Source organism: Amblyomma americanum, chromosome 3 (assembly GCF_052857255.1).
Source record: "Amblyomma americanum isolate KBUSLIRL-KWMA chromosome 3, ASM5285725v1, whole genome shotgun sequence".
Lineage (NCBI taxonomy): Eukaryota > Metazoa > Arthropoda > Arachnida > Ixodida > Ixodidae > Amblyomma > Amblyomma americanum.
The window spans coordinates 201,114,824-201,258,506 of record NC_135499.1 but is presented as its reverse complement, the minus strand read 5'-3'; the positions used below and the strand labels follow the sequence as shown (position 1 = coordinate 201,258,506).

At 48.0% G+C, this 143,683-nt stretch overlaps 5 protein-coding genes across 20 annotated transcripts in view; 3 read left to right on the top strand and 2 right to left on the bottom strand.

Annotated features, from left to right (window-relative positions):
• Window positions 1–18,511, top strand: part of LOC144125885 (protein unc-13 homolog B-like) — a 321,928-nt gene extending 303,417 nt beyond the window's left edge. For 7 of the 12 annotated variants that reach the window (XM_077659671.1, XM_077659672.1, XM_077659674.1 and 4 more), the window contains 9 exons: window positions 377–454; window positions 2,059–2,147; window positions 2,792–3,008; window positions 3,764–3,832; window positions 4,725–4,823; window positions 9,988–10,201; window positions 10,652–10,750; window positions 11,476–11,635; window positions 14,483–18,511. In XM_077659671.1, coding sequence (XP_077515797.1) covers window positions 377–454; window positions 2,059–2,147; window positions 2,792–3,008; window positions 3,764–3,832; window positions 4,725–4,823; window positions 9,988–10,201; window positions 10,652–10,750; window positions 11,476–11,635; window positions 14,483–14,774 — 1,317 coding nt within the window. In that variant the 3' untranslated portion in view covers window positions 14,775–18,511. The remainder of the gene's footprint in view (window positions 1–376; window positions 455–2,058; window positions 2,148–2,791; window positions 3,009–3,763; window positions 3,833–4,724; window positions 4,824–9,987; window positions 10,202–10,651; window positions 10,751–11,475; window positions 11,636–14,482) is intronic. The other 5 variants (XM_077659676.1, XM_077659678.1, XM_077659675.1 and 2 more) reach the window with 1 other exon arrangement.
• A 20,819-nt stretch (window positions 18,512–39,330) lies between these two features.
• CalpC (calpain C) lies at window positions 39,331–114,900 on the top strand. Of its 2 annotated transcripts, none has more exons than XM_077659664.1 (19): window positions 39,331–39,799; window positions 62,954–63,148; window positions 64,801–64,870; window positions 81,769–82,027; window positions 96,667–96,853; window positions 99,538–99,612; window positions 99,840–99,931; window positions 101,447–101,524; window positions 102,512–102,684; window positions 103,487–103,605; window positions 104,339–104,428; window positions 105,043–105,161; window positions 105,748–105,793; window positions 105,858–105,981; window positions 107,458–107,516; window positions 108,155–108,302; window positions 110,286–110,402; window positions 111,386–111,444; window positions 112,740–114,900. In XM_077659664.1, the coding sequence occupies exons 2-19, from the start codon at window positions 62,996–62,998 to the stop codon at window positions 112,764–112,766; spliced, it is 1,995 nt and encodes a 664-aa protein (XP_077515790.1). In that variant the 5' UTR covers window positions 39,331–39,799; window positions 62,954–62,995; the 3' UTR covers window positions 112,767–114,900. The 2 variants fall into 2 exon arrangements, with proteins under 2 accessions (XP_077515790.1, XP_077515791.1); XM_077659665.1 differs by lacking the exon at window positions 39,331–39,799 and adding an exon at window positions 58,856–58,954.
• LOC144123580 (neprilysin-11-like) lies at window positions 92,484–94,871 on the top strand. Its single transcript, XM_077656392.1, has one exon. The coding sequence runs from the start codon at window positions 92,498–92,500 to the stop codon at window positions 94,580–94,582; it is 2,085 nt and encodes a 694-aa protein (XP_077512518.1). The 5' UTR covers window positions 92,484–92,497; the 3' UTR covers window positions 94,583–94,871.
• Window positions 114,901–117,055: 2,155 nt separating the features above from the next.
• LOC144124340 (chitotriosidase-1-like) lies at window positions 117,056–118,491 on the bottom strand. The gene has a single exon (XM_077656974.1). It carries the CDS (start codon window positions 118,489–118,491, stop codon window positions 117,106–117,108), a length of 1,386 nt encoding a protein of 461 aa, XP_077513100.1. The 3' UTR covers window positions 117,056–117,105.
• A 9,070-nt stretch (window positions 118,492–127,561) lies between these two features.
• Window positions 127,562–143,683, bottom strand: part of Ca-beta (Calcium channel protein beta subunit) — a 118,246-nt gene continuing 102,124 nt past the window's right edge. For all 4 annotated transcript variants that reach the window (XM_077659660.1, XM_077659663.1, XM_077659661.1 and 1 more), the window contains 2 exons: window positions 142,479–142,742; window positions 127,562–134,467 (listed from right to left, as the gene is read on the bottom strand). In XM_077659660.1, the coding sequence (XP_077515786.1) occupies window positions 134,051–134,467; window positions 142,479–142,742 (681 nt within the window). In that variant the 3' untranslated portion in view covers window positions 127,562–134,050. The remainder of the gene's footprint in view (window positions 134,468–142,478; window positions 142,743–143,683) is intronic.

The window sequence follows — 143,683 nt, the reverse complement described above, 5'->3', positions numbered from 1 at the left end:
AATGGCACAGATCTGCCAGAATAGAAGAAGAAAATAGTTGGTAGCCGTTAATGGCGCAACAGTGACCACCAAAGAGCTCCAAACACATGCCTAAGTTAGAAGAGCTTGATGTGAAACTGCTTTTCAGTGCAGATGGAAACAGACCAATTTATCGGACATAAACCATGCAAATACATACTGCCTAGCTTTCAGCTGCATGGAGGACAAATGAAACTATAGAGTTCAGTTTCTATGCTAGGTTCAGTGCCAAGTTAGTTTGTGTGTCAAGTTGATCTCCTGCATTGTGTGATATAAATTCAGGACTCTTTCAATTGTGACTAAATATGCATTGTCCATATTCATGTGCCGACATTGTGCCCTGTCACCTCAATTTCAGGCATGCATTTTGATGAACAATATCCAGCAACTTAGGGTACAACTGGAGAAGCTCTTCGAATCAATGGGAGGAGAAAAAGTAAGTGCTTGCCTCTATAGCTTGCTGTTTGTTCTCAATTCCTTTTGGAAGACACACAGTGTTTAATCGGCAATTTTTATTGTTCTGAGTGCTTATAGATGCTATTTGTCTTCACAAGTTAAAGGGACACTGAGGAGAAATTGAAGTTGGCTTGTATCCATAGAATAGCAGCTCCTGATCACAAAAACGCCACTCTTCCTGAAAACAAAGCTCTTGTAATGTAGAAAATAGCAAGAACCAAAATACAGGTGTCGCCGCCACAGGCCAATCTCGCAAGTACAAGCGTGATGGCTTCCTAGGACAAGAGGCGCCACCTTGGAGGAATTTTCTTTACTTCACGGATGTCACGAATCTCTGAGGCTTGCAAAGGAAGGTTGCACATCGCACCGCTAGCCGTCAGAAATCACGGAGTCTGTGTTTACGTCACGATTCACGTCGCTCCGTTCTGTGACGTCATAAGAGTTGCCGTGGCGTCATAAGAGTTCCCTGAGTTTGAATCAGAGGGGCGGGAAAAACTTTTTCAACTTCGAATCCAAATTTCTTTGAAATAAATGCATCTTTCGCGCCCGGACAAGCGGCAACAAAACCATGAAATGCCGAACTATCAGATTTTGCTAACAAAAAAAAATTTATAGAGTTTTCCTCAGTGTCCCTTTAAACCACATTTAATTCTTTGTCAAGAGCAAAGATCCTTAATTGGACATATGCAGGGTATGTTGCTGGGCTAGTTGGACATGTTGCTTTTGTGTGATCGATTATATTTTACTCCCGGAACTGAAACACTTCGGGCTAGTTGGTTCATAACTTTCAAGCTGTGCAGAAACAGCATAGGACAAGAAAGAGCGTGTGGGTGTAGTATTGCCTAAGAAGGAAATACTACTATTGCCTTGCTATTCAACAGTGTATGATACCCGCTCTCATTTTCCTTGGTCATTGCCTCTTTGTCGCACCAAATACGGTATGCAATCACTGTCTTTTATTCTGTCATAATACCTGAACATTATAGAAAATAACAACATATCGCTAAGAGATATCACAGTGAAGAGCCTAAAAAACATTTTGCACCTTTTTGAAGATGTTTAGCTTGAACTTGCTCTGAACTGTAAATAAAATTATAAAGCGGGTAAATTCTGTTTATGTTGTACACTTGAATGATGTGATCCTTTTGTTTTGAGTATTTATATTGCTTTTTGGTTTGGTTGTGATGCTAACTGTTGAAATGCTACTGTGAGTATTTAATTCATGTTGATACTTTAGTTTTTGTTTCGGCTGCCTCACCTGTAGCTGTCTTGTGAAAAACTGAGGCAATACGCTGTCTCGGCAATGTGGGCGTAGAGTGCCTCTCAAGCTGCATTCAAGAAGCTTTTTTCCCTGCGTCCTCTCCCTCCCAGTGATACCTGTACCACTAAGAACGAGAAATAAACTTCAACTTCAAAAAGTCCTAGTCCTTAGTTTTAAATATGCAATCACAGTTTTCATTTAGTTTTTCTAGGTGCGCCTACGGTGCAGTCTTCCTTTTGTTTTAACATGACCTGAAAGGTGCTATTATTGTTTGATTATTATACCGTCAAGCATAACTTGTTTGTTTTTTTGTTTTTTTACAGCTTGAAGCTGATGCTAGCAACATACTCAAGGAGCTCCAGCAGTCACTCAATGGTGTCTTGGATGACCTTAGCATAGTTTTTGCTAAAAGGTGAGCATTCTTTGCAAAAACAATAGCCGGTTTGTGCTCTTGGTTGCTAAACATCAGTATGTCAATAGAACTACATCAGGCGCATGACAAGAGAAAATTAGCACAAAAACTGTGAAGATTTCTGTGTTAGTCACTAAGTGAGCCAAAAATCTGAACTACCCACACTTTCCAGCTGTGGTCAGACTCGTGACCACCAAATGTGCGACTATTGCGTGTTCGCCTAGTTGCCGCAGTAAATGTGCACGTAATTCCAGTTTTTAAAAAAGCGCCACTGTTCATACTAGTGCAAGGTTGTAAACCTGCATTCTTTTGCTGCTTGCTCATTGTTTGAACATGTGAAAGTGTAAGCGGTGGTAAAAGGTTCAGAGGGGAGAGGAGGAGACTGATGCAATGGGATGAAGGCACTTGGTGTGGAATTCAAACCTTCAGATCAGAGCTAGAAAAACTGATTCACCACAGGGTAATTTGCTGTGGAAACGGCCAGCCAGTAGAAGGGCCACTCTAGATCCTTTGGAAAACCTGTAATTTTCCATAAGGCAAGCAAACCCAGTTGCGGTAACAGCCTTGGGGAGCATCGAATCTGGTTGCATGAGGTTCTAGTGACCGTGTGTAATACGAATGGTAATACGCTGTCTTCTTTGCAGTCTGGAGCCCACCATCAAGCAGAGCATGGGCGAGCTGAGCTCCCTGCTGGCGGGAGTGAAAGGCAGCGGCCAGGTTTCCATGAACCAAACGTCCCAGCGCAACGAGGTGGCAGCTGAAGCAGACCACGTGCTGCACCCACTCATGGACATTCTTGACGGCAAGCTGTCCATGTTCGCTCAAGTCTGTGAGCGTACCGTGCTCAAGCGTTTGCTCAAGGTGAGGGCGCACTGTGCTCGCCTGACCTCTTCCTTGCCAGGTACAACGAGCAGCTGGAATGTGGAGGCGTGAATGTCTTGCTTTTACACCTTCTCTGTCGGGGCATGAGTGAAAGTGCATATCTTCCAAATTGCAGCATTAAACATAGCCATCCAGCCATTATGATCCAGGCAGAAGTTTCGCTCATTATGGACTCAAAGTGCGAATTGGCCTGTAAACTGAGGCCCTGTTGGCTGGCACAGGCATTAGTTAGTGCAGTTTTGCATGGTTTTTGTGGGAAAGCAGTGTCAAGAAAGATAAAAACTTGCAGGAACCACGACCAACTGGAACATGAATGCAAGCTTCTTTTTTAAGTGCAGGAACATTCTCAGTGCATAAAGGCATGCCAATAAGCACCACAGGTCGTGACGGTACTGAAAAATCATTTCTACAATGCCAATTTTTTAAGTGTTATTACGGGCCACCACCCATCAGAGATATATATCACCAGGAAAATGAATATGTTGCCTCAGGCCTCAAATGCATGGTTTTAATTCAAGCTTCGGATAATCTCAACTGATCTGGTTGCATGTTTCAGTGAGCTTAAATTAATGGAACAGAACTTAAATCCACCTGGTCTCTAATTACTAAGGCATTATGCTTGCACCTCTTCAAGCCTTCACTGGCTGTTGCCTTATGCAATATCTGAACAGCTGTATTTTTGCCATAAATGTGTTAATACTGCACATTGTTCTTTTTTCTGTTTGTTTGTTTAGGAACTCTGGAAGATTGTTATGCACACGATGGAGAAGACAGTAGTGCTTCCGCCAATGGGAGAGAAGAACGTAAGGATTATGTTTCGCTCTCCAGTACCCTTAATTATTGTAGCTGAACTTTGCTGTGCTGTGAAATCTTATGATGACTGATTTTTGCAAGCTGCAGTCAACAAGAACAAAATATATCCTTGCACGGAGCATAATTCCTCATACTACTAAATAGGCAAATAAGAGGAATTGTGGATGCACTCAGACGTAGCAAACAGCAGAAAGCCTTTAGCGCATGCAAAAAACTGTGTACAGCTCTGAAGAGAGTCAGAAGATAGCAAAGTTGTGAGAACTTCTCACTATAGGAGTACTTTCAAATTAATTCAGCAACTGATCCAGATACAAAAGCCATAAAACATTGGAGTATGAATCAATGTGCGTATGTTCATCATTAAAACTGCACTTCTTGTTTGACCGGTTGATTGTTTGTCCCAATAAATCGAAAGAAAGGTATGCTTTATTGTTAAGTAAAAGCCATTGCTTTCCATAACCTGGTATTGTGCTTTTTGTTTTCTCTCTGAAACATGACATTGTGCTTGAGAAAATATGTGACTATATACGATGTGTGCCTTGTGTTTGGAAGTTGAATGCCAACACACGCATGTGTATTGCAGGAACTATGAGCTGCGCTAAATTAAAGTATAAAAGACACATGATGCACAAAAAAAATTTTCCGTCAAGTTTTCTTAGTTACGTGGTCCTGCAAATTACCTCCACTTCAGGGATCAGTGAACACGAGCACAGGTTCTTGCTATTTTTCATCCTTGCTCTCTCTCTGTCTTCAACTGTCCTGTGGCCATCTTTTGAGTGCCTGCTCACAAATCGAAAGCCTGTCTTGCAGTCTCTTCTTGCTGCCACATTCTTTCTTTCTCGCCTCTTCTTCTTCTTCCCTGCTGCCATTGCCCTGCCACAGATGATCCTTCCCAACTTGCCCAATGCCAAAATTGAAGACGTGTCACGGCTGTTTCGAAATCACGTTGCTGCCAACAAGCTCCCGACTCTGGGTGTCATGGTGAGCCTCACTTCCCAGCAGTGTTGCCTACCTCTTTCTTCTTGCCACTTGCTCTGGCACATTGCATGGCTTACTGGTGGCCAAATGGGAGCTCATATACATATACATATACATATACAAATTCATATACAGAAACAGCCGCCGCGGTGGCTGAGTGGTTATGGCGCTCGGCTGCTGGCCCGAACGACACGGGTTCGATCCCGGCCGCGGCGGTCGAATTTTGATGGAGACGAAATTCTAGAGGCCCGTGTACTGTGCGATGTCAGTGCACATTAAAGAACCCCAGGTGGTCGAAATTTCTGGAGCCCTTCACTACGGCGTCTCTCATAGCCCGAGTCGCTTTGGGACGTTAAACCCCATAAACCAACCATCATATACAGAAACACTTTTTCCAGACACTGTGTAGTATATGCAGTGCTAATAATGCAGACATCTGTATGCAGACCTGGAAAGCATTGAACATACACTGAATACGCTCCAATAGTTGTGTCTTTCACAGCTTTTTTCACATTTGTTTGGCAGCAAAGAATGCTTTCATTGCTGGGAACTTCGGAGTTAAGGTTTGAATATTTCTTCCCACCACCCCGATTCAAACTCGTGACGTTGGCAGTGATGACCAAGGTTGTGGATTTGCTTCATTTAATTTGCCACGTTTAATTTTAGTTTTCCGTGTGCAATAATCATGCCCTAGAGTCTGCAATGCAAAACTTGCCTTTATAGTCTCGCATGTAACCCTTGTTTTCTGTTTGAGTGAACAAAATATCTCGCTTGACATCACCGCCATGTAATTTGTACCAGTACACCGTGTACCAGTTTGTCATTAGTGTACCTTTGAGTGAATAATTCTTTCTTCTGTGTTGACAAAAGAACACTGTCTAGGTGTAGTTTTGCTACATGTCATTACCAATGCTGAGCTGTACTGAGCACTAAAACTGTCTGCTTCAAGTTCTTCTAGCTGGGTCTCACTGCTAATTAGATATCCTGCTTATAACTACCATTTTGCACTTCTTGTAGTGTTGAGCAGACTTTAAGAGCAGCTTCAGTTGTAATTGTCATCATCATCATCATCACCAGCCGCACTATGCGCACTGCAGTACAAAGGCCTCTCCCATATCGCTTCAATTAACTCTGTCCTGTGCCAGCTGCGTTGACCTTATCCCCGCAGACTTCTTATCTGCCCACCTAACTTTCTGCCGCCCCCTGCTACGCTTTGCCTTCTTTTGGTATCCAATTATCAGTTATCTTTGAAGGCAAGGTAACTGATAGTCATCAAGTTATCTATCGGTTATTTTGCCTTCATATTATATGCCCTGCTCAAGCCCATTTCTTCTTCTTGAATTTGACTAGGGTCTCATTCCCTGACACACTCTACCCACTTCCAGTCTCTTAACGTTAAACCTATAATTTTTCTTTCCATAGCTCGCTGTGTTGTCCTTAACTTAAGCTGAGCCCTTTTCTTTAGCCTCCACATTTCTACCCAACAGGTGACTACCGGTTAAGTGCAGCTGTTGTGTACCTTCCTTTTGAGGGATATTGGTAGACTGCCAGTCATGATTTGAGAGAACCTGCCAAATGTGCTCCACCCTGTTCTTATTCTTATCTCGTCATCCAGATCTTCTGTCGCTACCTACCCTAAGTAAATGAATTCCCTTACCATTTCCAGTGCCTTGCTACCAATCGTAAGCTGCTGTTCCCTTCCATGACTATTAAACATATGGCTTTGGTTTTCTGCATATTAATTTTTAAGCCCATCCTTCTGCTCTGCCTATCTAAGTCATTGGTCATCCTTTCCAATACGTCCTCTGAGTGACTTAACTAGGCACTGTCATCAGCAAATCCCAGATTACTAACGTATTCTCCATGAACTCTTATCCCCAGCTGTTCCCAATACAGACCTCTGAATAACTCCTGTAAACAGGCGGTGAATAGCATTAGCGAGATCATGTCTGCCTGCCTGACACCCTTCCTTATTGGAATTTTATTTCCTGACTTTGTTGAGGACTATGGTGGCTGTGCAGTCATTATAGATATCGTCCAGTATTTTTATATAAGGCTCATCTACACACCAATTCCATAAGTCCTGCATGACTGCTGAGGTTTCCACTGAGTCATATGCTTTCTCGTAATCTGTGAAGGCTATATATAGATGTGGTTCTATTCTGCGCATTTCTCTATCACCTGATTTATAGCGTGAATATGGTCTGTTCTCAAATAGCCTTTAAGAAAGCCTGCCTGATCATTTGGTTTATTGGAGGGCTGTCTTATAACTGTATGAGTGGTTACCTTAGTACTGCATTTACTCGAATGTAACACGAGGGATGATTTTACATGCTGCCCAGCGAGAAAAAATAAAACCACGAATGTAACACGAGGCTTAGGGACACAAAACAAAGTACCTTTAATAGACATCGTGGCCAACATGTTTACTCATCTTCCTCAGTTTCGGAGGCCGAGTTCTCAAAAACGGAGTCCTCCTTTTCGCTATTGAAGTCTCTTGGTAACTTCTGCCTTCTGGTAACTTCTGTTTCACTTGCACAGTTTTCAGGATTTTATTCTGTGCTGAAATTTCAGAGCAGTTTGCAAGGCATTAAATTTTGTGAGGTTGACAAGACTGACCTCTCAATATGGCCGAGGCTGCCTTAGCTTCTGCAGAAGCTCGCTGCCATCAGCATAAATAACATCTTCTTCCCAGCAAGCTGCACAACTCATGCAGACATACGACCTAAACATTTATGGCATGTTCAAGATAGCCGTGGTGGACTATTCTATTCAATGGTATGCTATGTGCGCGCCATATAGTAATAGAGAAGTGACAGTGCAGTTGACGTCTAGGTTGATTTACAAGCTCCTGAGGCTAAGACTGCACAAACAGCGTTGCTTGTTGGTGTCTTTCATAAAGAGGGGACTGGAACAGGCTACGCTTTGGTAGGATACAGTTTGGCAGGCTAAAGGCATTACTACTCGAACCTGTTTGTAAAATCCTTCGGGTGACAGTCAGTATTTTTCTTTCTGTCACCACTCTAGATATAATAACTGAGTTAAAATATTGTAGCATGCTGCGTGAGAAACTCCGAATTCTCTGAATTCTTGTTTCAGGAAACTGAGTTATTACAAAGGCATAGCACAGCAGTACTCATAGTGACAGCATTTGCTGTTTGCAGAATCAGTTATTAGTGAATTACAGGCTCTTTGCCAAAATTACAAAAACTAAGTTATTTAGAGCACTTTGGTTAGTAGCTACCTATGTCTTGTGTGATGAACAAGCATTTCTTTTCTCCACCTTTCGTTTTGCCTTTCCTCTCCTTCTTTTTTCACCTTTCATCTATTGTGATGTGTATAAAACTTCTTGGCCTCATCTTCCACACTGCGACACCAATGAGGTCTGTTGGGTGGTGCTGACATTTTGACAAGGGCACCTGTCTTTGCCGGGCCACAGTAGCCATCCTCAAGACTGTTTTTAAGCATACCATTGCTCAAGGGCAGAGTTCCTGAGCTCAGTGTGATTTGCTCTATCTGGGGCTGAGTGGAGACTGGGGGAGGGTGAACTGAGGCGTTTTGGATTTGTGGTCAGGTCAGTGAGAAAGCACAGTGTCAGATGCTTTTTCCAGCTGCAGTTAAAGAATAAAGACAGAAGTTTTCTTGGAGGTCGATTTGTGGTCAGGTCAGTGAGAAAGCACAGTGTCAGATGCTTTCCAGCTGTAGTTAAAGAATAAAGACAGAAGTTTTCTTGGAGGTCTGAAATTTGGTGGAGTATGCCCATTTATCTGGAATGGGAGTGGCAGGGATAAATGATGAAAAGGTAAAAGCACACATACAAGAAGGAAAAGGAAAGCACCAAGCAAAAGGAGAAAATAAGAATGCAAGTGTCATTAGGAAAAGCGTGGGGGCTGGCGGTGGAAGAAAGATGACTATAAGAGGAGGATTGTGTACTGAAAGAGTAGGGTTAAGGGTAATTTATGGACGGCCAATAGGCTCAGCACTCGAACATGGGAGCAGAAAAGTAAAGTGAAGGAAGTGACTGGAATCATCCTGAGAATAAATGCCAAATACAGGAAAGAGTGATGATAAGTGTAGAGTGCAACTCACGCATTGAGAAAACAAAACATTCCATCATGCAGGTACGTTTTATTAACTTATGTTCAAGTAAAACTAAATCCAACTTTATGACTGTAGCCAGTGACTGCTTCGAACTGTGACCTCAAACTGTAAGTGTTCGTAAGTTTTATATAATGAACAAGACCAGGCTGTGATGTATGAACTTCGTGTGTTCTGAATTCTTTAGCACATGTTAATGAACCATTAAGGTTGGTGGTGCTGAAGTTTATGACGCTTGGTGTCTCCATGAAGCTCTCATTAACTGGTAATTGCTAGCTTATATTAGATGGGTACTTCCACATAGTATTATTCTGTTTAGACAAGCATTAGAATGTTATGTTATGAAAGAGAGAGGCTGTACGTGTCACTGGTCAGTGCTGAAATCTTTGCTAATGTGGTGAGGGTTTTGTGAGCTTTATGAATATACAGCTTTGTGGATAATTCCTTGCAGCTAAGATTATTGAGGGTGCCAGGTGGCTAAGGTAGCTGCTGTCATGACTAGACATTTCTTTCAGGCCTAATTTTTTTGAGTCAGCACATATCCCTTATTTACAACACTGTTTTTGTTAAGCTGTAGTTGAGTTTCTTGTGAAGGGCTATTTGTAATTTAACATATTTAATGTTTATTGCAAGGATAAGGTGATGCAAAGTTGAATATGAAAGCACTCAGTATGCTGATGCTGAACTCTCAAATAAGGAAGGTAAAGTTATGGTTGTAATAAAGATAGGTGGGACGTTTTAATGGGAAAGAGTTTAGAAGGTGAAACACAAGCAGTCCCTTGATGATGTTACAATGTGGTAGTATGAAATGGGTCCCTGTGTTCAAGCCAACTTGCACAGACAGCACTGACGGTGACAGCGAAGACACGATCTTGAATAACGACACCTATATAGCTCTCGCTGTAAAACAACTTCATCATTTACTCACTGAAATCACCCACAGCAGCTCCACTGCATTAGCATATCACCGAGTATCATAATCATCCTGTGAGAGGTTCTTCTTTTTGTTTATCATGGGTCCTGGAAAGCAGTAGAGGTATGCACTTACCATGCTGATGTGTTTGTGCAGGAAGTGGAGAAGAACCTCACACCTAAGCAGTGTGCTGTTCTGGATGTGGCACTCGACACCATCAAGCAGTATTTCCATGCGGGCGGCAATGGCCTCAAGAAGACGTTCTTGGACAAGAGCCCCGAGCTGCAGAGCCTTCGATATGCACTCTCTCTATACACCCAGACTACCGACACACTCATCAAGACCTTTGTCTCTACACAGACCAAGCAAGGTTAGTTAGTTCCACATCAAGCCTTCCCTGCACTGCTTTCAAGCAAAACTTTTCAGCCAGTCTTTTTATACTCACTTGGTCTTGAGGCTTCTGAAAACCTTAAAACAAGCTGGGACGCCTTGATCTTTGCAAGGACACCTATATACGATCAAGGTACTAGGGTGCTGGACTATGTCAGCACACTTTAAAGAACACCAGGCAGTCTAAATTAATCTGGAGCCCTCCACTACAGCATCTCACATAGCCCATGTGTTGCTTCGGAATATTAAACATTTACAGTTTTCAGTTTCATTGAACAGCGCAATATGTGAGCCTATTATGGTGCGAGCGACACCATGCTACAAGCCCATCATCTGTACTGCGCAAGCAAAAAAAGTTGTGTTGTGGAAGGAAGAACTTAGTCTAACTGATGTAGCCTGAATTTGAGTCTGTCAACTGTGTTTGTTGCAGATCAACCAAGTGCTGAAGAAGGCAGTGTCGGTGAAGTATCAGTGCAGGTTGATCTATTCACGCATCCAGCCTCAGGAGAACACAAGATCACCGTAAAAGGTATTACATATGCAACTGTTGTATTAACCTTGAGTTGTCATATTTCCTGAAAAGTTGGGTATTCTGAGTGTCCACATTCTTAATTTCAGTTAGTACCTAATCATCATGGTCTTTCTTTCTATTTCTAAAAGCTGGCAATTTTTAGTCTGTTCACTTGAGAGAATTGCGACTAAAGATGTATGCTTGGCGTTGGCTCTTCTTTTAATGCTTTTTCTAACCTTTATGGCGGAAACGGTAAAAAATAAATGTAAGGTTTTTTTTTGGCGTAAATTACTCTGAAATTGCCACCGGTGCACGTACTGAATGCAGATTTATTTAGCCAAAAGTACTTGATTTTAGTCAACGAGATAGCACCATAATGCATTTCTTGCCATCAGTTGCTAATAAAGCCACGTATACTTTAACTGACTTTTTGTGAAACCGTTATTCAATTATAAAAACGAGCTGTGATAAGATTTCGATTGAACAGTTGACTAATTAAAGAAAGGAAGGCTAGCAAGTTCTTGCTCAGTGCTTTCTTGCTTTATAACCCGCTTGTCTTCAAATTAGTGGCAGGCATAAGCTGCCACTGTAGTGACACAGGGCAGCTCATTACTTTTTATTTATTTTGGTGAATAGGGATAGAAGAAATTTTGTACTCAGCATAGTAATTGATACTTGGAGCTTCAGTAAGGGTAGGCACTAATGATGAGTTGCTGTGTGTGCTTCTCTTCCCTGTGTACCAGTGGTTGCTGCCAATGACATCAAGTGGCCCAACACAAGCATGTTCCGTCCGTTTGTGGAAGTGAATATCATTGGGCCCAACTTAAGCGAGAGGCGACGAAAACATGCCACAAAGTCAAAGAACAATAACTGGTCCCCCAAATACAACGAGACCTTCCACTTGTGAGTACATTTTCAATATCTATGATAACAAAAAATACACTGCATGCAGATGATATGACAAGGAGGAGAGAAATAACTCTTATTGCGAATCTCTATCATGTCTGGGTCGTAGAGAACACCGCAAGCCTTTGCTGCAGCCAGCTTACAAAACTGTTGTGAACAGTACTGCATTAAGCATGCAAAATTTTACTAGGTGCAAGCTCAATGTACTTTACTGGAATAAGCAGGAAACATACTTATTTTTATTACACGAAAACCGCTTGCTCCATGTGTTCTGAGGCCTCACTGATTTCAGTACTGCTTGTACGGAAATGAAAACAATGAACTAATTTGAGCTAGTTGAGTCTTAGTTTTTGCAAACAGCTTACATCATCCTGCATGCAGCATAGCCATATGTTTTGGTGGTTGTGTGGTACAGGTCTCCGTCCTTGGTGATATCAACAGTAAATGGAGCATCAGTGGTGTGCTTTGTGAACGTCACTGATGCTGGTTGATTGTCTGTCACTGCAGTATGCTTTCATTGACATGATGACATATTGCTTTAGTTTTCTGCAGGCTACCATGACGTACATTTACTCGCATGATAAGAGTACTACAACCCCCCCAGGGCCAACTAATTAGGGTCATCTCTACTTACTTGAACAAAACACAACTAAGATTTTGACATGAGGGTTGCTTTTGCTAGCAAAATGCTTCAATTGTTCAGTAACGTTATTCATTTGCAATCCGAGAAATGACTTTTCACTTATGTACATATTACCAGTTAGAAAACACCTGCATTACAATCAAGTTAATATGATAAGTTTATAATCAAGTGCTCAGCCAAATTTCAGAGCTCTGTGGCTGGCCACCCTAAACTAGGTAATGTTGCTGAATATTCACAGAATGTTCGCTGAGCGTGCCTCATGTCATTAATTTTGGCTTGAAATGTAAACTAACTTTATATGCAAAGTGTATATGGGCAAAGCTTCTTGTTTTTCTTGAATCCGATTTTGTGTCAAGAGCACTGACCTTTGGTAAAGTTGGTACATTACAATCACGTACAAGCGCAAGAAACATGGACAGAGAAAGACTTGGACAACACGAGCACTTCTACACTTTCTTTAGACTAAGTTCTCGCAGAGATATCTGGGTGAAATTGAAGCATAAATGTTCTTCCTGTGTATTCTCGTTCCGCGTTTTCATCCGCGCTCCATCCTGTCTGTTTCTTTCTTTGTCATTAGCGCGGTTACAGTATGCATACATTCTTGTGCCATGGTTAATTTCATTGGTTATGAACAGCAGTCAATTATTTACCACTGTTTAATAATAATAATAGTTGGTTATGGAGGAAAGGAAATGGCACAGTATCGGTCTCATATATCGTTGGACACCTGAACAGGGCTGTAAGGGAAGGGATAAAGGAGGGAGTGAAAGAAGAAAGGAAGAAGGAGGTGCCTTAGTGGAGGGCTTCACCGCCTGGGAATTTTTAGCGGTGTCTAGGCACATGGGCACCTTAACATTTTCCTCCATAAAAACGCAGCCGCCGCGGTCGGGTTCGAACCCAGGAACTCCGGATCAGTAGTCGAGCGCCCTGACCACTTAGCCACCGCGGCGGGTTTGCCACTGTTTCAAATCACAAAACAAGGGTGGAATTTGCAATGCATATCCATGCTTGAGAGAACTATATAGTCGTGTAAAATGGCCGTAGCTGGCACTTTAATGAATTTATTTAAAATAAAATAATATAATAAAAGTTTATCACATTTGTCTGCTAAGCTTAGTAGTTCTGTGACCATGAGGAGTCTCTCATCTTTCCAGTCAGCAGCAGGTTCACGGTGAAATTGTAAAAATGCGTTGAAATTCTCATTTGCTCCCAACTTTTCGTAGTGAGCGGAAGAGAGGAAAATGTAAGGAAAAAAATCTGATGATGGCGATGAGTACCGAGCCTTTGTTGTGGACCTGAATGTATATTTCATTCCACCCTCGTCATGTGCTGACAGATAAAGAGCGGCTCACTGCAGAGAAATGAAAGGTGGACACCTGGCTCTATAAATGCTGATGATATCACTTGTGATGCAGTCTCCTCATGCTTGTCATCTAGCATGCTGTCACAGCCTTCCTCTGAACGCCACCTACACTTCCTATCATTTCTTGTTGCCTTTGCCTTGCTTCGCCTCACTTTTCTGACGAGCAGACACTGCGTACATAGCTGACGACTTTCTTAAAGGACCTTCTTATGCAACTCCCTTCATTCGGCATGTGCCAGTGTGCTTCATGCACTCGTGCTTACAATTTTTCAGATAGTTAGACACCCAAGGTGCCTTTCCCTTATGGGATTTAAATTACTTTCTCCTTGGAATACTTGCATTATTTCCCTAAATGGATACTGAAGATAAAATTAGGTTGGCCTGTGGTGATTGATAATGTTCTAATGACAAAGAGGCCAATTTTATTTGAAAAGGAACCTTTATAAGCTAGAAAAGACCAAGAAACGAAATGCAGGTGTTGCAGTCCCTAGTTGTTTTAACAAGTAAACTTTGATGACGTCAGTACCTCTTTTTATGCCGATCTCTGAAGCTAGACCACTCTGCCATCCACTTCCACCAGTTATCATGGAGTCACCAAGTTTGAATTGGGTGGAAGCAACAATTACTTTATTTTAGACACCAGATTTATGAGTAATAAAGGCACCTTTTGCCACTGAATAAAAATCAACTAGAGCCTCAGAAAGGAAAACAATCGATTTTTCCTAAGGATAAAAATTAGATGGAGTTGTCCTCGAGCATTCTTTGAAACATGAATGTCACTCAGGAATGGACACTTGGGAACGCTACCAGCTCACAAAAGTGGCTCCTCATTTTGCAGCATGATGGGAAACGAGGAGAGCCCATCGTCGTATGAACTGCATATCTGTGTCAAGGACTACTGCTTTGCTCGGGAGGACCGGCTAGTAGGAGTTGCCGTGATGCAGTTGCGGGACATCATGGAGCAGGGCAGCTGCGCTTGCTGGCTGCCCCTTGGAAGGCGCATCCACATGGATGAGACGGGCTGGACCGTGCTGCGGATACTCTCGCAGCGATCCAACGATGAGGTTGCCAAGGAGTTTGTGCGCCTCAAGTCAGAGATGCGCACCGACGAGAACATTCCCCGGAGCTAATCACACTGAACCGCGCCAGTGCTGTGATGGCGAGATGAGAGCACTAGAGGAAGCAACTTCGTGGGAAGTGATGTTTACATTGCCAAGTTATGCAAGGAAAGGGTGTTGAAAGAACAACAACCAGGACTGGTAGTTGAAATCAGTGGAGCTGCAGTAGACTACTGATAATTCAGGTTGAACTTGTGCTGTGGTTGAAGCATTGTTCTGATTCCTAGCTAAATACTTTGTGTTTGTTCGAGCCTCATGGTTGGTTAAAGCAAACTTCGTTAAAGTTATCAGTGGTCTATTGTATGTTTCAGATGCATTCGATGCAGCTAGTGCAGTGCTGCCTATATCTTGAGTGGCAAGCGATTAGGGTTTGAACTGTGATAGAGAAAAGTCTTATTGTACATGAACTTAACTCTGCACTATTGAGTATTTGGAAGTGGAGTGATTGTTTACTTGTCCAAATAGTGTGCTCTGTGAATTGCCTTATGTCATGCTTGGTTATGTTTTTGAGTTGGAAGTTTGGACTCAAGTATTCCATCACATTACACCGGACATAGGCAGACCTATACTAGTTGTTTCAAATGTAGCTGATACACATAAAGCTATTAGATCCCAGCATGGGGCAGGGGTCTATGGTCACTTTAGAGACTGCAAATGAACTCATGTTACAAAGGGCAGCAAAAAACAGCAGCCTGGACAGCATAGAGGTCATAGTCAAGTCCTGCACATACACATTGGATTTTAAATTGTGCAACTGCGCTGTTATGGAGGTACGGAAGACCTTTTTTTTTTAATAACTTGCGGTGAGTGTTATGTTTGGGATATGTATAAATTGGTGTAATCCTGTTACTATGCTAGGCTTTGATATTGAGAAAACCATAACTGGCTCATTGCTGTTTTTGTACAGCCCTCGCCCATACAGCATGAAAGTGAAGACAAAAACCTTTTGTTCAGGCAGTGCCACATTTGCTTAGAGCCTCAGTTGTTTACTAATGATCATTACCTGGAACATTGAACCAAAAAATAAACAGCTGTTAGTGTTAGTGAAACTGTGACTGTCAAAGACCATGCGTGAGGCAAGTTCCAGTTGTGTTTGAGCACAGTTACTAAAGATTAGTAACATTCACTGGTGCATTAATGAATGTGTAAAAATATCATCTTGGCCATGCAATCATGCACCAAATACCAAATAAGGTCGAATTAGACTAAAACCTAGTTAGTCTGCTTTGTCAAAAACCAGAAAGTAGTCGGTCTGGTGACAGGGCATGCTGGAGTCACTGTGTAGCTTTGGAACGGCGTCTGTTTAAGTTAACTGTAACCAACATGCATTTCAACTGAAACTCAACCTGCAGTTCATGAACTTTCAATTAATAACATAGCGTTTAGATGCATGATTTCGTAGTGCTTTTCTTTGAACACTACATTTTTTTCTTTTCATATGAGAGTTGCATCTGTCTGTAAAAATCTAAATGTTCTTGGGTCATAGCTTCACTTGCATGTCACATAGCTAATGTGCATTCTAGTGTTCTCATTGCCGACTGTACTGTGATGACTTCATAACTCCATCAGTGGTCACCATATGGCCACACTGCCATCAAAGTTTGAAATGAAATGTAGCAGTTGGTACTTTTTCTTCCTGCACGTTAGAATTGTTCATTTCGGGCTGCAGCAGACTTCAGCCAAAATGGCGTAGAAAGGTTTCACAGCAAATGTAGGCACAGTTGCAACTTTATTTTTGAGGTGTTGGCATATCTGTGCAATCATTGAAGGCTATTCAGTGACTTTAGTTTGTCTTCCAGTCATTCATTTCCATTCCACTGCTGTGCAGCAGCATCAAACCATTGTGGTGTCTTGCACCAGGGGTTTGGTGTGTACAATAATGCCGCCATGGTTGTGACGCTCAACTTGCGATACCATCGTGACACATTCTTTCTGGAGGCCTGCCCTTCGGTTGGCCTCAGCGCTGTCTGTGTTACCCCTCCCTCTCTGTTTTCATTGAATGTTCTGACTGAAGGAGCTACAGGAAGGGCGAGTGTTCGTGGTGCTGCAAGAATAGTGCAGCAGCAGCACATGCATGGCAGCATCGCCAGCGACCAGCAATGTTGATGTGGCCTTAAGTTTAGTGCAATAAATGGCCATTTCTTAGTTTATTGTCAACTGCCCGCAAGCAGTTTGTCATATGGCATCAGTAGCAATGCTGCACACAGACTTGTGACAAAGATTATAGTGCCAGTGCTGCATATGAAAGGCCGAGTCATTGTTGGAGTGGATTGTATGAACCTTGGGGAGAGGGTGCACCATGCAAGTATGGTTTCACAAAAATAGTTTCTGCATGGTGGCAAGAGGGACTTCACATTTTGCTTTGGACATATTTAGTTTGCTTTCTTGGTTTGGACATGAGAAACTAAATGTTCTTTGTAGTGGACCATTGCCCAGGAAGAATATTGGGTGGCAATTGTGCAGGATCGCCACTTGTGAGAAATCATAGCTTTTTGCATTTTTCCTGTGGCTTCGTGCGTAACCACGACTTGCTTCAGCAGTCACTGTTGCATCGACTGTATTATGTGTGCTTCACATTGTCAAGGTAAGGTGTCCTGCTGAAACAGAGATCAAACCTTGCAGCCTTGAGTGTGGCAGCAAAATTTATAGGCAGCAGCGGGAACCCTAACTCTGAGACTGTCTGTACAGCCGAGATTTCTCAGGCCCTACTCGCCACTTGCCACAGGCACAGACACGAGTCATTACCTGTAACATTTGGTTGTGAAAGATCATTGCTCTCAGTCCACTGTAACCAAGTCTCTCCCTCCCCAGCTCCTCTCCTTTAAGCAGGTCTGCAACTGTTTTACCTGTTTGCCTTCAAAAGGCACAAGATATCTACGCAGACATTCTCACTTCTGTGTTCATAAGAGCTTGTGGACAGCTGATCCTGTTTCAGTTTAGAGATGGCCATGTTGAGAGCTTGCAGTTGTTGATTCTTGTCTGTTGCCTTTTTTTACAAACTGCTGGCTTCTGTCATCATTCCTGCATATCTTGTTTCTGTTCATCAAGCCATGAACACATCTATCATTCTGCTGCCTGGGTGGTGCAAAAAAAAAAGAGTCAGCAGTTTGCCACTGTTACCGAGACTCCTGTAAAAACTGGCGGGTCTTGCCTTAGGAGGGTCATGATGGCACAACTAAATGGTTGTAACCCATTACCTAGCATCTGTGAACTGCAAGTGCAAATGTTTTTCTCCCTGTGTTGACCCACCTTTCTCCTGTCGTGCCCCATTAACAGTGACAAAAAAAAAATGCAGTCTCTTTGACGTGTTCACTTACACACCTGTGCGTGTTTTTTTTATCTTGCTCTCTGGTCACGTGTGCTTTCCACGGTTCTTTGCGTGTGCGTGCATGAATATTGCAGAGTGTGATGCCAATACACAAACACACACACAGACACATCTAAGCATGGTCCTCGAAATAACTCTTTTTCTAACAACCAGAGAATGGAATCTTACTCCTCTGTGCATGCTCTTTGTAAATATGTCAAATGGGAAGGAAAAAAAAAACTTTTTGTGGATTTACAATAAAGGTGAAAATAACTGTACAGATCTTTTTTGGAACCTGAAAAAAAAAATGACCTCTCGCGATAATCTCGTTGTTGAACTCTGTTGAGCGATGTTCAATAATACGACGGTGTCGTTGTGCCCTTGGAAAGCATCTTCCATGGGGCTCAGTGGAGACTAATAAAGTTGATATATTGAGTTCAAACCTGTATTTGTCCTTATTTCAACCTTCTAGTGAAGGTCGACTAGGGATTCAACTAGTTTAACTGGTATCAGCTGGGAAATATACTGGTCTAGTTCATAATTAGTCTGTCAAATTCTAAATGGAAAGTACTTTCAACTTGCAGGGTTACTTTTAAAGCACCTGTTCGAAACGGGTGAAAATTTAAACTCGAAGTTAATTTTGTTGGAAGTAGCTGTAAACAAAATTGCCTCCAGTTGGACATAAACTATTCGAGTTAACTGGTTCTGAAGGGTACCAGTTCGAGGTCAACTACAGCTATGGCCACTATGGCCCCTAGTTTTCCGTGATTCCGTGAAAAGTCTCGAATTTAAACATTTTCTGCAGACTAGTGTGTTAGCAACAGCATTCTTTTTTGTAATGATATGTTGTATGTAACATCAGTAGGAGTGATATGATGGTGGGAATCTGATTATTTGCATTGTGTGAATTCTAATGAAAGGTAGAATATGGTAGCGTTTAAACGAAGTTCTGCTGATGCTTTGACATATGCTCAATCCTCCATTCACTCAAGCAAGCTAGTGCATCAAGTGCTGTGACTCTGGCAGCAACGTGCTGTTGAAAGCAATATTTCCACATTTTCACAAATACGGGTTTTTTTTTTCTAATCATCTCCTTCAGAACACCTCGCGCTCTACTTCTAACCGAGCTACGAATATAGCATGCATTTTTTGTTTGCCGCTGTTCTATGAGATTCTGATCAGGCTCACAAGCTGGGGTTTTGAAAAAGCCCACCTCTTGAGGGCCTTGAGCCATCCTTGTGAAGCATGCACTCAAGTGAAGGAGTTCCTACGTCCATGAAAAGAAAGCGGGCTGGCTCGTTGAGAAAGAAGGGAAAGGAACGAAAGAGCAGTGAGCAGTAGGGTTAAGGAAAAAAATGGGGTGAATGGGCATAGAATTGTGCAGCATAAAGGTTCCAAATTTGTTCTCCATTCATAGAATTGTGCAGCATGAAGGTTCCAGATTTGTTCTCAGTTCATGGAATTTCAAATTTCCCGCCGCAAAAAATTAGGTGCATTTTTGGATCGTGTAGGGAACCTACTTAAAAAAACTGATATTTCAGATGGAACATGTTGGAGCCAACTTGCATTATGTGTGTTCCCTGGTGGAACCGGTCGTGAGCAGTTAGCAGAGAGTGTGCACCATCTGGTTAAAGCTAGAACCGTTCACTGATAAAGGCAATTTATTTCCATCTGTGATTGGCTTGTTTTCCACTGCAACCGACTTTTTTTGACGACACAATGCTGCTTAACTGCGTGAAATTCCAACTGAGGGCAACTATGATTAGATTCATTTCATACAGAACGTTTCAGTGCAATCACCCATTTCTCTGGGACCGCTTCATTTTCATTATCGTATCATTATGGGGACGTCTCCACAAACAATTGTGCAGCGCAGAGAGCTCTACGACGTGAGGCTTTGAGAACACTCACGCACACAGACTCGGCGGCGTCGACTACAAGAGCACCTATAAAAATCGATCCTGTGATGACGGGTAACACTGCCTCTGCGGCGAAGTCACCGTCCCGGTGAGGGCGAGGCGGGCGAGTTGGAGTGGGAATGGTATAGCTTAAGGCAGGCAACGTGCACTGTTTCGGAAGGAGGTGTAGCGAAGGGGGTCTTGGGATGGAGCGATGCACTCATGTAGGTCACATCGGTCATTTGGCGTAAAACACGGCAAGGGCCCGTGTAAAGAGGCAAAATTTTAGCGCACAAGCCCACACGACGGGACGGTAGCCAGAGGATCGAGGACGAGGGAGCCGGGAGAATAGTTTTCATCGCGGTGGACACTGTCGTAGCGGCGTTTCTGTGACCCTTGAGAGGCAGACAGCTCGGTGACGAGCAACCTGGCGGGCGAAGTCGGCTCGGGCGGTGGCATCACGAGCAAAAGTAGTGACGGAATCGGCGAAGAAGATAGAAGGGCGAGTACGCAGCGGTAGCATGACAAGAAGAGCTATAAGCGAAAGTCACAACTGTTAGGCTAACGTCCCAATCGCGATGATCATCAGAAACGTACAAAGAGAGCATGTCGGCGTGCGGTTGAGACGTTCCGTAAAGCCGTTCGTAGATCTGAGGGTGATAAGCCGTGGTGAATTGGTCCCGTACCTTTCTGTAATTCCACGTGGAGACGCCTGTTCTTTCCAGGCATGCTGCAGCTCACAAGCGATGACAGCAGCTTCGTGTACAGGGTCGTCCACTCTAAGTGCGAACACGGCTGAGCGTGGCAGCGCTCTGCGGAGCGCCAGCGGACGCGGTGTTGAACGGAGCAAGAACGAAGTATTTCGTCAATCACTCGGGAGAGGAAGCAGCGGCCATGGTCGGTGAGCAGTTGTTGAGGGGCGCCATGGTGTAGTAGGACGTCGTGCAGAAGGAAGTCAGCCACGTCATTAGCACAGCTGGTTGGGAGGGCGCGCGTGATCGCGTACCGCGTGGCATAGTCGGTGGCTGCGGTGATCCATTTGTTCCCCAAGGTGCACACCGGGAAGGGCCCAAGCAAGTCGAGGCCAACACGAGAAAACGTCTCATTCGGGAAGGCTATCGGCTGCAAGTGTCCGGGAGGCAGAGCCGAGGGTTTCGGCGTTGACAGTGCTCGCAAGCGACCACATAGCGTTAGACAGAGCGGTAGAGGCAAGGCCAGAAGAAACGGCGACGAGCGCGGGCGTACGTGCGAGCGACACCAAGATTGCCAGCCGTCGGTTGCATCATGAAGATGGTATAACGCAGCAAGGCGGAAATTTGGACGAGTTGGTAAGTGTTCATTTTCGCTCTCAGCGCAACACGAACGGGACACAAGACGAAGGACTAGCACAGCGCCTGTTTGTGCAGGTGTTGGGGGACGACAAGCAAGAACTCAGCGCCACCAGGGTGCATATATTGCGGCGGTAGAGTGCTCTCGACCTGCAGTCGCAGCAGTGGTAAACGGCAGTGGTACCCCCTTGATCACGGCATCGGTAAAGACAAGAGATGCAGACGTCGCTGAGGAAGTGGCGATCGCACTAGCCTGCATCGGCACGAAGGCAAATATAATACTTAGTGACTGCAAAACGGCTATATGGAACCTAGCGAAAGGAAGAGTCTCTGTCGAGGCGAAGAAATTCCTCGAATCAAGAGAGATCACACGTAAGATCACAATCAAGTGGACCCCAGGTCACGAATCGGTGTCTGGAAACGAAGCCGCTCACGCGCTCGCCAGAGATATCTATATACTACCGGACGAGCGCAGAAAGGCTCGACAACCCAGAACAAGAGGAGACGCTAAGCACATACAACGACATCTGCAAATATTACAAGCTCAGCATTAAAATATTCCCAACACCACACAAACAACTAAACAACGGAGAGGCCAAAAGCCTTCGAAGGCTGCAAGCTGGAAACTACCCCAACCCTGTATGGCTTCACCACCTGAAGACCGATGACAGGGACCACGATAACTGTAAACATTGTGGACAGAGAGGCGCACTAGACCACATCATATGGGAATGCCCCTTTTCACCTGGGGCTATGGCCAACATCCTAGACGTAGAAGCTTGGGAGTCCCTCCTTCAAAGCGCATAACCTGAAGACCAAAAAGAAGCCATCTGCCTGGCGGTTGAGGCCGCGAAAAATCGATGTATTCTCGCGCGCTTTTAGTTGCGTAGTCCCCGCCCCCTGCTCGGGCCTGCGTACCTGAGTAGGGGAGCCTCCTATATTTATGGAAATAAAGTTTTCAATCAATCAATCCCATCGATGACGAACATATGGCAAGGGAAGGGTCAGGGTGGTCGGCGTTTAGACGGTCGATGATGGAGCGTAAGTTGGCATCCAGGCGCTGTTCATGGGCAATGTGTGAGAAGGCCAAGATAGAGACACAGGCGTCAGAGTCAGTCTGTGGAGGAAGGAGAATCAACGGGATGACGGGACAGGTAGTAGGCATCTGGATGAAGCCGGCCTGATTTGTACACGACAGAAAATGTATGAAAACAGAGGCCTGTGCACTGTGCGATGTCAGTGCACGTTAAAGAACCCCAGGTGGTCGAAATTTCCGGAGCCCTTCACAACGGCGTCCCTCATAGCATGAGTCGCTTTGGGACATTAAACCCTCATAACCCTTAAAGCGAAAGCTTTACTGGCCTAGCATCATCATCATCGTGGTCAGCCTGACTACATCCACTGCAGGGCAAAGGCCTCTCCCATGTCTCCTATTAACCCTCTCCTATGCCTGCAAACTTAATCTCATCCGCCCGCCTAACCTTCTGCCGACCCCTGCTACGCTTGCCTTCTCTTGAAATCCACTCCATTACCCTGAAGGACCAGCGGTTATCTTGCCTTCGCATTACATGCGCTGCCCAAGCCCATTTCTTCCTTTTGATTTCGACTAGGATGTCATTAGCCCCGCGTTTGTTCCGTCACCTACTCTGCCCGCTTCCGGTCTTTTAACGTTACACCAATCATTTTTCTTTCCATGGCGCGCTGCGTTGTCCTTAACTTATTCCAATGGCGGCCTGTCCGGAGCCAGAAATTCTTAGCACCCTCCGCTGCGTCACAGGTCTGACTGCCGCCTTGCTCACTTGCTCCGCAGCCGCTGGGGACTGAGGGCCGAGGGTTAATTGGTTTGTTCATAGAAGGTTGTGGCCAAGTACTACACCAGGGTGGCCAGAGAGAGAAATCTTTATTGCCGGAAATTAAGGGTTCCTGGATTCTTAGCAGAAGGGCCAGGTGGCCGTTAGCTGATAACTGGCGGCGACCTCTTCGGCACGCTCGATGGCTGCCGCCTGGACGGCGGGGTCCGAGCTGCGCAGCACTTCTTCCCAGGCTTCTATCCAACTGCTAGAAGAGCTTCCGGAGGAGGATCCACCGGGGCAGTGCCATAGCGTATGATCGAGGGTGGCAGTGCTACCGCAGTGGATGCAGGTGGGGTCTATATGAGGTCGGGTAGATGTGGGCGTAAATGTACGGGTTCGGGTAAGAATGGGTCTGAAGTCTTCTCCAAGCCACATCTTGTGTTTGGAGAGTGACTTGTGGGGAAGGATAGTTTCTTCTAGAGAGTTTGTAGAATTGGGTAATGTCGTGCTGCGAAATCACTGCCCCATCTCGGTTCCCCGGGGACGAGAGCCCACCGCTCGGCCGACTAAACCTCGAGCATGTTGGTGGGCTACTTCGTTCCCTGGGTTCCCTGAATGTGTAGGAGTCCATACCAGTTTTATCTCTCGCTAGTCTAATATTTGTGAGAATGTTTCGAGCAGTTAGGCGTATTCTACCACGCGAGAAGTTGCGTATGGCAGTCTTTGAATCACTGAAAATGATGTCAGCGTCAGTATTGGCTAGTGCCAAGGCTATGGCCGCTGCTTCTTCTGCTTGATCCGAGTACATGACCGCGATCGAGGCCGCAGAGATGCACTGGCTTCTTTCTGCTATTAATTTGGATGCGCAGATGGCGAAGGCCCCTTGGTTGAAAAATTTATAATCGGCTGCATCGGTGTATGCTGCTCCAGGATGATTGAGGTACTTTCTATGCAGGGGCCGCGCTCTGGCTCGTCTTCTGCCATCGTGGAAGCCCAGTAGCATATTTTTGAGGAGCGGTTTGATGACTAGTTTGTCGCGCAGTCTTCGTAGTAGAGGGACCGGTGGTTAGACATGGGTTCAGCGTTTAAGCCTATTCGATCTAGAATCACTCTTCTCGCTGTAGTGTTGGCCAATCTCTGAATGTGCATCGCCTTGTGATCAGTTCTACAGTGTTGTCTATACCCAAGGATAAAAATCTGTCCGTGGGTGTGTTTCTAGGAAGCCCTAGACCAGCTTTATAAGCTTGTCTGAGTAACCTGTTTAATCTGTTGATGTCCACCTTACATGCATTCGTCATTAACAGATTCACCTACTCTCTACTAGGGTGGCCAAATCCTGTTCTGGTGAGGGAGTGCGTTGTCATTTCTGGTCATCGAGATCAGGCCGCACCCCGGGCCTGGTGGTGAGAGAGAAAGATGTGGGCTTAATGCATTAGCGCTGACAACGTTATGGCAGACACGCTGCACTGCAGCAATAGCTAGGCCGCACCATTCATTGCGTGACCAACCTCTCGCGCAAGGCGGAAATTTGGTCGAGTTGGTAAGTATTCATCATTTTGGCCCACAGCGCAACAAGAACGGGACACGAGACGAAAGTCTAACACAAACAAGCGCTGACTATCAGCTGTTTTTTTTATTGAAGAACGAAAGGCATATATATGCAGTCAATGAAAGGCTTGCCAAGACAACAAAAGTTATCTGAAAGGCACGTGGGAGGTCAGATAACTCACTTCCCCCTCTCTCGGATAATGCAATGGAAGGGCTGGTGATACACATCGTACCGTTGTGGTGAATATAGAAGCCCTCCATTACCTCGCGTGTTAAGTTATCGCTGTGTCGGAACAGGATGCGCGTGTTCTTGTAATAAGGAACGCATTGGCACTCCTTGCATCGAAAAGTCGACTGGGCAAGTGGGTCACCTTTCGCTCTCCATTCTGCGTAATCTTTCTCATTCTTGCATTGGCATTTCCTGCAGTGGGCGCCTTTGTGGAAAAGGGGATCATTTTTTCTTGTGTTCTCATGCTCCATTAGACGTTTGTTGACACACTGCCAGTCTGGCCAATGTACATAGCACCGCATGAAAAGAGGGCCTGATACACCACCTCGCAAGGTATAGACGGCGACACATGACGCACCTGACAAGCATCCCTCTTGCCGTCGTGCCTCTGACTGACCTGTTTGCACATTGTGCTAAGTTTTCTAGGCGCAGAAAAGAAGACACCAATGTAGTATCTGCCTGCAACTTTTTTTCAGCACATGTGACAAGCAGTGAGCATATAGGACCACCGCCGGCTTTTTCTTCTTTTTGCATTCTTACGGCTGAACCCTATTCAGAGACGTCAAATCGGCGAGTGAAACGCCTTCGGGAAGAAGTTAATTGAGACGACAGGCTGAAGTTAAGAAAGACATGAAGGTAGGTGCTATTCCTGGTGACGCGCACGACGAAGTGCGGGAGAATGACATTATGGTGTAGAACAACATCGGTAATGGAGTCGCCGTCAGGAACAGGTGGAAAAGGCCACATAGGGAGGTCGACAGCAAATCAGGGGGCAGGCGAGCGAACACCGTGGAGCGAAGGCGGGTAGGGCTGGAGGAGGCGTCAGAGTATATACTGGCAAGTCCAGTCGAAGGCCTCTGGAGCAGTCAATAAGGGCAGAGTGAGCCGTTAAAGGAGTCCAGACCGAGGATCACGTCGTGAGGGCGTGGGTGAAGGACGGTGAACAGAAACGGGATGTGATGACCTTCTTCATTCTTCAGTGGATGTAGGAAGGATGGAAAGTGAGAGGACACGGGCTTGTCTACTGGAGGGATAGCCTCCACGCCCACTGCCTGCGTGTCATAGAAGGAGGTGGGGGAGTGGGAGAAGATTGATAGGGATGACCGGCAACGGTTACTCGGGCAGTACACATTCCAGTAACGGCAACAGAACTGCCATCGGCGACGCGAACTGTTGACGAAGCGGCAGGGGGTCACCACTTTCTTGAGGCGGCGCCGAAAAGATGAGCTAAGTACGGATACTTAGGCACCATTGTCAGTGAGGGCTGGGACAGGAACATCATCTGCAAAGACGTCAAGGAGATTAAGGGGACGACCAGGGGTCTGCAGAGGATTTGAAGTCCGGGGCAGCAATGCAGCGCCACTTCGTGGAGCTGCATTGTCTTGTTTCCCGAGAAGCACTCGGCGGAAGATAGGGAGGAGCTGCGGCGAGGAAGAGGGGGACGAGAACGGCGGGTTTGCGGAGAAGGTGAGTGACTGGACGTATGCACAGACGGAGCGGTCTCGGAGCGGCGGGGTGACTCATAGCCGGCCGGGAAACGGCGGGGTCCGGGAGTCAGGGCCTCTAGTTCACGGCGCACGATCCGAGTCAAGTTGTCGGTGTTCGAATACTGCTGTAAGGTCGGTAGTTCCTCACACGAGGAACTGGCAGCTGTGTGTAGTAAACGGTCAAAACGGTATGCAATTCTCCGGTGTTTGGCCTGTTCGAATCGCCGGCACACCTGTAGGATGGTGGAGCAGTCTTTACAGAAGAGGAGGTTGAAGGCGTCGTCAGCAGTGCCTTTAGTATGTGCCCTACCTTATCTGCCTCGGACATTTCTTGACCAACTTTCCGGCGCAGGGCCAAGACATCCTGGATATAGGAACGGCAAGATTCCGTAGACTTTTGTGCGCGAGCAGCAAGTTCCTTCTTAGCGGCGAGCTGCCGTCCAACCGGTTTCCCAAACATGTCCGGAGCTTTTGTTTGCATATATCACGGGATGTAAGCTCTTCTTCGTGGTTTCCGAACCATACGCGTGTGGTTCCGGCAAGGTAAAATATTACATTCGCAAGCACAAGCGTAGCATCCCCCTGTTATGCTTGCTGACACGCTCATAAAGCGAGAGCCAGTCCTCGATATCCACGTCGTCGGTGCCGCAGAAGGTGCCCGGGTCGCGGGGTGGACCCCAACGACAGTCGGTGCTGTTGGCGCGGATGGAGCTGCTTCGGTGGTCATCGCGGTGTTACCAATTAAAGTGACGATCGCTGCGTAGATCCAGCTTGTGGGCGTGACATGCGATGACGTTACCCAGCACCTCACACCAAATGTTAGGGGAGGTCCTACAAACAATTGCGCAGCGCAGGGAGGTACTCCTCGACCTGAGGCTGCTAACTCTCACGCACACACACTCAGCGTCGTTTACAAGAGCACCGATAGCCACTTCTCTGTCAGCGGGTAACAATATTTTCACGCTGATTACTGAAAATAATTAAGGTCTAGGTGTTTGTACAAGATCACATCGTAGCTCAGTGGGCTGAGTCACAGGTGCCATTTGCTTGACCAAGTTGGCTTGCAAAATATTTTGCGGCCCACTGAAGCTTTCAAGCTATAAATGCAAGTAATTATAAATAGATGTAATTGAGGGGTCCAGCTGAGGTGAGCGTACTTCTATTGGTGCTAGTGTTCAATTATGCAGACGAGCAAATAACTAGTACGATCGAATATTGATGGAATCAAGACGTATTAAGCAGCTATAGTTGAGCACAGAAGCTAGAAAATTGTTTCTGTAACGAGTTCTGGCATCACATCGGGGAACCTAGGACCTGCTAGGACTATCTGTAATCCAGCCATTCTAAATGGAAGTAGCTAAAGCCATTCAACTTGTCAGATTTGTGTATTGTTTTCAGAGTGTCTACATCTGGGAAAACCAGCAATTTTCTAGGAATATCGAGTTCCCTGAGATTCCCTGGAATTTCCTGGCTTTTACTTCAGTTTTCCAGGCTCGTGCGAATCTAAAATTCACGGAAAAGCCAGAGATTAATACCAGCTCCAATCTCTGTCATTCGGAGAAACAGATACCGTACCAGCCTCGCAGCCCGTCCTCTAACGTATTCCTCTCCGCATCAATCTCCGGGGAATCCTTAATGCACGAATAGGCTACGTTTTCACCTGTCTTGCCCGAAAATTTTTGCACGTCCGTCTATCGATAGCACTGGAAAGCTTTCCAAAATAAAACACAAAAATTAAGTTCCAGCGGGGTTCGAACCCATTCCTCTTGGGTGATAGGCTGACGCCCTATCCACTCGACGACAGTGTCCCCGTCTTTCGCGATGGTTTTCTTTCTGCAATCATGTACCGACTCGCCCAGCTCACCACTCTACTGACTGTCGAACGTTGCTGTGGATATTTCTATAACGAACAGGTGACTCAGCGGATGTTTTACAAATTGCCACTTGTCATAATTCAAGAACGCAATGGTGATGTTGAAAACATTTTAATTGAAGGTAAAGTTTGTTGCAATAAGATTAGCCGGGCGAGTTGGTTTATAGTGAAGGGTGTCCCTTCATGCTCCTAACTCTTTCGCAGAGTTACGCCCTTCATCAGTAAAGTTGGTGGTTGGTCCCCCTATTCCGGCAGGCCGTTGAATCTTGTAGCCGCTATTGCCCTTTCGGTCAGCTGCAGAACAAATTCGATTAAGAAAATAGATCGTTTTTCAGTTCAGTTCAGTTTTATTGCCTTAAAGGCTCCCTTTTGCCGGGGGTACCATTTATGAGCGGATCAAGGGAAAGCAAGGAGGCTAAAATGCCACTGGACAAAAAATTTGCCGACGATTACGCTTCTCGGTAATGCCGCGCTACTTTCGAAAACACCCGCATAGTAAGACAACTGAGGCGCCAGGAACAGTCACTTCCTGTTATAGAGGACACAACTTAAGGTAACAATGGGCAACGATCTGCGGCGATTGACCATTGACCAATCGCAACAGCAGTGAACAAAAGCAATTCAATGTTTGATTGTATCAAAAAAAAAGTCGAAGGCATCAAAATTATTGACCTTATAAATTCCCTTACGTAGCATTAATTTCAAGGTATAACAACGGCCTGCTTTTCGTCACGGAAGAATCCTGTTTGGCGGTTCTGAATGTGGGCGGAGCTTTAATTACTGCAGATCTGAGTCGCATCTGACTATGTAAGAATGAAGTTCCTTGCTCGTCGCGAATCTGAGTGGATACCGTTCAAAAGGGGTACTCTGGCAGGGGTGGCAGGCGGAGGCAGGGGTGCAGGGGGCAGGGAGCCCGCACGTTAGCGTGCGGGCTCTGGTTTCGTGAACGCACTAAAGCCCCTTGATAATAGGAAGGGCTTTAGAACGCACAGACTTATGGCGCCCTCTTTGCTCAGTGATGCAAACTAGTGCGTGCGCCACAGCTTTCTGTAGGAAAAACAGCGCAAAAAACACAGCACTAAGAAAGACAGACAGACTCAGCTTTGTGGCGCCCTCTGTGCGCATCTGCCAAAACTAGTGCCACAGCACGATAGGATGGCAGTTTGTGAAGTTTTGTTCCCGCGTTGAACAAGGAGAACGCAAGCGAGCAACCAGCCATGCCGACTCCGGAGACAACTCTGTTTATTTCAGTCCGCTCACTCCGCAACTCCACCGCTAGCCAAGAGATGGGGTACGTGCTGTCGCCATATGTAGATAACCTGTGAAAAACACAGAAGCACAGTGGCCAACCACGACGTCCCTACCCACCCGCACAGGGAAGGCACCATTCACAGGACTTGCGGCGAATACCGCACACAGGGTCGTCTAGCTCTTGCACTTCTTCGTACTGGCGGTGTTTGCGGCTCACAAGTAGGGAGCGTCGAAGCATCTGGCACATCCAGTGCTTGGTGGAGCCTCGGGCTGTACGGCACCGTCCTCACAGTTGGCGCTCACGTGCGGTTGCACCAGCGGCGTCGGATGGGTGTTCTCGTGCGAGACCTTCTGCTTTAGCTGCCTTGTCAGAACGGTGGTCCTCATGCCAGGATGCAGTAGAGTCAAAGCTGTCTTTAGTCTGCGTCCCGTCATCAACTCAGCCGCGGGGCATCCACTAGTCTCGTGCGGCGTTTATCTGCAGTTCACAAGTATGCCGGCTAGCTGACAGTCGAAGCTTCCACCCACTGCCTTCTCCAGCTTCGATTTGACAGTTTGCACGCACGCTCCGCAGCACAATCTGATGCCGGGTGATACGGCGGCGTCAGCACATGCTTTATACCGTTACGCTGAAGAAATTCCTTGAAACTGGCACTCACGCACGCCGGTCCATTACCTGACACGATCACGTCTGGCAACCCGTGGGTACCAAACATGGTCCGCAAGCATGAAATCGTGGCATGCGAGTCCTAAATAACTTTGTAGTGATTTCACATCACTCGTCATCAGGGCCTTCAGCACGGCCTCAGTCTTTTCTCGATTAGTATGGAAACTAGCCGACGTGACAACGTGGCCCAGGTATTCCGCCTGCGGATCCATGACGCTACGTTTACCGAGCTTCAGCTTCAGTCCGGCTTCCTTCAAGCGATTCAGTACTCCGGTCAAGTCCTCAAGGTGATCCTTATCTTTGCGCCCGGTGACTAGGACGTCACCAAAGTACACGACCACATGGCGTAGCCCTTGGTTTAAGTTGTCTATTTCTCTCTGAAAAATCGACGGTGCTGACGTAACGCCGAAAGGCAGGCGAGTGTATTGGTACAGCTCCCTTGGCGTCTTGATGGTCAGCAGGTTCGAGGTTGCTTCGTCCAGTTTCACTCGCAAGCAGGCATCTTTGAGGTCGAGCTTGAACTTTTCATATCCACTCAGTCGGGCGAAGAGGTCCTCTACATGCGGTATCGGATACTTCTTGGGCACAGTCACAGGGTTTACTGTGACCCTGAAGTCACCGCAGATTCGAACCTGTCCGTTGCGCTTGAGAATAGGCACAATGGGTGCAGCCAACTCTGACGTTTTTACCGGTTGCAGCACTCCAACATGTTCCATACACAGCAGTTCCTCGTTCACACGATCTTTCATAGCGAACGGCACAAGTCTAGGCTTGAAAAACTTCGGCTTAGCATTGTGATGACCCCCCATAATGCGCAGGTCCACACGGGACGGAGAGGCAAAGAGACACCGTATGGCTAAGTTTAAACAAACAGATATATTCAATAATTACACATGATTATGATTATACATCAGAGGCTAGGGCGTCCGAGCTTACGTGCCGACGACTTCATGGGGACGATGGAGGGGCTCCGGAGTTGAGCTCGCACGGTTGCTGGCAGAAGCTGCACGCCGTCGGGCTTCGGCGCTGAAGGCCCCCTTGGCGAACGATGTCGTCCTGAGCGTTTTTTCTTCGGTACTCCTTGTCGACTTTTATATCCTCTTATCCCCACACTCCCTAGGGTGAGGACGCCCACGCCGGAGTGGGGGGGGGGACCTAGGGCTTTCACTTGGGCGCACAAACACACCACCGCACTTATGGTCTCGCCCCCCTCACGTGTTGGGTCCGAGGGAAAGAAGGTTGTCGTCGAGGTAGCGCATAGCGTCAGCTGTGGTAAGGCGCGCTCTGGCCCGCTGTCGGTTCCCGCGGGTCACCGGCCTCCGTTCTCCATCAAATGACACTCGCCCCTCAAGGCCGGAACGCGAGGTCACTAAAAGGCCGGGAAAGTGGTCCCTTGTCCTGGGATGTGCTCGGGAGGGTTGATTGATGATGCCCGCCGTCTTGCCACGGGGCCAGGCCCGCCGAAACGAAGCCCCCCTGGAACGGCCACGGCAATTGGGGAAGATAACGCCCGTCTCCCCGCGGCGGCGGCGGCGGCGGCGGCGTTCGTCTCGTGCCGACACTATGGAAATGGGGTCCGGTTGTGCTTAAACCCCTTCGTTCTGGTCGTCTCCGTGCGGTCCACGGCGGCAGGCCCGAAAGCAATCCCACTCAAGTTGCTTGCAGCCATATACAGTAGAAACATGTCTGCTGGCTGCTGCCAAAACGAGACCGGCTGTCGCCGTTCTCCTCTCTTCCAGCTCAATTGTTTTCCCTTGAGTGCTTTCGCCGCCACTGGGGGCTCCGTCTACGCCGCGCCGTCGAACGCGGACACTCGTAGCACACACAAGGAACGTCACAGCATTGTCTTGAATGGTGGTTTTTGCAGCCACACCTTTAAAGGTTCCAAGTTCATCATCAAAAACACTGGAGTACTGAAGCGACGAAACTGCATTCAGCTCAGCTGAATTGCACAATTCCAAGACATGGCCCTTCATCCAACCGCGCCCCATGAGGGACGGGCAACCACTGGAAAATGCATCCTCAGACATGCACTTGCTCCCGTGTCGACCTCCATTAGTAGTGAAGTTCCGTTCACAGCGACTTCCACACAGTATGGCTGAGTCACTTCTGCACTTCCTAGCACATTCCACATTTCGTACACTTGGGGCGCATTCAGCCGCTTTTTAGTTTCGTCATACCCGTTATCGTTTATGGCATGCACAGATTTCTTCTTCACAAATGGCGGCGCCGATCCTCTGGTGTTTGTCACTTTTTTTCCCCTTGCACACACGAGAGAGATAGCCCTTCAGCTTACAGTTGTGGCACACACTATTTAGGCGTCGGCACTGCGTCGCAAGATGCTCGCCATCGCAGCGAAAACACAAAATGGCCCCTTCTTCCCGCCTCGGCTACCTCAGCTCCGCAGAGTCACGTGACAGCGTTGGTCGGTGTGACAAACGGGGCGGGCGCCATCGAAAGCGCTTGCGAATAATTGCTTGTTGCCTCCATCGCGTATTCTTCCCAGCTCGTTTGCGCGTCGAACGGCTCCAGCTTGCCGACGCCTGGCATTTCCGAAGTACATAAACGCAGCCCAAGGCAGCAACGGCGCTAGAAACAGCCTGCAGCAGTGTGAGCAGCTCAACGCGTCTGCCTCGTCGCCATTGTGACGTTGTGTTCCCGCGTGGAACAAGGAGAACGCAAGCGAGCAACCAGCAACACCGACTCCGCAGACAACTCTATTTCAGTCCGCGCGCTCCGCAACTGCGCCGCTAGCCAGGAGATTGGGCGGTGTCGCCATCTACAGATAACGTGTGAAAAACACAGAAACACAGTGACCAAGCCCGACACGGCGTACGAAACGTTTACCAGTGCTGCGACAGGGGACAGGGAACAAGGAGAGACGGAAGGACAAGCACTACATAGCAGTGTGGCATAGCAGTGTCGTGTTTGCGTTCGGCGATTACAAACTCATGTGTCCACGCTATTGATAGAAGCTTGAAACAGCAGGTCCAGAGGCTAAGGTTAGCGGGCGTCCTGGATGACATGATAATACATGCTTGAAATAAAATCCTGAAAAGTTTGTCATTTTGTAAGCATGATCCACAGGGACCTTCAAGTAGAGATATAAAGAAGTATGCGGTAAATACGTACATAAATCAACTGTCCCACAGGCTCAAGCAAGTTGGTAATAGATATGGGGTTAAAGTGTTGTTTTCGGCTGCAAATAAGCGAGGGAAAATTTGTGCTGTAGTTGATGAACCAGAGAACAGAAACAAAAAAAAAAACTAAGCAAGGGTGCCAATTAAGTGAAACATGAGTTGCGTTTCGTGCCATGTTCAGAGGAAGTGGTTTACGATATTCGTTTTACATGCGGCAAGAATTGTATAGGCCAAACGGGGAAGTGCATAAACACGCTGTGGCGCTAACATAAAACGTCTTTGAAAGGTGCTCCGTCATCCAATTTGGTCCTGCATTACAGATACTGTAATTTTAATGATCCCAGTGTGTCGAAAGCGTCGAATAAAAAAGCATGCAATGCCATTCTTAATAAGGCTAAGATTAGACTCAGGCATCAAGATAAATTTACTAGGGAATTTAGTGAAGCTTATTGTATTCACAAAAATAGCGGCACGTGCGTAAGCACACCGTCAGTAACCATCCATGATTGGATTCATAGCAGTATCTTTAGTGTTTTTGTTTTTTGCGGGAAGGGGTGGCGCATGCGCTTCTGGTTGTCATAGGAGAGTATATTACCCATGTATGTTTCAATAAACTTGTAGTTGTTAGTGGCGCTTGTCCTTCCGTCTCTTGTTCCCTGTCGCCAGCGCTGGTAAACGTTTCGAACATGAACAAACCAGCTAAAATTTTCCTGTGATGGCAGCGTAACACGCGGAGAGAATGGCTGCTTGGCGTGTTTTCCAATTCCTTGCATTATGTTCAAATGAGATCGGTAGTTTGACCAAGCGTTTGATCAAACGCCATCAAGTGTAGAATTCCAACTGACCATGTATTCGAACTGGGGCTCACGCGTCGAAGTGTTTTGATGCTCGTGCATCTGTACGCGGTTGCAAAAAACTGGCCACGCGTTCCAGTTTCGGCTCGCATGTGCAAGTGCCCGCGGGATCTTACGGTTGGGCGCATGGATGAATGTTGAAGACGATTTCCAAAGCACAGCGCGGCGTTGGCAGTATAACAAAAAAAGGCTGCGGCGGTGGCCGAGTGGTCTAAAGTAGCGGCTAGTTAAGTAGATCTGTTCGTGCCCGGCGGGTTCGAAACCCGAGTGAGACCGTAAGTATAGTGAAGTTTTTTTTTCTCTTTTCCCGGCGGCTGCACACCGACAGACGGAAGCCCGGTTTTCGTTCGCATGGCCGTTTCAAAGCTAGCGCATCGAAAAAAAAAAAATCAGCTACTGGGTGTGGCGCACATGAATCAAAGCGCCCGCCGAGTGCCGAGGAGGTGGGCCCAGCACGCGCTACTGGACGGAGGTTTGCACATCAGAGGAGAAAGCATCTAGAAATTCCGATTACAAAATTGGGTCGTCTCCCCTTGTCGGTTCCTCTCCTCCTCTCTTTCGGCGCAAGCGCCAGGGGTTTTGCACTGCATCAAGTTTATGAATACCTCCACAATTATATAACAGCCACCGGCAGATTCCCTTGCTAAATGCTTCCAAAAAATTTCCGCATTCAAAAAAGCTTTTGGGTATTTTCATATCTTACATTTTTAATTCTCCAATATTCTCTCCCGATATTCTGTTCGTTCTTTTTCTTTTAAACTAATCTGAAATTTCACCCAAGGTTCATTAAATAACTTAACGCCAGCTTTTCCTATTTATGGGGTATCCCCACCGAACCCTGGCCAATCCCCCGTCGTGGGTATGTGCCATGCGACCAAGGCAACAACAACGAGAGCGCTTTAATTCTTTGCAGTCGCTTCGACGAGGCGGTCGACGTAGCGTTGGCGACGGCGTTTGGCCGTGGTGAAGGGTCCGGTCTTCCGAGTAGCGCGTGCTGGCGCCACCATCTCTTCTTCGACGCGTAGTCGGCGTTGGTCACGCGGGTCGCTGCACACCGAAAGCTGCAAAAGAAGTCGAGCGCTCTTTTCAGCTTAGAAAAGTGGCTGATGAAGGGGGCTCCTCAAGGCTCGAGCGCGGATGCCACAATCTAAGACACCTTATTTATACTATAATGCGCCACGCCTTTCCTGCTGTGCGCTGATACTTATATCCACTTTCGACGACTAAGACTGCCAATGTTCAATGACTCTAAATGTTCCATTGCCTATTCACAGCAACACATGTCACAAGCATGGTTGTCGGCCATGTCAGTGCGGAATGAGCAACGCTGAGCCATAGGCGATAAGATTGCTTTACATGGCCGTAAAAAAAGGCGAAAGATAGTCTAACCCGGGGTCCAATGAAATGAGACAATGGTTGAAAAATTGGTCCGAGTCCCATGCGGCAAATGTGTGCCCACGCGCAAAGCCTGCGAAGCCTACAGGCTGCGTCAACCCTCGATACAAGAATAGTAGTAGCATGGAGTACCGTCGTCCACGCGATGGTTTCCTGTGATGCCGCAGTTTTCCGGGCGCCATTGGAAAAGTGTGCCGTGACTTTTGCTTACTGCGGCGTGTAAACTTCCTGGAATACGAAGAACTCAAAGAAGTCAGAAAAAAAAGACGACGACTTCTGACGGTTTTCTTAGGTCATGAGCTCATGGCAGCCAGAAGGACATCGAGTTTCGCACCCGTCGAGGAAGCGTAGTGCCTTGTTTTCACGTTGATCAAGACGGACTTTGCTGGGATGGCGATAGTTCATGGAGTGCTTGGCTGTATGGGCTTATAGACATGGTCTTACTCTGAAGATACTTCCTTTGTATGGCTTAGCAGAGACCGCGAAGTCGTTAAATAAGTTACTTCGCGTGCTATGTAACAGAACAAAGGCGGACCGGGCATAACTTGGCATTTTATTTGCAGCTACGTCAGTGCACAGCAGAAGTAGGCTGCTGGATGGTTCTACAAGATACCGGCAAACTATCTCAGGCGACGAAAGATCTGGTTAAGAACCGCCAATTCATGAAAGCGTCTAACCCTACAAATCTACACATATTTATACAGAAGCCAATGTATTCAGAACGTTAATGAGAGAGGCATGTAGAGTACAACAATGGGACATCGCGCCAGTAACGAGAGAGGAAGTAAAGAAAGCCTTAGCAGCAATGCAAAGAGGGAAACCAGCTGGTGAGGATCAGGTAGCAGCAGATCTGTTGAAGGACGGAGGGGAGATTGTGCTATAAAAACTAGCCGCCTTGTATACGCAATGCCTTATGACCTCGAGCGTTCCAGAAGCTTGGAAGAACGCGGACATTATCTAAATTCATATGAAAGGAGACGTCGAGGACTTGAAAATTTACAGACTGGTCTGTTTACTGTCCGTTGCCTACAAGATATTTACTAAGGTAATCACTAATAGAGTCGGGGCAACCTTAGACTTCAGTCAACCAAGCGATCAGGAAGGCTTTCGTAAAGGATACTCGACATTATACCGCATTCACTCTATCAGTCAGGTGATAGAGGAATGCGGAGAATATAACCAACCCCAGGATGTTTCACCCAAGACTTTACACAATTTTTAAAAACAGGCTTTTTGAGTTCGACCTGCCGCGGTGGCTCGGTGGTTAGGGCGCTCGACTACTGATCCGGAGTTCCCGGGTTCGAACCCGACCGCGGCGGCTGCGTTTTTATGGAGGAAAAACGCTAAAGCGCCCGTGTGCTGTGCGATGTCAGTGCACGATAAAGATCCCCAGGTGGTCGAAATTATTCTGAACCCCTTCATTACGGCGCCTTTTTATTCCTTTCTTCTTTCACTCCCTCCTTTATCCCTTCCCTTACGGCGCGGTTCAGGTGTCCAACGATATATGAGACAGATACTGTGCCATTTCCTTTCCCCCAAAAACCAATTATTATTATTATTATTTTTGAGTTCGAATAGCGCATTTTTCGGCATAGCATTAGGAGCGGTGTAATACATCAGAATACAGCTAAGACGCACTAACTAGCAGACTGGTTAACTGATATTGGATAGTTAACCTTTTAACTATTACTGTTAGGCTGCTAAATTATTGAGAGGCGTGTAACTCATCGTGAGCAATATCCATATCAGTTTTTATAATTTCGAAAAAGCGTTTACACTCGGAGCAGTGGTCAAACAAATGTTGGCTATTTGGATGAGTTACGTGCACTGGAGAGGTTGCTTTGCCTGCAAGCTTCTCTAACGCGCATGTATTCTGGCGCGATGTAGCCAGAGGCCCACTGCAGGGCAAAGGCCCTGCAGTGGGCCTTGAAAAGCGAGTATGCAGTGGGCGTAGTCAGGCTGATGATGATGATGATGACGACATCTGTTAAAGGCACGTTCGTTGGATTGAGCGTATCCGGTTGCCATGGTGGATGAAAACGAAGGAAGAGGAGGGTTGCACTGACGTCACTCTTGACGTCACTGGAACGCGCGATGACATCGTGGTTCCAACCCAAGTGACGTCACATGCGACAGCGTAGTTCCTCTCTCTCTCTCAACTCCTGTCACTGCTTTGACGACATCCTGAAGCACATGGGTAGGCTCCGTTTTTCAGAATAAAGCATTGGTCCGACACCTCGAGTACATCTCCTACCACTTCTCAGATCACAAAGCTTCCTTCACGACTATCAAGCACTGGGTGATAAGCGTTACTTAAAGAGCGAGTATGAAAAATATAGCGCTCTATAACTGAACATACATGCTCGTAGCTCTCAAATCGTTTGCCTCGATGACGCAATACGCATTACCTAATCAGCGCTGTTGTATGTTCCATGCTAAATAGAATTGATTGATTGATTGATTGATTGATTGATTGATTGATTGATTTTGTGAAATGACACCGCAACAGCTGTCGTTGAATCTGGCGTTACACTGTGGTAACCATCCTGTGAGTTTCTTTTGCAACTTACTTTCATGTATGTACGCATGATCGGCATTTGAGAGAATCATGTTCGCAAGTCTCGGACGGACTTGGTCGTTGTGGTGAGCACGCGCGAAACAGAGGCAAGCTAAAAGTGTTTCTCAACAGAGATCCAGGGGACGCTTAGGCTCCGCCTCCAGAGTATGACGCGATAGCGTTATTGGGTCCCTGCAGATAGATGCCTGGGGTCCCCTTTGCGCATAACTATGCAGACGCGTTCACTCTCTACATTAGATTCGTAGATTGCGGGGAGATCTCTTGCCTCTCCTGGCGCAGTGTTGCAGCGGTGCCTCGGCAAGTAGCTGTTTCAAGAAACAAGAGCCAACGGTGGGGAGCGTGCATGGTTGCTTTTTCCGAGCAACCTCTCGCGACGAATCATTATTTTAACTGCCACCTGCTACAAGAGGCAGCTTTGCCACCTGTCAGCGTGGGCAGGTTGTGATGGCGTCACAAAGTAACGTGACCTGGGTGTCAGGTGGGCTACCTGCTTTTTTGCTCACCACGCCGACAACACCGACTCCGGATTTTGAGCAGAACCGGTGCCTTAACGCTATCGCATTAATAGAAAGAGAAAGGCAAGGAGGTTAACTGAAACTACGATTAACAGTGCGTTACTGCTCGCCGAGAAGCGAAAGGAGTGAGTGAGCGGTGGTTACAGATCTACGAAAACTATTCAGAACACTCAACCCTTCAAGTCTGGGATAAATCTGTGCCCCGTCCTGTCTTCGACTGTCTTTGCGATGGAGGCCACGAGCAGTTGTCCCATAGCAGCGACGGGACAGTTTTTCCACTCATCCTACCTCGTGCACAACACCTGGCTGGCATTACACGATGCAGCCTTGTCAAAAATTTCACCGTAACCGTCACGTATTAAGGTGCGGGCGACACCAACGCATCCGTCTGCAAGCATCAGGACTGCACATTCCTACCACCGAGCGTACCTGGCAGAGGTTGCCATAAGCCACGCGTGCAGAAGTGCCGACTGCCTCCAGCGCGGTGTCGACGGCGTCGCAATGTACCCTGCCCTACTCTGGTGCGGCACCAGCGGCGTGCAACTGGCTTCGCCGGGTCTCCTCTCCGCCGTTGCCGCTGGCTGGGCAAGGGTGTGGAGAGCAGGCCGTAATGGGGCCATCTCCTCTCGCCGAGCAGACCGGGCCGGTGTGGCGTGCCGGGGACCCCTCCGGCGGTAGAGAGGGGGGCAGCTCCTCCGTAGCCGAGTCAGTCGGGGACTGTTGAGCGGACTACCCAGCACGGGCCCTCTTTCGCGGGCGTGATGGTTTCGGCGTGCGTGCAGCGACCGGCACGAGTCGACCGCCGGATCCTCTGCTGAAGCTCTCTGATCTGTCGCACCAGGGCGTCGGTGTTCACGCGTCCGTGCCTCGTTAGGGGCGACCTTCGGACCTGTTCGCGTCGTTTGGCTGGCCGCCGCGGATCGGCCCCCACGGCCGAGTTCGTCGCTCCGAAGAGAGGGGTCGGCGTGCCCGCCCGGACCGAGAACGGCGCAGCGACATACACCTCGGATCGGGGATCGGATAAGTTCCGGCGGCGGAAGGGCTCGTGCCTGCGAAGGAAGAAACAAGTGCTGTGCGCGGCGTTAACGGTCGGTTGGTTCTTGTTGGCCCACTGCGCCTGGTTCCGGTGACCCGCTGCCCATTTCGGAATACTGCAGACTTCGACAAGTGAAGGGTGAGCGCATGCGCTGTTGGTTGAAGTCTGTGAACGCCTGTCCTGTCATATGGAAAGTCTGTGGTGGGGCAGCATCCCGCGACAACTCACCCTATCCACCATTTGCCGACTGATAGGCGTGATTTCATTAATTCGGATGCAGCTGCAGCTGCACTATCTCAGTACTTATATTGGATGCGGACACGTCGCGTCTGTATACCACAATGCAAAAATGTCCGTAAAGCTTCGCTTATTACCGTAAAAATGTCGTCCTATCGAACTATTTCGATAAGCCTTACTGATCCTGACTTGATACACTTTTTTTCTTTTGAGAACATTATTTATATACACTTGTTCTGCGATCAGGTCAGGATGTTTAAACGACGGTGTGTGGCACTTGCTGTTATTAACACAGCACGCAATTTTAAACAAATCGATGCCAATTCCCTCAATCAACGCCCAGCCATACTGCAATGCGCAGCTATGCCATTCTCTTATTGTCCAAAACACGGGAATTGATGAAGTATACACAAGAGGACATGGTTTTTGATTACCAACTTCACAGAGTGAGCACACTGATACTCGAGCATGCAACCACGCAAAGTCTCCTGGCATGCAGTTGGTTGCGTTTCCAAGGTGCGCGTTCTGGTCCGATGCGCTTGAGCTGCGCGCAAACAAACCAGCGCGCGCTCTTGAAATTCTCCGCCCTTGTCTTACAGAATGCGAAGACCCACATTGCGAGCCGCAAACGGCGAGCGGGTGCTGCTGGACGATGTGCGCACACTGTCAAGGACATTTTGAAAGATGGGGACCTGTGGTTATTGGCTTGTTAGATAATTTCCGCCGACCAGTGACTGCCCTTACGAGAATTCTCGCTATAATGTTTGAATCGGGAAGTGGTTCTTTTACACCTGCGATCGTCTATAGCGCATAAAGGCGCTGTGCCATGGTCCTCTCTCGCGCATATGTTATACGCGTCCTTTTGGGTGTGAAGGTACGCATGTTTAGGTGCGTTGTCTTTTTTTTCCACAATGAGGGTATTTTACCTATGAACCTTAAAAGCTTAGCTGTCGATCGAGATGAAATTTTCACACCTTCAGCTCATTAGCCGCGATAATAACGTCTCTTTTTCTTTAGTTATACTTCAAAAATTTCCCTGTCACTTAACAGACGTGGAGCATGAAAGTTCGCCGTTATGTGGAAGACCACTTTTTCTCCAGAGCCATGAGCAACCATGGTTATTCGTTATTAATCAGAACGCTCCAAATGATGCTAAAAGCATGCGTATCTAGAACTCATGCGCTATTTTCCGTCATAATTTCACTGGTTGTTTGGATGACGTTGCGTACAAATGAACAGAGCCTAGCTCTCCTGTCACTAATTTTGTTGTTTTCTTCTCTTTTCTTTCGAACTTCTGACAAGCAACATATAGCTACGCCCGTCACAGTTTACGACAGATGCCCCTAATGAGCCACGGTAATACTCTTACAGAAATTTTCCTTCACGAGAAAGTGGCGCATTCGTGCTAACCGTTATGAAGCGCTTGTGGATATAATTCTTTAAAGGAATCGGCCCTTGACCAGTGCGAGAGGGCCAACTTAGTCTCATTCAATAGTGTGCTAGAATTAACTGGCTAAAGTTTGAAACATACAGCTGGCTGTCCATTAACTATAGTCAAGGCAGAAGGTGTTCCACTCACCGAGCCTTTGCAGCTCTAACAGACCAAAATATATTTCTGCGTTGCCCGTTCACCAATTTGTATCGTGCGTACTGCATATTCGTTCAGTTCAAACAGCACGATCGGGGAGTAAGAGCGCCAGTCAAGGTGATCGATGAGGGCCAGATTAAAGGAACGTGGGCAGTGTAAACAGCTGTCTGGCGCAGAAGAAGCACCAGGCTCAAAAACGAGGGCAGTGGAGAAGACACGTACGCAAGTGCATGTCAACTACGCGGACAACGAGAGTCGTTTTTCAATTACCGAAGAGGCTCAGCTGACATGTGCGGGCATCCCAGCACAAGAATGAGCGCCAGCTGATCGCATAGCCATTCCTGCTGTCAAAAAACTCAAAAAGTGGGTGTGGCATGCCACTTTGCAGTGTTGCAGTTAAACGTTTTACTTTAGCCAAAAGTTTGATAGCTAACTTGAGAGACCCAGGCCGCAGACGCGTAATCGCTTCCTCGAAGAAGTGAGAACCATTGACGCACCTGCAGGCGTTGCTGTGAAAGCCGAAGAGCAAACGCCTGAGCCCAGCGCGGCTGGTTTTTCGATATTGTGTGTCACTGGAACGCGGCGACTCCGCACAGGCAAACGAATGGATTGGCCTCGTTGCGTGCATCAATCGCTTTCTTGTTCAATTGTCCGCAAGGGGCTTGCCAGCGTTCGTGATGAAAGAAGGCGTAGTTGCGCCAATCCATTTCACACATACTCCGTGCCAGGAATTGGGAGCCCACCCGATTTTCGATCATAGTATCAGGAAATGCCTCGGAAAAGTCCGTCATTATTTCGTAAAATGGGAAAAGATGGCGTAATATTCCTTTCTTTAAAATCGCTCCGGCAGTTATACACGATGACAAGCTTGCGCTAATCAATCTTCGCGTGGCCTAGTTTTTTTATTGTGGCTCGCATATTTATTAAGATTACTAGCGCGATAAAGAGTACTTGCATTGTAGCCATAGCATAGCCGATGTAATGAAGGGTTGCACGCAAGTTCGTTCCCGGGCTGTGCATTCTATTCATCGTGTCCTCCTGAGAGGAACCGCAATCAGTGACGAACTAGTGTGAGGGCGTTTCCGCTCCAGATATCTGTACGGTACTCTTCAGAGAGAGCCGCCGCGTTGGCTCAGTGGTTACGACGCTCGGCTGCTGACCCGAAAGACGCGGGTTCGATCCCGGCTGCGGCGATCGAATTTCAATGGAGGCTAAATTCTAGAGTCACGTGTACTGTACGATGTCAGTGCACGTTAAAGAACCCCAGGTAGTACAAACTTCCGGAGCCCTTCACTACGGCGTCCCTCATAGCCTGAGTAGCTTTGGGACGTTAGACCCCCTTAAACCATAAACCAAACTGTTCGGAGAAAGTACAGGGTCATTGGAAATAAATGAGTGGAGCCTAAGCGCTCTGCCGTTTGCAGTTCTTTTCATCAAGTTTTGACTTAGATGTTAGCAAAAAGATGCTAGAGTCGTTCATGATACATTCCAGGACGACCGTAACGTCTTTTCTTACCACCCAGGTAAAAGCGCGATGAAAAGAAATTCGAACAGCGGAGCGCGTAGGGGTCGCATTGTTTCCATTTCTTTCTATCGCGATAGTACACTTAACAGGGTGTATGATGAAAAACGCTTCTGAAGCTAAAGCGTACAAGGAGCATTGACCGACAAATGAGCGATAAGCAGCACAGCATAGGAGTGCCAACGATATGCGTTAAGAAAGGTCTTCCACTGCCTAGAACAAAGCGTCTCAGCCCGCACTATCTTCCTGCCCTAACAGTCAGGGGTTTGGATGGCCATAAAGCGAACAGTAACCACGCTAACGGCCGCGTACATTTGTCGCGAAAGCCGTGCCAGCTTGCTTCTTCGCACGGTCTACCACTCGGTGCACGGCCACTCGATCATGCAGCCCAAACGTTAATGGTCGTTCCGCCGGCAGTGAGCGTGGCCGCTGGCGTTTTGTCTTGCCGTCGAGGATCGCAGCCTGTCTCCGTTTGCTTATGTCGCCTGTGCACGGTCGTTCCGTGCCTCTTCGGTGCTCCCTGCGAATGGTTGCACGCTCCGCTGCCTGACTTCTTTTCCGGTTTCTCGGTGCCTTTTGTCTTTATTCGAACTTTTTTTTTTCAGCAGATTCTACTGCCTAGATATAAATGACGTCGGCTTTCGTAGCCCTGTTTGTTCTGGTCAGTTTCTGGCTGACAAATGGAACGCGGCGGGCGAAATCTTCTGACAGTTTTCGGTGGCGTGAAGTGGCAAAAACAACATGCAAGAAAATTAACGTATGAAAATTGCTCCGGGCTAGTAGCAGGGAAGCAGGCGCTATATAGAGTTCTCGCTGTTTCCGCTCTCACGTTATGCACCTATAGGCCGAGGCCCGCAAAGGCAAGAAGGCGCCCAAACACTGCAGAACGCCATATTCACACTCGCCCGCCGTTGTTAAAACTGGCTTCCACATGGAACGAGCAAACGTATTTCAGGCTCTTCCCTCGGTCCTATTTCCTTACGCTTCCAATTGTGGCCGAAACGCACCGAGTATGTATCTTTCACGGACCTCAACTGTTCCGCCGAACAGCGCTCCCTATTCTCTTCCGTGCGTGTAATAACTTGATTTCAGGACCGCTTTCGCGTTTTGCTGGTACATGCAGTCACATCTCCACTTCCCGTTAGTCAGCTAGCCGTAACAACCGTTATTACGCAGTTCATGCGAAGCACGCATGCGATTAAGGATTCTGGAGCACCCGTATTTCAAGTCTGCAACAAAAAGAATATAAAGAGAAAGCCGAGAGGAACGCGTCCAAAGAAAATTTGTAATGAAATAAGAAGCCCCGTAGTCGCCGTATACAAAGAGACTCAGCTGAGAGTACTGTTCCTTTTCTAGGCAAATGAGCGGCCGGCAGTGTCTCTCCAGGTGCGCGGCTGCTGCCTGTAGCTCGCTTAAGCGACAGGCAGCGGGACGTGTTGTTTGAACAATGGTTCCCACAGGCGCAGTCCAAAATATAGCGGCAGTGTGTTGCGCGATGCAAGCGCGGCCTTAAAAAGAACTGCGGGAAAACTGCGCGCGGAGAATCTCTCTGGTTCGCGTAATTAAAGACGAGACAGGAGACGCGCGGGCTTGCTTGGCAAATGCCGCTGCTGCGATCGCTACGCCCATGCCGCCATCTTCGATGTCTGTTAAACAAGAGAAGAGATATGAGAGACAACGTTAGTCTTTGTTTCCTTTTTGAAGCTTTCTTCCTTTCAGCGATTCTTTGTGTAAAACTTCTCTCTGTGTTTTCATTGTGCAAGACAGAAAGAAACAAAGAAAGAAAGGGAGAGTGATGGCTTATATGCAGTCAGGCCCGTTGAAATCCAGATAGCAAATTCTGGCCCAGTGTATTAATCAATAGCAGTGTCATTTACTTATCGTCTGACATGAATGATACAAAAATTTTGTATCTGCCATACCGCACAGCAGTTCGCTCGTCTGTATTTTTTACCTCGCCTTAAATTCTGAAATACTGGCAGGATCTGCGCTGTTGAAGTCGATTCTGCAAAATGCGCCGACTTTGTGTCAACTGATGGGAATTTTGTGCGTGATGCCTGCGAATGGTCGACTAGAATGCATTGGAGCGCCTGCACCGTTGTAATCTGCGTAAGCAACCTCTCACCCACAGGGCCTATGTCAGTGCGAATGGTAACTTGCGCCGGAAAACTCGAACTGCATGGGCTCAAAGCCCGCCGTCTAAATGCGTCTAAAACGCTGACACCTATGCATAAGCTGTATACCTTCCAGTAGTATCTCTGTTTGCAGAACTGAGTGCGTGGACGTCGCCACTACGTCGTGCGGCCCGTCCGGTCCCATATATATTTCGCCGCCAACGAGGCTCGCGAAGCGGAGGTCGCGCTGGGAGACCAAACAAATGCGCGCACGTAATGAGCAGAGCAGCCGAGCAAGGAGAGAGAGGCAGAGCCCACTCTCCCACGTGACGCTGCGGCCACGGCCGCGACTCGCGCATCATGCCTCGGCACGCACTGCCAAGCGTGAAGATTGACAACTCGCTGCGCGGGGCCTCTCTCTCTCGCCCGCACGCGCTGCTTATGTCCTATTCGTTTCTTTGTTTCTCGCTCGCGGGCGCGCGGCGCGGCCCCAGCACTGCGCGTAAAAAAGTAAAAGGGAACGCAGAGCGGCAGAAGAAAGAAAGCGACGAACGACCTTCTCAGCGCGCCCTTCGTCTGTCAGGAGCGCATTTTCTGTTTCATGTCTTCGGGCACGCAGCGTCGTGCGACACGACAGATTTCACGTCGCATAAAAATGGGGTTGCGGGATTCAATGGCGCGAGTTGTCTTCAACAGAATTTTGCAGCATTTCTTTCATTCCTTTTCTTTCTAATTTCGGACCGCTATTGTTGTCTCGCTCCCTTCTTCTTTCATCCTCATTCTCTCCCTCTCATTCTCCACTTGTTCTTGGCGAGAGCGCGTGTCGCGTTCGCAACTCAACTCGCAAGACGTGTGCCTCACGCTGGATCCGCGCATCACACTGCCCTGCTTTCAGTTTTTTTTCGTACGCGCTTTCGAGGCGTTCCTCGGCTTCACTTTCATCCCTTCTCTTCCTGCCCGCCCGCGCGCGGTGCCCCGTGTGCTGCCATTGTGATGCGCGTCTCCTCGCAACACCCCCCCCCCCCCCCCCCCCCCCCTTTGTGTTAGCGGCCCGAAAACGGGGCGCAGCTGCGTCCTGGGTGGCCTGCCCGATGACGCGCGCCTGCACGGCGTGCCACGGGGCAACCTGTTCGCCCTGAAACGTCGAACGCTGGCGGCCGGGTGCAACCAGGAAGATTCCGGCACGCAACCAAATCGAAGTAAGAATGGACATCGAAGCTGGGCCAAGTGTGCAATCTGAGGCAATGCGGAGGTGGTCGCTTAGCGTCGGCCAATCCAGAAGTCATAAATTCTTCCTGGTTCTCTTGCTTCTTTTGCAGAAGTGACCATGCGACACAGGGGCACTGCAGGCGGAGCTATTGCTGGTTTATTTTCTTCCAGCTGAGTGTAAAGTGGAACATAACCCTTTAATCCTGACAGCTCCAGCCCAAGGAGGCCAGCTTAAAAACCTATTAGGTCAACAGGGGCAATGAGTACCCGCTTTGGTTGGCAACAACTTTATTTATAGTCCTGCAGAGCTTTCGCCGACGGGGCCTTAGGTCTCCCACGTGTGAAATGAACCCGTAAATGAAACTATTTCCAGTACGTTGAAACGAAAGGGAATACTGAAACAGCCAATGGAAGGTGGTGCCGCGACAGTTCAAGGGGGCGTATAACTGCTTGCCATTTGCCACTACCACTGGCTCAGAGCTTGAACCGGAGCTCGGTATCGAAGACACACCTGCCAGAGTCTTCTCCTCCTGCTGAAAAAGCAATAACGTACTATCATAGATAGGAAAATACTGAACTGCTGCACTGGCACGAAAAACTTCATTATACCAGAGGTATAGCTAGCGCTGTCTAGCCCGTTCTTGTCACGTACAGTGTTAGCTTGCCTGAGTGCCGTAACGTGGTGCAGTTGTTAGTTTCAGTTTCCACTTCCAGCCCTAAGGTGCACAGACAGCTGGACATTTTCTGCTGCCCTTAACGTCCCCACGTCTTGTATCGGCTAAACGTTGCGCCTTCGTCACGCCTTAGAGAGAACTAGCAGCATGAGATATTGTACGTAACGTTTAATTACTGCCCGATTAACCGAAATATCCATGGCCGGAACCGGACAATTACCGCGAGCCAGTTTTACGCCTGTGGCGGTGGCCTTCGACTTTTTTTCCCTGGCAAGTTCCACCTACTTTCGCTGAAACAGCACACGGATTCCTTCTTAGTATATTCAACGAAGGGAGAGAAGCGACCAATGAAGGCGTTTGGCGGGAGTTCTTAGAGATGGCGCAACATAGTAAGACGCGTATACCGCTGGGCTGGACCAGACTTCGAAATAGAGAGAGAGAGCGAGAGAGATGGAAAAGAAGGTGATGTAAGAGACCCAATGTTACGCTGCGCAGATGCCTATGGCGTTGCTGGCGCCCATGCTGGGAGTGATAAGAAAAATGGCTGGTTTCGCAATATGCGTGCAAGCGGACTGCGTCATCACCATCATCATCAGCCTGACTACACCCACTGCAGGGCAAAGGCCTCTCCAATGTCTCTCCAATTAACCCCGTCCTTTGCCAGCTACGTCCACCATATGCCTGCAAACTTCCTAATCTCTTCCCCCCATTAACCTTCTGCTGCACCCACTCAACGAACCTTTCGTTTGGTTTCCTTGCGGCCAAATCACAAGCGCGAGCTGAGCGTTAGCATTCATGTTCTCTGTATCTGACTTTGTCCTAGGTTATGACAGACAATAAGCTTGTACCGCGTTCATACTTGAGAATGACGTGCCCATGCTCATTTCTTCATGTTGATTTTGGTTAGGATGTCATTAACGCATGTTTGTTCCATCACCCACTCTGCCCGCTTCCGGTCTCTTAACGCTGCACCTATCATTTTTCTCTCCATGGCTCGCTGTGTTGTCCTTAACTTAAGGTGAACCCTTTCCTTAGCCTCCACGTTTCTGCCCCGTATGTGTTTACCAGTAAGATACAGCTGTTGTACACTTTTCTTTTGAGGGATATTGGTAACCTGCTATTCATGATCTGAGAGAACCTGCCATATGCGCTCCACCCCATTCTTATCCGTCTAGTTATTTCACTCTCATGATCCGGATCAGCTGTCACTACCTGCCCTAAGTAGACATATTCCTTTCCCACTTCCAGCACCTCACTACCAATTGTGAACTGCTGTGCCCTTGCTAGACTATTGAACATTACTTTGGTTTTCTGCATGTTAATTTTTAGACCCACAATTCTGCTCTGCCTGTCTTGATCATGATTTGCAGTTCATCTCCTGAGTGACACAGCAAGGTAATGTCATTAGCGAATCGCAGATTATTAGGGTATTCTCCATTAACTCTCATTCCCAACTGTTCTCAATTCATGCCTCGGACTGCGTGAGCGCCACTTATTCTGTACTCCGCCGCATGGTTCTTCAAGCTGCAGCCGTGGCTGCTTCGATCGATCGCAAGAAAGAAACCGCACCCACTCAACAAGCCTTTCGTTTGGTTTCCTTACGGCCAAATCACTACCGCGAGTTGAGCGTTAGCATTCATGTTCTCTGTATCTGACTTTGTCCCAGGTTATGACAGACAATAAGCTTGCACCGCGTTCATACTTGAGAATGACGTGCCAAGAAACGAAGCCCATAAAGAGAGTAAAGAAATGTGGCTGACAGCCCGCGACTTGCTGTAATGTACGAAGCGGTCGAAGTTGATTGATGCCAAGGGCTCGCCACGCATGCTTACGAAACACACGCGTTAATGGGTTAATGGTTTTTTTTTTTTTTACATGTCAAAACAACGCGTCGGGCTACGAGGCGCACCGTAGGGGAAGGGCTTGAATTAATTTTAATCACCTGGGAATCTTTGGCGTGCGCCTGCCTCACGTATGCACGTGCACGCATGCGCAAGTACCGGCTTATAAAGCTAATCTCGGACTAACGTCTCCAAGCTGCTGCGTTTGATTGAGGAGCCGGATCTCGTTCCCGAATTGAGGCCATACCTCGTATATATATCGAGCATATATTTTTCTTGTTTTTCATCGAAAGTCGATCGAGGTGCTGAAAATCGATTGTGCGCGTCAAGGCCTCCTGTTGTGTCTGAATGAGCGCTAAAGACGAGACATACAAGGGCCGCGTAACGGAGTTTCGTCGCACCTGGAACAGAGCAAGCAGCTCTGGGAACTAAACGAGGGCCTGGACAGCTTTGGCCACTCTGTAAGCGGTCTACGATGCGGGACTTAACAGCCTCCTCGCAGGAGACACTCTCTTGGGAGATAGAGAAGAAAAAGAAAAAATACTCTTAACAAAGAACACCGTTTTTGCACAAGCGGAAATCCTTTTTATTTTCTTCTGCCTCGCCACCCCCCCCCCCCCCGCTTTTTTTTTTGGACGCAAATCATTATCTTTGTTCGAAGGTAAGCCAGAGCTTGGAGGTGCGTGTGTGTGCTTAGCGTCGTCGCTGTACACACTTTGCTAACATATTCTGCGCGCATCCTCTAGAGTCGGCTTATTTGTTTAACCTTGCTTGGAGTTCTGCTTTTGCGCCTTGTCGCGTCTCTGTAGCCTTACCTCGGCTCTCTCCCGCAATGCGAGTTCCTTTCACGCACGCCTTATCTGCGTAACCTGCTTTTGCTCACGCTGCATGAAAAGATTGCTTTGGGAAAGCACGATGCGCGTTATGCAAGCCTCGTTTTGAAATCTAAGAAGTGATCAGTAAGCATACGCTCGCTGAGTGTACGTGTGTGAAGTAAGTAAAAAAAAAAACACGAAAGGAACGTACTACATACGTGGAACTTTCCGACACGGCTGTGCATTAAATGTTTGAAAACCTTCTTTCAGGCTAGATGATAATAAGAAAGGCTGCACTGACAATCAGTACAAAGAGGCTTATTGACCAACAAGCGGAGAATGCTAATGATCTTATAAATCACACTGTGAAGTGGACAGTTACTCGCCCCCGAGCACGCTATAGCTCCGGACAGTTGCAGTATAGCTGAGCATGGATTACCATGATGTGCGTTTACATGGCAGCGTACTGTACTTGTACGAAATTTCACAAAAAGGTAGAAATATGCTCAGTTCATAAGTTCTGTACCGCGAGATTAATGAGGTTAATAGTAAAAGAAATAATTTCGCCTGTGCACTTTCTCCAACTGCAGCGTGTACAGACACGAGGCCTGAAACCCAATTATTCGACAGTGCAGTCTCACAGCTTGGCTGACCTAAAAGGGGCTACAGAGCGGAAATTAGTATGACGAATGTGAACAGTGAACCCAAAAACCAGAAATGAATTATGGACTGCAAGACAAATTTGAAGGGAAAGGACTACATAAAAAGCTCGCCTCATTCCCTTCTAAGCGACATTGTAAGCTCTTAAACATCTCGTGCGGCCTAGAAGATAAAACGAAAGGAGGGCACATTTTAAGTAAAATAAAAAGAGATATACAGAGTTAGCAGCAAAAAGGCGACTAAGATTGACGTCCTCCATCCCCAAAACGTGACACTAATCCACTACTCCACGGCGGCGACTGAAACGCTTGCTTCTGCTAGTATTAATATTGAATTGGCTGCTGCCTGCCGCTGGGTGGCGCTGCTAGCTGGACGGGCTGCATTCGGCAAACTGGCGTTCGAACAGAGTGTAGCAAACATCAGCTCCGGTGGGATATTGTCGTTTATGTAGAAAGTCCGCAGAGCTGCGTGATATGTAATGTCTTACAAGCATCCCGACAACAAGTTCCGGTTGCATTGATAGCTGCCCACTTTCAAGCACTATACTCGTGACGTAGCAATCCTTTGAGGAGAATGTCGTTGGCTTCGGGCTACACAATAAGCCATGTCAAGCACCCGCACAGTCCGGAGATGAAGCACTCCACACGTATGGTGCAGCTGGCCGCCGATCGTACGGCCCCTGGTGGCTCGCTCAAGAGCACAAAGAGTAAACAAACGACGGCTCAGCACCAGTTGCCCGGTCTGACTCCGCTCGGCTGTGGATATTTCTGGTCGGCCAGGCCCCATTCGCCAGCCTTGATCGCTCATTGTTAGACCGGACCTGGGCCCCTTCTCTCCGGCGTCCCCTTCACGTCATTTCCAGAACGTGCTCTCGAAGCGCGCTCCCGGACAAGAAATGCGTCTACGCAACGCCGTACAAAGGCGGGTCCGGAGGCAGCCCGTACCAGAAGCAGGAACCAGCCGCGGGGTGTGCTCCCAAGGTCATACAGAAGCCACCAAGCGGCGAACCTCCAACGACATTCCAAGCTGTGTCCACGACGCGGTCTCGAAGAACCAGCGAAGAATGCACGAGCGCAGTACAACAAGAGAGGGTGAGGGTGACGAGGCAAGAACAAGCGATGAAGAAAAAGAAAGGAGGCTCTTTTTGTTTTTTTCTTTGCGTGTGTGCGGCGAAGGACGAGCCGCGGCGGTCGTTTATTAAAGCGATGAACCGTGAAGACGAAGCAGCCGAACGGCGCAGCCGCGGCAGACGAGATCGCCAAGCCGCGCGCGCGCGCGTGGCCTTTTTATCCGCTCGCTCCGACAATACGAATTCCGCGTCTACATTCTCCTCCGAATGCTTGTCGTTCCTCCTCCACTCGGCTCTCCCCTTCGTCCCTCTTTTGGCACGGGTTCGATCGCGACTGCTTCATTCTTCGGATCGAGTTTTCCAAGTCGTTACGTCCGTTGTATTATTATTAGCCGCCTCGGGCGACCCCGGAGGTGGAGGGAGGCGGTGATCGGTGGCTGACCGCGGCCTTCACGCGCTCCCCCTCTCCGCTTACCCTCAGCCAATGCTCACTTCTTCGCAGCCGACGACCTCCACACGTTCTGGCGAAGAATGCCGTTCCACTTTCTTCGATATTCCGCCAAGTAACGAATAAAGAGACCAAGAGGGGGGAAAAAAATGGGAGAAACGTGTGCCCGGAGCGTGCCCGGTCTGACATGAAATGGGAAATTCGCAGCAGAAGCAGAATTCAGCGGCTGGTACCGCGGTATAAACACGCTTTGTAGGAGTGACAGAAAGTGACGAGTGAGGAAAAGAATGAGGAGGAGGAGAACAGCCGAATTAAAGAAGCCTTTGCCGTCATTCGCGGTGAAAGGAGTCAAAGAGAAACCGATGAGAGAGCACGGCGTTAGCGCAGTCGTGCTTCTTTCTTGCTTGTTTAGCCGCGAGCGCAGCTTTTGGGGGTTCGGTGAGCGGCGGCGCGGGGGAAGGGAGGGCAGAGTTGGAGGGACAGGTTTGTCCGAGCGTCTTCTGAGGGGCCCATTGCAGCGGCGCGTGCCCGCGTTTTCGCGTGGACGCTCCACTTTTAGATATCGAGTGGCGCCTCTTGTGAGGACCACCTGAACTGGGCTCTAGAAAGGCTACGCGCCGCGGTGTTATCCTCGACCTCAGACTTTCTTCCCTTGGCGTTCGTTTGGGCGGCAGTAAAAATAGATAACAATGCGGGGAAAGAGACGTCTGCTCGAAGGAGGCGGGCGAGATTGCGAGGTGATATAAAGAGAGCAGAGGAGCTTGTCTACGTGCAGAAACGAAAATGGATGAACTAACTGAGCATTACTACAGTTGCGTAAAGTGTTCTCGCATATTGTGAGAGTGCGATGAGTGTTTGGAAGGCTGGAATCAGAAACACGATGCACGGATGGCTGCAGCTTAGACTTGCGCGACACAGAGATCTCCAAGCACGAATCGAAGCACGAACCTCAAACCGCAGTCAACAGTGGCGGGGCCCTTTCGCTAGCTGTTCAAATACCATGGATCGTAGACCCAAATGCTGCGCAGTGACCAGCGCAGTAATTGTGACAGGACACCACGCGCGAGCGGCGAACACTTGTGTATGTGCGAGGTGCTTCATAGTTTCGGACAGGTGCACCGCGTATCGAGAGATGCAATGGAAGAGCACTGCATAGCGTGACAAAACTTGAACGAGGCAAGAACCGGTGTTCATTCAACGGCCGGACAAAATGAAAAATAAAGAGGGGGCGCTCTGCGTGGGACTGGGAAAAAGTGCGTAATGACAGAAACGCAAACAAAACATATTCAAGAGCGCAGCAAGGCATTAGAAAGCGGCCCTGCACGACAGACATTTGTCAGAGTTGCGAAATTGGGAGAAGAAAGACGAGCACTACGAAGGCAAGAAACAAGCCCGGCGCTGCGACACGACACAGTCGCGTCGTCCCTGACGGCCCGCCACGCTCCAGCCGACGCGCATTACAAGACGCACGCAGCGAAATCGTGGGCTGGCGTGCGCGCGTCTCTTGCGGTCTCGTCTCTTGCGCCCCCAAGCGCGTCGTGAGTCTTCCACCAGTCACGCGCGTTGTTTTCCGACGGATCGGTCGCGCTGCTGCGATAAGTAGTGCGTGACGACCGACTGGCTCTCATTGAGTCCTTACGGGGCTGACTGTCCTTACGTCAGTCAGTTCGTCTCAGCCTCCCCTACCCCTGTGCTTGGGTCGTGCCTCGTAATCCAGCCTGTCTTTTACGGCCGGCCAGAAATGGGCAACTGACATCGTTAGTGAGTCAGCTGGGCAGTTCCGCGCCGGCATGTGGCACGGGCTGTGAAAGGCTGCCGGCGAAGCCTTCTCGCTGCCAAAAAAGACTAGTGTAGCCAGCCGCACTCTTAAGAGAGTTTCGCAACAACTGCCAGCAAGTGAAGCGTTTTGGAGATTTGCTGGAGCGAGTCGGCCTTGCTACTTGGACTGAAACGCTTGGCAGATCGGGCGTCAAGTCGTTTCGAGGACCAAAGGTCGTAAACAATCACACACACAAAGAGGTAGAAACAAAAAAAAAAAGAACTCAAGAACGGAAAATAGGAAGGCAGCAACAGAAGAAGCCGCTGCACAGCCTGCTATTCCGTATGCAACTAATTTCTCGTATATAGCTGCCGGCTTGCAAGGTATACGTGAGGCAGCAAGTCTGTTATTTTTTTTTCAGAACTTAAACACTAATAATATACAAAGCATAAATGCGAGTAACTCCGAGCAGCAGCAGAGCGGCTACGTCTCTCACAACTATGTCAGCGAATTCACGATTTTTACAGTGAGCTGAAACCTGCATGCACTTCACGGCATAGTTTTTCGCGGATTACTTGACTTATTCTGTCTTCATTGTTTTCTCAGCTGCTTCGCCGCCTCCTGAGTCGGGAAAAAAGCTAGAATTTTATAGGCGTGGCTTAAATAAACTTAAACTGTCGACACTCACTGACTTTTCCAAGAACGTTAAAAATGTTAAAAGATGTATTTATTCATAGTGTATATTACCCCTATCCTCTCTCACTATCGCTCCCCCCTTCTTTCCCTCTCCCTGTCCCTTTATTCCCGCTAGTCGCAGCTCAGGTGCTTCAGGTTTCGATGTCAGATGCCGCGGCTAGCAACATCTTTTCCTTCCATTGTTATTTTATTAATAAATATCCACTAACAACATGAAAGCAAATGGGAAAAAAATATCGAACTTAAAAATTTTCTGTGCATCGGCCTTAATAAATGCTACACGAGGTCATTGATACAGTTGGAAAGCGCGAATAAGGATGCGGCAAGCTCTTCTTCATTCGTGCCATCCGAGTTTGTGCAGCACAGCCTAGAGTCTACATTTACTGTCCACTTTTCTTCCTCTAATTATTACGCGAAACCGTATGGGCCGCTTGCATGGTGCCATGATTTAAATGGGAAGTCCTTTTTCTTTCTAATTATGCGAAGATGCACCCTGCAGGTAACGTAGATAATACTGCGCCTCTCAACAAGATGATCCTTACGTAATCTTCTATGCTCAGTACGCGTACATAAGCCTAACTCATCACTTTCCCGCCTTTCTTCTTTCAACGCGTCTGCAGCAACTTCCCCCACTGCGACGATGACGCATTGCAAGTTCAGTGCTAGTCCGCACAGTGAACACATCGGTTACACTGAATCACTTGCGCGTCCAATTGCCACCACGTACACCCGCTGAGAAGGTCGGAACGGCGGCCAGTGCGCCGCTCTCCAGCCGAGATTTCCTCGCTGAAACGTGCACGCAGTCCAACTGGCACTGTTTCACGTTGTTGTCGCAACGCGTGCTGCATTCATTATTATCAAAAGGGCAGACGACGAGCGTTCGAACTCGCTTTCATTCGGAGTGATTCGACCTCATCCATTATTGAAGTCCGTATTTTTCTGCGGTATGCGCGGCCTGCCAGCGAGAGGGCAGGAGCTTGGCACGAGGGCACGGCAACCTGTTTAATTTCCAGGAAGGAAGTGCGTCGCGCGTTATCTATGTAAATAGTCGGACGTGTGCTTTGCAAATTGCACCGGACAGGCATGCAGTCCGGCCAAACAGGTGCGAGAGAAGAAATGAAAGTAACGAATGGGAGAAGTGAGCCAACCGCCTGAGAGCGCGACCCGAGATTCAAATTACCCCAGACCCTGTAGATGCAGAGATAGCGTATACATTTCGTAAGGTGGTGAACGTGAGGAGGCTGGCAGCTGCGTAGTGGAAACACGTTCATTCACAGCCTCTGCTTAGGCGACGAAAGCTGTTAAATACACACAAGACGAAACGCGTTACCTCCTTTAGCTTTTTTTTTTTGTAAGAGTTCTTCTTGACTGCGTTACATTTGTTTAGTTTTAGAGCAGCACGGCAGGAAAATGCGCTCATGCCTTCTGGCGAAGGTCTTTCTGCAATTCTACGCATCATGTGCGTGTGCTTTCTTTAAGTACACGAACTAGCGAAGCGTAAAAAAGCAAACCTTGTACAAAACACGAATAAAGCTTAACTGCGAAAGGAAAAATTACCTACTGATGATCCCAGCAAAGCAACTGACGAGGGCACGCCACGCCCAGCGAGGTTTAGTGAACCGCTAAACTTGCAGGCCCACGTGCAGCAAGGCCTCCCTGTCCGGGTACCTTGCCATACCCATCCGCCGACTGTGATTTCTGACCTTTAGGGTCGTACTCGTACCTGTGTGCGAAAAAAACACTCGCGGCAAAAATAAATCGTGATTTATGAACGCTAATGTCAGACGCATCCAGTCTGGTCGTTATGTTTTCCCGCTCTGTGTTATCTTTTTAATTCGCGCTTTGGTCCTGTTGATATGAATAAGTGCCCGTGAAACGAAGTATGCGTAACGAGCCAGGCCGAATTTTCATCAACGCTCCTGTAGTAATGTGCAGTGAACCATATCAAGTTTCTAGCAAAGGAAGAAAGAAATAGAGAAAGAAAGAGATGTACAAAGCTTCTCTTTCAAACGGCTGCATACACAATCTTCGAATATTCCTTCCTTCCCATCATTTCATGGCGCTTCCAAAGTCCCGATCAACTGGCGGGTCCGCCATCAGGCAGGCGTTGCTAGCCTGCCTCTTTGCTCCTTTATTTCCTATTTCTTCTGTGCAATAATTACCAAATCCGACATAAGCACTGGTTGCCGTTTTGTTGAGTAAACAGTAAGCCACTTCACTGCACACTCAAATTTGAACATCAATACAATGCTGAGACGGGCAGAGCCATAATTGCCTTGGGACTTCAAGTGGAAAAACCGCGAAAGCAATACAGCGAAATGCGCAGAGATCTTCTGGTTGCTTTGGCGCCTTTCAGTGCGATGTGATCAAGCTGTTGCGGATGATTGATCTACAAAAAATCTTTAGTAAGTTACATCTTACGAAGTTTCGGCCACACAAGAAAGTGTGGGCGAGTGTGCGAGCATCAAGTAGTCCCCGCCAGCGCCTAGTGGGGCGACTGCCACGTCTCTACGAAGCCTTTGGGAGGTGGTGCCGCATTCACCCGCCGAGCTCAAACAGAGCCGAAAGTCGGTTTTCGCTTTTCACGCGATTTTCTACGCCCTGACCCGCCGCGTAGAAGCGCACGCAACGCCGAGGACACAAAGGGTGACCCCACCGCACGACTGTCTCGCCGCTCTCGAGCGTAAAGCAAAAATGCGCGGGGGAAAAAAGTAGGGAAATCGGGGTCACACACGTCGCGCCCGCGTCGCGTGTTTCGCCGCCTCTCGCGCTCGCGCGGTTTAACAGGCAACCGCGCGTGCTGCTGCAGCGACGGCTCCGACGCGAAGCACTTAGACGCCGTCGGGGAGACGCCATTGTCTTACGGGCGTCGCGGAGCGCGGGGACAATGCAATTTCTCCGTTACGCCAGTCAGGTCGGGAGCAGGGGTGTAACCAAATGAGAGGGACAGCTGCTCATTTGCAATTACGCAACCTCGGAACTCGACCCCAGCGCGCGGCGTACCACGGGGGGTGGGAGGGGGGGGGGGTAAGGGGGGGGGGGGGGGGGCTTCAGCGCCACTCGATAGTCTCGTTGCCAGTGCAGGACAAACGAATGATTGGGGCCGCGACTGTGTACTCTGGAGTCGCCAGAGGGGATAGGGCTTGGGCGCCGCGACTAATGTGCCCGGGCTGCCCAGGGGAGCGCCCTATCACGCGCTCAGGTGTGGCCATGGCTTGATTACAGACAACGACAGCCTCTCTATAAGGACGCCGTGCGGCGAACGGCTGACAAGTGCCGCCCGAACTCGTTGTGAAGGACGCGTCCTACAAAAAGGAAAGAGCTGCCCTTCTTGCGTTCTCCTTGTTTGCATGTCTCCGTGCCCGCGCGTCGAGGATACACGCTGTTGCCTGCCGGCGTTGGTATGCGAGCGGCGTGCCTGTCGTGGAAGCCGCCGAAGAGTCAGGTTTGCTATCGGGACCCAATAGTGTGTACTGGCGAGAGCCTCTTATCGAGTGAAAGCTTCGAGTCGTTGCGTTTCACAACGGCCAAAGCCTCGTCTGTGCTCGCAGTATCAAACTGGGTTTTGCATTGCTATCGGCGATCGTGACTTCGTGCGTGCAACTGTCGCCCTTTTGCACTGTTATGTTATTGTCTGTATCCTCGCCTTAGCGATGTCCCGGTTTTAGAGCATTCGCCTTGTACGCAGGAAGACCTGGATTCAAACTATTACCGATTAACCCATAGGTTATCGAATGAGTACAAGAGTCACCAGGCTGTGTACTCGGTTTCCTCTGGTGTGGAATTATCGGAAAAAGCACCACAAATTTATCCATTTGTCCGAACTGAATATGAACTAGCTTGCGCCCGTGGAATGAATACCGCTCCACAAGACGAAACAAGGTGCAACATTTGCCGGTCACTACCTCAAGAGACTGACCGAGCGGTACCATTTTTCAATTAAGCCTTCAGAAAGCGGAGTACCTGCTCGGGGGATGTCACAGGAAAATCATCCATCCCTGGTGATGCCGGAACTCGAAACCAGTGCTCCTCGCCCACGCAGCGGATGCCCTACTTCGTGATCTAACATCACTTTTCACGACAGGTTATTCTCGGATGAGCAGAAGCTGAATTCGTCTTTGGCGCAGTGTTTCCACTCGGCGTATTCTCTGACGTGAATTACCTGGCGTTTATTTTGAATACCTCTTTTCGTATACGAAGCAAGTTAATAGCACGATATGAATAGGCCTGTCATTCCTGGCACCCGGATTCAGGCGCAAACATGCAATGCTTCTTGATTCCATCAACGGGATCGTGCATGCCTTATTTTACGTATTCGTTTGTACCATCATGTTGCTTTCGCTGGTTTTGTGTTTGTCACTGACAAATCCGGCCGCCGTGTAATCAATCGCGTACGACACTACCGAAATACTGGTGCTTATTATTACAAACTGTACCACGTAACTGTACGAAGTAACTGTATTCACCGTACTGCAACCCGCAGACTAAATACGAAAGCGCGAGCGCGTGGATTGCACTCAGATTATCTCCGCTGACCGTTGGCCGATGGGTCCGAAGCCACGGTAGGACTGTGGCTGCGGGCCACCAGCTATTGTACGCCGCCGCAAACACACCGTGCAGCATGGTACCGGATACAGCGGCCAACGCTCAGCGGCGCTAATGTAAGTCCAGACCACACGCTGGAGCGTTCGTATTGAGTTTGCGGGTGGCGGTACATAATTGAGATCCTTGAACACCTCAGCAGCTGACTAAAGTACCGAAGCATTGAGGAACACCTAAGTGAGGCCACCGTATATCGATACGGAATCAGAAAGCATTACAAAAACTCTTTTGTCGAAGGCAGAAAGGACAGGGAATTGAGTATATAGCCGCCAAACACCTTAACCAAACGCCCTTGAATCCACAGTAACATACCATCACACAGGATCACAACGCCTATCCACAGTAACATACCATCACACAGGATCACAACGCCTGGGCACGGCATGGCTCCTGGTGATGTTGAATTTCATGGTCGCGAATGGCACGGTTGCTGCAGCTAGCTGTGCGTACTGAGGCTTTATCTAATGCAGGGTCTCCGAAAATGGGGGTGGGGGTGGGGGAATGCAGCGGTCACCCACCAACATCTTTCCAAAAGGGTCAGCGCACCCCACTTCCCGCACCCTACTAATCTTCAACTGCTTCAATTCTAATTGGACTAATTGATCAGAAAATAACGGCTCATATCAGATTTCCGACAAAAGCTTCAATTCTAGGACGTTATCAATGTAAAGCACAGTGCGAATGAGCTACTTGGCTTCGCAGTCAGTGTTAAAGCTTGCAGATTCAAAGAGGTACCTATATCAATACTGTCCCAATTGACTGATGTATCAATAATGACTGACCCCAGCCCATAAGCGTGATTAACATAATTGAAACTGAGCATGTGCAAACTTTTTAATGCATTCGATCACTCCTCTCTTGTACATCCTTACAAAGCTTCCCACTTCATTTAATATACATTAAACAAATGTACTTTGAACAGCACAAGAGGAGAAAAATAGTGAAAATAAAATTTAACAGGTATTTAAAAAAACTGTGAGTGAATGAATAACTAACAAAACAACCTCGTAGTCTGGCTCCTCACTACTGGGTGTGTCTTCTGTTTACACGTGTCGCTTACCACTTACTGCCACTTAAATACTTGCTGCGTAGGCTTCACCTCTCACGCTGCACTCCATGCAAAAACGTTTTGAGTTGTTACTTTAGCGGTAGCCCTGTGCGTGGCGCGTCCTATAATCTTGTACACTTAATTGGACGCACTATTGAGACATTGGCGCGAGTCCTACCGCCGTAGAAGTATTAAATGTCTTCATGCGGGCGTTAGCCATAGCCCAAGCTCTCGAAGAGTCTTGCAGACACGTAATGCCAGCTGAGTCATGTCGAAACATGGTCCGCAACTGGTAATTGGATAACAGAGCTGAGGAAATTATGAGCAGCTCTTCGAGCTCTCTAGCAGCCCAGGAAACATAGATGGTGGTGGCAGCACTATATATACGGCGAATGCGCACGCGGCATCGTTGCCAACGCGCCCCGCCTCTCTTGTAGGATCACTTCCACGCTCACTGTAATTTCTTATAAGCGAAGTTCGCGTTATTATTTCTCGGTGTAGTGTGTTAGAAAGACCAGCTGAGAAGATGGTCTGATATGCGGAGCATCGAGTGATTCTGCGAAACGTATTAAACGAAGGGAGCTCTAAGCTCCGCCGCTTCGTGAGATTTCATCGGGAGAGACGCCCAAGGAAGCAACGCCAAAACAACAAATTTAAATAACCCCAAGTGGTTACGAAGTTCTTAAATGGTTTGTGGCAGAGCGTCTTTCATTATCGTCCCTGCGCACTGGAGCGTAACGACTTTGCATACGCGTGCACGGTTCAGCAACTTGTGATACGATCAATACACGAGAAGCCAGCCTTCGTGAATGAAGGTCCGTTAAAAGTGAGAAGTTAATACCAACGGATACAGATAGCGCTGAGTGTAGTCATTGCTTTCACTTTTTCAGAATTAAGGTGGGGGTGAACCATAAGTAGCGGTTGTTGGACTGTTGGGTTTCTAATTTTCGAAAATTTGGCGACTGTTTCTGATGTTTATTTCAGAACGCAACTTTTCGTTTCTTTCGGTGAATATTAATTTCTACATATGATTTTTCGGATTTTAACGGTGAACTATATGATGTCCATGTGCGGGCAAAAGTAACGTACAGTTTACATTGACCTTTTTATTTTTTTTTAAACCGACCGCTCATGTAGAAGTATGTACCGCATAAATAGCCGTCTTAAGAGTTGTCTTTGCAGAAGAAAGTCGCACGGAATTGCCAAAGTTAAATGACTGGACCACGAGACAGAAACGTAAATGGAAGTTTAGGTCTGAAATCTTCATTGTGACATTCTTCTTGCACTCTGCGCTAAACGAGAATTCAACCTACGCTCCATGTGGCATTTATGCATGGTTTAGCACTGAAGGTTGCTTATTACGGCTCCAAAAGTTTTCAGTCTCCTTACATGCAGCGGAAGCGCCTAGTTAACGAAGCGACAGCCCCAAGTCGGTGATAGTAAGTCTGAGCAGAAGCAGACGGCTCTACGCTAGCTAGTAGCGCCTAGCTAAGTGGCCGAGCCTTCCTATCAGCAACGGCGTGTCTGAGTTCGCGGATCAACGCCTCATAACTCGCAAGCACTGCACTAAATTCCTAAGATACCCCTGCCCGCGCTCCTGGTTCCAGCGCTTTCATAATTTGCTGCTGTGACCTACTGTAACTGGTACTGAACAGCCAGTTAGCTGTGGCAGACATGCCAGAAATACTGACATTTTTCTATTATAAACCGAATTAAAAAAAAGAAATTGGCTTCCTTTTATCGGTGTTTTTCGGTTTAAACCGAAAAGTCCAACCGCTAGCCATAAGCTGTGAGTTTTCTGTGTTTATTGACCTCTTCTGATCGCATCCTCCTGTTAGCACATTTGCGAAATTAAGCTATAGCCATCGAAATCGCTGCCTCGAGGCGAAGATGGCATAGTTTCCGCGCTAGTGCGCGCACCCGTGAGCGAACCTTGGTGAGCCTCTGTGCATTCCTCGAACACACGGGCTTGACGTCCCGTCTGTTCTCCGTCAGGTAGTTACGCGCAGTGAACGAACGGTCCGCGAGTGCTACCTTGAACGATTAACAACTGGACGCCACACTCCAGTTGTAGTGAGCATAGTGTTGCGCGCGTGTGTTTTTATTGCTTCATCATGAACTACTCACGCGCGCAACCTGTACATATTTCTTTTTGTGTAAATAGTGTATTTGTGTATGTTACCTCTCCCCCTAACCTCTCTTACTGTCCCCTCACCTCTTTCATTTCCTTTCTCCATTCTGCCTGCTATCATTTATTTCCGCTTCTTCAGCTCAGGTCCCCGCCGCGGTGGCTCAGTGGTTAGGGCGCTCGACTACTGATCCGGAGTTCCCGGGTTCGAACCCGACCGCGGCGGCTGCGCTTTTATGGAGGAAAAACGCTAAGGCGCCCGTGTGCTGTGTGATGTCAGTGCACGTTAAAGATCCCCAGGTGGTCGAAATTATTCCGGAGCCCTCCACTACGGACCTATTTGTTCCTCTCTTCTTTCACTCCCTCCTTTATCCCTTCCCTTACGGCGCGGTTCAGGTGTCCAACGATATATGAGACAGATACTGCGCCATTTCCTTTCCACCAAAAACCAATGATTATTATTATTATTCAGCTCAGGTGCCTCAGTATCGATGGCAGATGCCGGGGCTAGCAGAACTCTTTTCCTTCCTTTTGTTGCGAAAGCTACACTGGCCACGAACTCGCAGTTTCGCCGTGGTCGCACCGCACCACGTGACCAAACACTTGACTGGTCACGTGGCCAACCGCGTGATGAACCACGTGACCAGCCGCCACGGGGCTTGCAATCAAGATTAACCAAGGCTAACCATGCATTGCCTTAGCTTGCGCTACGTATATCCTGGCATAGCCGAGCTAAGCCACTGCCAGTTTTTTATTGCTATTTTAATAGACCACTTACTTGCCGCGTGTGTTTAGCACGGCACAATAATGCACGCGCGTGCGTCGCTCACCTATCCACCCGTTCACTTTAAGTGGCTTTTCCTTTCGTTCCGCGACGGACAGGGCTTCCCTCGGTGGGCTCCTGTTGGGGGCGCAGTGAGCGCCATGTCCGATCTGGAGAGGATCAAGAAGAGCCTGTTGAAGTGCACCAACGGAGATGGGCCGGCGCTCTTCGAGGACCCGGACTTCCCGGCCAGCCAGAGCTCCGTCTTCTACCACCAGACGCCGCCTTTCAAGTTCGTCTGGCTCAGGCCCAAGGCAAGCCCCACTCCCGCTTTCCGTCAGCGTTCAGTGAGGTTTCCGCTCCGGTTTTAGGCGAGACCATTTTGTGCGTGCACTATTTATGTATTTGCATACCCAGCAATTCTGGACAAAAGCATTTTTGAGCGGGAAACCGTTTACGAACGCAATTTTTTATATCATGTAAGATTTCGCTATAACAATCAACATATCTGCAGATCTTCCGACAGCAGTCTTTAATTTTTTTCTATTAACGTTTTTGCTATGGTCAAAAGCGTTCCCCATTGGTTTTCTGTGGCAGTCTTAACTGTTCGATGCAACCAGTGGAAACACTTTAAAAGAAAGATTTTGTTACATATCAGAAGAATGGACCATTACCTTCAATATTACCGTAGCGGTATCCTACAATTTTGCAATTTTCAAAATTTTTGACCGAAATTGCTAGACTTGTTAAGCGTGTAGTCAAGTACCTATCAACTTCTGAGCGTGCTAATAGCGGCGCGCATTTTGTATCTCTTCATTTCTCCTTCTCATTTTCTTTCTGACATTTTCGTTAATTGTAGGGTCGATTTATTAACTCTTATTTCGGGGCCTTATCTCTTCATTTCTCCTTCTCATTTTCTTTCTGACATTTTCGTTAATTGTAGGGTCGATTTATTAACTCTTATTTCGGGGCCTAACCGGCTATTCGGAAGCCAATCTTCCAGTCTTATTCTCGGTAAGTAAACAAAGATAACGACTTGTGCACGTAGCAGGTTTGCATCGCTTTGTGTATCACTCCTTTCCCGCATCGTGAGGTAAGCTTTCGACGTGTGGTAAGCATGAAATGGGCAAATGTTGATGAGGTTCCTTCTAGTAATTTTTTTTCTTGCGTTAAACACGTTCACCTTCTGGAGCTTCTGCAACCAACATTCGCATCCTATAGAGCAGCACCATATCAGACCGTAGAGTGCTCATTTTATTTGTAGTGCAGATCACAGGCCTGTTAGTTGCCTTAAGTATGGAGAGTCTCAGTTCAAATACTGGCTGTTTAGGTTAACGTAAGGATAAACTACAGAGCCATGATACTCAAGGATTCCTTGTTTAAAAGAAGATAAAGCAAATACTGGCGTCCAGAAGTAGCACTGGCTAGAGCCTGTTGTATTCAAGCCACTTCAAGCAGTCTTAGAGGTTGCATTGTTTCAATAATCCATATATCTCAAGAAATATCGCACATCTGCTCTCTGCGACCACCTGTATATTGCTGCACTGGTGGGGGCCTGTGCAAAAGTCCATGAAGGTTTGCCTTTTACAATGACTTACACAAAAGTTCTTGGATTTGATTGCACTTTGAAACACACACGGTTTACCATGGTTGTCTTTGCATTTTCTAGTCAGCACTGACTCGTTGAAAAAGCCCCGAAAGATGCTCTTACATTTTCACGTTGTGGCCAAATTCTTCTCGCGTCTATTCTATAGTTTCAGCGTGAGCAATTGCTGAATCATATGACTACGTTCGTATGAGCAGACAGACTTGTTTTTCTTTAAAGCTGACATTTTGTAAAAGAACCGGAGACTCGAAGTCATATGTGTGGTTCCTATCGGAAGAAATGAACTGATGGTTTTTCAAAATAAACTTCGAGATAAAGCGCCGTCTTGACAGCAGGCACTCTTCTCTCTTATTTCTGCAGGAAATTTGCTCTAGTCCGCAGTTCATCTCCGAGGGCCCATCGCAGTTCGACATCACTGCTGGAAAACTAGGTGAGCCCCCATTTTTTTCTCGGTACCGAACACAACTTGGTTTTCTTTTCAGTTATAAAAAAGGTACGGGAGTATGTGGCTACTCTTCAAGTCCCGCCTGTGCGTTGAACGTCAACCATACAAGCGCTTCTAACGCTGTTTGTTGGGAAAATGTACGCTTACGAAATACGTCCCCCTGCCGTAAAGGTTCGGGTTATACCGACAGTTCCAGGTCGACGAGCATTACACAAAAAAAGTTTCTGGTCTCCGCCCTCGCGTTCTCTCACTCTTGGCTGCAGAGGAGCGAATTAAATCCCCCCCCCCCCCCCCCCCCGGGTTAACCTCCGCGTCGTCTGCTTTCTTTCTCTTTTGTTCTCTCTCGCTTTGATATGCACGAGATTGCGAGGCTGCACAAACAGACGCCGATATCTTGTAACGCGATCAGCGTTCCTGCGCGTAGTTTCCTCGTTTCGGATTTGCCTGCGCGCGACACTGACGACGCCGAACCGCTCGCATCTTATCCACGACGCCGCATCTCGGAGAACTTTCTCGTTCCCGAGATCGCGCGATCGGGTCATCCGCCTATGCACGCCGCCCATAAAGCCACTCGCGTGCACGCGGCTTCACATCGCTTTCTTTTTTTTCTGTTTACTTTGCCATTGTTTGCTTTTCTTACGCAGCAACTTGCATAGGAATTGACATTTCTAGGTCCGCGAGAAAAGCCGCGCCGTTCGATTCGAGGAAGTGCCGTTGGGAAAGACGCCGCGAGACGGTGGATGGCAATAAGCGTAGCGCCGAGGCATACGCTGGCTACACGAGGCGGCAAAAGAAGCCGCAGCGGAGCCGAACGAGAGTAAAGCCAGAAAGCGAAGGATCGTGGGTTCGATCTCAATGCTGACTGTGCGCCTGGTCGCCATAGAGGGATCACGGTATAGAGACGCGGGGTCGCTGCAGGCTGAGTCGTCCATGAAGTAAGTGGGCGACGCGTAAGACAAGCTCGCATCGCGCTCAATTCTATACTTCGTGTATGAGCGGTGGAGAGAAGCGAGTTGCTATCTCGCGAGACCGACTTTCAGGCGCCTACTCGTGCGATCGTTAACAAACGGCCACGCTCGGAGCGGTTGCGCGTTGGTGAATCTGCCAGATAAGGGAACGATGAAAGAAAGAAAAAAACAACCCAGAAGCCGTAACGGTTGCAACGAGCTGCTTGAGCGACTATGGAAGTCAGTACGGCTCTTCCCGATGCCGCATGCGGCGGTCAGCGCCGGCGTTTTCCACTGCTCAAAACTTCCGCGTTGCAGTGTGTGAAAATCGCACGCAGCAGCAATCCTTCCGTGTTTTTGTTCCTGTTTTTTTTTTCCTTTTTGCCATCTTTTCCTCTCCGCGTTTCCTTTCCGTGTATGTTTTGTACTCTAATGAAGCAGGACAGAACCCTTTCGGGAGTATCGTTTGGCGCACGTGTTTAGTGCGCTAGTGACCCTCGCTTGTTATTTGTCGACTCCATTTTCTGCTTCAGCGACTTTGATTTGTAGCTTAGTGCTCCCAGTTCACAATGAAGACGGGTAGTAAGCAGTGTTCCTCAGGATAAGCTGCCGCGGGACGTGTGAGTGAATGGTCTTTTCCGTGAATCTTATTAGCGCATGTTTTTCACGACTCGAGCGTACTCTTGCTGTTAGAAGGAGGCCACTACAGTAACTTTATTCGTGAACCGAAATTCGCCGTCTTTTTATAACCATTGTTATCTTTTGCCCTGTTGCTTACTGTCGGTTTTGTTTAACTGCAAACGCGCTCCAAGACTGATATTTTTCTTTTGTTTTTAAAACATGCGTTATGATTTCTTGGTATGTAACTTGGAGCATCACACACCTCTGTTTTGGTGGTGCACACGCTAAGGTATTTGCCACCTTAAAGGAGCCATAGAACTTCCTTAATGCGCAAGTGCCGTCACTGAATATGGTAATTACGGCGCAGCCTATGGTTACGGTACAAGTACTAGGGTAGTGCTTAGCACACGCTCTTACGATATAGGGAATGCGTCACGTGCACTTATTCTCTTGTTTTCTCGCTCCTGCTCGCTGCTGTCCTAAAAAAAAAACATACGTCCAAGCAGAAGCAAGCTGTCAAGAGCCACATTATTTCCCGGATGACAACGTCGGCAAAACTAGCCAAATTTCTACATCTTCGATACGGCCACATATAGGCTGAGAAAAATGCTACACGACTCGAACTCCTGCCCCCACGGGCTCCGTCCGACTTCGGCGCTACCGCGGCCGTGTAATTGGCGTATCGCACGAAGCCTCCGGTCACACTCGGAGCCTCGGGTCACACTCGCTTTCACCGCCCAGTGCGAGAGCAAGAAGCCGAGTGTAAACGCGGTAGCGACATGGATATACAGCGCTGACAGGCCGGAGCTTCTTCCGACTTCCACTCAGGGAGTCGTGACAAGAGGGCCACCTCTCTGCGCATATATAGAAGCGTGTGCCCCTTCGGGTGCTGCCGAAATGCGTGCAGGAGAGGTTCAGTTTCGCTCGTCACCACGGAAAAGCAGAAAATGGGGGAAGAGGGGGGGGGGGGGTGCAGAGGTGTCTACCTGCCGGCATCACACCGCCGACGCGGACTTATCGTCGTCTCACCGGTCCGACCGTCCGCAAACCTGTCATTCACGCAGCGCATAAGGCTTCTGTACACAGCTTTTCTTGTGCGCGAAACGCCGCAATACTGTTTTTTTGTGCAGTTTATAGCCTCCACCGCGGGCGGCTAGCTGTCAGACGCTCGCAAGCGACACGTGCACGCCTATAGATGGTGGGGCGACACTTCGAAAAGCGACCCGACCGACGAGCGCCGGCTGCTGTGCGTGGCACGGAGATATCACGGCGACCCCGAAATCCCGTTTCTATGCGGCGGTTCTTCCTCCGCTTGCAAAAGGCCGAAAGCCGCCCCGCTCGCGCCCGAAGTCGGCGAGAACGCGGAAGAACGCGCCGAGATTGTACGAGAAAAGCAACGCAAAAAAGTACGACGCAAAATAATCCCCCGCCCCCCGTGAACTGGCGTCGCGTAAACATTGGCTGTTGATTCAACCTGCAGGCGTATATAGCTGCCGCAAGATTCGCGTCGGTATTTGAAACTTGCGCAGACAGAATGAGCTCCTTGTATGAGTACGCGTCGCACGGGCCGAACTTTGAACGCGAGGAGGTCCTTTGGATATACCGTTGATCGGCATCGTTTGAGGAAGTCATTTACATCATACCCTGCTCGTGATAGCGCACATGACAAACATTTCTTACGGCTGCTCTTTGCTTGTCGAACAGCGCTGCAGCTTTTTGGGCTCCTAGTTGTAGTAGTAACAATAATAAACTTTATTTGGCGGCAAAAGTAAGCTCCAATAATGTCGGCGGCTTGATGGACTATGGCCAGTTGATATACCAGTGAGGAGGACTCCAGACAGGCACGCAAAGCGACATGGGGAACGGGAAGAGGAAAAGGCAGAGCTGCAGATTAGGTTTAAACGAAGGGACGGTTGCGACAAGACGTATCGAGACGGTAGTGGATTTCTTAACTTAAACAGGTACGAAAGGGAGCCAGCTATTGCATACAGCATTCTGACCGGCTAAGTTATCACACCGTTTTGCGCAGAAGGACAGGAAACTTCATATAAAATGGCCATGATTTTGTTCGTTGCGCCCTATGAAAGAGAAATGCGTTCCGTAAAGAAAGAATGCTTTTGCGCTTCTTTCGTAAGGCAGAAACTTGGGCTAGTTGGATATTGTTTGAACTCGCAGCGTACGTCCTGTGTATTTGTGTTCTTGTCCCTTGTGTTCACTAAGCGCTAGAAAATATGAGTGCGCTTCTTTCCTCTCAGTTATTCCGCACGAAAGTGCTACGCGTACTTTTTTAAAATGGATTTCCATAGCAGTGAGCAAGATGTCGCCAAGTCGGAAGAAATTACAATTGCAAACTACTGGTCCGGAATAGCACTTCCTTATCGCTTCCTTAATAAACAACTAACCGCCTGCTTGGAAGCTAAAAGCGGATGTAGCCTAATGCATTCGACCTCAGTAAACCGGTAGCACAGTTGGGATAGCACTCTTCAGTGCAACATCCTCCTCGTCCCCTCCTCGCGGTTATGCGGAGCCAGCGCTCTAGAACAACTAACCCAACCACTTGCGAAAGTGCACACTAGACTAAAACCTAGAAACAAGCCAAGTTGGTGCACACGCGCCCTGAAGTAGGAAACATGCAAGTTCGAATAGGCTTTGGGTGCAGCAGGAGTCCATGTGAGGTCCCGTAATAAGTGCTGAACACTTCTATGGTGGCAACGCTATGCGGAACAGGGTTCCACTCGAGGAAAATTTGCGATCTTCAGAGCACCAAATGCACGAGACGGCACATGTAAGCCCGGTTGTCGCGCAGTGCTTCGGGCACGCTCAGAAGGAAACAGGGCCGCAAACAAGCGCGAATGCGACGCTGGCGGAGGAGACGCGGAGAGCCTTCGGGCCAAGCCGAAGCGTTTTCCCCAAGTGCGCACCAGTCGGGCCTCGCGGGCCGACCCATTTAGCGAAGCGCCGAACTGCGCGAGCGGCAGGTCGAACGGGCTTCCGTGGATTCCAGCCTGAGAGAGCCGGGGCGTTCATTATAGACGTCTTCGCGTGCGCACGCGCCTCACGCACAACGCGTGGTCGAGGCACGCAGGTAGCCGGGGCGTGTCCTAAGAAATCGATTTCTTAAAAGCAGCCCAAGGAACGGCGCGTGTACACTAAGCGCTATATGCGCCTAGCCGACAGATGGGGATCCGATACTCGGATACCATGCGGCAGTGTATAGAGTCGAGACTGGCTGCGCGAACGGTGGCCACGCCGCAGGGTGGGGCTCCTCGGCGCTGCCGCCTTGAGGGCATGCGGCGACATTGCGAGAAAAATAAATAAATGAAATGAGAAAACGTAAGGGACGAATGCCAAAAGGGGCCCGCCGCCACAGCGCTGATTCTCGAGGCACGAAGGAGCGCGAGGCGTTGCAAGCGAAGGCTGCGCAGCGAAGAAGGGTGTGATCCAGAACGCGCTGCCGTTCTGTCTGGATAACGCCCTTCGTCGGAAGCTGCTGCTGCTGGCAGCAGTTCCTCTTAACAGTTCTTTTTCTTTACCGTTAAAAAATAAAGAAAAAAGAACTTGAAGGACTTTTCAGCAGGTGCTTTCGCGAAGTATGGGTATAAATCCTCAACATCTGCTGGTCACAGGTTTTCAAGGAAATGAACTGATTTCTAACATCCCATGGCAAATTGGCAGGATTTAAAATATACTTTTGACCCACGGTAATTTATCCTAGAAGCGAGTTAGCAGAGATAGAATACAATGGAGTTGTAAGTTTTAACGACTGATTTGACACGGTAATATACACTCTATGAAAGAAAAAAAAAGACGTGAGCTAAATTTTGAGAATGCCGCATTTACCCTTGTAACTTTTTTTTTTCGTGTATTCGCCTGTGCCGTCGACTTCAAATCAATGTTTAGGACACATTAAAATACATTTTTCTAAAATATGGGCGTCGGTTTGATATTTGTACCGCCGAGCAGCCGACCCAACCAGGGCTGTTGCACTGTAATTTTGGGATGACATTATGTCTCAGTAGCTGGTTAAAGGCGCAGAAAGAAAAAAATTGTGTTGGCCTAGTGAAGAACTGGAAACTGCATTCGCTACGATGAGCGCTTCTTATTAAGATTTTATATTTTCTTTGGCTGAGTAATATTGCAAGCATCACTGGATACAACTTGCCTACGCTATTGTTATCTTGTTGCCATGAGTGGTCAGATTTGTTTCGTAATTTTTATTGTCTTTCCAAGCTACGCCTAACCAAAAAGTCTCTACGGCCAGTGCACACGAGTGCTATTAAATGTCTCCAAAATGCAGTCACATCTTTAATAAAGTAATATCAGAGCTTAAGCATTAATTATGCGGATTTTTTAGTGAGATTAGTGAAGCAAAATTATCGTATTCATGCTTTAACGAACTCACACCTCGCTCACCCACACTGATGCCCTCATATACACGCAAGAAAAATACATCAACTAAATCATGCTCTCCTCGTCATTCACGGGACCCAAAAAGGGGAAAGGCGGGGGGGGGGGGGGGGGGAGGACTGGTAAGCTTCGGTTCTTATACTTACTGTGCTAATGTTACTAGGTTTATGTACGCAACTCAAGCTCCCATTTCTTCGGTTTGCCTGAGCACAGTCAGCGTGCATGAAGTTATCTACGCAGAACATTTCGTCATCAGGAACTCTTGCTTTCCAGTTGTCATTAGACTGAGGCGGCTGTTAGATGCTGGCGATACGTACAGTATGCGCCCCAAATATGACGTCGTTGGTCACGACACCCAAAGCAAACACGCTTGCAGACGGGCGTTTGCTGCCGTGGGTCGCAGTCATCCGAAGCTCAGTTCCAGTTGTCTCTAGCTCTCATAACGATTTGACAGCAACATGTTTCATCGAACGTAAGGCGAATATATGAGTTGGAGTTTCAGATAACTGAGATAATATAATAATAATAATAATTGGTTTTTGGTGGAAAGGAAATGGCGCAGTATCTGTCTCATATATCGTTAAACACCTGAACCGCGCCGTGAGGGAAGGAATAAAGGAGGGAGTGAAAGAAGAGAGGAACAAATAGGTCCGTAGTGGAGGGCTCCGGAATAATTTCGACCACCTGGGGATCTTTAGCGTGCACTGACATCGCACAGCACACGGGCGCCTTAGCGTTTTTCCTCCATAAAAACGCAGCCGCCGCGGTCGGGTTAACTGAGATCGGCTGTGTGTGTATTGTTTGTGTATTTTTGACCCTCCAAACGCATCGTATGGAAGTCGCTCTACACCGTCAATTCTGTACACACAAATGTCGAAAGCGCTTTATTCGCTTAATTCCTATCGAAATAGCTGTCAAACCGTTACCCAGCTCGTCCGTATCAAAGCACGCACTTGAGCACGGTTTTTGAGCCTCATTCACTATACAAGAATATGCGAGCTGCTCGTTTTCGAAAACTTCGCTTAAATCCGTGCTTCGCAAGCCGGAACCGAAGATCTCAGAAACACACGAGTGAAAATTCGACACTTGGAGTATTCGCCAAAGAAAACAGCCGGCGCTTAAAGTTTGTAAAAGTTTCTCTCTCTGTAGTGCTTCAAAAATTGTGGTTTAATCTTTGGTTAACCCTTGTGAGAAGCGAAAGCTTCCTTTGCATGGCACACTGCCGATGGGGCAGTTGCCAACTGCCACGGTGGACAGATTGTGATGACGTCAGTAGGTCACATGACCTGCACGTAACAGCGCGTGACACGTGACATGTGTCACGTGACTGCAGTGACGCTGCCCTCTTGAAAACCTAGCGTAGTGAAGCTTTCGCTTCAAGACTGTGACCCAACAGTTTCTTAACAGTTAAGTGCTCCGAAAAACAGACTCCTTTGCACCACAATTGATCACACGCAGCTTAGAGCCCGTTGGAAGCGCGTAAATACATCTTAGCGTAAGAGCACTCCAAGAAATCCTCACGGGAAACAATGTTTCACCATCGATCTATTCTTGCCAGTTTACTCAGTCCCAGCACTACGATTTGGGTAGAGTCGCTTCGGGGCAGAAAAAAAGAATAAATATAAAAAGACCACTTCTGCGGTCGCGGGTCCGTACATTTTTCAAGAGCACGCCATGAGATAGGGGACTCGTAGCCGACCGTCACGTACCGAGACAACGTGCCAAACGAGCGGGCCGGATAGCGGCGGAGCTCCGCCGAGCGCTCGACCCGGGAAGAAGCCGGCCCGAATTGGGGCGGCCGCTCGTAGAGGGCCAGCTCCGGCGGCGCGGCGCGAGTGTCGACTGGCCCTGTGTGCACAGCGCCGAGTGGCACGTCTTCCTGCACGGCAGGCAGCAGCACAGGGCGTGCCAGTCGCCGCTGCGACACGGACGGAGATGGCGCGGAGCGGTGGAACGCAACGATTGCCGCCGCGATCGCTGCGCCGCTTTCAGAGTGAAAGTGCATAGGGTCACCCATGGAGACTGTTTCTAATAGTCAAGCTCAATTTACATCCGGATATGTGCGTTACCCGGAATACAAGACAAGCGCTTCTAGTTCTAGTTGTGTACCCGCCGCGCTGGCTCAGTGGTTTGGCGCTCGGCTACTGATCCGGAGTACCCGGGTTCGAACCCGACCGCGGCGGCCGCGTTTCGATGGAGGCGAAACGCAAATATGCGCCCGTGTGCTGTGCGATGTCAGTGCACGTTAAAGATCCCCAGGTAGTCGAAATTATTCCGGAGCCCTCCACTACAACACCTCTTCATTCCTTCTTTCACTCCCTTCTTCCTCCCTTCCCTTACGGCGCGGTTCATGTGTCCGCCGAGATGTGAGACAGAGACTGCGCCATTTCCTTTCCCCCAAAACAAATTTTCAATTTCTTCTAGTTCTCTTGGCTGCCGCCACGCGGCGCAAGGCTTTGAACATTCAAAAATAGACGTCATCCGTGACGTAAAAGAGGAAGAGAATGACCGAGTGGGTGCAGAACAGAACGTGATAGGCCGCTATGCCTAACGGCACTGGCAGGCCTCTGTCCCGAGTTCCTGCTAATGTGATACGCGATTTCCGGGAACACGGAGACAGGCACTATCTCATTAAAGTCGTGCGGCATCGTCGGAGCTAAATCAGGTGTGGAATCTGAGGAGCAGTTCCTTATAGCAAGAACTGTATATTTGACTGGACGCGGCGCCCGTGCGCTAGACAGTTACGAAATCCCGAAACGCGATTATCAGTACGCCAGTCAACAACGAGCCTTTATTCGAAGATAATAAATTTGCGAACCCGGCTTCATGTTTGCAAACACTAGAACTAGCTTCCACAAGGCTCCAGAGTAAGGACGTTTTATGCGAAGAGGATCCAAACTGCCATCTGTGGAAAAATAATCCTCCTCATTGAACACTGGTTCTGCATCTTGTGTGCTATCCTGATTAAGGTAGCGTGTCGTAGAGAAAACAACCCCTGGAGAACCATATCGGAGCGATCGTGCTCTTCACAGGCGCAGCGTAGAACATAGGCAAGGTATGATGTTCTAATAATAATAATAATAATAATAATAATAATAATAATAATAATAATAATAATAATAATAATAATAATAATAATAATAATAATAATAATAATTGGTTTGGGGGGAAAGGAAATGGCGCAGTATCTGTCTCATATATCGTTGGACACCTGAACCGCGCCGTAAGGGAAGGGATAAAGGAGGGAGTGAAAGAAGAAAGGAAGAAGAGGTGCCGTAGTGGAGGGCTCCGGAATAATTTCGACCACCTGGGGACCTTTAACGTGCACTGACATCGCACAGCACACGGGCGCCTTAGCGTTTTTCCTCCATAAAAACGCAGCCGCCGCGGTCGGGTTCGAACCCGGGAACTCCGGATCAGTAGTCGAGCGCCCTAACCACTGAGCCACCGCGGCGGGTATATGATGTTCTCTGTACCCCATTTTCAGTGGCAGTACAGTTTTCTGCAGAGTAGCGACGGATAATATAACTTTTTTACTCCTGTTGCTAAATAAGTTTGTACTGCTGGTTAAGATAAGTTTGTGTCTTAGAAGTAGGAGCTTGGTCTCGGCTGGCTGAGGAAAGGTAGATCTGCAGCGAGATCTCTTCTAAACGAGCCTCTGGCTACGTGCCTAGTTTGTGCAAAGCCGCAGCTCTGCACCGCGCGTTTTATGTCGGTCACAGCGCAACGGCGACCACAGCGCCTTCTGAAACCTGGAACGAGATAGAGCTCGAGCCAACAACCTCTTAGATAGTCCAGCCATTTCGCGCTAACGCTTCTAACGTCAGCTCGTGAGAACTTCCTTGAAAAACTGGAGACGTTTGTCCGCGACGGTGTGAGCCACGTCGAAACGGAGGCACGTTCGCGACTAAATTCATGGTCTAGAGAAACAGAAGACAATGGTGAAGCACTGAAAAAGGAAAAGGAAGCGTGAGATCTTGCCCCGCCGCGGTGGCTCAGTGGTTAGGGCGCTCGACTACTGATCCGGAGTTCCCGGGTTCGAACCCGACCGCGGCGGCTGCGTTTTTATGGAGGAAAAACGCTAAGGCGCCCGTGTGCTGTGCGATGTCAGTGCACGTTAAAGATCCCCAGGTGGTCGAAATTATTCCGGAGCCCTCCACTACGGCACCTCTCTCTTCCTTTCTTCTTTCACTCCCTCCTTTACCCTTCCCTTACGGCGCGGTTCAGGTGTCCAACGATATATGAGACAGATACTGCGCCATTTCCTTTCCCCCACAAAAACCAATTATATATTATAAGCGTGAGATCTACGTAAGGGAGGAACTTGCTGCCAATAATAGCTGGACAGCAGTAATGAGATCTTAGTGTCTTGCCGAAGCATAGGTGGCTTAAATTGAGGAGTTTGGTCACAATGCTGTCATGCATGACTCTGAGTCGTAGTAAGGCGACTGTATGAAGAGGATGCTGCTGTTAGTCCTATAGGTGCGTGTATATTTGAAAAGGTTTATCTACTTGGCTTCAGCCCCCGACCACGCTTTTTTTTTCGCGCTTTAATTACCGAGCGTAAAAAGGCAAAGGTAGGCCAAGTGAGATAGTATAGTAAAAGGGGGGCACTTCTCACTGATGTTTATGCAGTGCCGACGAGGTCAGCCTGACACGATAAAGAAAGCGCAGTCGCAATCGAGGCTATAGCCGAGATGATTGCAGAAAACTCAGTCTGCTGAGAATGAAGATATGCTGCTGAAAAAAAAAAGACTACTTATTTTTAATTTCAACCTGAAATTAACAGACTTAAGCTCCGTACAGTTTCGATAGTTTCGGCCTGCTGAACACAGCTATACACTTATTTTTGCTTGGCGGCCCTTAAAATGTCAGCAGCCAGAGCGCTTTCATCATTATTTTCCTTTTTTTTTTCTTTTTTGCAAACAAGACAGCTGTGAGCAGTTTATAGTGGCGTCGTATTTCTCCTCTTCCAAAAAAAAATACATAAAAAACGGGGGATTGGGTAGGTATTAATATACTTTCCTGATTGAGGTAAAAAAAAAAAAGAACGCAAGCGGTCCTCGCAAGAAGGCAAAAACGCGATGAAAGGGACGAAAAAGCCAGTCCATTGAGGGGTATCGGGGTCGCACGCAGTAGTCGAGGGATACAGCGCGCGGCAGGACCATAATCATCGCAGTTGCGAAACGTTTGGGGGCGGCAGAGTTGCAAGGGCGGGGAAAGGTGGGTTACCCGTCCCTCTTTTCTCATCACTTTCTTATTTTCTCTTCGCTGTTCATAGACCGGTGTCTCGTGCGACCGCCTTTTACCGAGCTTGACGCGTTCAGCCGCTGCTTCTGTACGGTTGCTAGTTCCCGCTTTTTTTTTTCTTTTTTTACTGAAAGGCGGCCGTAGAGCGCGTGGACTCTCGTAGTGATCTGCACTCATCAATCGAGTCAGTGAGGCACGGTTGCGAGAAACGCACTCGACTCTCTCGACGTTTCTTGTCCTCTGCGCGCAGTGTTCGCGGTGCGCCGTGGTGTGTATACAATTTGTGTGGCCGCCACACGCAATTCGTCGTACACTTAGGGACCCGTTTGCTAGTGCACAGTTGACCACTGCGCGTTGCATCCTTCCACGACTTTTTTGTTTGTTTGTTAAAGAGAGGACGAAGTGCTGAATGCGCGTGCAAACACTCTATAGTTGCACGCGATGCCGTCACGGTATTCGCATCGACGCCTCTCTTACCACAAAGGGCAACAATTCTGCACGTATTATGTGCAGACGCAACTCTGCGGCGAAGTTGAGTTAAATATTTTGGAACTGAAATGAACGTGCCAGCTTTAACGATTTGGAAGGCAGTGTGTTTACTGTTTTATTTCAGGATTTTAAATCGCAAGCTATTGGCTCACAAACGTGGAGGCTAACGAAAATGGTTCAGCTTAGTTAAGGACAACGCAGCGAGCTATGGAAATAGAAGTGATCGGTGTAACGTTAAGAGACCGGAAGCGGGCGGAGTGGTTGAGGGATTCCGCGTCTTTATGACATCGTAGTCGAAATCAAGAGGAAAAAATGGGCTTGGGCAGGTCATGTAATGCGAAGGTAAGATAGCCGCTGGTCATTAAGGGTAACGGAGTGGATTCCAAGAGAAGGCAAGCGTAGCAGGGGACGGCAGAAGGTTAGGTGGGCGGATGAGATTAAGAAGCTTGCAGGGATACGGCAGATGCAGCTGGCGAACGACAGGGTTAATAGGAGAGGCATGGGAGAGGCCTTTGCCCTGCAGTGGGTGTAGTCAGGCTGATGATGATGATGATGATGCGTAGATCTCTGGAAGTGCATAAAATATAAAGTGCGAATTGTGTTATTTTCATTGTCGTCATTCGCGTGCCAGTTCATGCAGAGTGTAGAACTAGGTCCCCAGTCTTTAGTGGTTTGTACTTATCTCGAGGTGTACCGGGAAACGCCGTCGCGAAGTACACTCGGCAATGACGCGTTCACTTAGGCTCCTAATGAAAAGAGAAAAAAAAAGGACATTTTGACTGCGCTCAGAAGGCCTAGTGGTGCATGACTTGCGCCCATATCACCACAAAATGGGTCAGCACCACCCAGAGCACAAACAAGCATTTGTACCGACTGTTACTGTGTCGTTTTACAGCTCCGGCGCTGCAAGATAGGTCGTGTCGAATCGCGATAAACGACGCACTTTCTCACGCGTGAAACAACGAGAGCCCGTGTGGCTGCGCGTCACTGCAGTCTCGCTGCGAGAGGCCAGAAATTGCAACCGCGGGACGCAGGTGAACAAAGAGCAGGACGTCCTATCCGAGTGCAACTTCCGCACTTTTAAAGGCTGCCTAACGAGGATATAGCCGAGGGCCGTAGCCCCATGCTGAGACCAGGCGACCGTGTCAGCGCCCCGCGTGTGTAGGAACACGGAAGGGACTCGTTACGGCGAGATTCAAGGCTTCAACCAGCCATGCGTGTAAACGTTCACCAAGTGCGGCTCGGCGTGCTAGAAAAAGAGGAATCAGTCCATCCAGGTCAGGATCTGAGGCGCGCGCGTATACGCCCCACTCTCATGGTTCGCGCGGCCCAGAGAAGCAGAGGAGGAGGCAGTGCTCCCGAATTAGGCTTCAATTACCGCCGGCCCGAATGACGCGGCCAGCAGATCTTCGAGGCAGTTGAGTCAATTAAGCGACGTGGCCGCACCTTGCAGCGTCGGCAGCTGCCGCTCCGCCCGCTCTGCGCAGCCGCGGAAGATCGGTGCAGTGCGGCGGGCGCCTGCAGGCTTCCTACGGGAGACTGCGGAATCGGCGTACACGCGCCGGAATTTCTTTCGCCAGATGAGTGCGCATTCTCCCGCGTGTTCTGGGCGGAGACAAATTCGTGCGACGCAAAGAGCAGGAAGCCCGGTTAACAGATTTGTTTTTCAACGACACGCATGTAGCTAAGATAGGAATTCGTGAATATAAAACTGAAAATAAAGTTGAAAACAAAGAGAGGGTGCGGAACGGATGGTTGGGGGGGGGGGGGATCACAAATAAAACAAGGGGCCGTATTCTATAAGCTGTCCATTTTCCGTTGTCCATTTTGCGTCCATTCGGTTCCTGTCAGTGGTCATTCAGATATGCCCGCGGTTTTCAAGCGTCTAGAGCAAGCGACCCAGCTATTGGTTGGTTGGCGACTAGACCTCACCATTGGCTGTATATCGCAGCTAATTGCACCCAGTGGTCAGGTCCGGTCTCCTGCTGTTGGCAGAGCGCTGCGATGCAGCTCACCATTGGCTGCATATTGCATCCAATTTCAGCCAATGGTAAAGTCTGGTTGCCAACCGCCCAATGGCCGGGTCGCTTGCCCCAGACGCTTGAAAGCCGCGGTTATATCTGAGTGACCACTGACACAGGACCGAATAGACGCGAAATGGACAACGGAAAATGGACAGCCTATAGTACACGGCCCCAGGTTACTACTCTGAGCCTTGGTTCGGTGGTACGAGACAAACCGAGTTTTGTTCAAACAGCAAGTTGCGTGAAACAATGGCTGCCTCTTCAGCGTCTCCTCTTGAGGTTACTGAAGCCTCAAGAGCTGATCGGGCTTCCGTGTTTTTTTTTTCTGTTTTGCTCAGGCATTGGTTTCAAAGATTTATTCACTTTTGCAGAAAGGAGTACACGGCGTTCTGTTCCAAAGGGTAGTGACATTTGAACAAGAGATCATCGGAAACTTGCGTCATTGAATAAATAAAAAAACGTTTGATTAAAACGCGAGTCACTTTACGTCAGAGGCTTCTTCGCTTCCTTGAAGGAAACAGTTACGTCGGTTTTAACGAAACTTTAGCATCTACAGTTTAGACACAATGCGCAGAGAGTTAGCACGTCAGTATGGCACAAGTTAGCACAGAAAGCCGACTTCCTTGGCTGCGACGCCTCACCATCATGGCCAGTGACACAGATTCTTGGCACCCGACCTATTCAGCCGGCGCTGGCACAGCGCTGCACCCAAACTCGCCTACACGGCGGCCGAAACAGCGCGGCCGTCGGCGCAGCTACCGCGCTGCCGAGACGGAGCCCCCTCCGATCGGCCGAGAGTGGCTTAGCGAGAAGAAGCCGATCTAGGTTGGCCCCTCCCCGCGGGACGCGCTGGGGAGAGGAAGAGCTGCGCGATAGCGGTCGCCGATAAACGCTTCGCCCCGCCAGATTCACCCGATGTTGCGCGCGCTCCAAGATCGGAGACCGCGGGAACGCAGAGTTCCCGACACCGGCCGAGACGCCTCACGTGACGAGGCTGTCGGATCGCGCAGCTCGCAACCTTTCATATTCGCCTTCCGAGCCGCACCCCCCCACCCACTCATGCACCCTTCACCCGCGTGTACACAGCGCATCACCGGAGCAGCCATTCCTCGCACTCGGCCGTCAAGCGGCCCAGGAAGAATAAAACGCTGAAGGCAGCCCACGGTTATAAAAACGGGTTGCGTGAGTCAGTCTCGCTATTTTTGTATTTGTAGATCGTGAGTCCAGTTAGGCCGCTGTCGTTCTATATGGCTCCGCTAAACAAAGGTAGATGAAAAGCGTAATATAGTGAAAAACGTGACGCGGATGCGTGGCTTCGCAAAGAAAGAAAGTGCGTGGTTGAGAAACCATTATTTAGCTAACAACAACGCTGTCCCCACCAACGCAATGTGGAGCGCTCGTCTCGCACCAAGTCGTTTAGATCGCGTTTGTGATGCTGGAGTCTCGGAGATGGTATCCAAAGGAGGCGCTGGGGAGGCTTACGGCAGTGGCTTTGTCGCTGGCTCGTTGCTTCGTCCTTTGTCGGCTGTGCCTGGCCACAGCGCCCGGAATAACTACTGCGCGTCTCCAAAGTGTTACAGACGCTTCGGAGGGTCCTGAGGGTGCTTTTGTTGGAGAGCGTGCAACTTTCCAAAAGCTATAGGCGCCAAAATGTAAGCTGACAATTCAGATTTTGCTTCCGTCAGCCCACACGCTCACTGCGTTCGCTCATTATAGTATATGACGAGGACTGTGAATGTTTGCAGCAGTTCCGAGCGCATTTATCGCCACAAACCCGCGCACCAGCGCTGGCGCCACTCATAGGCCGATCAATACCTATTTTTAATGGTCTCAATAATTATGTCTTTTTTCACCTCATGCAGACAATTTACTGCCAAAGGACGCGAGAAAGCTGCCATGCTTTCGAAGTTGATTGCTTGCATCTCATTGACTCTTTTAGAGCGAAAGCACTAATCTGGTGTTTCAGAGCCTATAGCAATATTGTGTAACGTTTGTTTGTCTGTCTGTCCGAGACCAGCCTGAATTGCACGAATTCCGCCGATGGCAGCACCTGCCATCTCACTCCGTGCTTTCTTTCGCAGTGTATACGATTGTTGCAAAACATTCTTTCTCATTTTTTTGTGCCGGACACTGACGTCCTTTCTTCTCGTAAGCGGCAGCCATCACGGTCTCGAGAACAGCCACTGCGCTTTTGGCCGCAGCAGTTCAACGCCTCAGCAGGGACACCGCTTAAACAAGCTGACTCGAGGAGTCATGCAAGCAGGAAGTCATCTGTGTACCGAAGCGCCAGCGCGTCTAAAAGAGATACGCGTTTTTTCTAAACGCGTTTCCGGCCTTCTTACCTTGTTTCACGGGTTCAAGAGGGGACCATCAACATTCTGAACTTTCCCTGGAAGTCATTTGTATAAGGCTTTTGCTTCCTCGAGAAAGTGCTGTGACAACAAAAAGGTCAGAGTCATTAAATAGCGTGTACCCCCTTTTCCTTACTTGGGCTTTGGTCAAACGCATCATTTTTTTTTCTTGTTCAACCTCTTTTTCTCTGAAGTGAACGGGGCAACGACTTTAAGATTACCTAACAGCAAGTTCGTGCCTTTCGCTCTAGAGGAATATGTAGGCACTCTAAATGCATGCCTTCATTCTGCGCGTTTTCTTATTTTTGTAAAAGGTCAAGGGTTAATTCGGTGACCCTCAGCAACGTATTCGCCTACGCATCCATAGCACGTATTTTTGTCTACGGATGTTTAGCAGGGTACTGTGCGTGTTGCCCCGCCGCGGTGGCTCAGTGGTTAGGGCGCTCGACTACTGATCCGGAGTTGCCGGGTTCGAACCCGACCGCGGCGGCTGCGTGTTTATGGAGGAAAAACGCTAAGGCGCCCGTGTGCTGTGCGATGTCAGTGCACGTTAAAGATCCCCAGGTGGTCGAAATTATTCCGGAGCCCTCCACTACGGACCTATTTGTTACTCACTTCTTTCACTCCCTCCTTTATCCCTTTCCTTACGGCGCGGTTCAGTGTCCAACGATATATGAGACAGATACTGCGCCATTTCCTTTCCACCAAAAACCAATTATTATTATTATTACTGTGCGTGCACGGCTGGCCACGTTTCGCCAGTGACCACTGGACCTCGTGGTGTCGTCTCGCAGGTGACCGCTGGTTCGTGTCGTGCCTCGGGGTGCTGGCCACGTGTCGGGGCCTCTTCTACCGCGTGGTTCCGGCCGACCAGGGCTTCAGCGATGCGGACGAGTACGCGGGCCTGTTCCGCTTCCGGCTCTGGTGGTGCGGCGATTGGAAGGAGGTGATCATCGATGACCGGCTGCCCACCGTGAACGGAAAGCTCGTCTTCGTCCAGTCCAGCCACGGCTCCCTCTTCTGGGCAGCGCTGCTTGAGAAGGCCTACGCCAAGTGAGTGCCTCCCTTCTTACCAACCGGCCCCGGCGTCGGTCTTCACCCGCGGGTATCGTGGAGGTGTGTTCACTAGCGCCACCTGCTGCCACATAGAAGCGGCTCATGGGCCACTTATTAGAACCTCATCTTTGACGAACTGCTAAAAAAACTCTTGTGACGGCTTTGAATTCCCTTGTTAATTGCACGCGACCTTGTGTAAGAGGCTGGAAGTTATTCATTGCTTCCAGGCGGCTCTAAAAAATGTTTTTTTTTACGCCAACTGCGGTAATGTTTCTAACTTCTAATTTCGGCTTATAACTCAAACATGCAAGTGTACCTTCAATAAATGTGGAAGAGAACACATTATCTGCATTCAATAAATATTTATAACAGCGGTGTACATTTTTTTCCTTAGTTCTGAATAGTTTTATCCAGGCAGACATCGCCCAAGAGACATTTTCATCTTCAGTGTGGAAGTAACGAGCTAATTTGTTCTTGTGTGAAAACTGACCGTTCACTTTAATGTCGGAGCTGCCTGTGCGTCTTCTAGTAAAATCCACCTGTATATAACTGAAGTTTACAAAAAAACAAGAATTTTTTGTTTGTTTTTAGTTCTCAGTCATGAGGCAACGTGCACGGGCCGTGGCTTTGTGAGATTTACGACTTAATTTGGTGCTGCGATAGACTTGCATGCCACTTTTATCGTCTAAGTCGAAGGACACGGTGTGCACGCCTTCCTTGATTCCACTTAATTCTCTCCTTTCATTATCAGAAAACGCACGCGTGCAGGTTATTAAACATTCCGTGACTGCATCAGTAGGTGCGACCACGCGCGCGAGCACGTGTTCTGCGCATCAAAAATTCGAGGAGACATTTAAGCTCCGGGTATGACTCGATAGCGTTAATGGGTTAATACCCATTTATGCGGAATCCGTCGTTCTCTGCATTCGTAGGTCCCTGGGAGTCATCGTACCCCTCCTGGCGCAGTAGTGCAACGGTTAACCGATGTCTCACTGCCCTGCGATGGCAGGTGCTGCCACCGGTGGCGCTTGTGCGACCCAGGTTGCCATTTCTGAGCGACCAATCATTAATTTAACTGTTACCGTTTTGTCCGTGACCAACAACGTTGTCATATGCGAAAACTGCTCAAGAAAAGTTGCCGCGGTCACATACCATAACCAAAAAATACAACTTGGATGTATGAACAGCGCAGCAGCCTGGTTTCAAGTCGCGAGGCGACATCAGCTTAAAGCGCTTGTTCTTCCGTCGGAAACTGCCGGAAAAGCGACCGCAAACCGATCAGACTTTACACGAGCCCGCACGTTGCATAAGCTTTTTCTAACCGGAAATGTATTACCACTCCCTCTTCCAGCCGAGCTGGGCGGCCTAAATATACCCGCCACTTTCCTTGGCGCAACCGCCGGCGACGCCACTACACGAGAAGACGTGCCCAACGAAACGAGCACGGAGTCAGGAACCTCTTGTTTCCCCAATGCTGGCGCGGTACAATTTCCGAGCCTGACGCGAGAAAGAAAGCCGGCGGCCAGGAAGCAAGGGTGCGCGCAGCCGAGCGTGCACACAAAGCAGCGTCCGAAGAGGCGCTCGTCAAAAGCACTGGCGGGCACGCGACGTGCGCAAGCACCGCCACGCCCACGCACGCATTCTGCTCGCGCTTGAAGAGAAAGCACGACGCCGTGTGTGCGTATACACGAAACGCATGCGGAGCGTGAACGCTCGCCCGGCGAAAGTCGGCGCGCGCGACTTGATGCGAGGGCGCGTCCGCTAGGCGTGCGCTCTTGTTCAAAGAAGGCCTCGACGGCGTCATTCCGGCCGCCACCCCCGCTGCGACGAGGAGTACGCTGGAGTATACAGATATGCTCGCTTCGGCCCGTCACAAGAGAAGCACTGCATGGAGGAGAAGACCTCGTCCGCGCCGTACGACAAGGAGGGGTTAGCCTGGCATCAAAGGGAAGCCCACGCACAGCCGCCGTTTCTCCAGCCGCGAGGGGAGGAAGCAGTTCCTTCGTATGTAGTACGCAAGGACACCGAAACGGTGCTCCCTGTGCCAGCTGGAGAAAGGGCTGAGCTGGACGGCTTCCGTAATATGGTGCGCCAGAGAAGACCGGTTTCTCATTTTGATTTCTCCTCGAAAAAATTGAGAAAGGAAAACGGGAAGGAAAGAGAAAGGGAGCTCGGATAAGCAAAGCTTCGCCGGGCTTGATGTTGCACCGATGCGCTAAGGTAGCCACAACGAAAACTGGCCGCGCACTTAAGAACGCCAAGGAAGAGAATTGTGTTGTTCCTGTACTAAAACCGCACCATTTCCAGCGCGGGCTGACATAGTACTGTCGCTTTCATTCCGCTGCGAGCACACATGCAACAGCGGCTGCGTCTACATCAGAAATGCTTTCCGAAAATTAGTTTCGCTGGGACGAAGTAGCAACGTTTGAAACCGAATTTCGATGATTGACACGCTGCTGGAATCTTGTTACTACTCGTGAATCGTTAGTATAATGAAATATCTCACGAAGTATACTTCACTAGTGCAACGCTTCCTAATGATGATTATGGATTTTTATGGTGCAAGGGCATCTATGGCCAGAGAGCGCCACGGCACAAGGTCATTTCGGCTACTCAAAGTGGGGCCAAAAACCCATTTTTCAAGCATTTTACCCCAGATAGGCCGAGCAAAAGACCAGGGGAAACCTTGTACCAATTGCTAAGGAAGAGAGAATTTAACCCCCGTTTGCCCGCAGGTGCACGCGTTAACCTTTCACCTGTAGCCAACCTCAACATTTCTCGTCCTCTCTTTAAGCTCAAATGCCTCGAAGCACATCAGAACTGTTAGGAGCAAAACAAATTACAAAAGACGCGTGAACGGACCTTATCACGGCAATCACAGAACGCGTATTGCATATATTCATCTGTCTGAAAATGTTACTTTTATGTACAATATCCTTATTTCCTTTGCATGTATTGTTACCAGTTTTTACAACTGCTACATCGTTTTGAAAGCTGTTTTTAGTACGCAAGCACTAATCCGATGGGTACCAACCCCGAGCAACATCGTCCGTTGTCTGTCCGCCTAGTGCGAGTGCTCCGTTGCTTGGTTGGTTGGCCTCAAATAAAGATGGCACATACCCACTACGGGGGAGTGGCCAAGACACACCCGTCCCGCGGCACTGCCCGCTCATCGCCGTGTTCTACTTAGCAAAAATCCGTGCATTCACAATGATTCGAGTGCACTAAACATTCTCTGTATAGTTTTTGCAACACAGTTCCGCACACAGTAGGTAATGAGAGGCCACCAACGGAGCAGTATTTTCACTACGGAGCCTCTTTCTGCGTAATCATTGCATTGGCACGTCGTCAGTAGACCAAACAGAATTGCACGTCGAAATTTCGAATACGCGGCCCGCGAACTGAAATCTCGCGTCTACAACGCGTCCCGCGCACAGCAGACCGCGCGAGCGTGTGTGACCGAAGCGGCGGAGCGCGCAGCTTCGAAAGCGAAGCCCGCGGGGTGGGCGACGCCTTCGAGCGTCGTCGCGCGGCGGTCGTTAGCCGACCGTGAAGAGGCGGACGTCGCATGCGTGTCGTCGCCTCCGCTCACTGACGAAGAGGAAGCCGAGCCCATGGAGAACCGCCGGGGGCAGCAAAGCTCGCTAGACCGTGCACCACCGTCGTCGTCGCTGCAGCCCCATGCCCGCCGTCCCAGAACGCGACCGGAGAGGCGCGCCTTCGGAGCGACCCGTCTGGCAGGTGTCTCTGGCACGCGCGGCTGCGGCGACTGTACGGCCGCTGTAATGACAGCTGTGCGTCGGCCCGGCTGTCGCTTCGGGAGTTGGACACGACTCGTATTATTGTAGTGCGCTATGTTTAACGTCCTGCCGCTGCCTACGAGGGACACCGTATAGTGAGGTGCTCCGGATTGGTTTCGACCAGCTGTGGTTCATTAACTTGCACTAACATCACACAGCACACGGGAGCTTCCGCATTTCGCCCCCATCGAAATGCGGCCGCCGCGGCCTTAGGATCGAACCTGCGACCTCGGCATCGGCTGCCGAACGCCGTAGCCACTGAGCCACCGCGGCGGGCTGCTCTCACATTTCTTTTGAAAAGTTGCATTTAAACATCCATGGCATCCTCTGCGACATCCACGGATCTCGTTTATTTTTTTACCTCTCTTTGTGTTCGTTTTTGCAATAGACCGTTGGCATCTGAGGTCCTCCGCCGTTTTTCCGGGCGCCGTTTGCATCGAATTTTTTCTCTCTCCCCGATACCGTTATGTTATCCCTCGAACAATGAATGAGATTGGTGAGGGCGGCTGTGTGGATGAATAGGTAGAAATCATCGGTTGCAGAAGTGACAGCGCACAGACTAGCAGTGATACGCGGTAGTGCTGTTCCTTTTTAACCGCGTGTTCTTCCGAGTCTGTGCGCGCTGTTACTTTCACAACCGTGGCGTTCCTACAGTACATATACGTACTGTAGGAACGCCACGGTTGTGAAAGTTCATGAGAATTGGCCAACGCCATTGGCTGGAAGGGGGTTCTTTAACGTGGAAAAGCCGCTTTTTTCTTGAATTGTATAGTAATAATAATAATTGGTTTTTTGGGGAAGGAAATGGCGCAGTATCTGTCTCATATATCTTTGGACACCTGAACCGCGCCGTAAGGGAAGGGATAAAGGAGGGACTGAAAGAAGAAAGGAGAGAAGAGGTGCCGTAGTGGAGGGCTCCGGAATAATTTCGAACACCTGGGGATCTTTAACGTGCACTGACATCGCCCAGCACACGGGCGCCTTAGCGTTTTTACTCCTAAAGACGCAGCCGCCGCGGTCGGGTTCGAACCCGGGAACTCCGGATCAGTAGTCGAGCGCCCTAACCACTGAGCCACCGCGGCGGGGCTTGAATTGTATCCGGCTATATCACTTTTTCGCCCCGGAGGATGGAGATAAAAATCTGGAAGGATTTGTTTTAACGTAACGACGGTCGTCGCACGCGTGCACATTTCAGAGTGCCCAGAGAAGAAGGGCAGAGTAGCGTTGGTCTGAAGGGTGGACCTATATCCCCTTAGTGACCTCCTCACACCTCTCTCTTTGCCCGGTTTTAAATTTAAGAGCTGTACGACACTCGCGCCGCTTCCCGAAGCGTCTTCCTGCCTTTTGTTTCGAAGACCCGTTGCTTTTCTGCTGAACTCTCTGCAGAGTGACCCCTCTCTGCCCGTCTCCGTCCCACCGACTGCGCTGTTCAGTTTGCTACTCGTCCTCCCATTTCACCCAGTGACAGCCCCGTGGGTGGACACGCTTGTCGGCTCGGTTCTTCACACGAGGCGGCGCTGCACTGTGTGGGACGACGCGAAGAAAGTTAGAAGCCCTCGACAGCGAGCGCCTTTTGTCGCGGCTCCGTTCCGGCACTCGTGACACGAGAAAAAGTATACGCTCCAACGGGCGCTTCCACCTTGCCAGTACGCTGTATGCCTGCGTTTGGCTTTAAACTCTGTCATGCGAAATCGATGACGAGAGGTTTGTGAAAGTTACTGCCTATAAGAAAAGCTATTATTGCATAGCTTTGCGTGCCGCCAGTGCCTTGCCACATCCCCTACATGGTGTGTAAATTCTAGATGTCTAGAAAAAGCTTCCCCGTTCTAAGCATGTTAACCTTCCACTGAGTTGAAGGAACATTTATCCTTGTTCTGTCTCTATCGAACGTGTGACGTTGCTCTCATATTTCCTCACGGTTTCGTGCTGTAAAACTGCATTCAACTGTTCTGTTTCGCTTGGTTGACATCAGGGCGGGGAACAAGCAAAATGCAGCTATTTCTTACTGGATTCATTTTCTTAGCGGTTTTCAAAACACAGACACTACATCTAAGACATCACACAAGGACACCAGGGATACCCTTGTGTGTTGTCTTAGATGTAGTGTCTGTGCTTTAGAAACCGATGAGAAAAAAATTTGCGGTGGTTTAGCTCTGGTCAAACCTGGAGTAACGCGATAGCTACATCTGGCCAAGTGGAACTTTGTCACGTGACCAACCACGTGACGAGCCGCGTGATCAGCCACGGCGCCGCGCCCCCGACAGCTGCTTCGCACCACGTGACCAACCACGTGACAGTGTGGCGGCGCAGCCACAAGGTGGCGGCGCCGCCACGCTGAAGGCTCGAAATGCTACCGTAATGTAGCCATCACTACAATTGGATCGGACACTTAAGCGCCGCCTTAACGGCATGACGCGACAGCGTAATAGGTCAATTCCCATATATACAGGTCATTCTCTACATTCATAGATCCCTGGGAGTCCTTGTACCTCTCCTGGCGCAGTGGTTAAGTGATGCGCCACTACACCCTGCGATGGCAGGTGCTGCTAGCCTTGGGCGACCCTGGTTGCTTATGGTTTATGGGTGTTTAACGTCCCAAAGCGACTCATGCTATGAGGGACGCCGTAGTGAAGGGCTCCGGGAATTTGGACCACCTGGGTTTCTTTAATTAACGTGCACTGACATCCCACAGTACTATATCCTAGTTTTACCACCACCTGTGCAGCCGAGCAAGACGGCGTATCATTGTTAAATAATTCATGACCGCGGCGTCATGAAGATCGGCCGGCGCCATTGGCTGGAGGGCTTCCTTTGAGGGGCGTCTGCTGCTTCCTTCTTGATTTGTATCAGACTATAGCAAGTCATTTTTTTTTTGTTTTAAGCAATGGTGAGTATCCGGCGTCTCTTTCGACGTCGGTCGACATTGCTTACGGTAATGAATTTTTTGAAATAACGATACTAATTTTAGAAATTGGAGGGTACACTTAAGCTCCGCCTCAAGGGTGTGACGCGACAGCTTTAGTTGGTAAACGCCGATATATGCAGAATTGGCCATTCTCGACGTCATATTAACAGATCCCCTCGGAGTCCTTATACACCACTCCCGGCGCAGTGGTGCGGCGGTTAAGCGATGGCCCTGCGATGGAAGGTGCTGCCATCCGTGGGGCTTGTGCGACCCGGGTTGCTCCTCATGAACAACTTCTCGCGACCAATCACTATTTTAAGTGCCACCTGCCACGGTTGTCAGTTTTTTCACAATCCAGTGGACAGGCTGTGATGACGTCACAAAGTCACGTGACATGCGGCCCGCCTAGGTTGCTTATCCGGGGATTTTTCGCTCACGGCGACGACGCCGGATTTTCTGCTCAACGGGAGCAGCATAACGCTGTCGCGTTAAAATATAACGCGTCAGTTTCCGCCGGGTATTGCAGCGGAGCAGGGGTTGCCGAGGCAGGTGCGCGGTTACGGCACGACAATTCTCGGAGCTGTCGATACTGCGCGAAACTGCGAACTGTCTTCCCAGCAGCACTGCGCACCCCTTTGTCCACTGGAGAGTCGTGCGCGGCCAGACCAGGCGCGGGAACGCAGCACGCAGCGCAGACGAAGAAGGGGTCCCGTTTCAAGAATCAGGGTCAGCTCGTTGGCCGCGCGGCGTTTTATAGTGGAGCGCCCTCGCCGCAAACGCGGAGCCATAGATCTATATGCGCGCGCTCGAAGCTCCGCCGGAGCGCGCGGCTGACCCCGTTCGGGTTGCGAGGAAAAGCCGCGAGCGAGCGCGCACACCTGCTGCTACCCCGACGGCGGCCAACTCTTCTTTCCGAAGCGCGCCCGAGTTCGTGGGAAGGGCCGGCCGCGCAAGCCACCTCGTACTTGTTTTGCTACGCCTCCTCCTCCGCCGCCTTCGCCTCACCTTGACCTTCGAGCACGCGCGATCTTCGGCCGCTTCTAATTAGATCCGATCTCTTCGGCATTTCTTTTTTTTTTCTTCATTCCTTTCTTCTTCCTTCGCCCCCTCCCCTTGGGGTACGTGGAAATCGCCCTAACGGTGCAGCCGCCGTTTGTTACATTTCGCCCTATTTCACTCGATGCGGGGTTGTGGCGGTCGAAAGTTCGAACAGCCAGCCGCGCGCGGAGAGCCACCGAGATGGGGCCAAAAGGGAAAACTGTTTCAGATAAGCACGGCGCCGAATGCTGGCCGGCGTGTTTGCCGTTGGAACGGCGACACGCCTTCCCAGGCGCCCTCCGCGGCCAAACTTTCCTCTTGCTGTAGAGGCGATGTCATTCCTCTTGTTACTCCGCGCCCTCTCGGGAACGATTGTGTTCAGAAGACCTGTTGTCGGACGAACGCCTTTTGCATTCTCGTGCCCGCTGTTTCGCACAGCGACGACGTGTTGGAGAGAGAGAGAGAGAGAAAAGAAGAAACAGAAAGAAACGTGATTCTCTTCGCGCAGTAAACATCAGCTTCGAGCTACACGTTCAGCAATCGGAGGGCCGTTTGAGCGCTTGCTAGATCTGCACAGCCTTCGCGCTTATCGCTTGGCCTTAGCTCTCGCGAACAGTTGCGGTTTCCACTTTTGGCGCTAGCATCGGCTTGGCATCGCCGAGCACGACGACCTTTCGCGCCTTTCGCAAGACGTAGCCGTTGGACTACTTTCTATCATTTCATTGAATGGTACGTTAGCGCTGGGAAAGAAGTGACTCCTCGCCTCGATTTTTATCTGCTATGACGCTTTTTCTCTTCGCCTCCGCAAATACATTCACCGATGCGCACAGTGCCGCACGGATTAACCATAGGCGGCTTGTGTAAAGACAAGCCGCTTGGTTATGTTTGAGGCAGCGGGTTTTGAGAGAACTGTGATATCTACTGACTGTCTTATGAATAAAGGTAAGTCTGACGGTCAGACAGCAGGGTAGATCGTGCGTCTCCAAACAGGAAACCGGGACCTTTATCTGTAGTATAAGAAGTTGGCGGCCAGCGACAATAATGCCTTAGTTCCCTTCAAATCAATCGCATGTCACCTAGCGTTTTAACCAGATCCTGCGGTTTATCTATGGTTCCTCACACTTGTAGCTGCAAGTTCGAAGCCTTATTTTGGGTTGCCAGCCGCTGCTGTACGTGTTGGGTCGAATTTTTTTTCCCTCTATCTCTCTTCGGTGGTCCGAAATTTCTTGCATTTCAAATAAGGCTTAAGCTTTTCGAATGGTTATAAGTCGTACGGAGAAACATCTGGGCTGTCTTCGGCAGAACTGCCGCATGCGAAGCATCAGCAAGAAATCCCGCACGGGACGCGACAACGCGCGTCCTGCGCATTTCTTGAACTACAACTGTTTTCATCTTTCGACATACCAGAGCCGGTGAAAAACTGCAGCTTCATGATTATTGTTGTCTGTTCTGACGAGGCGCATTTATAGCGGACAACACTCTCATAGGAAAAAGAAGAAAACCGTTCACATACACGAACTTCATGTTACTCCTACTTTGCGGTGACTTTTCCTGAAGTTTAGACATCATGTGCCTTATGGCAGACCTCCGCTTTCGTGTCTGAATCATAGACACAGACTCACGTCTCATTTCCTGCGGGTATTCTCCCGGAGGTTTGGCTCAATATTAACAGCTTCAGCAAGTCATGAGCAACTTCAGCTTAAAATTCTCCCTGCTTCGCCGCGTGGGATTAATTTGCCCACCGTCTTTATTATTCCCAAATTCGACTTTAAAATTAAAGAAACTTTATAGAATGGAAAGCCAAGGTTGCCTTTTGTTCTTAACTGCCCATCCCACATTTATGGATGGTCTAGTGGCGGAAAACCTTACACAACTCGCATCACCTCCCACATCGCTGCTCTGAACCTTGTACAGGAGGTGCTCGAATTTTATGTTTAGTTCACTCAGTCATCTCCGAAGCTGTATACAAATAGTCTGAACAGTTTATAAAGATGAATGAACAAGGCCGAAACAGAATTTGGCTCAAATGGTCTGATTTAGTCGTTACGTTATTTTGAATGCAACATCGACACGGCATAGCACCTCACTCAAGGGCGTCTCACTGCCGACAGTGTTGAAGAAAGTCTACGAGTAATGAATGGCTCACTGATGCTCAGTGTGGTCTCCTCGTGTCCTTCCGAAGAGGTGCAACCTTCGCTTCAGGTATCGGAGATAAATCTGATCGATGTCACAGACTGCACATTTTGAAGCAACAACATTCTTCGTACGATAATTCCTAAACGTGCCCGGAGGACTAGCAGCACGCATATAATTTGGCACATAACATGATAATGATGTATTTGATATAGTTGTTGTTGATGATGATGATGACGGAGGCAAATAATTACTTTTTTGCTCGTCGTCAAATGTTTGTTATGAATTTAAACTGAACGGCTTTTCCGTAAAGGTACAGGTATGATGTTTACTGTAAAATTGAACTGTCAGATTTCCTCCAGTGTTCAAGGGGGGAAAACGAATTATGTACTCGCAGCAGTCAAGGCAACACGGCTGGTTCTTTTCCGTGCTGCTTACGGGCACCTGAAATCCGTGCTCGCGCGCTCTCCGAGCGCGTGCAGATCGCGCACACGTGTGCTGCATCAGCTACCAGAGCTAGCTCCAGAGCCGCAACGTTCCAGCAGTGCTGCCAGGCCTCTCTCGTAGTCAAGAGCGACGGCCCCGCATCGGATGCAGTCGACCCGAGTCGTGGTGCGCCCGCCTCGCCGCCGCTACCATTGCTCATGGGCGCACTGCTTGTCATGCCTGTGCGGCCTCGTCCTCCTCGTCGTGCTCATTGTGTTGGCAGCGCAGTCCATCTACGTGTACCCTTCGTGCGAGGACCCTTCGTGCTGGGACTTCACAGCCAGTCTGTACAAGTCGCTCAACTACACAGCGAGCCCGTGCGACAACTTCTACCACTTCGTCTGCGACGGCTGGAAGTCCAGCCACGGCCCTAACGACTTCGTCTTTTCCGAGTTGCAAGCCATGGTCGCGCATGCTGCCGTCAACAGCTTGCTGCGCGTAGGCCACGCGCCACTGTTGCGGCAGACAGCTGTGCAGAAGGCCGCGGTCATGTTCAAGACATGCGTCCAGGTGTTCATGAACCGCGCGGATAACACGGAGAGTCTCAAGAGCTTCCTCCGGTCGCTCGACCTACTCGAGCCCAGACCGGAGACTGTGGACGTGCTCGACGTCATCGTGGGCCTCGCGCTCGACTGGAACGTTCCCGTCTTCCTCCAGATGTCGGTCGACCACGACTCCAGCGTGGACGGGAAGCAAACATTGCACTTCGGTAGGAGTCGCCATCTCATGGACTGGTTTCTTCGCAGGAGCCGCATGGACGGCTGGGTCTTGCACAAGTACATAGTTTCCTGCTCGCAAGTCTTCGAATATCGTTTCGAACCGGAAGCGCTCATTTTCTACGAGAACTACATCATGGCGTCGCTAGGAGCATTGACAGACACCACGCATATCATTCACTCGGTCAAAATCGCGGACATGGAGAACCACACCCCGGGAATTCTCGCATCCGACTGGCTGGAGGTCATCAACAGGCACCTTCCCGAAGCCGCTTTTCTGAAGAATTCGGACACGATTCGCGTATCGGACATCGGCTATCTGCGCAGCGTGAGTGAGGTCATCCTGGATGATCGACGCCGCCGCAACGGACGCCTTTTGACCTACGTGGCCTGGTTCGTAATACAGTTTCTTGGACCGTTCGTCTCTTTGCCGCTGGTGGCGCCGACCTTCGCGACCGCCAAAGACGCCAAGAACTACATCCTCTTCCGCTGTTTCGAGGAGCTCAACCTGTTGATGCCGTACGCCTTTGGGGCTCCTTTCGCCGTGGAGAGCGTACCCGTCAAAGCTCGCGACGACGTGCTCAACATGGTGACGCTGGTCAAGAACGCGCTCAGTGACTCCTTCGCGAAGAGCAAGTGGATGGACAACGAGACGCGCAAGATCGCATTGCTGAAGCTTCATACCATGCGAACCATCGTTGCCTATCCTGACATGGTTGTCAGCTCTCTCGACGAATACTACGCCTACACGCCCGACTCGAGCGCTGTGTTCCTCGACTCGCGCATGCGCGCCTGGTACGTGACCATGAGGACCCGGAAGGACAAGCTCTGGAAGCCCCGGGCGTTCGACTACGACTTTCGACTGACTGACGTGAATGCCTTCTACCAGCCCTTAACCAACACCATGATCATTCCGGCGGGCATTATCAACAGCCCCTTTTACAGCTCCAAGTACCCCGTGAGCGTTAACTTCGGCGGCCTGGGTCACGTGATTGCCCACGAGATTGTGCATGGTTTCGACGACGACAGCATGCGGCAGCCCAGGGATGGCGAGTCGCGGGACTGGTGGACCATGGACACCCGCGCGCAGTACGAGCAGCGCGTTCGATGCCTCAAGCGCATGTACATTCCGCTCGGGCTCAGCACGTACGACCGTAACGCCATCATGTCGGAGGACATCGCGGACTCCGTGGGCCTGGCGCAGGCTCACAAGGCGTACCGCTCGGTGCGCCAGAGGACGACTGGTATCGTCGCCCGCAGCGCGCCGCTCATGAGTCGCTTCACGCAAGACCAAGCCTTCTACGTGATGAGCTGCTACAAGTGGTGCTCCAACCGCAGGGACGCGGGCCGCGGCTACTCGGCCGACGAGCTGCGCTGCAACGTTCCACTCAAGAACATCCCGGACTTTGCTAGGGCGTTCAGCTGCCGCCGCAATGACCCCATGAATCCGGCGCACAAGTGCAAATTCTGGTGATGCGGTGGCGCATCACACGGGGTCTACACTGGAAGGTTGCGCCTCACATTGGCTTTCGCGTATCAACGCATTACCGCGTGCATTGGTTCTAGCGGCGTTATTTACTTGTGTATTCTATCGCAGACGTTGAATTACAGAGCTGTCCCAACGGAACTCAACGGGGAGCGAGCTCTAAAACTAAAATTTCCGCTTTTACTCCGACGCCTTAATTTAATGTACTGCCTTGATATTACTGACTACCGCATCTGAAAAGCCGCGTGCAGAACCGTTGCACACTGCAGGCGACGTGATTCAGTACAAATTAAGCATATAAAACAGCTTTAATTTGCTCTGTTGCTCTGATCGATATGGTCAACACTCGGCTGAGTTGAAAGGCATCTGTGCGGCGTGAGTGCCACAAGCTGTAATCTTCACTGTGAGCTGTGACGTAATGTGTCCGGAGTAATAGCCGTTTACGACCCGCAGTTACGTTTGATTACGAACGTTGCTGTCTTGTATATTAGGGGTCTGCACTTGTGGTTGTTTACGCCGATTGCGGCCGGGGTTAACAGCCGTGAAATACATCTGAAGAAGGCTTCTCTTGATGGCATTACTTGAAGCGCTCTTCTACAATGCTCAAGTTGACAGTGCTTCTTATGAATTGAACAGTTTCGTATAGTGTGACTTGTTAGGTACTATTCACATGCTTCGACTAATTGAACCTTATGAAATAAACTTCAGAGTGGAGATCGTGGACTGGTGTTTTACAACCAAGATTCTGGTACAACACCTGTGAACCGAGGTGTACGTTTACTTCGTAACAATCCGGAACCTTTTTACGCCCTGTCGCAATGCCTAAAGGTTTCCTTTCGCACCTAAAAGCTTATTAACTGATAACATCTATAGATTACTTGAAACTACGTTTTAATTTTTGCGCTGTGCTCTGCAACAGGGAACCACAGCTGCGCGGTAGAACACACTTCCCGCAGAATACATAGCCGGCTTCGAGAGGAGGCGTTGAATGGACGGGCATTAGAATTCGTAAAATGAAGGTCCGTTACGCTCCACAGCTTCTACAGGACTTCGTCTTCCCGCGTTTCCGTTTCCGTGCGAACTTCGTCTGCTGGGAGCAAATTAGACACCCGTCATTTGTTCCCAAATCAACCGTTCAAAAGGAACCAAAGAATATTAGCGCACTCCGGAACGTAGTGTATCGCTCCGAGTGATGCCGGCTCAAGCAAAGTAAAACAGTGGTATGGTTTTAACTTAGTCGAACAGAGTAAATATGCGAAAGCATGTTTAGCCTGGTTGGCTCAAGGTTTTGCTTTGCTGGGTCGTCGGCACGGCTGGCGACGATATTATATTAGTTCGATAGTAGTATTAGTTGAAAACGATGATGTGCAGTGCACAGCGCGAAAGTGTGTTGCAGTTTAACACGAGGCGTGATCGACTGCGGCGATAGCATAGTGCTCTCGTGCAATGGCCAGCGACACCGATTTTTTGGCGCCGCCACGGGTTTGAATGCTGGTCGCGACAATATTTATTTTGTTTGCTTATTTATGGTTTGGCTAAGGTCACCCTCAAGGTCAAGCTTCGCACCAACTCGGTGAGCTGGTTAGACCTCGTGAAGTAGTGCGGAAGTAAGAAATATGCACTGGTTGACCTGTTTCTGGATCCTGTTTACCTAGCACGAAAACTACCCAGTAAACATGAGGACCATCTCATCGAAGGTTCTTACCCTCGTGAACAGTGGAGGGTACGCATAGTAAGTTTGGCCACTTGATTGCTCGATTAAAGAAACGAGGTCAAAGGATCTTTCATGGGCGCCCTGGTTGGAGGCAGTTATGTCACCATGACCTGAAAATAACTATTACATGACTTTGCTACAGCAAACCTAACTTTGACCTGAATACAGGCGAACCTCTGCAGCTTGTGAAGCCATGTAATTCCCTCAATCAGAGGTCTATCTGGTAAAGGCACGAGAGCTGTGCTAACTGATGCGCGAGCATGATTCTTGCGCGGTCAGGGTTTGTGCCACCGTTTGCATGTGAAAGGCACCGGTTGCGGCGTCCGTCACTCACGGCCGACGGCGCTTTCCGGTGCAGGCTGTATGGATCGTACGAGGCACTCAAGTACGGCTCCAGCCTCGACGGCTTGGCCGACCTGACGGGCGGCGTCACGGAGACGCTCAACATTCGCGAGGACCCCAGTGGCTGCGCACGGACGCTGGCCGGTTCGCTGCTGGGCCGCACCACGCTCATCACCGCGGTCGTTCAGCAGCAGCACACTCAGGTGGGTCCCTGTGTCGGTGCGCTCCTGGCCGCCGCGGCTACCATCCAACTAGCACTCTACGAAGAGCACACGCAGCTACCGCTTGACTGCCGCAAACGCTACCGTACTTGTCACCAACCCACTACCTACCTTCCAGACATCCTGCACTTACATAACTTGCAGGCAGTACGCGCAACTGCAAGCTTAATTTGTGCTACAGCCCACCGCAAGAATCTATTTGTATGAAAAAAAGGTTACACAAATTTCTGCCAATCCAACGCCCAACTAGCTAGGCGCAATCATCTCTCTCTCTCTCATCTCAAGGGCTACGTAGAAAATCATTTCCCGTTCCTGTAGCGTGCATATAAAAAGCATATTTGCTGTATTAGGACTGCCTATTAATCCCACCCCTATCATACCACACTAGGAAAGAAAAGAAAAAACAAAAGGACATCCGTCTCTTTTTTTTCGGGCATTTTGTTGGAAATATCACCATGTGGAGGATTAACACGCTTGTTTCGACTAGGTATCGTCATCACCAAGCACACGTGCTGAGGTAGAAATGTGCACCCGAATAAATTTCAATTACTGACACCAGTAATTTCTTTTGGTGCTAATCCTGTGCTAATCTTTCTACTCGTCTCTGTGCAGACACAAGTAAATAAATACTGACATTTGCTCTAATGATGCTCAAAACACGGCTCGAGCCGTGTATCTTCCTCTGTTCGAAGCAACCTAAAAGTTTTTTTTTACTCCTCTTCGTGCTTCGGCTTATCATGAAAGGCAATTTAAATCCGCAGTTTGAGTTTCACAAGCACGTGAACGTTTCCATTCAGTAGATAGGAGGTAACACACCGTGCAACTTCGCGGTGGCTTAAGCGTCCGGACCAAATGTAGGTATGCAGCGTGCACCTAGTAATAGGACAGGTTTTGCAAGACTTATCAAAGGTCTACGCTGTCTCTGTTATCACGGACTGCGCGTCACGAACAACGCTCAGCGCGTAACTTCCGCGAGGATCAGTCTTTCTCACGTCACGACCGCTTACCTAGTTTCGATTCTAATGCGGCTTTCAGCGCTCTTAGTCCAGCACGAGCCGCAAGCCTTCCAAACAGAGATCGGAATGCGCGCGCTAATCCATTCCGGACGCGCAGCTGCAGCAGATCAGGATACGTGAGCCCGCGGGGCGGAACGTCTCACCTTACATAACCTCGCAGCGAAGGAGATGTGGGGGGAGGGGGGGGGGGGCGAAAAAGTAAAGAAGGCCGCCGTCCGGTCTGATGAACACAAGTTGTCTCACACGCTGGCGCGGCCGCATTCGAAGCACGCTCTCTCCGAACGCTCGAGGAAGCGGAGGCTCAGGAAGGAAGGGGTCGGCACGTGAGGAGCGCCGGCCGGCATGGTGGCTTCGGCTGGCCCGTGCCGGGTCGCATGTTTTAATCATGACACCGCGAACGGAAGCAATCCGAGGCAGAGACGCGCGCAGAAAAGAGGGCGCCGAAGAAAGCTTGGCGCCAAAGAAGTCATTTGCGGGGGTATGCGGCTCTCGGTGTTTCGTATTACAGTGCGATACTTGTTTCTTTCTCTTTCGCGATACCTTCCCGTCAAAACGATTTGCGTCGCACTATTTTTTTTATTACGCAGCAATGGTTTGGTTTATGGGGGTTTAACGTCCCAAAGCGACTCAGGCTATCAGGGACGCTGCAGTGAAGGGCTCCGGAAATTTCGACCACCTGGGGTTCTTTAACGTGCACTGACATCGCACAGCACACGGGCCTCTAAATTTCGCCTCCATCGAAATTCGACCGCCGCGGCCGGGATCGAACCCGCGTCTTTCGGGCCGGCAGCCGAGCGCCATAACCACTCAGCCACCGCGGCGGCCTATTACGCAGCAATGAAGTTGCTTCTCAGTTCCTGTGAATATTTCGAAACATTACTCTTTGACATAGAGTTATTTTCTTAACTGTGAACATAACGAAGGGGTTGTCACGGGCAAGGAGGCAAGGCGTGAGAAATAATGTATTCTCGCTGCGGAAGGGAGATCACTTATTGCTTTATTTATTATTGTCATGTGTATTGCATGTTTTGCCTCTATTTTGACTCTAAAAAAATATTAGCACTGAACCTATATTTGTATGTTTTGCCCTCTCCTGTAAAAATCCCAAGAAGGGATTGACAGTATTCCGAAATAAATAAATAAACATACAAAAACTGAAAAGTTACGCACGAGTTTTCACTGAACACGGTTTGTATACTATGGGGAAAAAAATTGAATGCCGCGTTAAATCGCATAAAAAAAAAGAAAGCAGTCACGGGCTATAGCTTAGAAATAAGACTCGCCAAACGCCGTAGACACTAAGCCTCCGTCGGGGCAGATAGTGACAGAGCGATAAAAGGCACATTATTTGCTGCATCAAGCTCGGTGCCTAAAGCAACTCTTAATAACCGCCAAGTTAACAGCAATATGCTGCGCTCACATTTTCAGCAAAGAGCCTAACTGGATTTATTGCGTTTCTAGAAGCACCTAGCTGTAAAAATATAGAATCGGAGTGCTCATAAACTCCAGGCATTTTGAATGTAAACTCGGGTGCTAAGAAAAAATAATATCATAGGTTACTAATATCCCGATCATAAACGTGCGTAGCCACATCCTTTTTGACCGCTCGTGACCCTGGTATTCATTTCTTCTTATTTTCTCCTTTTTCAGACGAGAACATCTCCAGAAAAAATGGCGAACGGAATCTGGCTTGGCACAAATTACAGGATACTCTCGTTCCAGAAGGTAAGGAGCCCAAGCCAAGAACTTTCCCGCAATGTAAACCACAGTGCACGAAATACTTACGGTAGAAATGGTACTCATCTCACCTTATCGACCGATGGCTCGTCGTAAAGCACAGCTGCATTTCTACGGAATGGTTGGAGGAGCCCTCGTTCATGTTTATGGCAGGTTGTGAAGGATGCGCATATTGCTCTTGTGGGCATTCAGTTCGGCTTTGTCTTTCTACGCAGGTGACCACAGCTGGAGGCGAGCAAGTGCAGCTTCTGAAGTTGAGGAATCCCGTCGGATTAGGAACAGACTACATCGGCAGCTGGTCATTCGAGTAAGTTGGTATAGGACCTGTTGCAAAATATATAAAAGACAACTATCCTAGGCGGAAGTTTCTAATATGAGTTATATATACAGTGTTCACGTCATAACGTTCCAGTCTGGCAGTCCGTACTAGCTGCGTTGACTCAGAAGGAAAAGATGCGAGATCGCTCCTTTGCGTGGTGTTTCTTAGATGTGTATTTGCTCTATGTACTGCAAAAATCACATCTCGTAAAAGATTGCTTTCTACCGCCGAGCACAAATAACGCACTGGAAGAATTGAAAGGCCGGCTGAATTAACTGCTCGCGACGGGACGCGGATATGATGCTGAAACCGGAAGTGAACGGTCATCAGTAATTAAACATGATAAGCCATGGCTCGCAGCTATTGATGACGATGACTTTAGGCTGCCGTTTTGTTTTGCCGCAGCTAGACTTCCACCCACGGCGGCCGGGTTTTGATTCAGGCAAAATGTAGAATCCGGTCATAGTGATCGAAGACTGTACGGCGGATGTTACAGCATTGGCGTAGTTTTTCTGACACGAAAAAAAATTTGAATACTTATATTCACTATTAGTTACTGAGTTATTTAATGACGAAGGGCTGAGGCAATTAGGTGAGCTCACAAGGCTAGCTCATTTATTATCATTTTTGTTCCTGAAGCGAGGTTACAGGTCAAACCAGAAGATGCTGTGGTATGTGGGTTTAACGTCCCAAAGCGACATGGGCTTTGAGGGACGCCGTAGTGGAGGTCTCCGGAACAATTTCAACTACCTGGGGTTTTTTAAGGTGCATTGACATCGCGCACAACACGGACGCCTTGCATTTCGCCTCCATCGAAATGCGGCAGCCGCGGCCGAGATCGAACCCGCGACCTCGGGATCAGCACCCGACCGCTATACCCACTGAAACCACCGCAGTAGAAGAGGCGATTAACCTAAAGGCACATGCAGGTGCTTCTTTGTGGCGATGAAAAACGTCAAAGTGAACAGGACAAGTCACAGTTACTCCGGATATAGGCAGTAAAGAGTGTTAACATGCCGTTTATATAACGGCGTTTTATAACGCAGGGAGCTATGGAAAGAAAAATGATAGATGCAACGTTAAGAGACCGAAAGCGAGCAGAGTCGGTGAGGGAACGAACGCGTGTTAATGACTCGTAGTCGAAATCAAAAGGGAGAAATGTGCTTAGGCGCGGCATTGATGCGAATGAAGGATAACCGCTAATCCTTAAAGGTAACGGAGTGGATTCCGAGAGAAGGCAAGTGTAGCAGGGGGCGGCAGAAGGTTAGGTGGGCGGATGAGGTTAAGAAGTTTGCGGGGATACGATGGCCGCTGATAAAGGACAGGGCTAATTGGAGCGACATGGGAGCGGCCTTTGCCCTGCAGTGGGCGTATTCAGGCTGATCATGATGATGATGATGAGATTACCACTTGAATTTCGTTTGTTCAGGAATCTACATGGAATACTTGAACACGTTTTAATCGTTGTATTGCTTTGCTTTTCCTTTGCCATTCGCGTTATAGTTCCCTGGAATGGGACAAGGTTCCGCCAGAAGAGCAAGAAAGGCTTAACTACAAGAGCACCACGGAGGGAGAATTTTGGTAAGACCATGAGACAAACGCCGTGGCACGTGTAGTTGAAGTGAAGTGTGGGCTGAATGGGCCGACGCTGGACACATTTAGGCATAACTGAACAGGCATAAGCGCCTTGCCAACTCAAGTTGTGTCAGAAAAACGGAGGCGCAATGAATTAAACGAGGCATTTTCTTTGTATTTCGTGCGGCCTACCCGTTTTTTTTTTTTCTATAGGTCTCGTCGGTAGGGTGAACTTGCGGTTTCCGTGACTTTCAAGCGTAAAGCATAAGCGAAAGTACTTGTTAGAAAGCACGCCAGTTTGTCGCAAGTATTTTGTGCCGAGCAGAGATATACATTCAGTATAAAATATGTAAGACCGGGAAAGAGAGAGAAGTGAATGTACCCAGATTTTAGTTGTTTAGTGTAGTTCTGATAAGAAGTCATAATGGCAGTTTTTTATGTGTGTCTGAGAAGGTCTTGGGTTCAAAGCGACGAGACAGGCAACACAGAAAGAATGACCGAACTACCTACCTCTTGCTACCTCACTCCCCCCCCACTAGCCTATTTTTTTCTGTGCCCGCCCGTGAAATAAAGCGCTGGACAGCGTAGACTGAACACAAAGATATCTCGCTTTGCAGGTTCTTGTATTACCGTCCCTTAAAACTGCAGTTCACTGCATAAAAAAAAATACCTACTGTAATTTTCCGTAAAGAATTTACATACTATGCGTGCTCTAGACATGAAAATACTGGAATAAATTTGTCAGAATGAAAATTGTTAATTCTCTTATCGTGCTCAGTCTGCTGACTAAACAAATGGTCAATTTTTATTACTATAATAGCTAGGCACGCTCTCTCATCACCCGCTCGCCACACAGCGTTATTGGGGCCTTTGTTACGTTCACGGAAGTTCACAGTCCGGTGAGGGCCAGTCAGGCCTATTAATTAGAAGCAGTGCTGTCACCCTCGCTGTGCACTGACCGTCCACGGCGGTCGATCGCTGTCGCACCGGCAGGATGTCGTACCAGGACTTTATGAAGACGTTCACGTCGCTCGAGGTGGTGCACCTGGACAGCGAGACGAGCCGCGACGAGCTCAGCCTGCGCGACAAGACGCCCTGGCAGATGAAGGTCTGGAAGGGCCACTGGCAGAAGGGCGCCACCGCCGGCGGCTGCCGCAACAACACCGGTGAGCGGCACACGATGCGGAAACGACGTGGTTCGCGTCTGATCCTCGCGCCCAGAATGGCACTTCGCGATGTTTTAGCAGCTATCGAAGACGTCTTGCGCGTGCTTTCGATGACGCCGCTTTCCCTCGTTGAATATCCCCGCGCCCCTTTCGCAGCGCCATACCGAGCTGAAAACTTTATTAAGCTAGTCAAGCTGCAAACAACAATAATGGCATAAAAGGATAAACTACACTATACAGGATACCAACGTCCTTTCTTTAGTGCCGCCTTCGTGTACGCTTTTATTTCCTTGCATAGCGCAAGTTGAAGGAGCAGGTTAATGAGTTTGTACAATTCAATGATGTAGTCCTTGAGTTTAATTTGTTGCTACTTCGGTTGCAGCAGGCTTGTTTTGAATAATCGTATATTCACCAAAAGATGCGTGCATAAAATTCCAGGAGCTGCCTGCCTTAAGAACTATGCCGCAACAAAAAGAAGTTGCAGTGCTAGCCGGCAGAACTCTTGTATGGGTTGGAGTATGTCAATCGATGACATGACGACAACAGGTCTACCGTATTTTGCTACTGATGCCTTAGGCAACATATGCGTCGCGCAATTTATTAAACAAAAATATCTTGCGATGGAAACATTAAAGACATGATACCGTTATTTGTGCAACATCGATACTTTTGGTTTTTCAAATTGAGCCTTTGTCAAGGAACGGGACGCAGAGTTACGTCGAGATTTTTCTTCTGGCGAGGTATGCCCATTTTAATTTGACCGCAAACTCCTCTGCGTCCTTTGCTTTCGCTCTTTCTTTAGACACCTTCCACATCAATCCTCAGTTCCAGCTGATCCTGTCAGAGTCGGAAGAGGTAGTCATATCCTTAAGTCAAGACGCCGTCATCGAGCCTAAAGTCATGGGCTTCACCATCTACCAGGTTCGTGCACAACACTTCTATACTTCTATTTTCTATACTTCTATTTTCTATACGCCTGTCTCTATGCGCAGCCTTATGCAGCCTTTTGCAGACTAGTCTTTCTGGGAACCCCAAGCTATGCTTTTATGCAAATACGAAAGCCTTCAAAAGAAAGCCGCTAAGGGAACGGACTTTCCCTTCAAGCTTTTCGACAAAGGCCAGAGAAGTGCGGAAATTTCAACGCCTCTCATGTTAAAAAACAACAAAACCTAGAAACCTAAATTAAACAACTTTTAAAAACCAAGGTTTCAAATTAATCACGATTATTTGGCGTAAACTTCACATATCACCGCTGAAAATTATATTCGCAGTTTTGAGCAAAAATTCTCAAACGTATATAAGTGTATTGGTGGCATCGGCAGAGATATCAGTTTTTCTTATAAAGGAGAGAGGGGAGCCGGAGCATTTTTTTTATTGGCACAGAAAGCCATATAGGTATTGTACTTGTGCGGATGTTTATCGTTACTCGTTTGCTGTTTGCTATGATATTTGTATGAGCTATAGTAACATATCAGGTCTACGCTTGTGCTTCTCTTCTGCCGCTGTACCGAATTTTGTGAGTCCACAATCACACGCATGCAAATAAATAGTACGATGAAATGTACAGACAGAAGTATGCCTGATGCTTAAAGCATAGATATTCAAAAATTTCCCATGCTTCTTGCGAGAACTACTTTTCTTTTTCACCACAAAGACGCCGAAGCCACCGAATGAGGCCCTGGACAAAGCCTTCTTCAAGAAAAACAAGTCACTACTTAGTTCCCAGTACAGTAATTGCAAGCAGGTGAGTTGCCATTTTTTTACTTCGAGCCTTGTTTAGATATCGCATATTCTTTAGCCTGTCACAGACACTGCTCGAGCAGTATGACTTCAGCAAGGGACGTGACCAGAGCTTTTTTTTGCACAAATTCATGACTGAACAATGAACAAGGCTGAATAATCAGTTGTGGTGATGCTTTTCAAGCAGTAGCTAACCGCTCTAGGTGTCTGTCGAAAATTAGATATACTGTGAGACAGAGAACGGAGCGAGCTTTATTGCCACTCGCAAGCATGGCGGCCACTTCTCCGAAGACGAAGATGAGCGATGACGATGATGCATATTTACAGATGAAGACGAAGGTCGCACACTGCTTACAATACTGAGTTAATGCCGTTTGTTAGTTAAGGGTAGTTATATCTGATTCGCAATTAGATATAACTTGAGCTTAGCGAACACACAGCACTGCTCTCGCGAGGTTTCGCGAAAATGTGATGAATCGATCACTGATTCAATAAGTGAATAATTAGCTTGACTGATTCTGCAAATACGTAACTGCTATGTGGATATGGGTTCTACTGCCAACACAGTAGAAGTGAAGGTCGTTTCACAAGTGTGGCGCGACTGCACTTGTCCGTCAGGTGTCCGTCAGGTGCGTCCTGGAACAAGGAGGCTACGTCTTGCTCCCAACCACTTTCGAGCTTGGCCAGGAGGCATCTTTCACGCTACGGGTCTTCTCGGGGAAGCCTACCAAGCTTAAGTGAGTGCATGCAGCAGTACTTGACTTACCGTAAGGTCAGTGTGAATCGCTGACCTTCATTGGCTTTTGAAGCGAAAAGCTTACTACGCTAGGTAAAGCTGTCGTCGCGTAGGCCGGAGAATGACCTTGAACGACCTTCAGCCCAACCACGTTAGCCGTGTATGACCATGTGTGGTACAGTTATGGTGTCGAACCCTTGACCCCTGAACTTGACCCATTACCTTTAGTTGTCATTTGACCTTAAGAATATTCGATGGGGTGATGTGAAGCCACGTGATGACATCTGATGGGGGTGCCGTAAGACCATGTGATTCCACATCATAGCCACGTGGTCGTGTGGCTATATGTATATAGAACGGCTGTCCCGAGCATGTAGCGGAGCTGCAATGGACGAGCCTCAGATGCTTGCCTTTCACTGAATTCCAGGGTTAGCCAAGTTAAGCCACTACCAATTTCTTCAGCTGAGCGCAGCGCGCAGAATAGAGAAAAAATAAGGATGGAGTGCAGCAGTTCGTTTTGTTGTTATTCATGTCACATACTGGTTTTTAGCCACATCTTTTAATTCATTCCTCTTTCCATTTCGCAGGCTTATCGACAGCCAACCGAGCACAGTGAAGCCAGCGATAATGAAGGTGAGGTGAACCTCTGCATTCAGCTTGCTCGGGTGCTGACGCCGCTGTCTTTGCGGTGTTCCAGGCGCCACCCTCATTCGACAGCAAAATCAGCTCGTACGAGGCCGTCTTCCTTCAAGTGGCGGACGAGCACTCCTCGGTGAACTGCTTCGAGCTCCAGGAGCTTCTCGAAGCTTGCCTACCTAATGGTACGCACGCCAACATAACCTACGTCGCGCTATGTAACGAATGCTGTTTAGTTGTGAAAACTAATTTCACTGGGACATTTTCACTGATGACGCAGAGGGACCTCTTTTCAGTTCACTTCCCTCACCTCACATCTGTCAAAACGACGTTTCGAGGAAATTTTACTGAATGTGTCCACCTACCAACCTTTACACCTACCCATCGTCACAAAGTTTCCTTTCTTGGGACTTTAAACCCCAAAAACCTGGCTTTCGATTCGTTTTTTCATGACGTACTTGCTCTTTTAAAACATCGATCCCTCTTTGGTTTAACTGATATTCGCACACCACTCATGGCTATACGAAGGAACATGATTCAGTGGAGAACAGCGTCGTTGGTCACTATGCTTCTGGTCAGTGCAGATAACACGACTGTGTCGCATGTTATTCATAAATTGTAAATTGCGGGATTTTGCGTAGTATAAAAAGACTATAGCGCTTGAGACGGGGACAAAGAAATACCAGCAGGATGAGCGCACATCCTGTCTTCTTCCATTTCTTTTTCACCGTCTCAAGCGCTTGTCTTTTTATAATGTGATTAACAACAAACTAGTCCAGCTTTGCGCCTTGAATGCGGGGTTTAACGTCCCGAGGCGACACATTGGCTTTAGAGGGACGCCGTAGCAGATGGCTCCGGATTAGTTTAGACCGCCCGCGGTTATCACTTGTGAGGGCTGATCCGTTGCAGGTCTTGATAAGCAAGCCACACATGATGTAAAGCGAGAAAAGTGTTTCGGTGTCTGTATATTTATCGTTTATTTATTTAATTATTTACTATGCGCCTCAGTGTGCTCAGAGTGATATGTAATAAACACATTAAAATATATAAACAATGTATGAACCGACGCCATTACATGTTTCCCTCACTGCGAACGACATCTTGAAATTTTTTTAATGTTCTTTCTGTGGCGATGCCTCGCCGCAAACTTTTCCATTCAGTGATGATACTTGAAATGAATTATTTGCTTAAAGAGATGTGTAGCAAGTTACGCGTTTAATTTTGACAGTGATCCTGTTGTGATAGGATGACATGCGGTGACTGGAAGAAATCGCCTGTAAGTTTTGGGGGCACACAATGTTTACGGAAAAGTGCTAAATGGGCACGTTTACGACGATGTGGTCAGTTTTTCTTTTCGACACCTTGGTCTATAGCTGTGACAGTACTAAATGTAAACGCGAGCTGTTTGAGAAAAATTGAAGAGCAAGGCTCTGCAAGGGTTCGATGTTTCTCTAGTACTTTGGATTGCGCTAGCAGGTACTTACGCAATTTTATTTAAATATTTTTATTGCAAAGGGCAGGAACACAGAATACAGGTCTGGCGCCAGTCCTGTATTTCCGTCCTTTGTGCTAAATGTAACTAAAAAGTTTTCTCTACCTTACGTCTTCTTCGACGTCCTTCTTTATTTTTGTTCACCCCTTATTTATTTTTATTATTCCAGACTACGTCAAAAGCTGTGCAACGTTGGAAGTTTGCCGACAAGTCGTGATGGCGCTGGACGTATCCTTTACCGGTTTGCTTACCTCGAAGCTGCTAAAGCGCTTGACCGTATCTGTGATTTGTCATTGTCTTATCAACTTTTGCCGCGTAGAATACACCGGAAGCTATATAGCTGAGCAAATAATTAAATACAATCATAAAGAATCACGCACAATAAAGCGTGAAAAGCTGCAAGTAGTAAAGAGAGGTGATATTGCTGACTACTGGGTGCGCAAAGATGCTTTATTTTAAATTTTGTGGCTATAGTAAAAACACGCATAGAAATAAAAAAAACAGCTACGACAAACCTGCAAGGCAACGCTAAACCAAGTTATGCTATCATTTTATTTTTACTTTATTATTTTACATTTAACACGACAGCGTTCTGTGAGTTGTATACATGTCGGCGTAATGCACGACGGAACAAATATGCGATAAGTGCAAGCATTGCAAAAATGCACGTTCTCGTTGTAAACTCATTTGTTCAACCATAAGTACCCCGTCTTAAGCACTGAACGCAGCTCTCAGCTGCTTTTGCAGCTTCAGCTTCGGATTTCTTCAGAAGCAATCTGACACTGCCCCGAGTTTTTCTGCAACAGCGTAACTGGAACCCACAATAAGCTCCTGATGTCGCGCAGTTGTCCTTGACTCGCAACCAGCCAACGGGTCTCGGCCGGCTGCGGTACCAGGAGTACAAGAACTTTATGTGCAGCCTCAAGTACTGGCAGAGCACCTTCAAGAAGCACACTCGCGGCACCGCGGGCATCCTGAGGGCCGAGAAGCTCCGCGACGCCATTCTTGACGTCGGTCAGTGCTGCAGCGTTCTTGAACGCTGCTTTGTCAACACGCTGTTACAAGAACAAGGCATGCAGGAGATCGTGTGGCGTCGAACGTTCACGGAATTACTACGGTATCCTTGTGAATTCGGCCTTCATTGTCAGAATGGCAGATAACGAAATACTTATTTTCATTTTCTTAATTTTTTTCTTTCATCTGCTTGGGCAACGACATATAGGGCACTCCCACATAGAGTGGTATAGAGTGGGTTGGGCGCTGTTGCGTGGCATGCAGTGAGACAATACCCCAATTGTCATAACTAATATCGCTTTTAGCGGCGCGTAACGTTCAGTGCCTCATGCTTTCCTCTCGTCCCGCAGGCTTCTCGGACGGGTGCACCTCTCGCTGTCAGTAGTACTGGTTTATACATAAAAAAAAATAGCTGAAGGAAAAGAATGTTGCCGACTGCGCCAATTGCTATCTAATACCTTAAGCACCCGAGCTGCAGCAGGCCGAGGTGAAAGGGAAAGGGAGAGGATAGCGCGGAGAATTATAGAGGGGATTACTATTTACGAAATACGAAAAGAATTCAAGTTCGCGCCGCTCTCGCGCAAATGGCCAGGCTCTGTCCGAAAATAAGTGCGCGCGAGTGGCCACTGTGCACAGTCATGTACATTCCGGTGGCTGGTTTTACGCTCCGCATAAAATATTCGGACACGACGGTAAGCTCCATCGCGTTTGACGACCGCATGCTACTTGGCTCTTGTAACTGCATCGTTGCCTTTGCGCAGAGTAGTTTACGTCATGCCCTCAGCGTGTGCGGCCATGAATGTTTTATATCAGCGGCCGCTGCTAAACAACGGCAGTAGCTGTCAGTTACATGCAGGCTTTTTCAGAAGTAATGTGTTCAAGGGGTTTGCTTCTAAGCCGAGTAGTGGGGCTCTTATTGCGGCATCCGGGGAAGTAGCAAATTTTGCAGCGCTCCTCTCACCGTTAACAGATATGGAACATAGTATTAAAAACCAGTGCTAAAAAACACAGACACAGGACGAGACGAGACGCGCGGAAGGCGCTGAACTTACAACTGAATTTTATTCGATTGTAAGATGTCAATTTTTACAATACACACACAAACACACGCACACGTGTGTATCCGTCAGCAGGAAAGAAAATAGAAATGTAGCACAACACTGCATTGCGTGTAATTGTACTCCGTTTTTTGTTGATACGACAGTGCTGTTTGTACATGATGACCAATGCACAAGAGAGGTCGCTGAGGCATTCCACACTCTGAGAAAGGGCGATGGATGCGTGAGAAAAACGTCGATTAACTTGTCAAGCAGGGAAATGAGCTTGCTTTCTTGTGGGTTGCGGAGTTGCCGACAGCGCACGTGCCTTGGAAATTTGTTTAATGTTTTTTTTTTGGTCTTATCGCATGTGGGTGATTGCAGTGCATCTGTGTTTGACGAGACAACCTTACACGTGTGTGTGTATTGTATAAATTGACTTCTTACTATCGAATAAAATTCAGTTGTAAGTTCAGCGCCTTCCGCGTGTCTCGTCTCGTCCTGTGTCTGTTTTTTAGCGCTGGTTTTTAATACAGTAGATCACCACCAACTCGCCCAATCCTCAGTTCTTCTACAGATATGAAACACTCTCAATTAATGCATAACGAGCCTCACAGCATGTTAGGCGAAAAAAAACAGTAAAAGAATTGTTGTTTGCATTCCTCCTCTTGTCCCTCGTCTTTCGTTGACTGGTTTTTTCGCTTATGCACCAACTGGCCCAGATCTCAACTCCTTCACAGCATGGTTCACAATGAAACCCCTGGGATACTTACTTTTGAAAAAGGGTGTACGTGCCTGCTACTTGATTGCCTGTTGGTGTTTATGCGTAGCCGCACGTTGGAAGATAGATCTTTTGGTCTATCTGAAGGCAGGTATTATGGAATCGAACGAGATGTGCTTTCCTGTCCCGCAGTCAAACGTCAACACGGTGCTCTTTTCCCTGCAGGTTTTCAGCTCAACACAGATATTTTGGCGATGCTGATGCTGAGGTACATGAGGAAAGACGGCACGCTGCGGTTCGGGGACTTTGTGTCCTGCATCCTCCACCTCTCCGTGGCCTTTGGTAAGCGCAGAGGGTAGAACGGCGCGGGTTGAAATTAATAAGGCGTGATGTGGCCTTGAGAACCTCAACCCTCGGCCTTTAGAGTGGACCGTGTCAAAGGTCACCTTAAACTGCAGACTGAGGTAAAAACAAAGCCCGTTTGAAGATAAAAGTTCGAAAAGGAAGAGTAGGATATATGAAGGTAGAATTACTGAATGTTGCAATCTTGAGGGTCAGGGCTCGACAGTGCTATATACCATGGGTCTTTACTAAAATATGAAAGGATCATACCAAAATAAGAAACGACATATAAAAAAACTATTGCACGCTGACTGCCCATTCTCCGGCTGTTGGTGTGCATAAGGTCACACATAAATGCGTGAATTTTTCGCTACTAAAGGATTTATCCGGTTTTGATGTTATCTTCAGGATTGTGGTGTTGTAGTTGTTCTGCCCCGTGCCTTTCCTGATATAAGTAGCGTTGCATAGCGACGTGCAGCTATTAACATTGGCGACCTCGCTCAAGCAAATGTTGAGAACAGCCTCATTTTCTAAAGCTTTATTAGTGTTCTGCAGGCTCCGGTAATCCTAAATGCAGCGACCGCATTTCAAAAGTCGCGCAAAATTCAGATTCGCCCATCCACTAAGGTTTCCGTGCACGTTAAAAAAAATCCAGCTGCTCATATTAATATCTGCAGCCCTTCGTTACGGCGTGCCCCGAAGCTCAGTTGCAGCACTTAAAGACACATTGCCTTTAATTTTTCTTCCTTAGAACCGTTCCCACTTCCCATATGCATCGGTCGCAAGAAAGCTTTGAGTTTTATTACCAAGCGCCATCTGTGAGGACGCGACTTATCTAAATACTTTGGGGCTGGAGCATGCTAGCTTTCTTTTTATTTTATTTATTAAATGGACCGAGGTCAGCACGCACCACGCGTCGTTCTCGGCGCTGTCCTTTAAGATCGCAATCAAAATTCTTTCTAACTATCTGAATTACCTCGCAGCAACGTTCGAGAAGAAGGATCCCCTTCAGAACGGCTTCATCAAGATGACACTTGCCGAGGTAAGTGTATGCGCCAAATACATATGTCTCAGTGCTGAAAGCCATGGAACAGCAACTTCCGCTATCTCCATCGTGCTAGCAGAAATAACGTATAAAGTATTGGAACTGAGAAAACACGCTGAAGTTAGAAGCTCGGAAAAAAAAAAATTCTTATGAGAAATGCTCAGCGCAGAAGAAAGCAGTCTTGGTGGCGGTCGTTTCTAGACTAGATGGTTTATACTTTTCAAATGGTGGAACTTAACGTGGCACAAAATGATACGCGACGGTGGGAGGCCGGGGCAACAATTATAACTTTTTTCAAGTGATGGGCAAGGTATGAAACGGATGTGAAACAGGCTAAAAATAATGTTTTATCGAAAACATTTCCAGCAATGTTAAAAACAAACGTTAAGCAATTATTGCGCGCTATTAAAGAGTTTTTTTGCGCGCTATTAGAGAGTTGATTTGATTACTTTACTAGATGGCGCTGGCGATCCGTTTCCCGGAAATTTGTGCTAGTGTGCTTCCCATTTATACAGAATATTACCAACGCTACTAATGTTTTGCTGCCATTCTCTCCTCTTTACAGCTACGTCATTAAGTCCCCTATAACTGTATATGTGCTCGGCACTGCAAAACTTAACTCTTAACCTTCACTCCTCCCATTTATTTAACTGTATTAACTCTAAATTCCCGCAAAACACCTGCGATTTCAGAATTTCAACCAAAATTTTTCACCTATCAATTGGCACATCAATTATACCTGTTGAATGGAAAGTCGGAAAGGTGGTTCCTATTTCCAAAACTAGCACTAAAACTTCGTCTCTCAATTACCGCCCCATTTCGCTCACAAGTACTTGACGCAAAATGCTTGAACATAAAAATATTCTCGAAGCCCGTCAAATTTATTAAATCGAACTCATTTTTCACACCAGTTCAACACGCATTCTGCAAATCATACTCCTGTGCGACTCAACTCATATCATTTACGCACGTATTACAATCAATCATCATGTGCTGACTATTTTTAAAGACTTTACACTGTATTTAGTATTCTGTAATTCTCATATGTATCTTTATTTTGCCCCCCACCCTACCCCCCCCAAAGCCTGTGGCCATGTAGGGTAAGGTAAATAATGTTAATTGAATGAAAACGAAGCTTGCTCGTCTACACGCCTTACGTTGTGGGCAGACCGTCGTAGCAAGTACAAAACAACTCTAAACTCGCGCAACCCACCTCCCGAATCTCTTACTGACTCCAATATTAAGTTTTTCTGGCTCACTGGCTGTGCGATGCGTATCTTCTCTTCTTTCAGTGGCTCAAGACGTCGTTGCAGTGCTGATCAGGGCCCTGTAGACTTCTTCAAAAGGCGCCGCTCAAGTTTGAATTGAGCACAAGGCGCAAAGAGTCTGCAACGAGGCCATCTTGCATCTGAATTGAATCTTCAGTCCAAAACTCTGTCCACCTCCAGCACATGAAGCACGACCTACCTTATCTGTGGGCGAAGTGCTCAATACACCGGTGCGGTCATGTGACGTTACACCAACGACGAACTTGTTATACGCACTCTCCGATAGGTTCTTTTGTTTTGTCTAATCTGAGAAACCGCGTAAAATTTGTCGATATTTTGTTGATGTCCAATGCTGGCATCGATTATCAAACCTGGAAACTTTCAAATATCGAGTCCTGCATCGGACGGATGCGTCGATCTGAATGTCTCAGAGAGCTTAGGTGGCTCCAAGTTTGAAAACGTCTCGTACACATGATGATGCAAGCCTCGTTAAACAGACCCCAAAATTCTGCAAAATATTTTAGTACGCACTGCTTAAGAATCTTAAACTTGAGCAGTCACGTCTCCTAGGCGCCTTGTACTGTTAACGTTTTCTCATTTTTTTTAAACTGTATATATAACTGTTCACCGCGATGCTGCAACAGTTTTGTTAATAACGGTTAGTGCTTGGAGAAAAGTGAACAGTTGGTAACAACTTCGTTTTCCTGCAGAATTTATTTCTAACAAACTCAAGTTGTGAGACGTGCTTCGTTTGCACAATGCATGCTACATCTTCAATTTGTGAGGGTGAGTCCGATCTACAATGCTTGTAATTATTTAACTTCTGTTTAAATGCAAAGCCTCTTCTACAAAGAGGGGCTAAAATTGTTTGGATTTATGTTGCTGACAATTATTTGTTGTCTGGAATTCACTATTTCGAAGCAGCGAACTTTAACAAGTTAAACATACAACAGGCACAATGCGAGGCATGGAATTCTTGTTCTGCCTCGCACTCTGCTCCTTGCATCTTAGTCGTATAAACGCAAGGCAACTTTCAAGTGGCACGGTTCGAAGTTAGCTCAGACAAGGCCTATATCTCTTGAAAAGAACCAAGTGGCTGCGTAGCTCGCGAGGTCGGCCGTTCCCGGAGGCAGAAACGTAGCGAACGGACGAATACGTTGTGTGACATGCCACGAAATTGGCGCCACGAGCTTCTGTCGTAACAGTCCTTAGCAGCTAAACCTGCGGAACTTAGACATATATGAGCCTGATTCCTCTGCTCAGATAAGTTACCGATGAAGTTTCTGTTAGCGCGCTAATTTGCTTCGCTCACCTGCATCTCTCATGAATATAAAAAAAAAACAAGGTCTAACAAAGAGAAACAAAGTCTAATGCAGCTGTTTCTTTGTTGTTTTCGTAATTAAGAAGCCGACCTGTTTTGGATCCACAAGAACATAAATTATGTTTTCAAGTGAGAAATGAAAAGCGGAAATCACTTTTCCGAAAGTGCTTTTGTATAAATGCTTCGCAGGACGTTCGCACTTTTGTTTGTTGTCCCGTGTAAAGTATAATATTAACAAATGGCTGCGTCATTCAGTGAATGCTGCTGCGGTAAACAAAGAGCGATTGTGCTACCGTTCGCGGTAGGAACAGGCTTCAGTTAACATTGTTATGAGTGCGGAAGGGTGGATACAGCTTGTAATCAGGGTTCATTCGCTACTTAGGAAGTATTTTCTCAGCGCTGAACTTCTCATTCTTTAGAGTTTTAATAAATATATGCGCTTGTCAGACAGTGCTATAATCTGCCATAAATGCTCTTGAAGGATGTTTCAGTCATGATGCTGTTGTCATGCTTTGTTATGATTCTGTTAAACTGGTATTTCCAAAAGGCATAAGTTGGAAGTGTGTACAAGATGTCATGTGGGATTAAAAGCAAATGGCGATTCTTCTGCACTGGGACGTCTACATGTATGGAAACTATCTGGCAGCGTGTTGTGCGCAGCACGCCGAGTATTTTCACGTCTTGGACAGTAGTTCTGTCAGGATTGTTTGCGCACAGCTATGTTCATGTACAAAATAGGTGGAACGAATCGATATATTGTGTAAAATGTAGATTATGTCTCCTCACCTTGAAGTGTACATGAAAAACGTAGGTGAAAAGCAACAACCTTCATCTGTGTACAATAAACCACAGTCATTACTAATTATTTTTGTTGTCCCTTTTCTTTTACCGGATTACGCTTTCATTCAATGTTGTGCAGCACTAAGACCCTTCGCGTGCGCATGACCTTCATGCTTTAGTTGCAATAAACATTTCACAAAGGATCAATCCGGTTCATGTGGCGGAGTATGCGTTGGCATTTGTGTTCCTAGCTACTACGCTACCCCGTGCCAAACACTTCATTACCCTAAGGGAATCGCAGCACTGGCACCTCCAATCCGGGCCAAAATAAAAGTAGCCCAGTTCTGAAAAACTTGCACCCTGAACACAACATGTTCAGGCAGCGCCCGCTAGTCCAAGCCCTCACTCGGGAATTCGGCGTGAACCCTCACGTCTTGTATTCGGACGCGGCCATATACCCGACACTAACAGACGCCATGAACATCGTGGCCACGTTAGAAACAGGCAGAATTCAAATCACCGGCTCCATTAGGGCTGCCAACTCGAAGCAAGACGGCGGAAGAGGCCACCATTGCACTCGCGATACGACATCTACACCATAAGAATGCTATATACTGAAGTAGAGAAAGCGATACACAATGAAACGCCACAGGAATAGTCATCACCGACTCGCAGGTAGCATTCCGAGCATACGTATCGGGCATAGCCACAGAGGCAAGACACATTCTGCATCATTGCCACGCCAACAACCTTCACCTATTAGCATTGTTTTGGCCCCAGGTCATGCTTCTCTCCCTGGCAAATTAATGAGCAGGCGCACGCGCTCGCCCGAGATCTGAACCGCCGGGCACCGGCGGAGGAAGAGGCCAGGACGCCTGGCCTAGTCCAGACTGCCGACAAAGAAAACGTTGAGGAGGCGCAAGACACCCCGCGGGGCCTCCAAGCTCAGAACCGCTCACTTACACGAACATAACCGAGTACTACAAAACACAAAGAAGAATGCTTCCACCACTCCACAAAACCCTCTCAATAAGGCCGACGCCATCGCCTGGCACCGGCTCCAACCTCTCGCCTACCCTAGCATTCTTCCCCACGCAATGCATCGAATGTTCAGTGCAACAATCCAAACACAACGCTCTACCACTCTGTCTGGGAGTGCCCGAACCCACCAGGAAACCACACACCCATCTCCCACCCATCATTCTCCTCCTGGGAGGCTGCCCTGTTCGGCTGGGGCGCAAGCGACCAGCATTCGCTGATCGAGCGGGCGCTCCAGATCACGCCAGTCATCTAGGTCTTGGACGGAGGACTTCTCCCATTGTGGACGTCTGTAACTAACCCTATACAAATGTTTTACAGCCACCACCACCTCCTCGGACGGAGCAGCTAGCCGCTGCCTCTGACGGCATCAGACCTCGGGAACAGGTGGCGTATCACACTCTATCACGTACCGTGTGACAAGCCGTGCCCTGCCTTCGTTTTCTTCATCCCTCGACTCTGATCGGAGACCACGGTGTCCCTCTCCGACTATTTCTCTCCCTCCATTTTTTCTTCTGAAAGTGGACAGGGGGATTTTCCTTTCCACGGGTGACCTCCTGCCAACCTAGGCTTCATATGCCAACACCAAAGCTGAACACTTTTTGTGAAAATAGGTGTTCTATTGCGCATTAAAATAGAAACAGCATACTGGATCACTATAAGTATTTTCTTGTTATGCAAGGTTACGAACTAAAATGTGGTTGTTATTGTTAACCGCACTTTCTCACACAGAACGAAAAGCAGTGTACGCAGAAAAGCGCACAAGGTCAGAAATAATAAAACGTAACCAATACTGCATACCTTGCTAAGTAATATAAATGATACAATACATAACTGATACAATATATAAATGATACAATATAGTATGTCAGATGGTGTAACATAAAAGGAATAAAAGAAAAGAAGAACGGGTGGATGTTCTGACACTGTCAGAGCAGGAGTCTTCACTTTGAAAGCAAGGCACCCGCTACAGGCTTAAGTCGCTGTGACACATGGGCATTGTAAGCTGCCTCTAACAATCGCCCATATAATTAAACAAGGACAACAATACTCTAGAAAACTGAAGCGTCTCATTGAACATGACGTGAATTTCACGTTTCAAGATCGTGCGATGACAATATATAAAAACGTTTTATACATGTTCATACCACTATTAGCATAATATCAGCACTGTATAAAATATACCGCTGCAAAGCTAAAGAAGGCAAGCCAAGCCGGACAAGGCTTTACTCTCTCCTTTACCAGGCAGCGTCACGGCAAAATATTTGTCTCGTTAAGAATGTGACCTATACTCGCGTCACCGTCGGTTGCGTTGAACGTAGGTATAATGGACGCCGCGCTATCGTCAGTCGGCGTCCCTTCAACCTCAGTGAAGACGGCCCTCACCAACGGGTTCATGAGTCCGCAGCGCCCCGAGTAGTCGTCGCTTCCAACGTCCCAAATGATGACTCCTCCGAGGAACATCTTGTCCACAAGCGAAGCCGTCTTGCGTACGCTGATTTCATCCTCGTACCCCATCCATAGGTTGTTTCGCCAGGCGTGGGGCTTCTCGCTCTCGCGGTCCAAGGACACTGCCCAGCCGGCTTGCTGCATCAGGCGACACGCTTCTCCGTAGGACACGACGCGAACATCCCGCGCGTTGCTCCATGTGGGCACCTCGTTTTTCCCGGGGAGCTTGGATACGGTGCACACGTAGCCTGACAGAGAGATGGTGACCAGAAGCCGTCTACGGGGCACGCCGCCAGAGATCGCGTGCTCGATGGAGTCCTCCACGCTTCCGCCACCTTTGCGGCCACGCTGATGGTAGAAAGGCACAAGGATGCGGTCGGACGCATTGGCTGCGCGGTGCATACCGTGCGTCACTACGCCAACGTAGTCGAGGAACTTGCTTAGTCGGCCAAGCCTGACGTCTCCTCTAACGGTACCCGCGTCCGACGTCGCGGTCACGATAAAGAGGAGGCCGTGCTTGTGCATGACTTTCTTGAGGTGCGACAGGAAGGCAGTCGTATGCCATCGGTAGTCGCTCCCGGCGAGGAACACGCGGTCGAGCACGAGCCCATGGATACGGATCTGCAGCAGCCAGCGAACCATCTCTGCCAGGAATGTCCTGAGCACCGTGGCGTTTGGAGTCTCGTGGGAGGCTGGTCGGCTATCGTCATTCTCGCCGCCTGCGGCGACCAGGTACCTGAGGTGCGGGAAGCTTTTGTTCATTTCGTCGCGCAGCTCGATGAGGCGCGACTGCACCAGACCGAAGGTACTATATGGCTTTCCACTTCCGCCGCTGAGGAAGCCGCGGAGGGCAAGCACCAGGTGCGAGCAGTAGTTACCCGGAAGGTCGGTAGGGCTGTAGGGAACAGCACGATCGTAGAATCTGGCCACGTTCACGTGGCACAGGATGGGCACGGGTTTATGCCTCTGCGAGCGGACCTTGACTGGAAAAACGGCAGTGGCACTGTAGTCCTCCTTGAGGACGTCGAAGGCGATCACGAAGACGAACCCACCAATTAGCAGCATCGTGAAGCCGACGCACGCTGTGCCAAAGTACGCGATGCATGTCTTCACGAATGGGTCCCTACGCGAGCGGTGCCTCCGCCGCTGTGAGAGCAGCCTCTGCTCGTCTTCCACGTACTGCGGCATCTTCACCCCTTCTCAAGGCCTGCTTCTGCGCGGCGCAGCTTATAGGCTTCTTCGTCTTCTTCCGCCAAACCGCCCCCTGCCGCAGTCGGTACCTACCGAGTCGCTTAATTGCTGCAGTTTCCTTCTGTATCGCACTCAATCGCATACATGGCTACGCCGTTTCCTCTTTGAAGCATTACATGCATCATACATGTTTTTTTTTGTCACATTTCCTCAGAGAAAATTTTGCCGAGCCGTTAGTCAAAAATCTTTTAAACATTTCTGCCAGTCCTTAAAACGACGGTAATAGTGCTCCAGCGACATAAAAAATGTTGGGCTCCAGTGAGCCTTAATGTCGAGCCACTTTTTAACAAACCATGCACACGTTGATATGCAAACCCAGCGCACGCGTTCTCTAGAAAGCGTGCTGACGTGTGCTGACGTGAAAGAAGAACGCCGCGTTGCACCAGAAGCAATTAAGTGCCAAAATCCTCAATTTTTACTTATGAGCCCCCTGAGATAAGCCTGGTTGACCTTTCCTCCTGTTTGGGCCTGCATCAAACCAATACCACCTAGACTAGCTAAGTTATCTAGGTGGTATTGATCAAACCCTGGCCAGTACCCCATAGTGGGTATGCACCATCGCTTCTGAGGCAACAACAGGTGCCCACACATGTGTAATTTTTACCAATGACTCAGCAAATACAATTTTTTTATTCTAAATCATCTTTTCAACCTCCTTCAACATTATTACAAAATCTTCCCAGTTTCCTCAGCCACCTATCATATGATCGTTCGACATTACTGAAAGCAGGAATTCCATCTCCTGTTTTGGACTGCACCCAACCCTGGCCGATCTCCCGCTGTGGATATGTGCTAGTTCGACAGAGGCCAACCTCAACAATTAATTTCCGCGAGCATGGACTCCCGTTCAAGCCGGCAGTGGTGAGATTTGAAGGCAAAGCCTCCTTTCCTAAGCCATGCAGCCCGGGAAGCCTAAAGCCCTTCTATGGTCGCTAACGCTATGGAGGGGCCTTACGGAAGCCTAACACTAGGCTGGCCAAAGCTTGTACCCACATGAGGAAACCGGAGGGTGTTGAGACGCCAACAGGACAGGTTTATTCCAGCCCGGCGAATACCGGCACGAGCCCGAGACGCGTGCCAGCCGCCGCGATCCTCGCGCGAGCGCGCAGCAGCGCAGCGAAGCCAAGCCAAGCCAAGCAGACGGCCTAGCCACCGCATGTGGCTACTGCCTACATCATCCCCCCTAACAGAAAAGCAAACTCTTGGGAGGAATGACGCGACGTTCACACCTGGTGTGCCGGTGGGAGGCGTCAGCGCAGGTTGTTTGTGAATCTTCTGGAGAAACTGAAGTCCCAGGGAGAGATTCCTCGTATACGACGTCTTGGTTGTCTCTCTCCTCTTCCGCAGGCTTGAGAAAAGGGAAAAGATGGGTTCGATTTAGCTGTATAGTGCCGTTCCCAGTGTCAACTATATATGACCTAGGCTCGCTTGCGGGCGACGCCATGCTCACTTTCACTTTTAAGTCTATAACCCAGACTTCATCTCCTTCCAGAAGGGTCGGAAGTTGCCGTACGCCATGTCTTCTATCGTAGTCTCTTCGCTGCTGTTCGCGGTATTGGGTTTCAAAATTCCGAAGTTTAGTGGCGTCTGGCAAACGGGGAACAAGTCTTCCGGGAGTCAAAGAAGTCTTTGTCCCCATTAATAGTTCAGAGGGGCTGTAGCCATTTTTCAATGGAGTTGACCTGTAGGACAAGTGGGTCAGGTACGGGTCCTGGGTCTTTTTGATTGAAGTTTTGATGATTTTCACCGCAACCTCAGCGAGTTCGTTGCTCTGAGGGTATTGTGGGCTTGATGTGACGTGTTTGAACCCGTATTCTTGAGCAAACTAAGCGAAGTCAGAGGACGAGAACTGCGGGCCATTATCGGAGACCACCACCTCTGGAATGCCGTGCCGGGCGAAAACTGATTTGCAGTGATTGATCACTGTACTAGATGATAGCTTCTGTAGACGAGTAAGATCCTGATATCTGGAGTATAATAATCAGTCACGATTAACCACCAGTGGCGATTGAAGAAGAACAGGTCCATTGCAACTCTCTCCCATGGTCTTGAAGGAAACTCGGTGCTTTGAAGGGGCATTTTTCGGTTGCTGGACGACTTGACACATTCTGGACAATGTTTTATTGTGGTTGCGATGTCTTTGGCCACTGTAGGCCACCAAACGAACTCCTTAGCGCGGGCCTGGGTCTTCGTGATGTCGAAGTGACCTTAGTGCAAAAGGCGCAAAATTTCTTTTCTGCACGTGAGTGGGACAACCACATAGGCTGCGTAGAGTGCAGATCGTCCTATACGGTGAGCTGTTGACGATGCTCGTAGAAGGATTTCACTTCAAGGGGTAAATCTCGTCGGGAAGGCCATAACTTTGTGCAGAGTTCTCGGAGATACAACTTGCCGGAGATACAACTGCTTGCCGACCAGGTAGTCATTGAATTTTCCGCACGCCCAAACAAAGGCAAGAGTCTCTTTCTCTATTTGCGCATAGCGTTTCTCCGTGCCAGATAGAAGCCGGGAGGAATAAGCGATGACCAAAAACTTGCCACTGGCCTGTTTTTGTCGAATCGCTGCCCCCAGTCCATAGAACGAAGCGTCTGCACTGACCATTGTCTGCTTAGCAGGATCGTAGACCGCTAGCAATGGGCGAGATGAGAGTAGCTTCTTCCATTCGTCGAACGCTTGCTGTTGAGGAATGTCCCAAACGAATTCCTGCCTTTTTTTACAGCAAACAAGCAAGCGAGCTGGAGTAGGTCCGCAAGGTTGGGTACAAAGCGGGAAAGATATGTAGCCATTCCAAGCAGACTTTGCATCTCGCTTCTATTAGTGGGACTGGCCATTTTTAAGATGGCCTCAACCTTTTTTCGTCGGCTTTGATTCCGTGCTGGTCAAGCTTGTGACCTATAGGAATGAGAGCTGGTCGAGGTGAAACAGGCACTTGTTCTCGTTTAGCGTGACACCTGCCTCAGTTAGCAGTTGAAGAACGGTGCGGAGTGTCTCGTTGTTCTCTGTTTCGTCTGAGCCCCAGATAAGGATGTCGTCCATATGACACACAACTCTGTTGACACCTTCCAGAATTTTCGACATCTGCCTCTGGAAGTGATCAGGAGCGGACGCGATGCCAAATGGAAGCCTGTTGAAGGAAAACCTCCCGAATGGCGTAATGAAAGTAATAAGCTTCTTGCTGCCTTCACTGAGTGGTATATATCAGCCTTGGCCCCGTGAAGCAGCCCGAGTGTATGCTCGACGGACGGAATCAGATGCCACACTCTCAGGTCGTAACGGTTGAGTTCAGTGAAGTCCACGCAGATTCTAACATCACCGTTTGGTTTTTGGTCTACCACCACTGGTGCACACCATTCAGTCGGCTCATCAACAGGTGAAATGGCGCCAAGATTTTCCATTTGCTGCAGTTCAAGCCTTGTTTTCGTGTAGAGCGGAATTGGTATGAGGCGAGGGGAGCTCAAAGCAAATGGTTTCGCACGTTCCCGCAGGTGAATGTTGTGCTCTCTTAAAAGCTTGCCGAGGCCTTGAAACAACGAAGGAAATTCGTCTCTTGGGCTCACCTTATTTGCGACGGCGCTGACGAAGGCTAGCACCTGCAAGTCTTTGATGGCGGGCTTGCCAAGTAAGGGAGTGTGGACACATCTTCCAGCACTAGACATCTTGGAGCTTTTCACGTCCATGGTAGGCGAGTTGAAGACGCGCTACGCCCATGGCTCCGAGAGGTCTGCCATCAGGACCGTAGAGCTGTTGAGGAGCACACGACATCGGAGGCTGATGTCTGGGCATGCTGAAAGTCGCAGGTGGGAGGACAGATTCGTCGGCACCTGTGTCGATCTTGAATTTGACAGGTTGGCCTTGCACGAGGATGGTTGTCTCCCATGTCGACGTATCGAAGGACGAGACAGTTCCGAGAAATCCACCTTCGCTGTCATGTCCTGATGCTTCAACGATGTCAATCCGGCGTGAAATGCACAGACGCGTAGTGGCCCTTTTTGTGGCAGCCCCTGCATACCTGCGTCCGCGCTGAGCACAGTGAACGCGGACGTCGTTCTTTCCCACACCAACGACACAATGTCGGAACGCTGTCAGCTGGACGCGGATGTGGTTTTGATTCAAAGTGCACTCGGCCGTCGTTGACGTGAGCAGCGTTCGTGGGGTGCCTGACTTGCTGTCTGCCTGATCCAGCTTTGTTGACGGCCAGCGTTTCGGGGTGAAGCTCCGCTTGCTGCCGACGAACGCTTTCGACCTGCCCGATATCTCAAACGCCTTCTGAAGAGTAAGATCAGCATCAAGTTGCAGTCTCGCTGACAATTTCTGGTCTTGAGTGCCGACGACCAGTCTGTCTCGCAGCAGATCCTCTCGGAAGGTTCCGTACTCACAATGGTTGGAAAGCGTGTGAAGCACGGTCTTCCACGGATTCGCCGTCGTGCCCGTTCAAAAATGAAGTTTCGCCGCGATATTAAGTAGCTGTCGAACTGCTTTAGGACGACTTCTATGTCCTGAGCGTCCTCACCGGAGAGTTTGAAGGTTCCGAAGACGTTCTCTGCCTGGTTGCCCATCAAGTAAAGGAGCGCGTCGGCTTGGTGGGACCCTGATTTGTCGCAGAGACCGGAAGTTGTGCAGAAACGCTCGAACCGCTTCTTCCATTTCGGCCAGTCGGCAGAAGTCGTGAAGCAGAAGGCGTCGGGCGGTTGAATGACGAAGGACGCCGTGTACTGGCCGCGTAGTCCAGGCCGCAGACGCTGCTGTGACGTGTGCCACCGTCGATGGGTGTCCGAGTGAGAGGACGCAGCTCCGGTTGGGCTTACTGTGGGAATTGCGTTACTTCTGACACCATGTTGAGACGCCAACGCCACCTACGACTTTCAGCATGATCCGACATCAGCCCCCGTTGTCGTGTGCTCCTCGGCAGCTCTACGGTCCTGAGAGACTTCTCCCAGCCAAGGGCGTAGCGCGTCTTTAACTCGCCTACCGTGGACGTGAAACGCCCCAAGACGACTACGTGTTGGAAGATGTTCACACTCGAGCTCGTGCCGGTATTCGCCGGGCTGGAATAAACCTGTCCTCTTGGTGTCTCAACAAACCTGCCCTTTTGGCGTCTCAACAGAGGGTAACCAGCGGCAGTGATAGTCACTGATCAAAACGCAGCTGAAGCGGAGAGTGTGAAAGGACGCCAAGAGCACAGTGAGTTAGTGGCCACGGACGTTCCAATGGCGGTTCACGGGCAATCAGTTTGAATGTGAGCACGAAGTCTTAGGTAATTGCTTGAGAAAAGAGTGGAGTAAGTCGACGAGCACAAATAAAAGTGTGCAGATCGACTAAGACTACGCTTCGTGTTTCAATACGGCGTGAACTACTTCCTCAACCTTGAAATATTTTATTTGTTTGCCGATTCTTATATGCAAAGCATCTTCGAAAAAAGAAAAAAAAGGCGCAGACATCTGGTTGAAGTTAATTAGCCCATAGCTATACGTTACACGGTCACATACAAAGCCATTTACCACCAATCACCCTTGCACCATTGACATGGCTTCTGAACAGCACAGGAATCCTTTGGCTGCTTCCATTCTGAATTTGCCTGCCAACCGCTCATGGTGCCTCCCTCTTCTTCGTCAAGCCCACCACTTTGTTGTACGGGACCAGCTTCCTTACCGTCGGAACTGCATGACATACAAAACAGCGCAATAGCACACAGGGACAATCAATAACACACACGAACACGTCAACGCTGTAGCTAAAATTTCATAAATAAGCACTGAATATTTAAAGTTAGGCTGTGGATTAGCTCGGCTAATCCAGGATCTACAACGCGACAGCTGTCGGCGTTCATAGTGTTCATTGGCGTTGGCGTTGACAACGTTCTAGACTCCGATGATTTTGAGGTGCGCTTTGAGGTGCGGCCAAAATATTACGGAGCATACTTCGGCGTTTGAAATTTTTCTCACGTGTTCTGTAGAGGAGATATGAGTGTCTTCTGTTTATACGCGAACGCGCCAGTAACGTGTGCTAAGTTGTGTAAGAAGTACCTCCCAATTTTCTTTAGATAAGGTGTGGCGAGAGCTAGAATCACCGAAGCGTGCTCCGCACTATTGTGGGCGGCGTGGTCGGGACTGTACGTGGCACAGGTGAGAGAGAGAGAGATGTTGGCTGCATGCATTAGCGCTGAAACGTTGTGGCAGACACGCGGCACTGCAGCAATAGGCCGCAGAGTTGATTGGGTGACGAACCTCTCGCGATCAATCATTGATTTAACTGCCACCTGCCTGGTTGGCAGGGTGGGCGCGCTGCATATCCAGTCTGTGGAAAGCGCTCAACGTTACAGACGCCAATCCGCGTCTACATGCCGCGTCTACAGCAGTAGTTAAACAGCAGCTAATTTTTTTTATTCAGATGAGGCTCATCTAGACCACGTGGTCAGGCAGCAGCCTCTCCGCGGCTGAGACCCGGCGCAGCGACAGCGAAGACTCTGCTCGGTGGCGCTGCGAAGTCACGTGATGCGTTGCTATGGCAGCGGGCAGCAAGGCCGTACAAGGTCAGGCGTGAGCCGACGGCGAAATCGCTCCGACGAAAGTAGTAAAGCTTTAAAGAGACTCTGAAATGATTTTGATGGTCATATTATAATGCGACACATCTGTACAGGTGGTCTTTGTGAGTGTTCAAGTGGAATTTAAAAGCTCTGCGTGCACTCTACAATTTGCAAATAAAAAAAATTGCTGCTCCCAATCAATCAGGGCGGCACCTCACCGCGCGCTCTTAGCCGCCCCTACCCGTCACCCTACCCCGTTGTGAATGGGCAACCTGGTCGAGGCTTCTCATTGGGTGTGCCCTAGAGACTTAGGCGGGACGGGGCACGGCGAGTGCTTTGTAGATCTATTTTAGTGGAGATTTATGGAGATTAGTGTGCGGATGAATGTGGATTAGCTGAACTTAGTGGGTAGATTAAGGTGGAAGAGTGAGTGGAGTTTGTATAACCCGATATGATAATCCAATGGATATTATTTAGTCATTTTTAAATTTGGCGGTGCGGATGACGTCACGACCCTCTCGAACAATCAGGGAATTTCGTTACAGAGAAACCGGGTGGTTTTTGCAATCTAAATGCTATCGCATTAAAATGATCGCGGTGCGGTGAGGAGTGATGGAATACCAATCGCTCGTGCGCTTCCCTTAACCTCAGTAAATATTATTTCATGATCCCTTTAAGCACCCAGATAACAATTAAACAACATATATAAACCTTTCACAAAAATGATGAGGCCACACTGGAAGTCGCGAGACACGGGCTAGTGCACTGGGTGGTCACGTGATCACGGACGGTGGATGTTGACGCGGTCGCTTGGCGCGGAGAACTTTGCTTAAAAAACGCGCATCGTAAGACGATGGCGGCGGCCAGATACCCCACCTCGATCGTGTTCGCCTAGCAATGATTTGCTTTGGTTTGGTTTTATGGGGGTTTAACGTCCCAAAGCGAATTTAGTAGTGAATGGCTCCGGAAATTTCGACCATCTGCTGGGGTTCTTTCACGTGCACTGACATCGCACAGTAGACATGCCTCTAGAATTTCGCCTCCATCGAAATTCGAGCTCCGCGGCCGGGATCGAAGCCGCGTCTTTCGGGTCAGCAGCCGAGCGCCATAACCACTGAGCCACCGTGGCGAAGATTATCAGTCAAGTAAGTGATGGGGTAATAATTAAAAGTTCTTTAATGGAACTTTCGCCAATGAATGCAGCCTTTGGTAGGCACAATGCAAGAGATTTAAATGTTAAATCCCTTTAGTTGAACATCATTACTACCCGAACAAGGAAAGATAGATGTGGGAGGCGCTTGAGATATACTCGCTGTATATACGCCGACATCACCAACTCCATAAAAGATCCACTCTCACCCCATGCAGTACTGTACATTACAACAATTATATAAAATTGCTATGCAAGTTGCTGCAATGTTATACATTATACATTGGAGCAATTTTGTTAAAATTCACAGATAACGTCTATTATACCAGAGCCCTTCGATGCCTTGAAGGACTGATTATACTTAGGCACGCAGATCGGCGCATTGGCTGTGAGATCCGACAAATTGTGTCGCTCCCACAATGAAGCTCGTGGAACATCGCTGTTCTCCTCCACCGCACAGGACAGTGCGGCCATCACTCTGCTTTGGATGAAGCTGGCAGAATTCATTTTGGAAGACTCGACCAATATATATGCTTTAGGGTAGCTGGCGGCAACAAGACCAGCATACTATGTGCGGCCGCACAGATGCAACAAGCAATGTGCACATGTACAGAACACATAAAATAAAGAACTTTTTTTTTCCAATTTTTCTATGTGCCACGATCAAATAATTAAGAAAACGAAGGATTAGATGTGTTTATGGACTATATCGCAGTCATGGAGAGAGAGAGAAATATGAGCGGCATGGCGATCACTTTTTGTGAAGTCAGGAAGAGCACAGCGATCGTATCCAGGCAGGTTCTCATTTCATATTCGCTTTCCATCTTTACCTCCATGTTTCTGCACGCTCCCTTACAGCACCGGGCATTTAGCCAGCAGTGAACATTGTGGGAGAAACTAGCAATTAGGAGAACAGAGTGCAAGACAAAGTGCAGTAGCTGATTTTCGTCGGGGACTCGGCAAGAGAAACTGCCCAAACTATACGGCAAAAGTAAGGACGGCCAAGGGCACAGCTGGGTCCGATCCACGTGCACTATAATTTCGAGGTGTTGCAACACATCGAATGTGTGTACCGTTCACTTTGGTTTTAAAGCACAGGGCCGCCCCAAGTGGCTGGTGTGCCAGTACAGACTGTTCATGAGGCCTAATAAGGGATAAGAAAGCACTCATTAGCAGAGATGTAGTTACACAAGAAAAGTTGTGATAATCATCACTGCTTTGTAAAAATGTGTGATTGCACACATGCAGCCTAGTGAATTGTGAAGAAACACTTTTAACAATTTGAAATACGGACAGTACTTTTCGTGTGTGTGACAATTCGATGACAGAAGACATGGTGTTTGGCAATGTCTTTATTTACAAACTGCCGTAAAGGATTTTTTTTTCTTGTGGTTCGTATTTATACATTACACTGCGCGCATATATGTATATGTGGTATATACATATACGCAATTTCCTTGCAAGAGCCTTCATTATGAAAACGCTTTGTTCAAGAAAAAAAAAGAGCAAAGCACATTTCCTGACAAAGCACGCTCAGAACTTGTGTGCAAGCTAGGAGCATACGCCCTTCATCCACACACATTTCGATTAGCATCAGCACTTGCCTGTATGTATATATTTATATATGTATGTATACCTGCCTTTTTCTTTTCATCGAAAGAGAGGATAGAGTAGAAAACCTCAAATGTTGCACATTTTACAAGAGGGCAGGAAAGGGAGAGTCTCTTAGTAGCTCAAACACTGCCGGGGAAAAGAAAACTGTAGAGAAAGAGCGCCAGAGCTAAAGATAGAACAAGAGAGAGAGCGATAGAGCTTTGAGAAAAACCATTCTGGCGTACACGTATATACAAATCACCCACACAGTCGCCGTACGCTGACGACACACAACTCCCATTGTAACTGGGCGAAGAAAAGATAATGACAAAGGCTAAAAGAAATGCAAGCAAAATGCTGCCACTACTGATGGAAGATGGGAACTCCGTAGAGCATACATAAACATTGCACTCAGAAAGTAGGGCGACTATAATAAAGCTACATATGCGATGTAACTTACATCACAACCATCGTTTTTTTTTCTCACTTTACAAAATTGACAGGAATGGGAAAGGGCCCACTTTACCGCCTGCCAGGAACAAAATTACACCACAGTATTCACTTCCCATCCATTCTCATCACGATAATTTCTGTCAAGGGCTGTGTAAGTGCATGCACTCATATTCAGCCGCAGTCACAGAGATCGCGTACCTTCATGGCTACTCAGCACGACTTAAATCGCTGGCTCCATAGTTACATGATCGACTCAACCCACACTGTAAAAGAGGTGGGCAACACTGCTGAATGCTTCCTTTTCACCCCTTTGAAAACACAACGATTACCTTTACGATTAACAGAACTGAGCTTTCCTGCCACATAATCCATGCTCTCCGTGGTTGGTGCTGTGCATGCACACGTCATAGCAGCATGTGTGATCACACGGACTGCCTTTCACGTCAACGCTTCACTACACTCTGCCACGAAGGTCATGTGTGCAGGTGTGCACAACACTGACCACAGAGCATAACTGGAAGAATGAGCAGAGTGGCAAAGTACCAAATTAAGTTACAACATGCCGTCCATACCATGAGCGACAACACAAACGTTTGCCCTCAAGAACCATTCATGTAAGTGCAAGCAATGCGCACAAAAAAAGCACACAGGCACTCGAGCCATCTCCACACACCGCACCCAGCGTATCCAATTTAAAAAACGCACAAATGAATTGGTGTAAGAAAACCAAAGGAAAAGAAAAGCACGCTTGGCTAAGTTGCACAAAAGAACACGCAGAGTGACGCACTGAAGAGTCAAGCCTAATGCACACATACACACACACGCTGACCAACCCACGCGCGCCATAGTGACAGCCACTACCGCACTTAACAAAAAAGAGGAGAGCATAGGAGACAAGAACATTCGAGGCTGGTTGTTCGATGAACGGTCAGGGTCCCACTGCCGCAAAGGGCCACCGCGTGTGTACAGATAGAGTCCCCAGGAGAAGAAGAAAGTCACTGAGGTCAGCAGGTACAGTTCTAGCAGCTAGCTCAGCATGAGTGCATACCGGAGATGACCACGGTGGTCAGTGCTCGCATTTGCTAGCGTGCCTGGGTGAAAGGGAACAGTGGGAGAGTACATGAAAAAGCAAGAGGCTTGCACTTGCTTTCCAGTGCAGCCTATGCAGCAAGTTAAGCTCTAAAGAAAGAAAAAAAAACAACGTGAGACATGTTGACATGGCATCCTTGCATCTATATATGGTGTACTCTGTGAGAATGCAAACAAAAAACCACGTATAAACACTAGCCAAAGACAATGGAAGGACTCTACTGGTATGCTAAAGGCTGTTATAAGTCATGTATGCACTACACAGTGTAGGTCGATGTTTCATTCGCACCACATCTCTGCATCCTTAGAAAAGCTTTAATATGGTAAGCAAATTTTGGTTGTGCTCATGATACTATATAAGAAAGTGACTGTTTATGTATAGACACTTTGCCACTTCTGTTTGCCCATTAGCACTCAGACTGCTACACCTATGTCTGAAGCATTTTTCTCTCTTAAAATAAAAATTAAAAATTGATTGTTTAAGCAGGCATCCTAGTATCACATCATAACTGTAACCTAAAATAAAAATTGAAAGAGGCTCTGCCAAGGTGACACTACAATTGGCTGCCACACAAAGAAGCAAAGAAGCTGCACAAGGATAACAAAAAAAGCAAGGACAAAAGGCGAAAATGAGGAAAGGCATCCTGTTTTATGCATTGTGTTCACCTTTGCAGCTAAGCCAAGATGCATGTTAATGTCAACATGCCAAACTGCATGAACACATGAAGATGCAACTCATAAGGGCAAGTGAAATGTCATTAACATGCCTGCTTGCTCATGACAAGACACCAGTCACCAATGGCTGAAAACAAAGCCAACAAGGGGTCGTTTCAGCATCAACACTCTGGCCCCAGCAAACCATGCAAACATACTTGCTGCATGTAGTAGCTGGTACACAAGTGTTGCAATGTTTGACAGCATCGAACACTGGCACTTTTCATATCAGGTGCAAAGGAGAATGATAAAAGTTATGCCTTAACTAAGTTACCAATCTGCATTGCTAGCACACTATTAACCACACAAAAAAAAACCTACCAGAATATTGGCCAAGATAAAAATAGGGTTTCTTCCAAAATTTATAGGTGGCTTTGCTAATGGCAAGCCTTTGCATGCCATCAATTTGTCACTCAAACTACATGCTTTAAAGAAACTGATAAACAAGATATCAAATAGCGTAAAACCAAAAATAAACTGCCAACACAGAATAGTGTTTGTCTCTGGTGCTATAAAAAAATAAGATGCATGAAAGGAAAAGAAGGTCATGATTGTGAGCACAAAAAATATTTTCAAAGCGGATTTCATTTTATAGTTCAGACCTGACACCATGATCTGCACCTATTCATTTCTACATTTTTCTTCCTAAAAGGATTTGGTTTCATGATTCAGTTACACACATAACCTTCGTCTGTTCCCTGCTACATCTAAATTGCATCACATGCAATCGAAGTCCTGGGGTCACATTATAATGTTTAATCCCAATCTAAAGGCATATCTTCCCTTTTAATGATATCAAGATACCATGCAAGGTGCTACTACAACTTTCAGAAATTAGTCGAAGAAACTAGCATAGCATGCATCTAGTCGGAGCTTACTCGATAGTACGTATTCATGTCACCAGCTGGATCTCTGCGACATTTCACAGCCTCTCTTTCAAACACCTTCAGAGAGATTTCTCAACTACAATTGTCTAAAGCATGACAAGTTTTCATTTCACTTGGAGAGAAAAAATGAAGGCTTAGTGGGCGGAGCTAAAACCTTGTCAAGCAGGTGTGCAGCAACTGTGGCCGTCCTGCAACGAGTTCCAACAAGTTCCAATATGGGGTGCCGAGGCAAAGATAGCAGAGCCCTTTTTATCAAAAAAGACATCACACTGCTCTCAGTTTGGCTCCCTTTGCGCCCAACTCACATGAGCATACGGTTACCGTCACAAGAGTCTCAGTTGTAAGGCAGCTTCAATGGAGAGAGACAGTTGCCGCAGGGCAATTCTGCTCACACCTCTCCAGCTACGGTTGGTAATATACATATTTATATATGCGGTGCACTAATTTCATGAACCCAATGGGTGTCTATGTGTACGTGTCGCATATAAGTGGCACATCTGTATGTGTGTCTGTGTGCAAGTACTATTGTCAGTAGCAGTAATGTTTGCAATGTGCATGTGCTCAGGGCTGCACCAACTCTGGACTAAGCACCCCTGCTTAGAGAAAACAAAATCTCACACGTCACTCTCCAATGTAGGCCATGAATCATGGTACCATGGGGATGAAACTAAGCGCAGCACCTTAAACTTTTTAAGAACCAGCTGCATTCCCATCTAAAGGACCACTAGATAACTAGGGTCACCGAACATACTAACATGACTGAAAATACAGAAATTCCCCTGATAACTAAAACCAAGTTATAATGAATAAATGTTCTCACAGATATAAACAGACCTTAATTTAGCTTGCAGGCTCATGGCTAAGGTTGGTCAGAAAGGAATAATGAATCCTTTTGCTTCAGCGAACCAAAGCCTCACTCACTAGAGCATAGATTGCAGACCGAAATGACTACTAAGACGTACACGCAACTCAGAAAAAGCATGAAACGCTAGCTCTACAATCTGTTTCTGCATGCATCATGTGACTGCTCAACTTTTCATCACTCATCAAGAACAACTTTTCTCTCTACAATTATGCACTTACTGAGATGACTTGAATGATTACAACCATGTGAAGAGACTAAGTAAGGGGCTAGCCTTAGCCTATTTCTCACTCCATAGTTTCTAAAGCAAGAAGCTTATGGCCACATAATTTATCTCATCAATTCAAATAATGCAAGCAAACTGAGCCAGTCTCACGGCCATGAAGAAATGCCTACTATGAAGTGCTTACCACCATGAAGGTGACTAGAAGTACTGCAAATACATCTAAAAATCTTGTGCATATGATTCCCTCTGCTCCAAACACCTAAAAAATTTGCCATATTGTTTTATTTCTTACAAACTTGACTGAAACACTAATAAAGGAAACTTGTGTTCAATGCTGTATTGCAGACAGTCTATTTTTGTTGCAGAAACAAAACAGACTGTCGCTAAGTTTGCAGGTGTAGATGCCCGAAACAAAAACATGTCCAAAACAATAACCAAGAAAAACAAGCAGCACTTCAGAATCGGGACATAATAATTTGGTATCCTAAATCAGTATGCACATGTTATGGCACCCAATAACATTAGCAGACTGCTAAGTATGGTAGCTGCATACTGAAATGGAACTGAAAGACTCCGTGGCTTTCTTGATGCCACTAGAAAATGAATATAATGCTAAAGCCTAATGATACCTAACTATGGCCAGCAAAAATGTATGCTGAAAGGAACTGTGTTAAAATTAAAAGCTGGGAGGGAGGATCTGTATGGTATGAATATAACAAAGAAATAAGAAGATCTAGTGAGAAAGTACTAAGACATTATTTGGACTGTAAGTTCATGCCGCCACTGCTGCATGAACTTACCCCGAGCTGAAGCAGATAAAATTGATCTGGAATATAAACGCCTAAGGCGACCTGGAAAACGTCTAGCTACTGTCTCTGAAAACCATTAGGCAACAAACATAAGATGACTAGAGAATAAAAAATGTTACACAAAAAGGCCTTTTGCCTGCCATAAAAAACAGATCAAATGTACGGAAATGACAACAATAACAAAAACTCCCTGAAGGCTTGGGAATTACCTGGCATCTACAAGGTGTAAAGTCATTGAGCGCAAGTATCCACAGGGAAAGCTGAAGTCCCAAGGAACACAAGTCAACAAAAAACTAAAATATATATACAAGAGCTTCAGTATGGCAATAAATAGCCAGACATGATACCCTTTGACACAAATATTCACTGCTTCCACAGCAAGGATGCTGGGAATCGAGAAAACAGAAAGATGCAAAAACTCAAGCTAAGCTGAAAGCCTACATCCTTCTCTGTAGTAATAACTGTACGCCCTCAGGCGTGAAACTAGTGCCATTCATGGCCAGTGAAAAATCGCAGAACAGCTTCAAAAGCACGTGCAAGGAACGTCCTAGTATCTTGAAGGTGCACACGACAATCCTTGCAGTGGACAGTGTCGCTGCAAGACGCTTGAAAAAAGCATTTTGCATTGAGCAGCAGACTTGTGGTTGTGAACGCGTAAGGCGAGCTTGCTGAAAAGTGTTGCACAGAAGAGAGCATTTCTCTCCTTTTCTCTTTTGATTACAAATGCAGGGGTGTCGTGTACATGTCAGAGGGTGAGGGAAGGGAGCCAAGGAGAGGGAAGGACCATGCTGTGGTCCTGTGGCACAACCACGCGGTTTTTTTTGCTCAAGAAAGACGTCAACCGCTTGCTATCGAAGAAGGCAGGATGTTGGGGGAAGGGGGCCTGAGATAGGCTGCACAGGTGCATATGCTGCTGCCCCGAGGAAGAACCATCGAGGCAATGGCAGCCAAGCCCGTGACCTGCCCCTGCCATTGGGGCTAGCCTTGTCAGAGAATGCGACCGTCGGCCATAGACTGTGCTTTAGAGAGGAGACACAGCGAGCAAGAAAGCGCCGACATTGTGCCAGCCCTGCCAGTGGCTGCCAAGCCACGGCAAGTTGCGGAGCCCAGACGCCGATGCCTGTCTGGAAACAATGCAACACCACCAAAAGAGAAACACCAAGACCACTGCAGTGGGAAGCGAGTCTCTGCTAGAGCACATTGACGGGGTACTTCTGTCCTCTGTGGAGACCCGTATCCCCACTTCCGCCACCCCGGTAGTTGCGGTCATCATCACACTCGTCGTGGTCGTACTCGGACGGGCGGCGGCCATGATGGTGCCGCCTCCGCTGCGTTGCTGCCGTGTGTGGGTGATGGTGGTGGTGGCGAACGTGAGAAGGCGGTGGCGACAGGTCACCAAACTTGTCCTCAAGGTATGGGTCTGGGGCATCATCCCAGTCATCAAAGTTGCTGGCCCCGGCCCCCCGGTAGGAGGTGGCCATGACAGGCGGCGGCGGATGCACGCGTGCATCGCCATAGTAGTCAGGATCATCTTCATCGTCATGCACTGGGTACATGTCATCCCCACGACAGCTTGCCGCAAACAGGTCCCCTTCCGGAGAAGAAACCTGCAGTACACAGCCACAAGAAAGTTGAAAGGGCTGGCAAAACACAAAGTGCAAACTGTGGCAAGGTTAGCATCCAGTGCCTGTCTACATATGGTTGCTATAAAACCAGCATGTTTGAAGGCAACTGGCTATTATATCAAACAGCATAAAAACAACTATCTACTCCGCAGGCACATGTTGCCTGGGGCATATTTTTTTTCCTAAGCTACATTTTGTTGCCATTAAATGTTCTCATACACCTGCAAATGACAATGCATGATACAGAACGCATCTTGCTGCTTGTGTGCAAATTTTCCCAACTGCAAGCAGCACCGCAGCAGAAGTATAGAATATCATAGTGCCAACAACACCCGCAACAAGTGGACATTGCTCAAGATTGTTTCTAGTGGCTGTACCATAAAGAATGCTGCTAAGCTGTACAGCCATTATTGGCAAAAACATTTTTTTAAAAACACGAGGTGCGTGCATGCACCCAGGAGAAGAAAAATGTAGCAAGTGTGAATTACAGTGTGGCAAAACTTCATAAGAGTGTGCAGGTGCAGGTCAAAAAGGGGGGTTCATTACTTGTACGTGTATGTGTGCCATCGTCATAGCTCCCAGAATCCCTGAAAAGCAGGCAGGGGAAAGAAATACAGACAAGAACACTCGCAATGAGAAAAGAGCATGAGCCGGCCAACACACCATTTTGTCTATTTACTGCACAACACACAATGAAGAGAGCCACACAGATGGCACCATCACTGGTCACACAAGACACAGAAGACAACATGCTTCCCAATGCTTGCTACATATTCTCACGCTAGCAAACAACACTATCTTGAGTAATAGCTCTGAAAGGCATTTGTACGTATCGGTACATATAGAACAAAACGGTTAAATATACAACAAAAACTGAACATATATTTGTCATAAATACTGAAACAAAGATACTGTAAATGAATGCCTATATCCTTATGCATTGACAACATACTGGCATGATGAAACAAGCTGCCAAGGCTCATTTTAATATCAGCCCTGAAGTAAACAGTTTGATGATATGCCGCCTGGTCAGGTGGAATAACTGGACGTGTCACTAATTCAGCCAAAAGATAAAAGCAATGTTTCATGTGATTGAAGCAGCTGCACGCCCCCCCCCCCCCCCCCCCCTCCTTAACACACACACACACACACCAAGATATTTCTCTCTTTACAACTTAGCGACCTGTGAAATGTGCTAGTGCTGACTACTAACTGTAAAAGCCAAAACAAAGTTAAAAACTGTGTTGCAATATAGAGCCAAGGTCTGTTGCTGTCCTTAAATGCACAGAATACTATATTATGTCATTGCAAGTAACTTTAATACAAGCATGCACATAGTGTACTAGTGCCTCGGGAATTGTGGGAATTAACAAGTGGGTATTAAGCTAAAGCATAATGGTGAGTAAAAGCCGCTCAAATACCGGCAAATGCATATACAGCACTACAAGAAAAACACTACTAAAGTCCTTGTAATCAAGACTGCTAGGGCTTGCATAACTTCCAAAATATACATGCTGCTGAGCAACAGCAAACTGCATATTGTATGTTGCACCTAACTCTGATGGTTTAAGTATCACTGTGAGAGTGAGTGCAGTTGGGCATCTAAAGAGCAGTGCAACAGTGGCGTAATGACAGCAAGTATGTGAACACTCTGTACACTATAAAATTATGAATGAACAAAGTTACGAATAAACCAAAAAGAAATTCTCTTGCAAGGTTTGGTGCTGAAGTGAGCTGTGTGACCTAGGAGACTGACAATGTACAGTAAATGATGCAGTGGGTGCAGTGGTGTGGCAGTATGTGTGGTAGCATAGCTGGGACAGACCTGGAAGTGTACTTGTTTCGGCTTAGGTCTCAACACTCTCTGAAAAAGGTGGCATGAAAAATGGGAAAAAGACGAAGCACCAGTTGTAATGTATACAAGCACTGGGGCATAAAGGGGCAGTAAGAAGCCAGCAAAAAAAAAAAAAAGGAAAATCAAAGGGCTGCTCAATCATTCTCGCAATGCGGGATGAAAAGAACTTTAGTTAGAGTACAAAAGAATTGCGCCTTCAAAAGCAGCCAAAATTCTTGTATTGTGACTGCAAAAGGCACCGACCCTGGGTACTTGAGAGCCCAGTCCTAAATGTATGACAAACTATTTCAGGTTACACCTGGTAAGAGAGAGACTGATGAAAAGTTCGGCATTAAAAAACTTCCACTGGTATTATTAAGGGTTGTATAAGAACGCCATCCCGGTCCAAAGTGAAGTGAGATTAAGTAAATGTGCCATGTGCTAGTCAAATCCTAGAAAAGTACCCACATATCCATCCAAGAATAGTACACACATATCACAAATAGCATGAGGTGCACAGGCACCAGGCATTTGTGGAAGTCACTGTAATGCTGCAAGATTGCAAAAAAATTGACATGCATGACATAACGCACAGAGGACCACTTCATTTGCTTGTACAGGCCATATTTCAGATAAATATGTGACAGTAGCAAGCTACGATACCATGCCATGATGCAAGGAAGATAATCCTGTTTGAGGCTAACTGCAAAGATTTTGCAGTAAAGTTTGTAAACTAAGCTACTGGCACAAACCCCAGAACCACTGCAAAAGCAAGAACCTCAATGGTGACCATTCAGTCTCTTTAGGCATACATCAAATAAATAAATTGCCAGCTTGCCATGTTCACTAAGCAGTTGTGACCCCTACAGTAATGACAGTGGCATCAGTAATGGCTCTTGCCAATAGTACAAATAAAAAGCGGAAGTTTTGGACTTTCCTGCTTCACTGCTATGATTATGGCCAATTAGAGCTAGCAGAAAGTCACAGAAACCTACAACAGCACGGCAGAAAAGCAAATATGATGATAGAAACAATGCCAAAGTACACATGATAGAAGTAGATGTGTACAGTAGTTAAGTTTACATGCAAAGCAGGTGCTCACATAACAAAGCAAATAAGCTTAGCTGCTAGATGTGTACTCCTGCTTGCACCATCCCCCAAATGTGAGGTCCTCACATTTGGGGGATGTGAGGACCTGAAATGTGAGGTCTGAATGTTGGCATTGCAATACATTCCATTTGGAGTGACAGCTTGATGTTCCACCTGGCTAATGTCACTATATGCATCTTACACAAAATTAATGTCATTTACCATCCGCTCCACTCGAATTTCTACAGCCTATATCCTTAATAGTGCCAGTGCAGAACTCATGACACCTTACAAGTATATTGGAGTTCATCTACAGTCTGATTTAACTTGGCATTATCATATTAACCACCTCAGCTAATCGCACACTGAGCCTTCTTAGGCGTAACCTTCACAGCACCTTCACAGTTAAAAAAAACTTGCTTATATAACATTGATCCGCAAGAAAATTGAATAAGCTTCCGCCATATGGGATCCTGAACAAGCATACACCACAAAAAACAACATCGAATTTCTACAAAATCATGCTATTCGCTTCATCTTTCCAGATTATTCATGTTTCACCAGCGTCACAGCACTAAAACAACATGCCGAGTTGGAATCATCATCATGTAGCTGCCATTTCGCTAACCTAACCTTATTTCATAAACTGCATCATCATTCCACCTTCCACAATGACTTCTTTCTGCCAGCCCCAGCAGTTTTCTCGTGCTGTGACCACGATAATAAAGTCAAATGCATAACATGCCAGTAATCACTTTATGCAAGATCATTCATTCTTCACACAAAAATAGACTGAAATAACCTGCCATCACACATTGCTATTGAAGTTAATCTACAATCTTTTCAAAATTTGCTGCAACAAAACAATGTGTGCTAGCTGATTTTGTACTGCATATTGTTATGTTATGTGCATTATGTTATTTGGTGTATAAAGTATGTTGTGAATTGGTGCATATACCCCCTGTTCATATTTATTTAGCATTCTTCATGCATTTGTTTATGCGAATATTAGTTATATATTTCATGTTTCTACTGCATTAGATATCCGTTTTATTTTGAGTGCTTGTGCTCTCTTCTTCCAGCATGTGTTTGCGTCGTCCCCCAATGTAATATCCTCGCACGAGGGCCCTTAGGGGCATTGTAAATAAATATAAAGCATTAGCCACGTAAACGCTCAGTGTGCTGCTCAAAGGTGTGCTAAGCATAGAAGATTTCCACAGCTTTTTGGGGAGTTTAACTGCATGTTAGCAAATAGGCTGCTGCACACTCATCTAAGGTTAGTATGCTCCCCTAATTTTCTTTTCACTACATGAGTGATGCAGCTGCTTAGAAGTTTTAATTGTGTGCACGGGCAGAGCATGCAATACAAAGGCACGATAATCGATGGTCCCTAACAGTAACGGAATTGATCCTAAGAGAAAGCAAGCATAGCAGGGACAGCAGAGAGTCGGGTGGGTGAACAGCACAAGGTTAATTCGAGGATATGGGAGAGGCCTCTGTCCTGCAGTAGACGTGGTTAGGCTGAGGATGATGATGATGACTGGTATTCAGTATTCACCACATCCCCCTGAGGAGCAGCACAAGGACCCAACACAGACAGTGACCCTATAGTTTTTCGAACACGCACTGAATGCAGAAAAACAGCTTCACCTTCATTGCGGTCTTTTAGTGGTATAATGCACTAAATGAGTTCACCAAAAGGGAACGTCTCTGTGAACTTATATACACATCAGGCGCGTAAGTTAAGGGTGCTTATAGAGTGTCACTGGAGCAAGTGGAGTGCCACTGCAGAGGAGTGCATTCCTGTTGGAGTGTGTTCACGGAAGAAAACTTGGTGACCTAATTCGAAGCCTTCCAAGCAGCGATTTCAGAGGCAGAAAATGTAATGTATAAAAAAGCACTTTTCAAGTCCATTTTATTCATCGTAACACGGTTTTCAAAGAAACACTTTGTTATAGCAACTATCGAGACAACATAACAAAGAAATGAGATCAGATGCAGCTCCCCTGTACACCAAGACGTTTGTTGTCAGAATTCTGGATAAGCAAGAAACTCATCTTGGCTGGCTTGCAATACCATAATAATACAAAAATTCCTTTTTTTTGCCGTTAAGAAATATTGAAGTGTGTTTTTATTTGTGTTACTGCAACAAAAAATTCATTTTCAGAAGTTCTTGCTTTCCCATCTACTTCCAAAGGTCCTGCTCAATTTATGCTGCCATTTTTGTTATTCCGTGTGACACTCTGCTTCCCTGTTTAGCACCGTGCAGACTGAAGTGTCACTCAAGGTGCTGAAATGCACTCTCCATAAGTGCATTCAACTTGAATGCTTGACACGGGAATTACTCTTCAAATAGAAAATGAAAAGTTATTTTACCGCAGTGACAATAATGAACAGTAAGCACTGTGACAATTTTCCGATGCAAGAGAGTCATCAAGCTTTTGTTGCTACCCTTGTGGATTTGTTGTGCACAAATACAAATGGAAAAAAAAAATTCTGTTGGCAAGCCTCCCTCATGCGAGGTGCCATGGGCGTATGCAAGCTGAGCAAGCTGGCTGAGCTGTCAACCAAAACAAAATGACCAGGCAGAAGCAGTATGAAGTCTGCAGAGCACAGATGCTTGAGATTGAGCAGCGGCTCGAGCCCGAAACGCACAGAGGAAGGTCTGATCAGCTACCAGGAAATTGCCCAGCACTAAGTTAGCTAGACAGATGCTACCGCCACCTCACAAAGGTCTCACCAAAGCTCAAGATGTAAATGGAGACAACTCCAAACCAATACTCTCCTAAACCCGGTCAGAATGCATCACATCAACCCAGACGAATTCAAACTCAACTGCTCAAAATGTGGCCAGAGAGCCACGATGGAACACATCTTTTGAGACTGCCCCACAGACCCACCACCTGAACAACTCCAGAAGCTTGTAGGCTCACAAAAGTGTGTAGGCTCCTCCTGCTGTCCAGATCTAATCTGGAAGTGCAAGTCTGGGTCACAGCACAAGCCCAAGACGTCGCCTTCAGCACCGACTGAGGGCCATTTGGTGAGATCTACAGAACCCATCACTCCCAAAACCGATATTAAAGTTTTATGACTGACTAAAAAGCAAAAAGGCATCCTGCCATTAAATCCCATCCCCAACATAATCTGTCAGCAAATCTAAGAAAATGAGACAATATCAAAATCCAGGAGGTGTCCTCTTTGTCAGGGTTGGTGCAACAATATGCCTTCTTCCAGTGACTGAGCTATATGCGAAAAAGTTTCCAATCGGAACAGCTGTTCAAATTAGCTGAAAAGTATACCTGGCTGCAAAGGGTCAAGTTCCTCCACTAAGGCAAAGTTGCCCATGAAACAGTAATTATGGATGATACTGCACTGGGTTTTATTGCCAAAGTTCTTCCATGTTTTGCAGATGTTATTGATACCCGTTTGTTGCTAACAGAACTGTAGCATGTGCCTTCACTGCAAAGTAAGACTACCACCAGCACTCCTCTAAAGTGAAAGTAAACTAAAAAAAAACGAAAACATAACTAAGCAAAACTATTCTTCATTGCTCCAGCAGCAGCAAAATATAAGCAATGTTTCAATTACTTCTATCTCTTTGAGATGCCCAGATTACTTTTCACTAGAATGCTAGTGGCTATGTTATCAACTCTGGCTTTGTGAAAATAAAATCATCAATAAACTATCAATAAACCCAGGTTATGGTCTTAGCTGTTGTTGGTGCACTCTCAGGATGACTGTCAATTATCATCTTCAAAGCTCATTTACTTCCCTGGGCGGTTGCAGCCTCTGTCAACTTAATTTGCTGACCATTGCAAACAAAGAGAAGTTTTACTGCCTGTAGGCCTGAAATGACTACATTGTTTTCTGGTACCAGAAAACAATGCAGACTGTAATTTCATTCTGGTTGGGCCAGGAGAAAGAGGAGATGTGTATGGTGAAAAAAAAAACAACCTTCAGGGTTCTCTTCACAGACACACATGCATCCAAGTGTCTAGATGCAAGCGCGCGCTTGTAGGGGAGTGATGTTGACGTGAGCAAACTGCTGCTAATACCGTACAATTATGTGCAACTACGCACAAATTTCTAGCTTCAATACAAATTTGCCACGACCAAGCTGACATATGCCAATTGCATTCAGAAGGGAATGAACTGGTTCCAGACATGAGAATCGCGAAAAAATGTAGAATATGAATAAGCAGTTCCACTTCCCATTGCAATCAACATATAAGCTGCCTGCATTGAGCCTATGATAACTTCCTGACTATTTTGGTCCGCAGTTTCCCTAGGTTCAAAGAAAGCTTAGCCACCATGTCAATGGGAATTTGGAATTGCGTGACATTTTGTTAAAATCACAATACTGTTTGCTCCACAGCAGTACATTCCATAAAACCCAAGTTAAGATTTTAATGACACCCTAGCACCAATCCCAATGGCAAATTTACTTTCTTTTCTTGCTTAGTGAGTAAGAGGGAACAACTTCACCATTTCATCGCATGCGTGTTCCTGATTATGAGTGCATACAATATATTGTAGCTAGCTAGGTTTTTATGAGAAAGTATGACTGATTCCATGGCCCAGCTAAAATAAAAATGGATCTTTGCTCGCCTTCTCTAGAACAATGCCAAAAACACGATTTAAATTATTTCAGACATATATACAGCCAAACAGGAATTGCTTCAAAATACTTGGAACCACCATACTACACATCTTCTGGCCAGATAATTTGTTGCAGCCCAAGAAAGCCATGCCTATGCTGCAGCCTCACAATTTTATCTAACAAAGCCTCGCACTCATCGAAGAACCATTGCCGTGACCAGTGACCTCTTTGTCCATTGCGGACCAGGACTTTGATGACGGCCATATGTTTGCTATATGCTCCCCCTTCCTGTAGTGCTCCACCAGCTATTCATTTATGGGAAATCAGGTAGACTGTTTGCAATGCTGGAATAAACTGTGACACACCCACACTAAAAAGATTACTAAAAAAGACTGCCAAACTGCAACAGGAGTACTGTGTGCAAAAGCCAACTACTTTCCATGTGTCAAAAGCCAGCGGAGAGGGCTCACCTCGCCTGGCTGCCTTGGTAATCGCCTCTCGGAGTAAGACGTGTGGTGGTGCGACCGCGGTCGTGAATGCAGCTGTGCCGTTGTGGACACAGGTGCAGCTGTCGCACCTGCTGGGTGGCGGTTGGATGTACCCGCTAGTGAGGAACTACTATGTGGCATGGCCTCATGGTGCGCCACCGGCTGTTGCTGGGTGTACTGGTGGCCATGGTGGTGTGACAGTGATTCCAGCTCTTCGTCTGTCTCACGACCATGCTCCTTAGAAGCCTGCGAGGTTGAGAGTAATCAAGGCAGTGCAGAGAACAACCTCAAGTTTAAACCTGGATGTGTAAAGGCCGGTTCATCACTTTTATAGAGCAACTGACAGTTCTTCATTAGAAAAATCATTGCTGCTTTCCTGGATTTCTGTGCTCCTGACTGCTTCATGATATCAAAAGATCAGACCAAACAAACAATTCCTCCTACACCACTGCCCAACTGCTCCTACAGCTACATTTGTGCAAGAGCCATTGGCAAGAAAAGCAGCTAAATTAAAGAATTAAAAGCAGATTTTTAGGTACACCTTTATGCACTAATTTATTACACAGTTACTGCTACCACTGCGCTTCTTGCCTATCTACAGTTTCCTCACCACCACATGATGCCTGCTTAATTACCATGGCTCCAATTTCTACATGTTATGAATCTTCATAACACTGCTTTGCAGCCTGCTGTCTCCACTTGCAGACTGTCTTCAGCCTCACTCCTGTACCCAGGGACTAAAGAGCTGAAAGGTGCACCATAGTGCACATCAGCCACAAGATCTGCCCAGACTGCTTTTTGTCAGTGAGAGATATCATGACAAATTTATCGGGCAGGAGGGCTGCATTACAAACTGGATATTCAAAAAAAGCAGACAAATGTCACTAAGTACTTCATGTCAGTACTTGGAAACAAGATGTAAAAAAGAACAAATTTTCAATATTGCCACAATGAAAACTTCTTTTATTTAGGGGGAAGAACAGAAGTAAAGAGCTATGCCTTGTTGGGGCTTCCAGGATACAGTGCAACACTTTAGTGCTGTACGTTGACACTTTCTCAGACTGTGTTGGTGACCACTCTACCACTCCCACTATGGTGTCCTCACCAGTCGCAATACCAGTTACTGCAAGAGCCTTTCCTGACTGCTATATGAATTTTTGCAAATGCCTTGAATTCTTGTTTTAGTG

Coding starts and splice junctions, on each gene's coding strand:
- CalpC (XM_077659664.1), top strand. CDS start 62,996: ATGTCCGATCTGGAGAGGATCAAGAAGAGCCTGTTGAAGTGCACCAAC. Junction 96,854..99,537: donor TTCAGCAGCAGCACACTCAG/GTGGGTCCCTGT, acceptor CTCCTTTTTCAG/ACGAGAACATCTCCAGAAAA. Junction 108,303..110,285: donor CGACGCCATTCTTGACGTCG/GTCAGTGCTGCA, acceptor TTTTCCCTGCAG/GTTTTCAGCTCAACACAGAT.
- LOC144123580 (XM_077656392.1), top strand. CDS start 92,498: ATGCAGTCGACCCGAGTCGTGGTGCGCCCGCCTCGCCGCCGCTACCAT.
- LOC144124340 (XM_077656974.1), bottom strand. CDS start 118,491: ATGCCGCAGTACGTGGAAGACGAGCAGAGGCTGCTCTCACAGCGGCGG.